General features: G+C 38.5%; 3 pseudogenes; 2 read left to right on the top strand and 1 right to left on the bottom strand.

The window, feature by feature from the left end:
* Nucleotides 1–1,496, top strand: part of LOC124982746 (antigen WC1.1-like) — a 58,342-nt pseudogene extending 56,846 nt beyond the window's left edge.
* An 815-nt stretch (nucleotides 1,497–2,311) lies between these two features.
* On the top strand, nucleotides 2,312–3,820 carry LOC124982747 (ubiquitin thioesterase otulin-like; annotated as a pseudogene).
* Nucleotides 3,821–42,981: 39,161 nt separating this feature from the next.
* Nucleotides 42,982–121,576, bottom strand: LOC124982748 (antigen WC1.1-like; annotated as a pseudogene).
* Nucleotides 121,577–124,454: the final 2,878 nt, after the last annotated feature.

The raw sequence follows: 124,454 nt of genomic DNA on the forward strand, positions 1-124,454 counted from the left end.
GCAATAACTTTTGTTGATGTTTTCTGATATGAACCACCATTTTAGAAAAATGTTATTGATATTAATATACTGGAATATTTACAGCATTTACAAGGCTTTTAAAAATACTGAGATCAAATGAATGCTTTTGGGAAAACCTGGGTGTATGGTGCCTGTATTTATTAGCTACTAAAATCTCTGCTTTAGAAGATACTTAAGGCATCACCTAGTCCAATCCATACTTTGCTTTTTCCCATTTTTCCTCTAATATTTTCAAAATGACTGGGACAGCATGACAGTGTCACAGGACATGGTTATGATGATGTTGGCGAATTAACTGTTTCTGAAATTCCTTCTGTCCCTGGGATGAGTGAGAAGTATTTTTTCCCAGAAAAGGGAGGTGGTGTTAGGTATTCTTAGACAGGTGGGTGGACAGCTCTGTCTACAGTAGTCTTACTTCCTTGTCATGGGAAAGATGACACTGGAACCATCAACCATCAGCTTTTCTTTACTCTGAGAAGTATACCTACCCGAGCTCTTTCCTGTTCCTGGCTTGTTTCAGCTATTTCATCTCTTCTGAAAGAAGAAACATATTGTGTTTTCTGTGTCCATGCCCACCACATGTTGGATGTAGAAATGTTTGTATGAGTTGCAGAGACTTTTTTGCTTTATTTCAATTTTTCGAACCTAAAACAAGACATGTGTTCTGATGAAAAATATGGAGACTCTTTCAGATTATGAGAAGTAATCTGGGAGGTCTTTAAATAGAACTGTGAGTTAAATCCATGAGTTCCAAAATTTTGTTTTGGGGGAACTATGTAACCAAATGTTTGAAGTTGATTTTACCTGCTATTAATGCAGAATGCAATGGCTGTATTAAGTGTTGAGATTTATTCACTAAAAGGAAGAGACTATTTTCTCTCATTATTTCAACTGACATATGACGTCATTCCCCAGGACCAGGTTTCCTGCTTATGTGTGGGAATTGGTGAGGAATTAGTAGACCTGGATGTGGTTGAGTTGCCTCCTTGGGTATCTGCCAGAGGACCCAAACTGTTTTCATAAACATTTTTTCAACTATGTTCTGTTATTGAGATACTGAGGAATCAAGACAGGTCATCTCCTGCCTCCAGTTTTTAAGGAATCAGACCAGCCTGCTGTGGAAGAGAGCACTCATGTCTCTTTCCCATTCCTTACTGTTATTGACCCATCTCTCTTGTTGACATCAAGACCAGATTTTGCACAGAGTACTTAGAATGTGACAGCTCTATCGTGGTCTTTCAGACAAGCTCTGGGCCACAGAGGTATTTTACAGCCACTCTGTACTTGTCTTTCCTTCTGTAAGAGGTCTCTACTGTCTTGTCACTACTGAAATTTGTGTTTTCCTTACTGTTTCAGGCACCTCGGCTCAGTCTCCCAGAGAAGCTGTCAACTCTAGCATGGAGGGGAAAGGATCCTCACTGTTCCTGAGATAAGAAGATCCTGTCTATGATGATACTGAGCTTACTGCCATTTAGTGCTGTTTTTTTGGAACAAGCAAATCTGCAGAGAACTCCTTTGTGATTTTGTTCCCCAAATAAAAGATAATTCTGTCTTCTTTATTACTGCATAGTTTTTACAATACCTATATGAAAGGAACTTATTCATAATGACTCTGTGCATTATCTTTTCAGTCTCTTTAAAAGTGATATTGTACCCTGAAGGCAGAGTAAAAGAATGTTGCCAAAGTTAATTCTAGTTATCCTAGTTATTTCCATCCTAAGTATTACTGTGTAATAAACATAGATATGAAATAATAACACATATCATATGTGTGATATGTACATGAATTTTAATGACTACTTTAAAGTTTTAATTATTTTTTTGTCTCAAATATTCATATGTAGACAGACACCAGTGGTGCCAGGCCTGTAAACCAGCAGCTTGGGAGGCTGAGGCAGGAGGATTACAAGTTCCAAGCCAGTTAGGCAAAAGCAGGCACTAAGCAACTTGGTGAGACTCTTTCTCTAAATAAAATACAAAATAGATGGGGATGTCACTCATAAGTATTTATTTTTTACTTTCCACATTCTTATTCGTGCATTATAGGTGTACATAATGATGGGATTTTGTTGTTACATAGTACATGCACACAATGTAACAATATAATTTGACCAGTACCACTCCACAGCACTTCTCCCTTCTCCTCCCTCCTCCACCCCTTGGTTCCTTTCCTCTACTAATCTCCTTTGGTTTTTCATTCGATAACCCCTTTCTTTTAGTCGTATGGATTTTAAAGAAAGAGGAAAAATAAGGACTTTCTTTTTATGTTTGCTTTTTTTACTTCTTCTAGATGCAGGTTTCCATCTACTGTCATTTCCTTTTAGCTTGAAGAACTTTCTTTAGGGTTTCTGTAGTGAAAAATTTGTTAACAAACTCTCTCATTTTAAAATCTTTAAAAAAAACTTTTGAGTAGAGCTGCAGCTGCGGCGGTGGCCACGGCGGGGCGCCGGGACTGCTGGGAACCGCCTCCGCCTCCGCCGCTGCGGACCGCGGGGTGAGTCGAGGACTGTGCCCCAGCCCAGAGCGTGGTGGGGGCGCGAGCTGCGGCCGGACGCCAGCGCGGGAGGCAGGGGCCGCGGCGCCGGAGGGAGGGAAGGCGGCGGCAGGCGGGCAGCCCGGGCCCGTGGTGCGGTGCCCGCCAGCCAACCCAGATTCAGTGTGGCTCCTGAAATGGATATTATGGACTCCTGCAAAAAAGAATGGAGGGGAAATACACAGAAAGCAACCTGGATGAAAAAGAGCTGCGAGGAGGTTTCTCAGAAACTCACGTTCATAAGGCGAGTCCGCGGTGATAGTGTGCACTGAGGGCCATGCCGTTCCAGGCAACGAGCCAGCTGACTGCGCTTCCCTGCGCTGCAGGACCCGGAGCTCATGCTGTTACCCGAAACACTGATAAGCAAATGAACCTGGATCAAGCAGCGGAAACTTGGGCTGAAATTTGATGGGAAGAGCGAGGACCTGGTTGAAAAAATTAGGGAATCCCTCACCTTGCTAAGGAAGAAGTGGGCAAGCCTGGCTGAAAGGAGAACTGCTGAAGCAAGGCAAATGGCTTGTGATGAACTGTTTACAAACGAAGAAGAGGAATGCCGCCTCTAGGAAGCTGTAAAATTCTAATGCTAGACAGAGTCACTGAACTATATGATGATAAAGGGAAAGGAAGTACCATTTTTCTCTGTGTTCCTGTTTGCTCGTGACACATGGAATGACCCCGGACAGCTGCAGAGGAACCACTTAAACCAGGTGGGACACACTGGTGGCCTTGAACAGGTTGAAATGTTCCTTCTTGCCCATGCTGTGTGCCACACCACCAGGTGTACCGGCTGTCCAAGTACAACACTGAAGAGTTCATCACAGTCTGTCCCACGGACCCACCCAAGGGCTGGCCAGTGGTGACCCTCATTGCTGAGGATGATTGGCCCTATAATATCCCTGTCAGAGTGAGTGAGGAGACAAGGTCTGTGAGAGACACACTTGCCTGAACAGCCTGGGGACATGGTGAAATGCACAGGCAGCTCCTCAGCGTGGGCCTCAGGCCTCTGCAGGGTCTCTAAGAATAGTGTGTGAGAACTCTTGGGCCCCTGAGAGCCAAGTTGGACTGGGGTGTTCTGAAGACTAACTTTTCCTAAGAAGAAGAACTGTTTTCCCTTATCTGGGACCCAGTGTATTTCACTGGGACCTTCAGAGCATATCTGTTGGAAGGTGCGAACTGCATCTCCATAAGGCAAATACTTTTGTATTGGAGGAAACTCATTTTGAAGGATATGTTCATGTCTCAAATCAAAATTCTCTCTACTGCTAAACTGGCTTTTAAGTTTTAAATGGTGATTTTTCTTTGATGGTAATGGGTCTCTGGAGTGATCTTTCTATGCACTCTGCTTAAGTGGTACAATTCTGGGATAGATTTGTTAATGGCACAGTCATAGCATCCTCTGACATTCTCATCTTCTTCTTATGGAGGGATGAGCAGTGATTTGGATTTACATATTAAGTAATGCTATTTTAAGCAGATTGTCTCATAGAATATGAAGAATCAGGCTCCAGAGTGGGTTATTTGGAAGCTTTTTTGAAGGTTGGAGGAATGCAGGGGAATCTAGACCATTTTGCTCCATGTGAGTATAACAGGTGTCTACTGTCCCCAATGTACCAGTGTTTGGGATGTGGTACAGATGGTGCCCTGTTAGCGTGGATGAATGTTTCTTGTATTTGTACTCCAGTGTCAGGGGTTGTTAATTATTGTGAAATTCCAAAGACTCACAGTTTTATAGTTAGAACAGAATTTATATCCACCCATGTTTTTAGAGGAGGAATCCAAGGCCATATGACTTCCATCACTGCTCAGAGTTCAGAGGTGGGGTCAAGCTGGTCTCCTGATCTTCCTGTGCCCTTTTGTTTTTTATTTTATTTATTTTTAATTGTTTGTTCTATTTAGTTATACATGACAGCAGAATGGTTTTGATTCATGGACACAAATGGAGTAAAAATTTTCATTTCTCTGCTTGTATATGATGAAGAGTCACACTAGTAATGATGTTTGTCTCATTCCACCATCTCTCCTACCTCTGATGCCCTTTTCATGCTGCATTTAAGGTAGTATCATTGCTGAATCCATGTAATGGATTCATATCCTGTCTGCTGACAAGGGATAATAACAGCAACCAACCTGAGATATTTCCTGAGCAAGCTAAAACAAAAGTGTGTAGTAAACATGGGTGCAAAAGTGTGAATGAATTGCATGTGTCCTTGATTGGCTCTGGCAGCCTGAGAGAAGCAGCAATGGCTGCTAGGCACAGGTGAGGTATTGACTGGAGCTGCTGAAGGGGCAGTGCTGCTGAGCTGGCCTGTGTTGTCTGCAAGGGATGTGGACTATGGTCATTGTTCATGTGAACCAGACACGTCACTCATTCATATTCTGTTGGCAGCTCCTGAATTGGCTCAACATTTGTGGAGGTGATGTTTCCCTCAAGTACTGAGCTTATTTTATAATAATTAAAATCCATTTGATCTAAAAAAAGCTTTTTATTGGTTCTTTTTAGTTATTCATCCTAAAATGTCTTTATTCTGCCTTCATGTTTGAAGGATATTTTCACTGTATATAGAATTTTGTATTAATAACTTTTCTTATATTACTTTGTAAATATTATCTTTTTTAAATCTTAAAATATTTAATTGACAAGGAATATTCCAGGTATACAATGACATGATTTGATATATGTATGTGTTATGTAATGATTATTGCAACAAATTACTTAGCACATTTATCACCACTCATAGTGTACATTGGATTCCCCAGAACTTTTTCATCTGATTAGAGAAAATTTGTACCCTTTGGCCAACATTTCTATTTTCTTTTCCTCTATTCCCTGGCAACCACCATTCTACTCTCTGTTTCTGTGAGTACAACTTGTTTAGTTTCCATGCATAAGTGATATCATACAGTATCTATTTTTCTTTCTTTGGATTATTTCACTAAGTATAATGTCTTCCATGTTCATCCATGTTGCAAATAGACATGAAAGAATTTCTTCTTTTTTGGGGGTGTTCTTGTCTTGCACCATAAAGAAAACTTCATTTGAAACGGATTAAATGTTTAAATATAAAGTTTGAAACCCTAAAACTTCCAGAAGAAAATCTAGAGAAAATCTTCTTGGTATTGGTCTTGGCAGTGATACTTTTGGATCTGACACCAAAAACACAGGTAATAAGAGTAACAATAAGCAAGTTGGACTATAATAAGCTAAAAACTCTGCACGGCAAAGAAAACAATAAACAAAATTAAAAGGCAACATGTGGAATGGGAGAAAATATTTACAAATCATATACTTGATAAGGAGTTAATATCCCAAATATTATAAGGAAATCATAAAACTCAATACTAAAGTAAATAAATAAAAACAAAACCCCCAACTTATTATATATGTTTATCTATGATCTTAGAATTTCTTTTCACCTGCCAGTTATATGCATTTCTTACTCCTTTATCTTACTATATTTTCTATTAGTCAAATGTCTTAATAGTTCTTGTCATGTTCTCTTTCAGTTTTTTAGTTATATATTCTTTTACTATGCTTTCATAATTTTTCTATCTATTGAAACATGCATCTATGGCTTACTGAAGCTTTGTACAACTTATTACTGTTATCACTTCACTTAACATTAAGAATCTTAAGAAACTTTAAACTACTTGCCATAGTGCCATATGAAGAATATCTTAGAAGAATTAAGAATAATGGTTTTCTGAGTTAAGACTAGAAATATTGAAGCATGGAAGCACATGATATAGAACTGTGATATGGGAAAATTGATTCAGTTATTGATTGTTTTTATAGTGCTACTTTATAAGGAAAATATAAGATAGTTTTAATATTTGCATGTGTGTATACAGATAAATGCAGAATAGAAACAATGTGTGTATATACTTATTTGTATCTGTACATTTTTTCCAGTTCTGTTTACTGAGGGCATCTATAAGTAATTAAATGCTAACAGCACTAAGTGAACCTAGAGAAAAACTGGTTCATTTGGTATTGGTTTATATATAATATACTTGTAAGCATGCTTAATTCTAGAGCACAGAAAAATAAGATAAACCATCTCATTTTGCTCTAAAGTAACAAAGGAGAGAGAATTCTATAATGGTAGTGGAGGAGCTCTATAGACTCTCTCCCCTGAGAAATATTGGAATAGGGGAAAATAGTTTCTTATAAAACCATAATAGTCATTTAATATCTCTGGATATTGTTCTAAGGGAAGAAAGCAAAAGGGAAAACATTCAAAGAAATTGACTAAATAAGAAAGTGTGAACCTAATGCTTTTGAACCACAACCCATATTTGCCCTTCATCAGAGTATAATTGAAGTTGGTGAATGCAGCTAAGAATGCCAGGCCCTCTCTCTGCCACATTCTCATCTTGTATAGCAGTGTCTCCCCAGGTTGAGTGGGCTATCATAATTTATCATCCTCTTCAGCTAGCTCAAAGCTTAGGCTCCATGCTGAAAAACAAACAAACAAACAAACAAACAAAAAAACCCAAAAAACAAAAAACAAAAACAAGAGAGGACCAGATACTGTAGTTGCCCCAGCATCCTGGTTATAAAGGAGGAGTCTAAGCCCAAAGTAAGTGGCTTTTACTCCCATCTCCAGACTAGTGGAAAGTATTGTATAGGGGTTTTGTTCTATAAGAATAGACTCATGTTTGCCCATGGGATAACTGACTTTATTTGGAACAAATATTACAAAAATAAAAAAAAACTTGTATGCAGGAAAGAAAACAATACGCAAAAGAAAAGGCCACCCATACAGTGGGAGAGAATATTTGCAAACCATATATCTGATAAAGGGTTAATAACCAAAAAATAGCTCATTGTGGTGGTGCACACCTGTAATCCCAGTGGCTCGGGAGGCTGAGGCAGGAGGATCTTGACTTCAAACCCAGCCTTGGCAATTTAGTGAGGCCCTAAGGAACTCAGTGAGACACTGTCTCTAATGAAATACAAAAAAGGGCTGGGGATGTGGCTCAGTGGTTAAGTACTCCTGGGTTCAATCCCTTGTACCCAAAAAAAAAAAAAAAAAAAAAAAACAACAACAACAACAAAAAAAACCCCAAAATATATTGTTTGCTCTCAAAAACAATGGAGATTTCATTCGCAAGCAATTAGGAGGATGTTGTAACTCCATAAGAGCAATAGGTAATCATAGTCTAGTTAGAAGATTAACCAAGAAAAATAGGTCAATAGATAACCAAGACGAGTACTCTTGGTGTCAAAGCAAACCTTAAGGAATGGTGCAAAGATGACCGTTTCAAAGAAACTTTAATTTAATTGGATCATACTGTGGAGGATATTTATAACTTAAGACTTTACTGTTACCTAGATCAATTTAACTTTTTGCTATACTTAGAATTCTACGTTCAAAATTTTGTTTTTAAAACTCTCAAGAAATATTTTACTTTCTTATCTTCTTATAAGTACTATTGCTATTGAGAAGTTTAGATTCAGCCTGGTTTTTCTTGGCAGATGATGTTCCCTTTTCTCTGGAAATTTTACTTTGGTATTTTAAAAACTTCTCTATAATTTACCTAGATTTATTATTTTCACTTATCTTACTTGAGAGGCAATCTACAAGTATTTGATTTTGTTCTAAAATGGGATGTTTTTCATACGCCATGCTTACCTATTCCTAATAAAATGGTGAACTAACATAACTGACTTTAGTGTGTGTGTGTGTGTGTGTGTGTGTGTGTATGTGTGTGTATTTCTGTGAAATTTCCATCTACTAGTTTTTCAAATTTCCTTTTTTCCAGGTTTATGTTTCTTTCCTTCTGGGGCTCCTGATAAGTAGATGCTGTCTCTTTGTTCTTTAACATTTCAGTGATATTTTCTACCTCTATTATTTTCTCTGTCTTCTTGGTAGATTTAGAGTTCAACTCACTAATTTGTTCTTCAGCCAAACCTATTCTACCTTTTTTCACTGTTTAGCTTCTCATCTTAGTAACCTTCGTACTTTCCCGGTAAGAATCTTGACAACAGCAAGTAGCTTATATTGCTGCCATGGATTCCTGTTTATAGCACAGGTAATAAAATGAATTAGGAAGATCAGAACATTCATTGCCTGGTTGTCTGAACATTCACTGTCTCCCCTGCAGCCCTCTTCCAAGCTTGAAGCCCTTCCCCAACCCAGCCAACTCACTGCTCTCACTCACCCGGTCAGAGGCATCAGTCTACCCAAGCACAGACTCACCCTGATGCCTTGGATACCTATTTCTCATATCAGTACTATTTTTCTGGAGTTGATTTTGGGAGTGATCAGCCACTGTTAGTTTACCATTTTGGCATAAATAGAGAGGCATGGCCTATTACACACATTATCCCATTTAAGAAGATATGTTTAGAGAACATGATATAAGTAGTTGTCATTTTTGAGTCAGACTACATGAAATGTTATTAATTACTATATCAAATTCAAATTTTCTCAAGTTAAATGCCCCTTTATCTCTATGATTGATCTAAGGTGAAACTGCTAGTTTAAGAAATTCTATAGGTGCTAAAGATCTTTCAAAACACTCAAAGATATACAAGTCACCCCAAAATTTTCTGCCAAGTGAAGATCAGAAAGGCCTCTTGCATTACTGTTAATCACATATGATCAAAGATGCAGGATGTTTTTCAGCTCTTCATTAGACCCATTTGCATTTATGACCATAGTAGTATGTAACAGGAAGGAAAATCTTGCTATATCAAAAGAGACAACAGCAGTTACTTTTGCATTCAGGGAAAGTGGGTGGATTGTGAGTAGTAGTAGCAAAAGTTAATGTATGTTGTACTATGGTGCATCAGTCAGTGCTCAATTTTTATAATTAGATTTATATTCATCTCATTAAGTCTGCTATGTGAGCTTGGTTCTTGTTAGCACCTATGAACCAGACTTATCTGCTAAACCACAGTCCTGTTCCTATATGGAAATTAGGCAGTTTCTCTTGGACCAAGTGCAGGCTGGCCTCAACTCAGATTAGGCAGAATGAACAAATCAGGTTTGATGGTGTCCGCTTGTACACAAGAGACCTCAACTCTGAGAATCAGAAAATCACACTGGCTAAGCTATAACTACTAGGAGCATAGTATTTTACTGTGATTTCCTGCCTTATGAACAAAACTTACCATTTGAAGAAAACAAAATTCTTCTGCTTTGCCTCTATTGGAAAAAGCATGTTTTATTGGATTATTCTCCTGTTACCTCTCTGTACCTGAAGCTGGAGGGTCAGTTTTATGGGAACCATTTCAAAACTTGTAAAAGAAAGGAATTAGAAAAGGCCAACAGAGAGAGTGGAGATTGTGTACTAAGTAATGGTCACAGTTGGGGGGAACATGGAAAGAGATCCAAAGAGAAATTCCCTTGAGTGAAGGGCTGGAGTACAATAGTAGTGGATATTAAGATTAGGTTAATATACAAAGATCCATGTTTTTACCCTTATTCTTCTTTAACACAAAACATCAGTAAAGGTTAACTATATAAAATAAACTTTTAAGAGTAATATTTTAGAGACAGAAGAAACAGTAAATGTTCATTCATTAGGTGAAACTGGGCAGGGAGAAGATAGGAGGCATAGGGATGAAAGTGAAGCCAGAATTAAGGACAGGTAGTTAGTGTAGAAATAGGGAATGGGTCAAATCGAGGAAATGAAGCCATGAAGCCATTTGCCTCTGGAAGTTGGAGACTGCCCCTGGGAGAATGGAATGTCAAGGATCTCCGGAGCCCATTGATTATCAAATTTACCTGCCTTTATCAAGGACTGCAAGCAAGGAGCTGCTAATTAATGCCCCCTGGGTCCTTACCTGCCTGAATCACCTTGGCCTTCCCCCTGCCCATGGCTTCTCACTTAATGCAAAACCAGGCCTAGTCACTTAGGCAGGAAGGAGAGATAAGGGGAAGAGAACTGGAGAACAAAAGAGACTTTAACCTATAAAAGATGTAGGGTGCACTCACTTCTTGGGACTTTAGAACATCAGTCATGGCCCCCTTCTTCCTGCCGGGAGAAGTCTGTATTATAACCTTTAAATAAAACCTGCTTAATATGTTTGCCTTGGCGTGCTTCTCTAGTGTTCAATCTTCAACATTAGAAGGAGCAGAACTCGTCACTGGTAAACGGCGGTATCAAAAGGCAGAAACAGATTGAGAATTCAAGTAGTTAGAAGCATGATAGTTCAAATGCACCTGAGAGATGTTAGAAATATTCCAGAGTGTATATAAGGCTAACAATTTGTCCAGTTATATTTCTCAATATTAAAAGGATTGAAAACTTGAACTTGTTACCTGCAGAAGATGCCTAGTAGACTGGTGTACTCTAATAATTTTTCTGGGAAGCAAAGAGGTTAGCAAGTCTGACCCTACTCAGTACAGTGTGAGGTCCTGTTGACAGCAGTACAGCAATAACCTCATTCCTGGTCCCTTCCCCTGACAGGCATATGTTGGGAAGTGGGGATAAAATTAATTAAACACTTTTAGTGTTTAAGAGCTTATCATTTGACTTTTCTGTACCTCCAGCTTGAACTTAGAGAATTACTTCACTTCTTCAAAACACATAATTCAAAGATAGAGAAATAGAGAATATTATAGAGAAAGTATAACTTCTTATAACAGAACTATTTCCCAAGATGTCATCCATTAGTAACTTCTAGATATGAGTGGAGATGAATATCCACATTCATCATGGTTACAACATGCTGAGGGAACAAGATTGTCTAGACCCCAACAGAACGTCACTAACTTCAACCTTAATCTATTTCTAGCACTACTATTACCTTCCAAGAGAGAGGTGAGTTTATGATCTTTTCTCATCAACAGAGAAGTTGAACAGGGAACCAAAAGTTGTTTCGCCAGCTAAAACCTAACTGTGCTGTGGGGTCACTTGTATTTGTTTACATTTAAAAATATCACTATAGGGAAGGGGGACTAGCTCAGCAGTAGAGCAATTACCTAGCATGTGTGAGGTCATGGGTTTATCCTCAACACAGAAAAAATAAATTAAATAATAAAATAAAATTGAAATCAGTATAGTTGAGAATATATGATAGTCTTTGGTGAGAACTCTAAGAGACAAATGCTCATTCTCCATTGGCACACATGAGGTGCTAAACCCAATAACTCCACCATGAAAAGGTAGAAATGGGTTTAGAAATAAATTGGGTCTGAGACTCTTCACAGCTAACATTTCAAAGTTAACAATTTAAAAACATTCTGTTTACACCTGACTCTTGTACCTTCCTGTTCCAATTTATGTCTCTGAGAACATTTTAGATTTCTGAAGTTTTCAGTTATTTTTACAGGAAGTTCTGATACACTTGCATCTGCCTTCATGAAACAGAATTCTAGTCATTGGGGGGAGGGGACAAAATTATGCAAGAAAAGATGATGTAGTAGCATAGAACATTTCTGGAATACTCAGGTGTTTTTACTGTGACATCATCTGTGGGGAGAGAAACATCAGCTCTGGAGCTGGACTTGGCATCTTACTCAATCTGAGCACAAGTCACCAGTCTAGGATTTCACTCAGGAGAAAAAAACATCTCTGCCTTATAGCAGCCAGGTTATGAATTCTATAAAAGTAATTTGTGTAGACATCTCTAGATGTTCACAAAGATTTCTCAGATACACAGAACTGGTCTAAAAGACCAAAGAATTTATTATTGGTAAACATATAAAAATGAACACAAGTCAGCATTATCCTATCTGGACACATATTGTGATGGTTTCTGAACCTCTAATCTGGACCAAAATGTAACTGTGTCAATACGTGAACATTGGTTTTTGGCGTGGCATTCCAGGGTCTCTGAGCTGAGCATCCCCATACCTGGGCTTCATTTCATCCTCGAGTTGTATTTCCTCTGAAAATGTGAAAAACAACCAGAAATAGCAAATTTAGTGTCTGGTTATAGTTATGACCCAGAGACAAACAGAGCCCTCTATAGGCATCAGAATAAAGGGCAAGGTAAAGGCACAGCAACCTAGGGATCCAGACTGAGATAATTTCTACCAAAGCTTAGACACACAGGACACCACCAACTATTGATCAGCTTGTTAGCTGAGGACTATCTCTCATAATTATTGGCAGACTAAAGAAGTTCGTAAAGAGCTGTTTCTCAGTCTGTACAATCAGGGAAAAGGAATTAGAGGAAGGAATTACGAACACTGCACTTTTCCCCTGGCTAAATTTCAGAAAATTAGTTGCAGGAAAGTTAGCTTTATTACTGTCTCTTCCATAAGGACACTGACAAGTTCTTGGCTTCCCAAATATCCACAGGGATAATTCCAGCTTTTCCTAAAAGTGCTAAAATGGATACTGCTGCTGTGATTTTTATCTTCCTAAGGGACAACACCACCTTGACACAGGCTGCGGTTTATTGGGCCTTCCAGCTCTGAAATTCTGTGGGTCAGGTGTGGCTTCACGGGCACTATGACCTAAGCAGTTGAACAATGCCCCTGCTTAGAAGGTTTGATGCTGGGGGAACTGTTCCAGATCCTCTTCAAAATTTTAATAGTTTTTGGACATTTTCATTTTGCATCAAGTTCGGAAAATGGGTCTTAAAGAACTTTGGAGTAATTTCCTTGCTCCAAACCTGCCCGCCCCCACAAAAAACACAATTTTACCAAGGTAGTCTTAATATATTAGTAACTATATAGTACCAAAATGCAGCTTAATACTTTGTCAGTGGCATGTCTTTTTAATGATATTTCTTACTTGGTGGTTTTTACATCCTGAATTAGTCCCAAAATATCTTTTCATAATCCATGTGACTGCTGTAACTGGGAAGATACGATTTCAATATCAAAAAAATGCATGGGCAGATGTCACGATCTCTAGTTTCTTCCTATCCTCTCTAAAGGTTTCAAGAAGTAACATATGACTTGGGAAGGTGATGCTCTTAAATTAAGAATCATGAACCCACGCCTATCTTGCCTTTGCTGGAAGGATTGGCAATTACTGGCCCAAACTCATCTTCTCAGGAAATAAGTCTAGGCTGCTAGATACTGAACCTATTTTTTACCTCTCTAGGAGGAACTGTTCTCTGGGATACACTGAGGCCCAGGGCAAAATTCAAACAGAGCTGCCGGTTGAAAAACTATTCAGAATTTTCTGATGACAACAGGTGAGCTGGAAGCAAAGCACTATGGCATACTGTCACTAGATTACATTTCTCTGAAAGTGGCCCTGGATGTATACATCTCATTTCATATAGAGAGTTCAGAAGAATTGCAGGTCCAGCAAACCATTTTTGTAATTGTATTTTCTAGGTCTTTGATCTTCTGTCCTCTGAGAGGAGAAAAGCATGGAAATGGGGTGGACTTGTCCCTAGGAATCAGGAGAGGGTCATCTTGGATCTAAAAGTGACTTCTGTGTGGCTTTGAGAAAGTCCCCTCTTACCTACTTCATGTGTACAGAACTCTTTACCTATGCAAACCTAGTGATCCCCTTAAGTTCTAATAATCTCAAAGTTTGTAATTAAAGATATTCTAAATAATTTGTAGATATACCAACCTCAAAATTTGGTAGTATTATCCCTATTAAACAAAATATTCACCAAATCCCTATATCTTTTAGAAAAATGGTATTTTAAAAATTCTCCCACCCTAAAATTTTATGACAACTTTTTTTGTCAAACCTTATGTTTTGTTTGGGAATACAGTCACATTATCTACACATGAGCAAATATCTGAAACTATTTGAATAACTAAGGACATGAAGAGCCCACAATGTTTCTTCCTCTCTGGAGTCAGAAGGCAGGCACAGATTCTCTCTCTCTCTCTCTCTCTCTCTCTCTCTCTCTCTCCTTAAAGAATGGTCACCCAGGAGGCAGACTGTCCCTCTCATTAGAACATAGAGGTTACAACTTCTCAAAGCTCTCTTCCTTTCAGTGTCTCTTTTACAGATAGCCATATCCTACCTCGGTCCTGATTCCCAAGAGTGGATTTGCCCCCATTGCATAGGACATTTCCATAACTTTGTCTTCACACTTCTCATTGCACAGTGGCAACTTGGCCACTACATCATTAGAGAGTAACAAATATTCCAGGGAAGAGATGAACAGAGAAGTTCACATAGATGGAATTGAGACATATTTTTGGAGCAAAAACTCAGCCTTGAAATATTTTCTTTCCAGAGAGAAGACTCAATGTCCATTTGCAGTCAGAAAGATCTATGGTATATTGAGACTATAGAGAAAGCTAGTTTCTGAAGTGGGACTCAGGAATGCTGTATACATATACTGTGTACACAGATCCCATGAATCATGTCAGATGATGATTAATGGAGGGAGCATGCTAGGGAGGGCAGGGAACATCCACCTGACTCCGGGTCTTTCTCCTCCCTTTTCTCACGGTCATAATGGATGACCTTACATGCTGCCTCACACAGATAATATTCATATGGATTCAAGATTGAGACCAAAATTGGGAAAGTTATTTTCTAAAACAGCTTGATATAGCCACCTGTGAGGATTGTGTGGTTGCTCTCAGAGCATCAGAGGCCACTCTGTTTCTTTGGTTTATGTGCACACTGAAAATTCCTGGTCGAGGCCTAACTTGTTTTAGTCCTAACCTAGTTCCTGGTCTCGGTCTGCCTGATCAACTTACTGTCATCATACATGATACCATGTTTCCTTGGCACTTCCAATCCAAAGTCACTGAGGCTTGGAGTTCAGAGAAACACAGTCATCATTTCCCAGAAAATGTAGTAAGGACAGGATTCAGATTCAGGAGACCCATTACAGTGGATCCCTTCTTTACCCATGGTTTACAGCTCTCCTATCCCAAGCTCTTGGTATTTTCTGGAGCCTACCTTCCTTCTTTTTCTGTCTGAGCCGATGAACCACGATGAAAACGAGAAAAAGGAAGAAGAAAGGTCCCAGGATACAACCATATACAGATGATGCAAAGATCATCCCAGGGATAGGATTTGAGTGCATCATTAAAAAACTCATATTTTGAGTATGTGAAGAACATGGAGAATCTAGTCTCTACTGTTACCTGTTAGTACTCAAGATGGTGAGGTCACAGCTTCAGGCACAATGGGATATTGTGAGAGCCTGGTGGGGACTGGCTAGCTTTTGCCCTTAAGGAACTGGATCTCAGTTCCATTCCATGCTGTCCTAGATATTAAATGAGAGTGCTTATGAATACCTGGAGGCTTCATAGCTGCCACAGACTTGCAGGTTCAGAGGCACAAATCCAGTACCTTCACTCATCTGAGTAGGGACAAAAAGCTCAGAGCAGTGCATGGTAAGTGATCTGTTTTCCCAACTGTTCTGTACTAAGTTAATCCAAGGAAAGGAAAATTTTCCTGAAGAGAAACTGCTGATCTTTTGATCCTTTTGAAGGACTAAGGGTTCCTCAGGGTACATTCAGATCTATGTGAAATGTGTGCCCCGGAGAACACCTTAGACTGTCTATCCTCTCACAGGGAGCAGAAGGGAAGGAACACTGTCCCTGCTTGAATATGAGGCAAAATTTTCCCTGTCTGGATAGTACAGAAAGAACCTGGAGTTGTCCAACCCTCACCAGGACATTGAACCTGAATTCTTGGCTCTGTGTTGCTAGGAGGTACCAGGTCCAGACTTCCAAAAGGATCTGGAAAAATCCAGCAAATTTAGCCACTGCCTTACCTAGTGTAAGAATATTTTCATTCCAATGAAGAAATTTTGGAAAACATTTCAACCCATAGCTCAGGTCTCTTCATTCACTACTTCCAACCATTGCCTAGGGACGCCATAACAAATTACCACAAAGTAGGTGACTTAAGACATCAGAAACATATTCTCTCATATTTCTGAAGCTAAAAGTTCAAAATCAAGGTCTCAGCAGGACCATCAGCAGGTTCTAGAGGAGACTTCCCAGTTTTTGACCAGCAATCCTGGGCATGCCTTGGCTTGCAAACACACCAGTCTCATCTCTTCCTCCGTCTTCGTGTGGTATTCTCCTTGTGTTTGCACAGTGTTGTTCTTTCTGTGTCTGCATCTAGATTTCTTTTGATAAGAACACCAGTCACTGGATTAGGCCCACTCCATCCAGTATGACCTTGTCTTAACTTTGTTACATCTACAAAGATACTATTTCCCAATAAGGTCACATACAGAGGTTCCATATGGCATGAATTTTGCCAGAGACACTATTTAACCCAGTATGTACCTCATCTTCTAAGTTGTCAAAACTAATTCTCATTTACAGAGTTTCAACCCATAGCTTGGGCCTCTCTACTCACCATATCACCTCACCCTAGTATCCTCTTTACCTTATTGTCTGTCTCACAGGGACCACAAGCAAAGGCGTGCAGAGTGAATTCTCTGCCCCTGCGCTGCACCTTGACCAGTCAGATGTTCCCATGTCTAAGTCAGATGCAGCCTTCCCAGACAGCCAGAGTAGAAATGTGCACACTGTGACAGGAAGTTCAAAGACAAACCACCCCTTTAGGTACACACTAACTTGTTTGGACACATCCTAGAAAGCATCATGAGTAATATAATCAAAATGAACCATGTTCAATTTTTTTTTGATTCCCAACAGAAATGATACCAGGAATCTGGGATATGCAATGACTCATACCTATGATGTCAATATCACTCTTTAAGACTTATAGAAATAAATAGAGTATTAAACTGTGACCAAAACCTCCAATCATGCATATGTAGTCCAAGATAAGGGACCAAGAACTAATATTTGAAACAGTCTATTAGTCTTTGTATTAGTATTTTTCACTGTAACAGAAACAAATGATACAAATCAAGATTCCACAAACAGTACACTAGAGTTCTTTTTTTCTCCTCATCCTTGCTAGCATTTAGTGTTACTTGTGTCCCAGGTGATTGCTATTCTGTTTGGGAATGAAATGGAATCTTGGGGTGTTTTGTTTTGCATTTCCCTGATTGCTAAAGATGTTGAACATCTTTTTTTCATATAATTGTTAGCTATTTCTACTTCTTCTTTTGAGAAGTGTCTTTTGTTTAATTTGAGCATTTATTAAATGAAGTCCTTCCTTCCTTTCTTATCCCTCCCCCTTTCTTGGTGTTGTTTTTGAGTTCTTTATATATTTTGGATATTAATCCTCTGTCAGAGGAGTAGCTGCAAAGACTTCCATTCTGTAGGTTCTCTTTTCATGCTGTCGATTGTTTCTTTGCTGTGCAGAAACTTTGTAATTTGTTGCCCTTTCATTTATTGATTTTGTTCATATTTCCTGAATTATAGGAGTTCTATTTAGGAAGTTGTTACCTATGGGTACATGTTGAAGTGTTTCTCCTATGTTTACTTCTAGGAATTGGAGTTTCTGGTCTTATACTTAGATCTTTGATCTATATTGAGTCAACTTTTGGGCAGGTTGAGAGATAGGGATCTAGTTTCTTCTTCTATATGGATATGGATAGTCAGTTTCCCCAGCAGCATTTATTAAAGAGACTGACTTTTCTCCAATGTAAATTGGCACCTTTGTCAAGAACCGGTGACTGTTGGTGTGTTGGTTTGTCTCTGTGTCATCTGTGTCATCTTTTCTATTCCACTGGTATGTGCATTTTTATGCTAGTACTGCTTTTTTTTTTTAACTGTATGCTGTTTGATACTATTGCTCTGTAGTATACTTCAAAATCTGGTTTTGTGATGCCTCTACCATTGCTCTTTTTGCTTAGAATTGCTTTGACTATTCTGAATATTTTGCTCTTTTCTATCAATTTTGGGCTGTATTCTACTTTTATGAAGAATGTCATTTGTATTTTGATGGAGTATTTAGACTCTGCAGATCACTTTTGGTAATATGGCTATTTTAACAATTCAGTTTATTCAAGAACATGGGAGGTCAGAGTCATATATTCTTACAGCACCATATCATTGTTACTAACTTAATTTATGTATATTGTACCATAGAGGACAGATTCCATCCTTTTGGGTATCATCTCCAAGCTGGTGCTTCAGCTATACTTTCAACAGACTGTTCTATCACTCTGGTCAAATGGCAGATACTGGGTAGATAGTAGGATCTTGGGTTCCAAGATCATGAAACCTCAGCTAAATCTCCTTTGCCACAAAGTAGAATCTTGGTCTGAAGCAAAGTATCAGAATCACTTATCAATAGAGTAAACCCTTAATAAATCTCCTCCGAAAATGCAGTGATGCTGTCTGATACATTGTGGACAACAAAGACCAACCTACATCTAAAATAAGTGCAGATTCTACTCAGACATTGCTGGTGGGACTGCAAATTGGTGCAGCCACTGGAAACAAACAGTAGTGGAACCACCATTTGACCCAGTTATCCCTCTCTTGGTATATATCCAAAGGATTTAAAATCAGCATAATACAGTGATGTAGTCACATCAATGTTTACAGCAGCTATGGAACAAAACTAGGTGGCCTTCAACAGATGAATGGATAAAGAAAATGTGGAGTATTATTCAGTCATTAAAAAGAATGATTTTATGACATTTGCCAGTAAATGGATGGATTTGGAGACTATCATGCTAAGTAAATAAGCCACTTCCAAAAAACCAAAGGTCAAATGTTTTTGCTGATATGTGGAAGCTAACCCACAATAAGGGGAGAGAGAGGAAGAATAGATATTCAATAGTTTAGACAAGGTAGTGGGGGAGGTTCAAGATGGCGGACTAGAGGGCGGCTGCATTTCATGTTGCTCCAGGACTCAAAATTCAAAAGAGGAGATAGTGACTTGGGACCAACTCAAAGCCGCCGGGTGAGTTTCTCCCATAGGGGAGGCGTCCCGGATGGGGCAGTAGCCCCGGAACGCAGAGAACTTTGTGAAGTAGAGTGACTTGGCGAGACGCCCCTCCCCCGCCAGAGCGGTAAATACGGACAGCGAAGCGGAGTGAAAAATGGCGGATTGAAGTTTCCAGGACTGCGGGCAGCTTCTCTAACCTAAGGAGACTCATCTGCGAAGGGTGAGGCTCCCAAGCCCAGGAGGGAGGTCTGGGCCCCTGGGAACGTTGCCTGAGAAGGCTGCCCTGCCCAGGCGGCAAGACACACCTCCCCCCACTGGAGCAGTGAACTCGGAAAGCGGGGAACTTTGCAAAGGAGGTTGCGCGACACACCGCTTGGTTTTGGAGCGATCTGCCAGGGCTCCAGCGGCTGCCAGAGAAAGAGTGGGGCGGCGAGTTGTTTGGATCCAGCAACCGCCTGAGCAACGGGGAGGGGGCTGTCCAGAGGAGGTGGAGGTATGCAGTGAGTGGCTTGGTCTCCAAGCGCCCACACAGAGCACCGGGTGGCTGCCTGGAGGAAGAGACTAGCGACCGGTCACTGGGGCTTGGAGCATATGTACGAGGCTCCAAGTGACTGGTCAGAGGGCGGGTCGCATAGCCAGGAGATTAGGTGCAAAGCACGGTCTGAGCCGGGGATCTAAGCAACTTTTCTTGAAAGAGCTACACAGAGACCAGCTGAGGGGTGGAGCGAAGGTTCCAGGAATGCGGGCAGCTTCTCTGAGGAGGGGCCACCTAAGGAGACTCGTCTGCGAAGGGCAGGGCTCCCAAGCCCAGGAGGTAGGTTCAGGCCCCTGGAAACGTTGCCTGGGAAGGCTGCCCTGCCCAGGCGGTAGTTGTGGACTGAGGGGAACCTCTAGGAGGGGAACGGACTAGCGAGACCTCCCCACCGGGTGGGTCTTCCCCGCCGAGTGAGGTTTTCCCACAAAGACGGTAAAACCAGAGACACAGGCCCAAACAGGCATTGCCTCAGCCCGCAGTCTAGTTCCCCTTTGGATGACCATTGGTCAACAAGTAGAGGCACCTCTGCCCTCTAGCAGGGAATATACCCCACCTGAAGACCACCACCCCTAGAGAGGCAGCCACCTAGGGGAACACCGAAGTATCAACTTCCTCTAAGACTTCAGGCTACTGAGGGATAAGAGGGGATACACTAGCAATCTTCAGGGACATTATAAGTCAATAGAGGAAATCTGCAACATCTCTGCAGTCCACTGACACCTAAACGACATGAGAAAACAAGGGAAGAAAATGCCTCAAACAAATCTGGATGTTATATCAATAAAATCCAATGACAGCATGGCAGAAGAAATGTCAGAAAGGGAGTTTAGAATGTACATAATTAACATGATAAGGGAAGCAAACGATGAAATGAAAGAGCAAATGCAGGCATTGAATGAACGCAAAAATCAACAGTTAAAAGAGCAAATACAGGAAGCAAAAGACCATTTCAATAAAGAGTTAGAGATATTGAAAAAAACCAAACAGAAATCCTTGAAATGAAGGAAACAATAAACAAATTAAGAACTCCATAGAAAGCACAACCAATAGGATAGAACACCTGGAAGACAGAACCTCAGATATTGAAGACAAATATTTAACCTCGAAAACAAAGTCGAACAAACAGAGAAGATGGTAAGAAATCATGAACAGAATCTCCAAGAACTATGGGATATCATGAAAAGGCCAAATTTGAGAATTATTGGGATTGAGGAAGGCTTAGAGAAACAAACCAAAGGAATGAACAACCTATTCAATGAGATAATTTCAGAAAATTTCCCAAATCTGAAGAACGAAATGGAAAATCAAGTTCAAGAGGCTTATAGGACTCCAAATACACAAAATTACAACAGACCCACACCAAGGCACATTATAATGAAAATACCTAACATACAAAATAAAGACAGAATCTTAAAGGCTGTGAGAGAAAAGAACCAAATTACATTCAGGGGGAAACCAATACGGATATCAGCAGATTTTTCAATCCAGACCTTAAAAGCTAGAAGGGCCTGGAACAACATTTTTCAAGCCCTGAAAGAAAATGGATGCCAACCAAGAATCTTATACCCAGCAAAACTTACCTTCAGATTTGACGACGAAATAAAATCCTTCCATGATAAACAAAAGCTAAAAGAATATACAAAAAGAAAGCCAGCATTACAGAACATTCTCAGCAAAATATTCCATGAAGAAGATATGAAAAACAAAGAAGCAAATCAGCAAAGGGAGGAGATATCCTAAAGGAACTCTCAAATAAAGAGGAACCAAGTCGTGTCAAAAATAAGCAAATAAATGAATAAAATGAGTCAAATGACCGGGAATACAAATCATATCTCAACAATAACCCTGAATATTAATGGCCTGAATTCATCAATCAAAAGACATAGACTGGCAGATTGGATAAAAAAGAAAGATCCAACATATGTTGCCTGCAAGAGACTCATCTCTTAGAAAGAGATACCCAAAGACTAAAGGTGAAAGGATGGGAAAAAACTTACCATGCACATGGACCCAGCAAAAAAGCTGGGGTATCCATCCTCATTTCAGATAAAGTGGACTTCAAGCCAAAGTTAATCAGAAGGGATAAAGAAGGACATTTCATAATGCTTAAGGGAACCATAAATCAGCAAGACATAACAATCATAAATATCTATGCCCCAAACAGTGGCTCATCCATGTATGTCAAACAAATCCTTCTCAATCTCAGAAACCAAATAGACCACAATACAATAATACTAGGTGATTTTAACACGCCTCTCTCACCACTGGACAGATCTTCGAAACAAAAATTGAACAAAGAAACCATAGATCTCAATAACACAATCAATAATTTAGACTTAACAGACATTTATAGAATATACCATCCAACGAAGAGTGAATACACTTTCTTGTCAGCAGCACATGGATCCTTCTCTAAAATAGACCATATATTATGCCACAAAGCTAATGTCAGCAAATACAAGAAGATAGAGACACTTCCTTGTATTTTATCAGACCATAATGGATTGAAACTAGAAATAAATGAAAGAGTAAAAAACAGAAATTACTCCAACACCTGGAGATTAAACAATATGCTATTATATGAGGAATGGATAACAGAAGATATTAGGAAGGAAATTAAAAAATTCTTAGAGGTAAACGAGAACAAAGAAACATCATATCAAAATCTCTGGGACACTATGAAAGTGGTACTTAGAAGAAGATTTATTTCATGGAGCGCATTTAATAAAAGAAGTAAAACTCAAAAAATAAATGACCTAACACTACAGCTCAAAGCCCTAGAAAAGAAGAACAGACCAACACCAAAAGTAGTAGAAGACAGGAAATAGTTAAACTCAGAGCTGAAATCAACGAAATTGAAACGAAAGAAACAATACAAAAAATTGACAAAATAAATAGTTGGTTCTTCGAAAAAATAAACAAAATTGATAAACCTTTAGCCACACTAACAAAGAGAAGACGAGAGAAAACCCAAATTACCAAAATTCGGAATGAACAAGGAAATATCACAACAGACACGACTGAAATACAAAACATAATTAGAAGCTATTTTGAAAATCTATATTCCAACAAAATAGAAAATTTCGAAGATATCAACAAGTTTCTAGAGACCTATGAATTGCCTAAACTAAACGAGGAGGACATACACAATTTAAATAGACCAATTTCAAGTAATGAAATAGAAGAAGTCATCAAAAGCCTACCAACAAAGAACAGTCCAGGACCAGATGGGTTCTCAGCCGAGTTCTACAAAACCTTTAAAGAAGAGCTCATTCCAATACTTTTCAAAGTATTCCATGAAATAGAAGAGGAGGGAACCCTCCCAAACTCATTCTACGAAGCCAATATCACCCTGATACCTAAACCAGACAGAGACACATCGAGGAAAGAAAATTTCAGACCAATATCCTTAATGAACATTGATGCAAAAATTCTCAACAAAATTTTAGCAAATCGCATACAAAAATGTATTAAAAAGATAGTGCATCATGATCAAGTGGGTTTCATCCCAGGGATGCAAGGTTGGTTCAACATCAGGAAATCAATAAATGTAATTCACCATATCAACAGACTTAAAGTCAAGAATCACATGATTATTTCAATAGATGCAGAAAAAGCATTTGATAAAATACAACACCCCTTCATGCACAAAACACTAGAAAAAATAGGGATAGTGGGAACATTCCTTAACATTGTAAAGGCCATCTATGCTAAGCCCATGGCTAATATTATTCTTAATGGTGAAAAACTGAAAGCATTCCCCCTAAAATCTGGAACAAGGCAGGGATGCCCTCTCTCACCACTCCTATTCAACATCGTCCTTGAAACTCTAGCCAGAGCAATTAGACAGACCAAAGAAATTAAAGGGATACGAATAGGAAAAGAAGAACTCAAACTATCCCTATTTGCTGATGATATGATTATATACTTAGAGGAACCAGGAAATTCCACCACAAAACTCTTAGAACTCATAAGTGAATTCAGTAAAGTAGCAGGATACAAGATCAATGCTCATAAATCCAATGCATTTTTATACATAAGTGATGAATCTTCAGAAAGAGAAGTTAGGAAAACTACTCCATTCACAATAGCCTCGAAAAAAATAAAATATTTGGGAATCAATCTCACAAAAGAGGTGAAAGACCTCTACAATGAGAACTACAGAACACTAAAGAAAGAAATTAAAGAACACTTAGAAGATGGAAAGATCTCCCATGTTCCTGGATAGGCAGAATTAATATTGTCAAAATGGCCATACTACCAAAAGTGCTATACAGATTCAACGCAATTCCAATTAAAATCCCAACGATGTACCTTACAGAAGTAGAACAAGCAATCATGAAATTCATCTGGAAGAATAAGAAACCCAGAATTGCTAAAGCAATCCTTCACAGGAAAAATGAAGCAGGGGGTATTGCAATACCTGAACTTCAACTGTACTACAAAGCAATAGTAACAAAAACGGCATGGTATTGGTACCAAAATAGACAGAGGTATATCAATGGTACAGAATAGAGGACACGGACACAAACCCAAACAAATATAATTTCCTCATACTAGACAAAGGGGCCAAAAATATGCAATGGAGAAAAGATAGCCTCTTCAATAAATGGTGCTGGGAAAATTGGAAATCCATATGCAACAGAATGAAAATAAACCCATATCTCTCACCGTGCACAAAACTAAACTCAAAATGGATTAAGGACCTCGGAATCAGACCTGAGACCCTGCATCTTATAGAAGAAAAAGTAGGCCCAGATCTTCAACATGTCAGCTTAGGACCAGACTTTCTCAACAGGACTCCCATAGCACAAGAAATAAGAACAAGAATCAACAACTGGGATAGATTCAAACTAAAAAGCTTTCTCTCAGCAAAGGAAACTATCAGCAATGTGAAGAAAGAGCCTACAGAGTGGGAGAAAATCTTTGCCAATCATACTTCAGATAGAGCACTAATCTCCAGAATCTATAAAGAACTCAAAAAACTCAACACAAAGACTACAAATAACCCAATTGACAAATGGTCTAAGGAAATGAACAGACACTTCACAGAAGAAGACCTACAAACAATCAACAAACATATGGAAAAATGTTCAACATCTCTAGTAATAAAAGAAATGCAAATCAAAACCACCCTAAGATTCCATCTCACCCCAATCAGAATGGCAATTATCAAGAACACAAGCAACAACAGGTGTTGGCGAGGATGTGGGGAAAAAGGTACATTCATACATTGCTGGTGGGGTTGCAAATTAGTGCAGCCACTCTGGAAGGCAGTATGGAGATTCCTTAGAAAACTTGGAATGGAACAACCATTTGACCCAGCTATCCCACTCCTTGGCCTATACCCAAAGGACTTACAATCAGCATACTACAGAGATACAGCCACATCAATGTTCATTGCTGCTCAATTCACCATAGCCAGATTGTGGAACCAACCTAGATGCCCTTCAGTTGATGAATGGATAAAGAAACTGTGGCATATATATACAATGGAATATTACTCAGTCATAAAGAATGATAAAATTATGGCATTTGCAAGCAAATGGACGAAATTGGAGAATATCATGCTAAGTGAGATAAGCCAATCTCAAAAAACCAAAGGAAGAATGATCTCCCTGATAAGTGGATGATGATACATAATGAGGCGTGGGAGGGGTTAGTTTTAGGGTTAGAGTGAGGGTTAGGGAGGGGGGCAAGAATGGGGGAAGGAAGGACTGTATAGAGGGAAAAGAGGGATGGGAGGGGTGGGGGGAAGGGGAAAAATAACAGAATGAATCAACCAACATCACCCTATGTAAACGTATGATTACACAAATGGTATGCCTTTACTCTATGTACAAACAGAGAAAGAACATGTATCCCATTTGTTCACAATTAAAAAAAAAAAAAAGAAAAAAAATAGTTTAGACAAGAGGAAATAAGGGAAGTGAGAGGGATAGGAAAAGGAAAGATAGTGGAATGAGTCTGAAATAATTTTCCTATGTATATATATGAAAACACCATAGTGAATCTCACTATCATGTACAGCTACAAGGATGAGATCCTAATTAGAATAAAATACATTACATAGTTGTATAATTGTATCAGAATGAATTCTATCGTCATGTATAATTAAAAAGAACCATTAAAAAATAAGTGCTGATTCTACTGATGATGGATCACTGCACTTTCTAGGGTGAAAGAAGAGGGCCCAATCGAGTTACTTTGCAGGACACCTTGTGGGCATCTGTGTGTGTGTGTGTGTGTGTGTGTGTGTGTGTGTGTTTGTGTTTTGGAGAAGTTGACAGGGCTTTGCTTTTTTCCCTGTTATGGTTTATATTAGAAGTGTCTCCCAAAAGATCATGCATAAAACAGTGCAAGAAATCTTAGAGGTGAAATGATTGGGTTATGAGAGTCTTAACCCAATCCATGCATTAATTTCCTGATTGGGATTAACTGGACAGTAACTGTAGACAGGTGGGGGGTGGCTGGAGGAGGTGGATCCATGGGCGGCGTGCCTTTCATGTATATATTTTGTCTGTGGTGAGAGGATTCACCCACCTTTTCTGGTATGATGTGCTGAGTCATTTTCCTCCACCACCTTCTTCCACCTTGCTGTTCAGCCCTGCCTCTGGCCCACAGCAATGTAGTGAATGAGGATGAAATAATAGATAGTAAAATGACCAGGCAGTCAGGATAATGGGCCCATTCAACACACCTGAAGGCTGTCCAGTAGACACAGTGATGAGCACCACCAAGGCCTATTTCAGATGTAAAAGACCTTGAGGCTCACCTGTGGGAACACCTGCAGTCAAGTCCTTTGTCCCAGAGGTGGAAAATGAAAGGTGGGGGTGAACCCAGATGTAAGTTATAGAAAGAAGGATGGAATTGAAGCTGTATGGTAGCCAGGATGCTTTTCCAATACCTATTTTACATAGATTTTGCTCCAAGCTCTGCCCAGACCATATATAAACTCCTAAGCTGGCACACCAAATGACTTTTTCAGCTATCAGGCCTCCTCCCACATGGTGGTAGTGCTATCTCTTCTCACTTAAATAAATCCTACTCTGTTTACTCTTCCCTTCCATGTTTGTCTGTGGATTTCATTTTTCAAAATCAGTGAGACAAGAATCCAGAAGAAATTGGTGAAGTGGGAAATCTAGTCTCATCTCAAAACTCCAGTTGCATCTTGGGGGCCTGTTTAGGGATCATCAGAAGGGTGAGTGAAATGGACTAATGCTCTATCACTTTGCTTTTCTTCAAGGAATCCTATACTCCACTCTGTACATTGTCTCTATCAAAAATTATCAGGACCCTATCAGCCAGTTAAAAGCAGAGAGCACAGTTGCTAGATTTAAGACTCAGGGGAAAGCCTTTGCTGGAATAAGACTTATCAATCCCTCTCTGCCTTTGGTAAGAGAATGTTGGTCTGATCTGGCTTGAGTCTCCTTTCATGGCAATCCATTCAATTGAGAAATTGATCTCTGTTTCAAGTACTTGAAGTCTTTGACTGGGGTTTCCCTCTAGTGTGAACCCAGGGTCTCTAGAGATGGCCAAAAGCCAACGGATTGCCCATGGAAGCTCCATCCCCACTTTAATCTCTTTTCATGGCCTTTCACCCAATGGTGGAGGGAGAACCTCTCTTGCTAGCTCCTTGGATCCCAGGCTGAGGTAACTTCTCAGGGAGATCTGAGGACTGCGAGGCAGCTCTACCTGTCAATCTACCAGTGCATGGGTGAGTTGCCCCTCTCTCTCTGCTTCTTTCTCTGCCTTGTAGCAACCTCTTTGGGAAAAATGGAGCTCAATCTCAGATCCAGTCCCAACAATACTCAATTCTGCCGGTTTATACTTTATCATACTATAGGGGAAGATGATCTTGTGCTACTAGGAAGGTCCCTACATTTCTCACCCGCCAGTTTCTCTAGGAAAAGATCCATGGCTTTCATTTAATTGCTCTAAGATGTTCTGTCCACTGCCCCCTACCTACTAGATTTGGGGAAGTGTCTCAAATCTTGGGTCTAATACAGTGAGGACATCATCCCTAGTTATATAAATTAGATTACTTTTTACAACAATTAGGACAGGACTATAGTGCCCCTAATTATGAGTAAGATGGCAAACAGACTGGTAAATACATCAGGAAAGGCTTAAAACTTGTCCAGGACACATGGATCTCAGGAACAAGTCTTTCCCTTAGTAATAGGAAGAAAATCTATTGACTTGTCTCTTCCGGAATGCTCAATGCAGTACATAGTGCTTCCATACATGGGGGGAAAGAGTACAGAGAAATCAGGGCTTCTTCCTTTAAGAGGGAAGGGAACCCAAAGGATTTTGGGTCATGCTTTGGTAAGGAGTGACTAAATCCAACAGGCCCAAATCCTAGTCAGTCCCAGTGACATGGTGGCTAACGTTTTGAGGATCACAGAAGATAAAGGAAACCCGAGGGGGGGGCAGCTTTGAGGGATGTGATGATAAGGGGTGACTAACCTGACTGGTTCAAGAGTCCCAGTCCCATCTCAAGGGGTGGTCTCCAGCGGCTGTGATATCCACAGGGGATCAAGAGATGCCATGATCTGGTTCAGACAGTGCAGGGATGCCACTTACACCTGGTCTCTCAGATGGGTCACACGCCATCTGGCACAGCATGTGTACACTGGCACTCTGACCTTCAAACTCCAGGGAAAGATGCCTGATGTTTTCTGTACTCAGATTTGGCCCAGGAACTACTTGGAGGACAGGGAGAGATAATTCTTGAGGGGAGCCTAACCTGTAACTCCACCTTACAGCCAAACTTGCATGAGCAATTGCCCAAAGCAGTTTGAGATCAGAAAGAAAAAAATGTCACTTTAAAATCCAAACCGTTGTGGCACTTTCTCATACTCTGGAGTTCTACTCTCTTAGTAAATTACAGACAGGGGTCTGGAAAGGCCATTTTCTCCAAGTCCTACACCTTTTGAGTACTCTTAAGAGGCTACTTTGAAGACATTGCAGCAAGGACTCAGCTTCAGGAAGCCCACACAACAAGCCCAGGAATATCAGGGGGAACACCCTAATTCTCATGGGATTTTCTTTTCTCTTGAGAATGGGAACAAGGAAAAACAAAACAAAACAAAACAAAAAATCCTATGTATGAGAATTTCACAGGCTCCCACATTCTTTTGATATCTGTACTAACTCTTATCTGATCCAAAAGGGCAATGCGATCTGTTCTGTATGCTTCTTTATTAGAGTAATTATGACCTTTTCCTTTTGAGGGGGAAAATGTTTTTTTGAGCTCAATTTTGACTGGTGAATTCACCTCCAGTTTTGTGTGCTTAAATGAATAATCCTGGATTTTCTTCCTGCTTTCTTTTATTTAGAGGCCAATTTTCAAGCATTAGCTGTCAAATATGTTGGAAAAATTGCCATTTCCAGAGTTCCAAAGAAGGCATAAACACAGTGATGCTGGGAATAAATCTGATGGTATTCAAGGACAAGTAACCACCTGAACCTTTGATTTCAGTGTCCACCATGGCTGTCAGACTTTATGCATAACATTTCCAACTGTACAGGCCTGCTCTATGTTTAAGTCATGTAAAAGTCTGATTGGTTCTATTTTAATTTCTAAAGACTTAAGTCTAATAGAGGTTTTAATAAACACTTGTAGCATTATCTCCTACCTATGGAGATCTAGTACCTGTTAAAAAGCTACAACATATGTTTCCTGTTTTATGTATGTGTGCATAACTGTGTATTTTTTTTTGACATAGGTGCTTGTGTCCATATGTCATGTACATGGGATCAATATTGGCTTATAGATAAACAAGTACTCACAAATTTAATTAATGGATCCAAATGATTTTTTGGTTCATGTGACTTAAATAAAGCTTTAAAAAAAACCGTCAATTTATATTGGTAAGACTAAAAGATGTCTTTAAAATTAGCCAACACATTTTTCTAGGTGGTCAGCCAATCAAAATATTTTCTATAAAATGTCCATTGTTTCTAGGATTTTTCTTCAGCAGAGAAAATGTAGCTTATTCTGTTTACTACACTTGTCTGATATCTTGGTTTTCATGAGTAACCTAAAGTTAACAGTTAGAAATGAGTAAATTAGATCTTACAAACAGGATTAATCTTCATAAATGTGTTTATTAAAAGAGACATTTGATTAACTTGTAACTGCTAAATACAATTTCAAGTACTTTTCTAAATTATGTAAGGTTTGGGTTTGTCAAGTGTGTTCTTATAAATTGGTAAATGGGATAGCAGTTTAAAGATTGCTTTGTTCTGGGTCTTTTCAGAAAGCAGGGTTATGAAGAGTTAAAATTCTATGAGGTCAGATTCTTTGCAAAGAGTACAGAAAGTTTCAACTGTATTTTGATTAAAGTATTTGAGTATTTAATCTTGTTAAAAAGGAGTAATTTATTTCAATTTAAAAATTTCAAGGATTTTTAAAAAATGTAAATTTAAGAAAGTCATAGATTTGAAAATATATTTTGGTTATCTTATTGGGTAAATAAGTTATAAAATGTCTAAATTGCAGAAGGTTTGTGAAAGGCGAATCTCAAAATGTTCATATGTGATTCAGTTAATTATAATCAAGTTTTACTAAAGTCAAATTTTAATATTCTGATAAAGAACAAAGCCTAATTCTCTAGGTTTAACAACAGGTTTTCTTAAAACATTGATATGCTTATCTATTAAGATAATTTCTTGTGTCTGTTAAGTTTCAGTACATAGGGAAAACTAAGTCTTATGACTACTTTAAAGTCCTTTAAATGATTAATGGTTAAATATGCAACTGTCATTATTTCAGGTTGACACCCTCGCTATGTATGACTAGAGATACATACTAACTTTTGAAGTGTTGTCTATGTGTTATATGAAAGTCTGTAAAATGCAGGCAAGGTAACCAGTAACTGTTGTTTTTTATATATTGTCCATTTAAAACCTGGCTTACATCTGTTTGAGTATATAAAGGCTTTATCATATTAATGAGATGCATTTATTCATCAGATAAATCTTTCTGATCACTAATACTATTTCTCTTGATAATTTCATTTTTTTTGTATTTTCCTTGTAAAACCTTATAATTGTTGCCTGTTGCTTCTAACCTCACCTGAGTTTATTTGAGATAATAAGCCATCATCTACAGCTGTGACAGATAGGATATAATGCTAATTTCAATAAACAAAAGAGGTTATTATAAGATTGTAGAGATTAAAGTACAATCCATTACACACATTTTAAGACTAATAAAACTGAACTGCTGAATGTTTAAAACCAGGGGACCAAAATCAAGGAAGTTAAAGGGCCAAGAAAGAAAATAGCCAATATTTGACTCTTTCACTGTGAGGTCAGCTTGAACCCAGGGAATAAGGGGACTTCTCTAACAGCTTTGCAACTCTAGGACACATGACCACCCAAATAAGGGGATCACTGGGACCCTAGAGAACAGGAAACCAACCAGTGCATATGCTGCAAAGAGGAGGATCATTGGAGAGTAAAATGCATAGTACTTCCAAGGGAAGCCACATATAGTCATCAAGACCTTGACCTATCCTGGCAGATAGCATTGTAGAAGCTAAGAGACTTCTCGTAAGGTCTCTTGAGGAATCTCAACTGACTCTTAATAGTAGATAAGAACAAGTTCCATTTTTCACTAACTTGGTCTTAAACATCTGGCAGGAGAGTTTACATGTATGGTTGTACATGGATATTTAAAAGGAAAGACAATGTTTCTTTTAGTGCAACTTAAGATGTACACTTTTCAGTTCTCTCAAAAGTAAATAAAGCTGAGAGCTTATACAGCTAAAGGAAATTTCTCTACCAGACAAAGGTAACACTAATAAAAAGACTGTTTTACAAAAATCAGATGGCACTATAGCTCAAGAGGATGCCTAAGTCATTATGAATGCTAAATGTAATGTATATGTTTCTAACAACTTTGCTAATGTTTCCAATAAGTGGCCCTCACTCACAAATCAGTGACATGTTAGTCCACAGCCTAAGATTTAGTAAGTCACTGTATAGTTTTATGGGACTAGTAAATAATATGGCTTGCTTTTGTGCTAGTTATTACAGAAAATAATGTTTTGCTGTCTTGTTTATTGTCTTAACATGATCCCTGCTCTATGAATGCCTTGCCCATTATCTGCTGAAAGTTACCTGCCAACCACCACCATGGACCTGTGGATTGTCCTGATGTGTAAGATGCACAAGCTGTAAATGGCCTTAATCATGGACTCCAAAACCAAGCTCCCCTTCTATTGGGGACCCTTAGGTCTCTGTGGAAGGACCCAGATGGCTGTCCCTTTCAACGCCCCTTTTCAGCCTGAAGCAGCCAGAGTGGTCATCGTCCCATTGCCCCTTTTTCCTTTAACAGCGGTTAGAGTGCCGCCCTCAGAATGAATGAGGATAAGGCAGTACATAGTAAAATGACCATGCAGGCAGTCAGGATAATAACACACCTGGAGGCTAACTGGTAGACATATTAATGAGCACCATCAAGGCCTGTTTCAAATGTAAAAGGCCTTGAGGCTCACCTGTGGGAACACCTCCAGCCAACTCCTTTGTTCTGAGGTGGAAAATGGAAGGTGGGGAGTGCTATCTCTTCTCACTTAAATAAATCCTACTCTGTTTACTTTTCCCCTTCATGATTGTCTGTGGGTTTTATTCTCCAAGAGCCAAGAGGAAATTGGTGAAGTGGGAAATCTAGTCTCATCTCAAAACTCCAGTTTCAGTAGTCTGCCATCTATGGACTGAGACCTCTGAAACTGTAAGCCCCCAAATAAATGATCCCTCCTTTAATTGTTTTTGTCAGGTCTTCTGGTCATAGCAGCAAAAAAACTTACTGAAACACTCCCTCGTGGTATTGATCACCTCTTGCACTCTGATGTTGAGGATCCCCATATTATCTCTCTTTTTGAATGGACTATTCATCTTGGAATTTGGATTACTTGAATGATTTGTGGCTTCAGTTAGAAGAATAAGCTGAAAAAAAGTTATCATTTTGTAGTTCATTTGCTTTTCCTCATTGTTGAAGCAGGAAAAACATTTTCTATACACTCAGCAGAGGTGGGAGTCTGGATAATTGTTATTTTCAAGTTCTTGTCTGTTTATGGTGAGACGTCCATGATCTTTAGGTTTGTTTTCTATTGTTTATTTTATTTACCATGACTTTATTGTCTCTCATCATTCTTAAATCATTTTTACTGAATGCTAGATTTTTTAAATAAGCAATTTTGTTCCTACTTGATATTATTTTGCTCCATAAAAAAATCTTCAATTTTTAAAGCAGGAAGGCAGATCCAACCAGAATAAATCAGTTAGGTAATTGTGTTAAGGTTAAGACTAGTTCTGGTTTGTCTTTTTAGGGTTTAACCCTCCTGAAATTTCAACTAAATCTGTAATTTAGGGGACTCCTACACTTGGAAGAGCATGAGTTTTAACCTTATTTTCCATAGCATCAGGGATCTCTTTGAGAATGAAATACTTTTTAACAATTTTACCTTAATTTTAGTTTTTTTTACACACCCACTACATTTAGCATTTATGCTTGTATTCTCACTTTGTGACTTGGGTTGTGTGTATATGTGACTTAGATATACTTATTTTCAATTACCTAAATTCTTTTTTTGGTACCAGAATTGAATGCAGGGGCACTCAACCACTGAGCCACATACCCAGCCCTATTTTGTATTTTATTTAGAGACAGAGTCTCACTGAGTTGCTTAGTGACTTGCTAGGTTGCTGAGGCTGGCTTTGAACTTGCAATCCTCCTGTCTCAGCCTCCTGAGCTGCTGGGATTACAGGTGTGCGCCACTGCTCCTGGCTTAAAATTTTGATCCTATTTTTTTTTGCAGTGCTGGGGTTTGAACCCAGGGCCTTGTGCTTGTGACTCAAGCACTCTACCAACTGAACTGTATCCCCAGCCCTTGATCATAGTTTTAATGTATTATTTTCAACCATTTGGCTCACACAACCTGTGATCCAATTAAAATTTAGACTCCTTTGAACCATTCCTCATTTGTTATCTATTTCCCTGTTTTTCTGAATTAATCTTCCAGGTGAACTATGGTTTGCTTGGTGATCTTGTGGAACTATAATCTCCTCTTAATTGCTTATTAACAAAATCTCCATTGTTTTTGAGAGAGTCCTTGATGTCCAATATATTTTGGACATTAACCCCTTATCAGATATTTTAGATTTGCAAAGATTTTCTCTCATTCCACAGGGTTGCCTTTCCGTGTTGTCTATTTTTTTTTGTCTATTTTTTAGCTTTTGGGTTTGATATGGGGATAAGTCTGCTTGTCCCCATATTCTATTCCAATTAAAGGCAGTAAAGTATGTGACAAGTATGGGTCTGTCTGTTTTTACAGAACAAAACCCTGGAACAAAACTTGTCACCCCTCTGGAGAAAGGTGGTAAAACCCAATTCACTTGAACTTAGATTCCTGATAGACTGATGTAGTATCTGGTTCTCTCTATTGCTTTTCTTAGCATGGAATCTCAACCCTTGAGCTTGCTGGAGGAAATGAGAAATGTTGATCTTCTTGACCTGGGGAGGTACTGTAACCTTAGATGAAAGTGTGGCAGAGAAGGGGCCTTGTGTTCTTCACTGTACCCACCAGTTCCCATTATACTGAAATAAGGAGTGGAGATGAGTTATGATTCAAATACCTTGGACTCATCTGTGGAGGTCCTCTCTGCCACATCCTGCAGGGAGGGAGAAAGGGTTAACTGCCGGAGGAGGATGTTTGCGGTTTTTCTATTACCCAAAAAACTTATCTACTCAATAAACAGAAAAAGCCAATACTCTTTTTATATGAGAGGGGAGCATGATGGGTGTGGCCATACCAGCTCTGGCCTCTTTCAACAACATGGAGAGGAAGGAGGAAAGGGGATGAGGAAGTACTGGGAACTTAAATGGAACAAATTATAATGAAAACTGTAAGTGGCAAACACACAGACACACACACATACACACACAAGTAAGAACAAAAAATCTTTGAAAGACCTTATTTTACTTTTACTTTATTTAAAACACATATGACTATTTGAGGTGAAAACCATAAACATATAGTATGGTGATTAAAATTCACATACTCTTTATAAATATAGCATTAGCACGTAGAAAGGGAACAACTAGAATAATACTGTTGCAAAGTTCTTGTTTTACTTAAAGTGGTACAATATTATCCATAAAGAGACTATTACAACAGTTTCAATGTTATATATACATTGCAATGCCTAGAGGAACTACTGAAAATTGATGCAAAGAAATAAGTTAAAAAGTCAGTAGAAAGATCAAAATGAAATATTACATATATTCAATTAACCAGAAGAAGACAGAAAAAGATGGAGGAACAAATGTTAACTTTTTCAAGGTGTGAAAGTAATATTCATTCAATATAAATGGTATTTTGAATTTGAATATTGATCTTTCCCTGGGTTAGCAATACCCCCTATACCTAGTATGGTACTCCTTCTTAATGCTTAATAAGAAGGGTCTCCTGTCAACAGCACAGTCATGATGGAAAAGGAATGATATTCTAAATGAACTGTGTAGCTGAGCTACGGTGTTTGGCAGATTAGGTGTATTAAATGCAGTTTTGACTTACGATCATTATATGTCTGCTCCTCATGCTCAACCCTTGCCCTTTTAATCTTCTAATAAAGTTTATAGCTTCCAGATTATAACAATTGCATGTTAAGAGGGTGGCAATGCAAAATTCCAGCCCATCTCCACATCTGAGAAGAGTGCTTCTCTTCTATTCACGGAGAGGCTGCAAGGGAGGAACTGAATACTACCAAGATTGAGGTGAGCAAGCTCACGGTGGATCTTCCCCCACAGCTGAAGCTTGAGATGATTGCACACCAACCGCCACCTTGACTGAACCGACTGAGAAACCTGACCTAGACACACCAGATTTCAGACACACAATGACTGTGCAAGCATACATACTTCTTGTTTGGAAATAATTTGTTACATAGAAATAGGTAACTAATACGCATGGTCTTATAACCAATGTGAGTTTTAAGATTGATATTTATAAATTGATACTTGACATCATTTGTTTTCTTCAGAATAAATCATGAAAAAAATCAAAATATAATGACAAACTAAGAGAACTATCTCAATAAACATCACATATAAATTGTCAACTTCCTTAATAAAATATACCTTTAAAGAAATCCACTAGAAAAGTCATTATAGGACATGATTAGACATTTTGCAAAATTGGCATAAAGTGACCCTTAAAATATAAAAAGGTTTTTCTTTTCCTTTTTGGTACTGAGGATTGAACCCAGGGTTGCTTAACCACTCAGACACATCCCAAGCTCTTTTTAAAAAAATATTTTATTTAGAGACAGGGTCTCTCCGAGTCGCTAAGTGCCTTTCTAAGTTGCTGAGGTTGGCTTTGAACTCACGATTCTCTGACTTTAGCCTCCTGAGCCACTGGGATTACAGGTGAGTGCCACTGTGCACAGCAAGATCTTTCATTTATAACAAGAGAAATGCAATTAAAACTATAGGCACACATCTGTAATCCTAGCAACTTGGGAGACTCAGGTAGAAGGATCACAAGTTCAAAGCCAGCCTTAGCAACTTAGTGAGGCCCTAAGCAACTTAGTGAGACCCTGTCTCAAAATAAAAAATAAAAGAGAATCTAATCTATCAAACTGGCAAAAATTCCAGAGTTTATAATACAACCTGTTGACAAGTCTGAGGGAAATAAACACTCAAATCTTGCTGGTGAAAGGAGTATGTGCAAAATGGTACTACCCTTATGAGAAGAATTTAATACTATTATAATAAAACTACATATGCATTTATCTTCAACCAAGCAGTCCCAATTGTGATAATTTGCCCTGAGGATACACCTCCAACAGTACAAAAACATATATGCACACAATTATTCATTTTATTGTCTCTAATTTCAAAACATTATAGATAAGCCAAATACCTTATATGGAAAATGTGCCAAAAGGCATGTTACATTCTTACTAAGGAATATTATGGAACTGTGACAAAGAATTGGGAAGAGCTCTGCAGATAGTTTCTGGGATATGATGTTAGGTAAAAGAATGCAAAGTGTAAAGATTATATGTAGTGTGATACATTTTGTGTAAGAAAGGAGAAAGAAGAAAATACATGAGGATGCTAATTTTTGCAAAGGAGAACACAGGAAGGGAAATCCAAAAATTAATGAAATTGACTACCTGTAACAGGTGTGGGAATTGAAATAGTTGAGGGGTGAGGATGGTGTGGAAGAGATGTGAAAGCAAGAGAAAATTCTTTGAGTATTCTTTCTAATAGAATATTGGTTTTGGAGTTGTTCTTGTGATATATATTTAAAGAATGAAAATTAATCAGTCAATATGAGAAAAACAAATTCATATATATATATATTTTTTGCAGTGCTGAGGATTGAACCCAGGGCCTTGTGCTTGTGAGGCAAGCACTCTATAAATTCATATTTAAAATTAAACAAACTACACTATAAAGCAAATAGCTAACATAACTTTATAAATTTTAAAAAGAAACTAATCCAAATAATTTTGAACAGAGTACTTTGATATATACCTTAATCTAAGATAAAAAGAATTCTAGGACTGAGCAATTGTATAAACCTTTTAATATTGTTGGAAATCAGTGGTATCACTGTTGTAGAAGAAAAATTCCAGTTAGAATAGGAAGATGAAGAGTCTTGTGATGTTGGACTGGGAGTAAAAGTTTCTCTATGACTTGATTTATATTTTTGCTCTGCCTGCTCTGTGACCTTAAAGCAATCTTATCCCAGTAGGAAAGAGCTCATCCAGGTCCCAGACCTTAGTTTACAAATCTTACTTTGCATCAAAAGGAACCAGAGGTCTGTGGTACAAAGTGAGCCTGTAAGCAACTTCGGTAGAAAGTACAGAAGTACTAAAAGGCTGAAGAGCAGGGATCTCAAATAATACAACAGCAAGTTTGATGGTGATTCCATGGGTCAGCTGGAATTATTATTCTCTCCTATTGATCTGTCTTTAGTCTTACTCAGGAGTCTGATCTGATTATCAAATTATTATAACCATAATTTATTTTTATACCTTATTTTTAAATTTTAAATTTTATGTCTTATTTAAATTTCATGTCTTATTTCTATTTTCTAGAAAATGCTAATTGTAGGTCCTAATCTTTGTCTTCCATCTTGGTCTTGACTCATACAGTTGTTTGTGTGATGACTGGGATTTTACCCTAGACATCATCTGATAGTGTGTTGACTGACAGTTTTGTCATATCATGAGGATGTGCTGATTTCCCTTCCTCCTCCTTTGACAACTAAAGGGCAGGATTGGTGATGTTGCAGAAGCAAACTTTCTTTGTAATTTGGTATAAGTTTTCAAATTCAATCTTCTCTGCTTCTATATAAGTAAAAATGGAGTACTTCACTCTTATTAATAGAGGAGATGACTGAGTGGCAAAGTGCAATATTAAACTTTCCTATTGTTCACGTTTACAAATGTACATGGTACTCCTCCCTGTTTTAGTCAGCTTTTTTGCTGCTGTGACTAGATGATCTGATCAGCACAATTATAGAGGAGGAAAGGTTTATTTGAGGGCTCACAGTTTCAGAGGTCTTAGTCTATAGAAGGCTGGCTCTTTTCCTCAGGGTTCGAGGTGAGGCAGAACATCAAGGTGGAAGAGTGTGGCAGAGGGGAGCAGCTTGCATCATCAGGAAGGAGAGAGAGAGAGAGAGAGAGAGAGAGAGAGAGAGAGAGAGAGAGAGAGAGAGAGTTCACTCTCCAGATACAAAATATATACCCCAAAGCTGTGTCCCAATTCCAATATCCTCCAGCTATACCCTACCATTTCAATTAATCCCATTAGGGATTGATTCACTATTGTGTTAAGACTCTCACAACCCAATCATTCCTCCTCTGAACCTTCCTGCATTGTTTCACATGTGAGCTTTTTGGGAATACCTCATAGCCAAACCACAACAACCCTTTACTTCTTTGTTCATTTCTTTCACCACATATTGATTCCACAGTGGTGAGTAGATTTCTTATTCTGGGTACATAATTGTTTACATTTTAAAATGGATATGCTTTTTTTAATCTTAACTTTTAAAAAAATATTTATTTTTAGATGTTGATGGACCTTTGTTTTATATTCATTCATTTATATGTGGTGCTGAGAATCGAATCAAACCCAGTACCTCATACAAGCACTCTACCATTGAACCACGACCCCAGCCCATAACCTTAACTTTTGACCACTCACTAATAACCATCCTGATTTTACTCAATAAGAAATAAAAATTAACTCCTCATTTAATAATCTCTCAGTTACATCTAGTCTCTCTGCTATTTTTACTCTGGACCTGCCACATAATGTCTACAGCCTCTTGTGAAAACTGTTAGGAATTTATTTCTGTATGGTTATATTCTTCATTGATATCTTGGGAGGAGGTAGAGGAACAAAAATTTATCCTGCCAATCTCCATTTTATTTTCCTTGCTCTAAATTAGTTATTTTATTAAAATAATTTTTAGATGTTGATAGACCTTTATTTTATTCATTTATTTATATGTGGTGCTGAGAATCAAACCCAGTGCCTCACATGTTAAGCAAGCACACTATCACTGAGCCACAACCTCAGCCCCCCTAAATTAGTTCTTGATTTGGACTTGTAAATTATATTCCTGGGTTTACATTTAAAGGAGAAATGAGTACTGTTGTCTCCATATTTCTCCATTGTCTTAGATCAGTCTACCTGACTCTGCTTGGTGCACAGTTAGCTGGGATCAATGGGTTCATATACATCTGGATCAGAGGGGGAAATGACAGAACCTTAGCTCTCCCATTGAGGTTGATGCAAAGTTATTTTTTGACTCTTTTCAGAGTAAGAGAATCTTCAGGATTTCAATCAAATGGATTCACTTTTCTTCATTCAGGATCTATTCAGAATCTAATTATTTTAATAAACAAGGCTCACTTCCTTTCAATATTAATGCCTCTCCATGGGAACTGGGTTTTCTCTGACATGGGTAATTTATTCTGTATTAGTGTGGCTAGGACAACTGTCAACAATTAAAGCTCAGATTTTGTTAAGAAAGTTATTACCACTTGGAAAAGCTCAGGTAAACTTCTCTAACAGTTTTCATAAAAAGATAAAAAGTGATGTCTTTTTCAAAAGTCTGTGATCATCAATGAATGATTTTTTAAATTAATGTTGATATAATGATTGAATGATACTAAAGACAAGTAATTGTCCTAGAGGTGCAGAAAGTTGGTTCCAGTGGGCTGGAGCTGGGGCTGCAAATGTGGGCCAAGGCTGCAGCAGAGCCTGCCACACCAGTGTGGACCCAAGGCACTGCAATACAGGGCTCAGAAGAGCCAGGAGACACAGACCTATCATTTTATGGAAGCCCACCCAGCCTGATGTGGATGTCCACTTCACATAGACTGCAGCTGGAACTCCTGAGCATCCACTATTGATGACCTCAACCTCCCACTTCCTGTAACAGTGAGAAAATGGGAAGTGGGGCAGGCCTGAATGGTAGTTCAGAATCAAGAGTTAACCAAGAGTATTAGTGCTTTTCCAAACCCTGATTAGCATGAATTTGGACCAATAGCACTGATCCAAGTGCTAAATAAACCTCTAGACTAGAACACTGTGGTGGTGGTGGCAGCTCCTACCTGTGTCCTTACAAGAGATCTATTTTTTACAGTAAAATAAGTCCTACTCCTTTCACTCTTACCTTCCATGTTCCCATGAATCTGATTCTTTGGATTTGTAAGACAAGAACATAGAAGAAGTTGGCAGTGAGCTGCCAGAGTCTATTGCAACACTGGAGGTTATAGCTCCCAATTAGAGCTGCAACACTGAGAACTGCAACACACCACTCAGTGGTCCTAGAGAAGAACTGAGTTTTGCCAGCTGCGCCACTGGGCATCCCTTGCTGTAATTAGCTGCTAATACTAAAATGGGCTTTCTCAGCTGCAGAAACCTGCAGCTTTCCCAGGCCCCACCTGCCAGCCGAAGTGGGAAAATCAAGTTTTGTCTTAAACTCTGGTTTCAAAATTAGACTCTAATAGCTTTGTGTGAGTTAGCTGGAGTGAATGTCATTCCTATCTGTTCCATGTACTTGAAATATGTAGGACACAGGGATAGAATCAACTCCCGTTTTATAATTTTTGGAATTAGGAATGGTGACAGCAATACATTTAAGACATGCACCTATTAAAAAGGTGATAAAACACACAAAGATATTTTCTGGAGTGAAAAATTTATCCCTTCAAAAATCAATTATTTAAGTATTATAGAATAAATAATATGTAAATATTTTCCAATAAAACTCTAAGTCATTAAGTGTTTGATTATCTCACTGATCCAATTTAACTTACTGAATTGATAAGTGATGTGAGACACAAGATGCACACACACACACACACACACAAATCCCCCCAAACAATGCAATTAAAATTGGGGGAAATGAGGGAGGAAAAGGTAAGAACTGGAGAGTACCAAGGGCCATTCCAGAGACATGTATAAAACACATATTTGCAAAATAATCTTACAGGTTTAGGAAACAGTTTGTTATTACTTATTCCTAAAAATGACTGTAAATGTGTAGTTAATGAGGTCCAAAATGAAGATAGAATTCCAAATGTGGAAACTTCATAGCCTATGCTAAGGGCTTTGAATTTTATAATATTGTGAAATGTTTCCAAATTTTGAATTATAGAAGTATATGGAAAGTGTTTCAAAAATAACAGCATATATGGTTTATGAATTGTAGATTTTTTCATGATTTCATATACATTATTGGTAGGAATATATTTTTATTTTTAAAAAATTTAGAAAAGAACAGAGAAAGAGTCAGAAAGTCAAAGTCAAATGTTTTCTCTCATATGGGGAAGCTAGAAGGAAATAAGGAAATTTAAAAAGACGATATCCCAAGAAAATAGAAGTGATTTCAGTGGAGTAGAGGAAGAGAATTGAGGGGGAAGCAGGAGGAACAGGGAAAAAGAGGAAATGCAGGATGAAATTGATCAGATTATTCCATGTACGTATGTAAACACACCACAGTTAGTTGAATATCTATAAAGCACCAATTAAAAATCAATCAATAAATAGAAGGGAGTCCAGTAGACTAGTGACCAGAAATAAAGGAAAGGGAGCAGAGGAAGGAAAGTGGAAGTACTGAGGATTGTAATGGAGCAAATTGTATTACATAAATATATATGTTAAAATGAACCCCACAACTACAGATAACTATAATACACTAATAAAAACATAAAAACCTCACGAAGGAAAGAAAGGAATCATGAAACATAGTAAAGACACTCTTGATTTAATATTATACAGAATGCAGATATATTCATTCTGCTTGCAGGCATATAACTAAGATTTGGAAACTGCTACAGAGAAAAATGAGCCTGTAGCATAGAGAATTGCAGTGTTTGGCTTGCTTACTTACTCCTTTCCAACTTCAATAAATATGTGAAGATGGTAGGGGTGGGAATAATTCATAGTATATACAGCCACTTAGAAAGATTTTGCAATTCTGGAGGTTAGAATTAGTGGCTACTTAAACAAAGAGAGCCAGAGATATGAATGGAAAAAAGAGCAACAAAAAGATAGAAAACAATAGAATTTAAGGAGTTATAGTGCAATTTGATGGAGAAGCAGGAGATTTAGTGTGTCGTGGAATAACTAGAAAGAAGAAAAGGCATTGGAGTAAAAGACTTATAGGCAGCAGTAGACTTTAGTTATTGATATTCTATAAAAAATTGGGCAAAATCAGAAGAACTAAAGTCTTTTTCCATCCACCTGGCCCACCTAATTTACTTTGAACCATATATCTAGGTTTTAGTCAAGGATGAGTGGGATGTTTTTGAATATTCACTTAGGTGTTTCTAAATTACTCTTTCTAACTAAGTTCTTTGCTCAGGACTGCATTTCAGTTTTATGCTATTCACGAGAAGAGTGAATGTCTGTCCATCCAAAGGAAGTTAGTTTGGGACTTGTGGCAGATCCCATGTGGGATCTATTCAGTTCAAGCACTGAATTTTCAGAGATTACTGGGGATAAATGTATTTACATTAAGAGAATGGAACTTGTCTTTGAGGCTCAGAGTATTTATTGTGAATAAGGGATATGTGTAAAAACATTGCTGTAATAAAGAAGACAGAATTCTCTTTTATTAGGGAAATCATATCATAAGGAGTTCTCTGCAGGCTTGGTTACTCCAAAAAAATAACTCTACATGGTGTTAGGCTCAATATCATCATAGCCAGGGTCTTCTTGTCTCAGGACCAATGAGGATGCTAACTCTTCCATGTTAGAACTGTCAACTTCTCTGGGAGACTGAGGAGAGATGCCTGAAAGAGCAAGAGAATTCTGGTTTCAGTGGAGACAAAATTATAGCACAGAGTCCCCTTGTGGGATGAAAGACTAGTAGAGTGGCTACAAAATATTTATGGGGAACCAGAACTTTCTGGAAGGATCAATAGAGCTACATCACACGAACTCTGCTCTGTGCAAATGTCTTGATTTCAGTGAGAAGGAGGATGGTAAGGAGTGCCAAAGAGACATGAGTGCTCTCTTCCACACCAGGCTGTTTTGATTCCTTACGCACACCAGGCAGAAGATGCCTCTCTTGATTCCTCAGTACCTCAATAACAGACCACACTTGACCTCACAGTATTCATGACAACAATTTGGGTCCTTTGGCAAATGCCAAAGGGGGGAAGCTCAACTCAATTCAACACTGTCTTGTGGACCAAATGTGCATACACAAGTAGAAAGCCTACTCCTAAGAAATAACATCATATGTTATTTGAAACAATAAGAGAAAATTATTTCTTCTAGCATGGAAATTTCAGTATTCTCTAGTTCAGGCTATTGCACATTATGCATTAATAGTGGGCAATGTCAACTAGAAACATTGTTATATGCTTTCCTCAAAAAATTTTAATAGATGAAAGGTTAGTTCAGTACACAAAATCAATAAATGTAATTCATCATTTAAATAGACCTAAGAACAAAAATTACATGACTATCTCAATAGACATAAGTGTCATCGACAAAATTCAGCACTCATTCATGTTAAAAACAAGGAAGATATTAGGGATAAAAGGAAATTGCCTCAAACTCAAGAAGGCTATAGGTGACAAACTGAAAACCAACATCATAATGAATAGGAAGAAAATAAAAACATTTCTTCTAAAGTCAGGAGCAGGACAAGGATTTAAACTCTCACCACTCCTATATAGTTCTTGTAATTTTAGCCAGAGAGCAATTAGGCAAGAGAAGAAAATTAAAGGGATAAAAATGGGAAAAGAAGTAAAATTATTTCTCTTTGCAGATGATATGATTCTATACATATAAGATCCCAAAGTCTCTACCAGAAGACTTTCAGAGCTGGTACACAAATTCAGCAAAATAGCAGGACAGATGATCGACATACAAAAATTAATAGAGGGGCTGGGGAGATAGCCCTGGGTTTAATCCTTAGCATTGCAAAAAAAAAAAAAAATTGATTTTTTATGTTGGGTGCTGTGGTGCAAGCCTATAATCCCAGCAGTTAGAGAGGTTGACAAGAAGAGGACTGCAAGTTTAAGACTAGTCTCATCAACTTAATGAGGCTCTAAGCAACTTAGTGAGAACCTTTCTCAATCCAGTATCAAACAAACACCAAAAAACAAAAACAAAAACAAAAACCAGAAAACAAAAAACAAACAAAAATAAAAACCCAAAACTAAAACCAAAACCAAATCTCAACTGATTTTCTATATAACAATAGTGAGTTCAAATAAAAAAAGAAAAACCCAAGGAAAACAATTCCATTCATAATGTCCTCAAAAAGCCAAAACCAAAACAAAAACCTGGTAATAAGTGTAACCAAGGGGGTGAAAGACTGATAAAATAAAACTACAGATCACTGAAGAATGAAACTGAAGAAGACCTTAGAAGATGAAATGACATCTCTTGTTCTTCAGTTAGAAGATTTATTATAGTTAAAGTGGTCATACTACCAAAAGCAATCTACAGATTCATTGCAATCCCCATTAAAAAATCAATGACGTTCTTCACAGAACTAGAAAAATCTGTACTAAAATTCATGTGGAAGAAAAAGACCCAGAATAGCCAAAGCAATACTGAGTAAGAAGAGCAAGGTTGGAGGCATCAAAATTCCCAACCTCAAATTAAACTACAGTACTATAGTAAGAACAATAGAATGGTATTTTCATAAAAACAAACATGAATATCAGTGGAATAGACATCATAGAGAAAAACCCACACAGAAACTGTCATCTGATTCTTGACAAACTCACCCAAAACTTACATTGCAGAAAAGATGGACTTTAAAAAAAATCATGTTAGGAAAAAACTGGATGTCCACAGGTAGAAGAATGAAACTAGATCCCTATCTCTCACACTGCAAAAGCCAACTAAAAATGGACCAAAGACCTAGTAACTAAACAAGAAACTTCACAATTGCTGGTAGAAAACATAGGGCCAACTTTCCAACATATAGCCACAAAGAGTTACCAACTTAGAACTCCCAAAGCTCAAGGAATAAAACCAAGAATCAATAAGTGGGACAGCATCAAATTTCAAAACTTCACACAGCAAAGGAAACTAGAACATGAAAAGCGAGTCTGCATGGGATAAATCTTTGCCACATATTCTTCTGACAAAGCATTCATACTCAGAATATATAAAGAACTCAATAATTAAACATCCGAAAAACCCCCAAAGAACCAAATCAATAAATGGGCAAATGAGCTAAACAGATATATCTTAGAAGAAGAAATGCAAATGATAGGAAACATATGAAAACATGTTCAACATCCTTAGCAATAAGTTAACTGAAATAAAAATGATACTGAGGTTTCATCACACTCCAGTGAGAACAAGATTCAGAATATAAATAATAATCAATGCTTTATTAAGGTTATTGTGGGTGGAATAGTTTTCCTGATTTCTTTCTCAGCAGATTCATTATTGTAGTATAGCAAAATTATTGATTTTTGTATGTTGATTTTGTATCCTGCTACTTTGCTCTATTTGTTTATCAGTTCTAGAATTGTCATGGTGGAGATGTTTGGGTATCCGATATACAAAATCATATAATCAGCAAACAGAGATAATTTCACTTCTTCTTTTCATATTCATATTCCTTTAATTTCCTCTTTTGTCTGACTACTCTAGCTAGAGTTTCAAGAACTATATTGAATAGGAGTGGTGAGAGTGGACAGCCTTGTCTTGCTCCCAATTTTAGAGTAAAAGTTTTCAGTTTTTCTTCATTTAGTAGGAAGTTGACTTTGGATTTGTCATACATAGCCTTTATAATGTTGAGGTAGGTGCTTTCTACTCCTAATTTCTTTAGCAGTTTTAGCATGAATGGGGGTCAAATTTTGTCAAAGGGGTTTTCTGCATCTATTGAGTTGATAATGTGATTCTTCTTATTTATTTATTTATGTTTTTGTGAATTCAACTTATTAATTTGCATATGTTGAACCAAGCTTGCCTCCCTGGGATGAAACCCATTTGACCAAGGTGTACTATCTTGTTATTATTATTATTTTTTTTTGGAAATGGAGATTTACCACAGGTGTGCTCAACCACTGAGCTACATCCCAGCCTTTTTTATTTTTTATTTTGAGACAGGATCTCACTAAGTTGCTGAGATTGGACTTGAATTTGCAATCTTTCTGCTTCAGCCTCCTAAGTCACTGGGATTACAGGTGTGCACCACCATGCCCGGATTCTTATTGTGTTTTTGAACGTGCTTTACTAATATTTTATTAAGGATTTTTGTGTATACGTTCATTAGGGATATTGGTCAAGAGTTTTCTTTCATCAATGTGTCTTTGTCTGGTTTTGGTATAAGGGTGATACTGCCTTCATAGAATAAATTTGGGAGTGTTACTTTCACTTCTGTTTCATGCAATAACTTGAGAAAGATGAGTATCAGTTCTTCTTTAAAGGTCTGGTAAGCTTGATTGAGAATCCATCGGTCTCAGGATTTTCTTTGTTGGAAAGCTTCTAATTGCTGCCTCAATATCATGGCTTGATATTGATCTGTTCAGGTTTTTGATACTTTCTTGATTCAATTTGGACAAGTCATATGTGTCTAGAAATTTGTCAATATCTTCTAGGTTTCCTATTTTTAGTATAAGTTTTCAAAATAGTTCCCAATACTCTGGATTTCTGAAATGTTTGTGATGATATCTCTTTCTTCATTTCTAATTTTGTTGATTTGGGTTTTCTCTCTTGCTTAGTTTGGCTAAGGGTTTATCAATCTTGTTCATTCTTTCACAGAACCAACTGTTTCATTGATCCTTTGTATTTTTAAAAAATTCTCAATTTCATCAATTTAGTTCTTATATTAACTACTTCCTGTCTGCTACTGATTTTGAAATTTGTTCTTGCTTTTCTAGGGCCTTGAAGTATAACGTTAGGTTATTTTCTTAGAATCTTTCTGAATCATTTAAATGTAGGCACTCAATACTATAAAGTTTACTTTTATACTGTCCCAGAGATTTTGAGGTATTGTAATCTCTATTCTCATTTGTTTCTAAGAATTTCTTGATTTTATTTTTCCCCTGATTTATTTTATGACCTATCCCTAATTCTAAAGTATATTATCCAATCTCTCTGTCTATTGTTTTTTATTTTTATTTTGTATTGGGGTTGAACCCAGGCACACTTTACCACTGAGCTTCGTTTCCAGCCCTTTCTATTTTTTATTTTGATAAAGATTCTTCCTAAGTTGCTGAAGGTTGTGGCTCAAACTTACATTTTTTCTGTCTTAGCTTTTCAAGTCACTAGGATTATAAGGGTATACTACTCTGCTCAGCAGAAGCATATTATTCAATCTCTATGTTTTAAATGGTTTTTATTTTTATATTATTATTGATTTTTAATATTATTCCATTGTAATATGATAGGATGCACAAGTTTTTTTTTGCATTTGCTAAGACTTGGTTTGTGTTCTCAAATATGGTTTATTTTAGAGAAGTTTCCATGTGCAGCTGAGAAGAAAGTAAATTCAGTTATGATGGATGAAATATTCTATAGATGTGGTGAAAGACCTCTACAATAAAAAGTATAGAACGGTGAAGAAATTGAAGAAGACCTTAGAAGATGAAGAGAACTTCCATGTTCCTGGATAAGCAGAATTAATATTGTCAAAATGACTGAATTATCAAAAGACATCCCTTGTTCTTCAATTAACAGATTTAATATTGTTAAAGTGGCCATACTCCCAAAAGCAATCTACAGATTCATTATAATCCCTATCAAATATCAATGACATTCTTCACAGAACTAGAAAAATCAGTCCTAAAATATATATAAAAGACCCAGAATAGTCAAAGCAATACTGAGCAAGAAGAACAAGGCTGGAAACATCATAATTTCCAATCTCAAATCATACTACAGAGTTATAATAACAAAAATAGCATGGTACTGGCATAAAAACAGACATGAAGACAAAGGAACAGAATAGCAACATAGAAACAAGTCCAAATAAACCTCGTAATCTGATACTTGACAAAGGTGCCAAAACCATACGTTGGAGAAAAGATAGCCTTGATAACAAATGGTACTGGAAAACTGGATGTCCAAATGTAGAAGAATGAAACTAGCTCCCTGTCTCTCACCCTGAACAAAAGTTAACTGAAAATATACCAAAGACCTAGAAATTTTGCAACTGGTAAAAGAATAAGTTCACCTCTCCAACATGTTGTCAGGGTACCTATCAAGACCCCTAAGACTCAAGAAATAAAACCAAGAACCAACATGTGGAATGGCATTGAACTAAAATGCTTCTGCACAGCAGAAGAAACAAGGACATAAATAGGAAGCCTATAAAATGTGAGAAAATCTTTGCCAGATACTCCTTTGACAGGGGATTAATATCTAGAATATATAAAGAACTGAAAAGTTAATACCCCCGAAACAATTAACTCAATCAATAAATGGGAAAAAGAGCTAAATAGATGTTTCTCAAAAGAAGAAATACAAATATCTGAAAAGCTGTCCAACATCTCTAGCAATCAAGGGAATACAAATCAAAACTACATTGTGATGTCATCTGGTCCCTGTTAGAATGGCAGTCATCAAGAATACAAATAATAAATGCTGGTGAGGATGTGGGGGAAAAGTACACTCATAAATTTTGGTGCGACTTCAAATTAGTAGAATCATTTTGGAAATCAGAAAAGAGATTCCTCAAAAGACTAGAAATGGAATCGCCATATGACATAACTCACTCCTTGTTTTATTTTTTTTTAACTGGGGATTGAACCCAGGGGCCCTTAACCACTGAGCCTCATCCACAGCTCATTTCTATATTTTATTTAGAGACTGGTTCTTGCTGAGTTACTTAGGGCCCTGCTAAGTTGCTGAGGCTGGTTTTGAACTGATTATCTTCCTGCCTCCCAAGCTGCTGGGATTATAGATCACTCCTTGATTTTTATCCAAAAGAACTATAATCAGCATAATGTAGTGATATAGTCATATCAATGTTTATAAAATCACAATTCATGATAGCCAAATTATGGAAATAGCCTGGATACCTGTCAATAGATGAATGGATAAAGAAAATTGGCAAATATACACGAGGGAATTTTACTCAGCCATAAAGAATGACATTATCGGTTTTGCAGGTACATGGATGGAACTGGAAGACCTTATGCTAAGTGAAATACACCAAACTGAAAAAAGTCAAAATTGAATGTTTTCTCTCACACACAGAAGCTGGAACAAAATAAGGAAATATAAAGGGGGTATACCATGAAAGTAGAAATCAGTGGAACAGAATAAGGAGATTGACAGGGAAGGAGGAAAGATAGTAAAAGAGAGGAACTTTGGAATGAAATTGACCAAATTTTGTTATGTATATATACAAATATACCACAGTGAATTCCATCTTTATATATGTCTACATAGCACCAATTAAAAAAAAACTATAAATGCAAGGGAGATGAGTAGAGAAAGGGGAGCAGAAGAAGGGAGAAGGAAAGAAAAGTGGAAATATTGGGAATTGAAATGGAGAAAATTTTATTCCATGCATGTATGATTATGCCAAAGTAAACCCTACTATTAAATAGAACTATAATGCACTAATGAAAACATTGAAAAGTAAATAGATAAATGTTGGTGAGGTTGTGGGGAGAAAGAAACACTCTTACATTCTTGGTGGGACCACGAATTAGTATAACCACTTTGGAAAGTTGTATGGAGATTCCTTAAAAGACTAGGATGGAGCTACCATATGACATACTATTCTACTTGTTGATATTTTTCAAAAGAGCTGAAATCAGCATACTATAGTGATATAGATATAGCAATATTTATGATAGCACAATTCATAGTAACCAAGTTATGAACCAGCCTAGATGGCTGTCAAGGAATGAATGGATAAAAAAATGTCACACACACACACACACAGAGGAAATGGAGTTCTATTCAGACATAAAGAAAAATGGATAATGGATAATGGATGGGAACTGGAGAAAATCATGCTAAGTGAAATAAACCAGACTCAGGAAATTAAGGGTTGAATGTTTTCTCACATGCAGAAGCTAGAAGGAAATAAGGAAAAAAAAAAAAAAAAAAAAAACACCACTGAGGAGATCGCATGAAAATAGAACTAATAACAGTGGAGTAGGAGGGGTTTGAGGGGGAAGAAGAGGGGAAGGAAAAGGGAGCAACTATGGAATGAAATTAACCAAATTATGCTATGTGTGTGCAATATATCACAATGAATTCTACTTTTATGTATAACTGTAATGCAATAGCTAAAAAATCAATCAATAAATAGAAGAAAGACCAGTTGAGTAGAGGAAGGGGATCAAGGGAGGTTGGGAAAAGAGAGGTATTGGATATTAAAATGGAGCAAATTATGTTACATATATTTATGAATGTGTCAAAATGAATGCTACTATTATGAAAAATTATAATGCACTAATAACAACATTAAAAAGATTTCCAAATTACTTCTCACATACTTGTTGTCTGAACATAGGTGTTAGTTTGCTGTGTGAAAAATTGGAACAAAGCCACAAAGTCTCTGTAGCTCATACAGACATGTCTTCATCCAATGGGCAGTGTGTGCACATAGCACAATATATATGTCCTTTCAGAAGAAATGGAAGAATTACAATAAAGTAGGAATAGGGAAGAACTGACATCTGCTAAGATTACAGGGCTACCTAGATTCTTCTTGTAAAGGAAAACTGATCATTAATGTGCCCAAATCCATCTTTTCCATGACAATAATGCAAGACCAATGGAGAGATGGCTATCCACTCACCTGTTTGAGAATACCTGGCACAACTTCCCTCATCTGGGAAAAACTCTTCTCCTTCAATCCAGAGGAAGAAGGAATTTCAGAAACAGGTAACTCTTCGACATCATCATAACCATTACCTGTGGCATCTGCATGCTGCCCTTGAGGTTCTGAAAACAGATAGGGAATAAGATGGAAAAGTAAGCTATTGGTTAGTCTAGGTGATGTCTTCAGTCTCTTCTAATGCAGAGATTCTAATAGCTGATAAATAGAGGCACCATATTCCACGGTTGTCCCAAAGGCATGCATTTGATCATCGTATTCTTTAGAAACCATGTAAATCATCTAAATATTTCAATATATTAAGGCCAATAATTATTTTACTAACATACCATGCCACAAAACATCTATTAAAGTTATGATATGAGTTTGAGGCACTCTTTTCAGGCATGTTGTAGAGGGTTGAAAAAAATACATATCAGTGATTGAGGAAGATTTCATCAAGACTAAAAGAGCACCAGCTGTTCATGTGCCCTTTGAGGCAATGCAGACACAGTGCTATCCAGGAGAGAAGCCTGGCTTTCTCCCTCCTGCAGACAGGCTATCCTACCAATTCTAGTTCCAAGAGGGATGGGTTTCAACCTCTAGTTTTCTGCTGTCCTTCAGATTCCATCTTCACAGAACCCTCCTGGGCATGCCTCATCCCAAGAACTCTCCACCTTTACCACTTGTGGAAGATTCAGGATGTCCTCCTTTCTTAGGTCCTTTGTAGAGAAGAACTCCTGATGATTGATAATTACAGGCACCACCCGCTCCTTGTGTTTCAGGGATTATGAAGTTCATATATATATTTTTTGGTCTTAGTATTCACATAAACCAGAAAATGGTTCATACATCCCTCTATTTCAGAATCAAAAACTATAATTCCCTATGTTCTCTTTCACCATGAAATTTTTGAGATGTTCAGGTTCAAATGTTCTTTTTAAAGTTATGACTTTGGATTTTATAATGATACATTTGAAGGATGTCTATGACCATATGGAAATAGTTATGGAAACCAACAGATTAGAACCTAGTTTTTCCTATTCTGAGATGACAGGGTGGGCAGAAAAGAAAAAATAGTTGTGAACCAGACAGAAGAGACCCTTCCCATCTGATCATAGAATGTTCTTCTCAGAGGATAACCTTCTCCTCACCCCCCAAGGAAAGACCTTTTTCTACTACCTGGGGCAGATTCAGGGTCTCCATTCTCCTCATCATCCCTGTAATAGGGTAGCTTAGTTACTGAGCCATCAGATAGGGATCCTAGTAGGGAGAAAAATCATAGACAAATATAGTCAGAGGTCCACTGTCATGGTTCAGAAGAAATTCTGAAGCTTCATACTTGTAGAGAGAGGGCTTGGAGCTCCTGCCTTAGAAGGATGCTGATAATTGTTATAGTGGTCCAGGAATATTCCTAAAAGTTCATGTTTTACATGGTTGCTCCTCAGGTTGGTGGTTTTGGAAAGGGTGGAACATTTAAGAAATGGGGACTAGTGGGAGGTATTAAGTTGTTGGGAGCATGCTCTTAAAAAAGGATTATAGGATGCCAATCTCTTCCTCTATTGTTTTCCTGGTCACTATAAGGCTAGCATCTGTGCTTCACCACATGCTCCCAGTATGATATGCTGCCAAGCATAGGCCCCAAAGCAACAGAGCCAGGTTACTATGGACTGGAACATCTGAAAATGTGAGTCAGAATAAACCTTTCCTCCTTATAATTTGATTATCTTAGGTGTTTTATTTCAGCAATGGAAAGTGACCTCATGTGCCATGTGAGGTTGTGTTAGTCATGTGTTCTCTGCTTGCTGAAGACTCCCACACTGATAGCAAACTCATGCAAAGAAAGGAGGCTATGGAACACACCTGGGCTGTCCAGCAGGTTCTCCTTCTCTGGATTTGTGGGATAATCTATCTCCTGGTACAGACCCTCATCAATAGCATCTTCAAAAGTCGATAAGGCTGGGGAAAGCAAAAGAAATACAGACATTGCTCCTAGAAGTATTTCCTTTACCAACAGACTAACACTTCCCCAATGCACACTCTTGGAGACACCCCTCAGGGCTTCCAGGGTTCCTTTCTTTAGATTTGTGATCCATTGGGATAGAACTAGATTTTCTGACCATCCCTGGATCTTATATCCAGTCTCCACTAGCACTGTCCACATTGGAAACCATCATATTTGAGTGTTCCATTTTTTTAACCCAGGACCAACTCATGTCTTTTAAATTTCCAAGTCCATGGTAAAGAAGATGGTTTTTCATATAATGAGAACAAGAATAAAACGTGTACTTAAAAAAAAAAACACCCACATTTAGTCCAATATTATCCTTGCATATTTTCAGGTCACAGCATTCCTAATCCCCACCTTGGTGCTCTGATCTCCATCTGAGCAGCTGAGTTCCCAGGATGATGAGGACCAGAAAGAGAAGAGCTCCCAGGATCATGCAAAGGATCCCAGGTAAGGAGAAGATATCAGGGACAACTGAGGCTGAACTGGTGCCTAGAGAAGAAAAAGGGCCATGAGTCTTTAGAGAGGACCATAAGCTCAGAGGAACCCAAATATACCGATCCTCTCTTAAGTCATCAGGAACCATAAAATCCCTAGATCAGACATTAAAGATCTTTCTGAATATCAAGATAACATACCCTAGATCCCGCTCTGGGCTGTGGCAACTATCTTCTGAGTCCGGTTTTAAGGGATCTCTATGAAGTGAATGCTGGTGAGGCTTTGGAGCTTTCTGACTGCTACAACTTGGTAACACCTGATAACAGCTTCTAACACCTGATCATCAGGCCTACTGCAATAAGACCAGAACTGTGTAGACTCCATAGTATAGAACACTGAAAATCTGCATATTTCCTCCATTACCTGGTTCAGAGCAAAAGAAGCACTTACTTCTAGGAGTCAGGGGAATTGCTGTCCTTTTACCTGGGGAAAAGAGAAGGAAAATGGAATCATTGCACTGTGTTGCTCTGGGAATGTCCCTGGGTCCCACCCACCATCACTGGTACATGATTCTCCCCCAGATGCCAGGAGATCAGGCACAGCCTTCCAGAGGCAGAGTGCAGGGCAGCAGGGCAGCCTGGGAAGCCCTTTGGATGCAAACACACTCCTTCCACCCTGGCCCACTCTCCTGGTCCTGCTACTCACAGAGCACCTCACACCAGCATCCTCCTCATGCTTGCAGTCGCTCTGCCCCCAGGGCGCAGCAGCACAGGCCCACAGGGAGGGCTCCCTGCCCCTACACTGCACCTCGTCCAGCCAGATGCTTCCATTTCCAGGGCCGAACGCAGCCTCCCCTGGGGCTTCCAGGGCAGAGCCACAGCCCAGCTGCTGACACACCACCTCAGCCTCTGCCAGGCTCCAGGAGTCATCGCACACAGTGCCCCAGGAGCCTTCGTGCCACACCTCCACGCGCCCTGAGCACCGGCTGTCTCCTCCCCTGAGTCGGAACTTCTCTCTGTCTGAAAAGGCAGCAGCACCTCCTCTTACTGCCCTGGTGGGAGGTAAGGAGCCCCTGGAAGCCATGGGGAAGGCAGGGGGGTGATGAGGTACCTGTGCAGGGAGCAGTGGTTGGACAGCTCTTGGGTCTCTTTCCTGCAGGAACAGACAATGGGGAAGCACTGGGTCAGGGGCAGCTGGGGTGGTTCTGCCCCAAGACAAGGCTCTCTAAGGTCCTGGGCTCAGTTCAGGTGTCAGGTGTAGAGAACAGGCTTCAGAAGTGGCTTTTGGGGCTGTATTGCTGAGATGTTCCCTGGAGTAAATCCCTAACAGCAGCTGAAATTATATTATCAGTTTACTTGTTTGCACTGTGCTCACTATGTGTAAACACACAAACATGATCATGCCCATGCTCATGCGTGGACACTCCAGCACACACACACAAAACCCAGAAAGAGAACTCCACTAGGAAGGGGACCTTGCCTCATTCCCTCTGCTCCTGCTAACAGGACAATGCCTGGCATGTTGAACGCATTCATCAGAAGTATGTATGGATGACTTCCTATGAATGCTATGAACAATGCCTCAATTTATATTTGTGGATTGAATGAATCAATGAGTAAAATCTGAAAAATATTATTTTGAATTCTTGCTAATCAGAAAGGTGATAGAAGAAAGGTAAATTAATGTCAATGATTTGTGGTAATAAATATTAGACATTTAAAACATAAGTACTGAGTAATCTCAAAAGTAATCTGTACTTAATATTCATCATGTTGTTAATGAAAAATTACAAACATTGAAAGTGTTCATTTAAATAAATTGAATGTATTTTTTTCAGTAAATTTAGTTTTTTGCATAAATAAAATAATTCAGAGAAAAGTTAAGTGAACAATAGCTAGCTAGTAAGATAGAAACATTTGCATAAAAAGATAATAGAGGAAAATTAATACATGAAAGGACATAGATGTATATGGAGCCAAGAAAAACAAAACAAAAGAATGCATATAAATGCAAAATAACAAAGAGCAAACACACATGACACTTGTCCTAAGACCACATTATGGATATACATTATCCCCATTATTCTGTAAACTTCCTACCCTATCCAGAGAACATCTCTAGGAAAGATGGCAGGACATCTCTTGGGTGGTTTCACTTTCGGGATTGGATGAATCACTATTTCTCAATGTGTGTAGTCTATTGTAAGGAAAAACATCATCAAGATATAATCTTAAAATTTATTATCCCTTCAGCCTCTGCAGGGAAAGGGAAAAAAAATAAGGCAAGAAAAGGGAGGAAAAGGAAAAGAATAAGCATTTGCCTTTGAAACATTTACCATCATTTATTGTCCCATTCTCTCTGGATTTCAGGGAGTTCCTAGCAGAGGCTTGTGGGCTTGGTTCCCTTTTTGATTTTGCAGCTTCTGTGTGTTTTTTGACTTTATATTAATGGTCAAGTTATAAAAAAATCCCAGTGTTTGATATGAAATACCAATTGTAAACAATTGCTCCTATAAAGTAATATGACAATATATGTTTAAAAAATAGATACCCTCCCAAAAAACCAAAGGCCGAATGTTTTCTCTGATAAATGAACGATGATACATAATTGGGGGGTAGTGGGAGGGAGCAAGATAAGAATGGAGGAACTGTGGATGGTGTGGAGGAAAATGGAATAGGAGGGGGTTAGGGAAGGAAAGATAGCGGACTGAGACAGACATCATTACCCTATGTACATGTATGATTACATGAGTGGTGTGAATCTACATTGTTTGCAATCATAAAAATGAAAAGTTGTATCCCTTTTGTGTACAATGAATCAAAATTCAGTCTGTAAAAATAAAGAAAAAACTAAAACCCACAAATGAACAACAACAAAACAATAGATATCCTGTGATCTTACAACCATTGGCAGTCATCTTATTTTGTAGTAGTAGACACAGAAGTATACAGTGTAACATGTGGTAGGATATTGATGATAATATTGTTTGCAGAAGGGTAAAATAGAAAACAATTATAAATAAATAGCAAAATGGTTATGCAAACTGTAATATTAATCTTTTAAGAATGTAACATTATAGACATCATTACCCATATACATGTATGATTACACAAGTGGTATGAATCTACATCATGCACAACCATAGAAACAAAAAGATGTACCCCATTTGTGTACAACGAATCAAAATGCAGTCTGTAAAAATAAAAACAATAATTAAAAAAAAAGAAAAAAAGAATATTACATTATGGAGTTGTTTTACAAAAGAGTGTGTTTTACTTGAGGACTATCTGTAATAAATTGTTAAGAAAAGCCAATGTAACAATAGTAAGTATGATATAAACCCATGATTGTAAAACCAAATAAAAAGATACCATAAGATTTTATCACTATATGAGTTTAGATAGGATTCTATGAAAATGGAGGATTGGGAAAGAGGAACTACCAGTTCATTAATCCTATTTACACTGGGGGAATATAAAGAGACAAGGGGTTATGCAATGTCACTAATGTACCCTTTATATTTTAATATGTCTTTCTTGATTTCAATGAGTAATTAAGGTTTTAGTAATTTGGTGTAATAGAAAAGATGTCGTTTAACTGTAAACCAAAGACAAACTAGAGGGAAGAATACAAATTCCCTTCTGTCAAGCATGTGGCCAATTCTGGGAAGAGAACAAAAAACACAGCACAGTGTAAGAGAAGGTGGGTGGCTATCCCTTCATGCCTCCACTGCTCTTTGCCCAGACAGACAGACAGACAGGCAGCATTACTCATTCCCTGGGGGCCTCACATGGAGAGGTTCTTTTGTGTTAAACTTAGAGTGAATCCACCACTAGTATTCTGCACCCGTGAGTCACAGCCCTGACCCCTGGAGTGGGTCACAGTCTCCTCCCCGTTTCACAGGCAAGTCCTTCAAAGTCTGAGAACAGCAAGCTGACTACGTCTTCCCTGGCATTTCTGCTAATTAGGCTAATTACACACTTGTAGGACATGATTTACAGTTGTTTCTGCACCTGGGGGCCACAAAAAAATATGCCAGTGATACTTCTAAAGACAGCTCACCTGCCACTCGGCAACACATTAATCAACTTGGGAAGCAAATATTTCCAGTATTATATAGACAATATGTTACAGAAGACAAAGACCACAGAAGACTGTTAGAAGATTCCAAGTAACATGTGACCTTTCCTGAACTGAGATGAGATTGGGAAGGAAGGGGTTTAAGGATTTAGGATGTATTTGCTGGTAGAGGCACAGAACTTGCTACTACATTGAAATTAGAGGGAGAGTGAAACGGAGACATGAAGGTGAACTGAGAATAAGTAACTGGGCAACAACGGTGGCATTAACTGGGATGGGGAACAGAACAGGGAGAAAAAGTTAGAGGCAGGAATTGAGGGTGTGGGATAAAACACTCTATTTTGAAAACTAAATTTGGGTTGTCAAGTGAGGGTATCCACTAGTAATGGAATATATGAGTTTGGATTTAAGGACAGTGATTAGCTATGGAGATTTATTATTGGGGGCAGTCAGTGGAATATCATCTAAGGCCATAGACCCCAATGAGATAAGGGAGGGAAGAGAGCTAAGGAAGAGTACAGAATCTAAAATTTAGATGTTGAACAGAGAAGTTGAAACTCTAAGACAGAATAAGAATAATCAGTAAGTTAGAGTGATCATAAGAAGGAAACAAAAAAGAAGATTGACAGCTGAGACTTTCTATTTTCCAGTGAAGTTTGAGGTAAGACCATCATTTATGTGTATCATGTGGTTTAAACAGCAGTGAGGGGGAGATCAGGGAATTTGGAGAAGGTCATGTTAGAGAGAGGGCAGGAGCACATGTGAGAGAAGCACACTAGACTATGGGGCTAGTGTGGAGGGTCCATCAGATTTTGGATCACAAATTCAAAGAGACTAGCAGGATAGTTTCACATTATAACAGGATACAGTACTTGTCCACGATTCAGTAGTCCTTGACTAGTCTTCTGCAGGCAGAGAAGAGTTAGGTAGTTGGCTCAACCGTTCTTGTCCTCGACTGACAGAAGAGACCAGGGAGTTGAGTGTACTTGAAGGAGGAGGATTATAATGGAGCATCATGTTGTCTGATCAGGGTAAGAGGAACTTGTGCAATCATGAGGAGAGTGGAACACTGAGAAACTGATAAGGGAAAACATTTGGAATCTGCATGAGGATGAAATATCTGGAAAAGGAGCATCAAGAATATGTTCCATAAGTAGAAGAGGCAACAGTCAGAGAAGGAATCAAGATCTCAAGCTGGACAGTTAGTGATGGTCAACAGTGTGGCCATGCACAGAGATGGGGTGAGAAGGGAGTGCTTCAAAGGGAGAAATTCAGGAACAGAGAGGTCAGAATATTATCTTAGTTGTGTACAAGAATGCTGGCAGCACCAGAAATAGGAGACAGAGGAGCCTGGTGAGCCTGGTACTGCAGCCAACAAAATGAACGGGAATGACCAGGCTGAAGAGTGACACCAACAGAAGTGGTGGCTGATGCCATCTCATGGGGTAAACTTCAAGTAGTTGGACATGGAGAAAAAGAAAAGAAATTGTTGAAAATGACAAAGGAAAGCAGGAATATTTTTATTCTAACATTTGGCTCAGAAATATCCTGTGAAAGGGAAGCACAGAGCCTCCAAATGACAAGGACATTATTATTTTCAGAGGACAGCCAGGTTTTTGTCAGAACATGAAACTGAAGGGGTTGTTATAGGTCTTAAAAAATTAGAAGATGATAGGCTCCAATTTCCAACATACTCCGTGAAATGTTTTCTTGGAGAGAAATGAAGTGGGCATATTAGTTTGCAGTAGGACAAAATAAAGGCTCAGAGGAGGTTGGATCAACCAAGACCACTGGGATTGTGAGGAGACGAATTCAAGAAGAAAATAATGGAGTCCAGGTCCCTCATCTCAGCAATTCCCCATGCTGTGCAGAGGAGAAGATGAACACATGGCTTTTCAACAGAATTGTTATTGGGGCCATGCCTTGGAGAGGCCTCAAGGTCTTCTTACCCATCCAGGTAGTCATGCATCTCTCTCCCACCCTCCTGCTCTGCTCATGATGGGATTTTATCAGTACTTCAAAGTCACCATGCTGCTCCTACTTCAGTATTTACCCTGAACAAATGCTATAATTTATTCCTTCATTAGATCTCTACTCCTCCCTTAGGTCTCAACCTAAATATGATTTCTCTTTTCTTCAAATTGCACATTTCCACAGCACCTTCCATGCCTTTATGACACCCAAATTTATGGCTGGTGTGTGTCATCATGCTGGAGGGTAAACTCCATGAGGACAGGGACAGTATTTTCTTCTTATCTCTCCTCCTGCCTAGACTCAAGTTTCTAACTACAAGTCACTCAATCACTTACCATCAACAATCTGACCTGAGAGTTTGTCTGACTGATGTAGATAGATTTCAGAGTGAAAGACCATGAACTTGAAGATGCCCCATTAGTCCTGAAGTCCCCAAGTTGCCCCTCACTTTCTTGAGGGTGTGGGGTGGATGAAGTGCTTACTCCTAACTGTTTCCACATCTGGATTAAATGATCACCATAATACCTATGAACAGTTTGCTGAGAGGTTTAACCTTCATTACATATGAAATAAAACGTAACACAATGATAGAACATAGCAAGTGATTTACATCATTGAGGTCAAATAACTCACTCTACTAAGAAAATAAAGATTAATTACTATAGTCTAAGACTGCACTAGCCATTTCCTTGTTGATTTTTCAGAGGATAAGTTCACACTTCCACATGCTCAATTTAATATCCATGGCATTTTCCATATAAATGGCTGTGGAACAGGTTTATTTATTTCCGTCATTGAAACAAGATTGGAAAATAATGCTTAAATAATCTATATTCAAACTTTCACCTTGTAGACTTATTTGAACTCATTCCTTTGGTGTGAAAGTATGAAATTTCTCTAAAAACAACCTACAGAGTGAGGGCACAGGAATAGGCAGTAGGTCACCTGAACACATGATGTAAGCTTCCTCCTTTGGAGAGCAAGATCTCTGTTTCCAAGTGTCAGAAGGACACTCCCAGAGAGAGGTATCCATTTTCCTACACCGGATATTATCCACCCAATGGGGTCTAGAAGCTTCCCTGTGAGGAACAGAGGGGTTGAGAATCCCACTGTCCCCACAGCCAAGGTGTCTGCAGATCACAGACAAGGTCACAGCTTCCATGGGGCTGTGGCAGACACTGCCCCAGGTGTTGTAGAAAACTTCCAGCCTCCCAGCACACTCCTGGTCCTCGCTCACCATCCTGAGGGCCAGGAACTCTGAAATCAAGAGGAGAACATCACAACACAGTGAGTATTTACCCCTTAGTGCTGTTTTTTCTTTATCCCTAGGTAGTGAGTGCTCATTGCTAGCTTTGCTGAAGAAATGCCCACTGTGTGGAAAGACAAAACTTTTACCCCTTTTTACCTGTTTTGCTTAATTGTATGTCACTTTCTATTTCTATGAAAAAAGTGTAGTGGAAAATGAACAGGCAACAACACTGACCTGGGGATCCTGCAGAGAGAGGGGGAAAGCTACCTGAATAAATATCTGACAGACTCTGGAAAAGGGGATATGGACAGTGGGGTGACAGAACAGTAAATCCCAGATAATCAGTTCCTGATCCTGGGACCTGTGAATAGGTTACTTCATGAGGCAAAGGGGCTTTGCAAACGGATCAAGATGAGGATCGTTTTCATGGTGAGATTATTTTAGATATTCCTGGATTAACCATGTAAGCCCAATCTAACCACATCCTTAGACCTATATTCCCAAAAGTAGACAATGGTTTCTGGCCCTAGTCAGAGAGAGATGTGAACATGAAAAAAATGGTCAGAGGTATACAAGGTCTTCGATCAGAAGAAGGAAGAGGCCATGAGCCATGGAACACAGGCAACTTCTAGACACTGGAAAAGGCAAGGAAATGAGTCTTCCCAGAGCCTCAGGTGAATGTGGCCCACGGACACCTTGTTTATAGCCTGGGTGGATTGGGGTCAGACTTGAATTTTTGTTGTTTTAAGTTCCTAGCTCTGTGATCATTTATTATAGCAGCAATAGGAAACTGATATAGTGGGTGTCGGGATGTTGCATCCTCAGTAACTGAAGCGTGAGGCCTGCAGCCAAATGGACACTGAAGAGAATGATAGTCAGGAGGCAGGGCTGAGAAGGAAGGAGCAGAAGCTCAGCTGCTGCAGCAGGAAATGGATGCACCTCCTTGTCTCCTCTGCTGGAAGGACAGGCACTGTGGGTCAGCCAGTAACTCCCCACCCTGCCCTAGGGCTCAGGTACCATCCTGCACACTCTCCTCACTTCCCCTACCTGTGCACAGTGTGTACCACAGACCTGAGCAGATGCCCCCAGCGTCCTCCTTGTGCCTGCAGTTGTGCTGCCCCCAGCCCTGGGAAGGGCACTGCCACACATGGGCCTCCTCTCCTGTGCAGTTCAGCTCATCCAGCCAGATATGCCCTGACCCCTCTCCAAAGTGAGCAGAGAAGGTGGTCTCCAGGGCCACTCCACAGCCCAGCTGCCTGCACACCACGTGGGCGTCATTCAGGTCCCAGCTGTCATCACAGATGGAGCCCCAGGAGCCCTGCTGCAGGATCTCCACTCTCCCTGCACAGCGACCACCACCATCCACCAGGCGGAGCTCTCTGCTGTCTGGGGAGAGACAGGGTCATGTCAGTGGGCGTTTACACAGGGAAGGAGAAGGGTGTTGTGCTGGGGCCTTGCTCACCTGAGCAGGTGGCAGTGTGTCCCTCTGAGGCTGCAGAACCTGCTGGGTCAGACCAGGAGTCGTTGCACAGGGGCAGCAGGTGGGTCTGGTTTCCTACAGAAGGGGTTAGAGAGCAGGAAACTCAATGAGACTAGACAAAAATCTAGCGATGGCATCTGATAACTGTAGTGTACAATCAGTAATTTCCTGTCTTCAGAGCCTATCTTTTAATGGAAATTTTTGCTTCTGATTCTGACACACTCTTCTCTTTTAAATCAAGTACTAGAAATGACTTCAGGAAAATGTGAATTTATCAGTTAGACTTTGTAGTCAAGTTCAGAGAAAAGTAAAAACTAGAATCGGTTATTTTCCCCAGGAGGCATTTGACCATTCAAAGGTAGTAGGCGAGACTCTGAAAATCTCAGAATGTTTGCAGACTTCCATGAGAGTATGCAAGTATAATTTAGGTTCGACCAAAGAGGAGGAATCCTGTTAAACATCAGGAAAGCTTGTTATCTTATTATGTGAACTGGAAGTAAAGTTTTTCTCTTCGGGATGATGCCAAATTTCTAACCACTTGTATTGTTTTTTATTTAAGGTGATTTCAATAAACTGCATGAAAGAAGCAAATAAAGTCCTTCCTAAAGGCTTCATATGATTTTTCATATACAGTGTCTGTTGATCAAAAATACCATATAAAGAAGAGGTTAGATAGAAAACAGAGGAAAGAGGAGAAGAAAAGGGAAAGATTTTCATATAATTAGTATTGGTGTTTCCTTATTAGTAATTTAAATGATCATGATTGAATGTTTGATTAAATGACATGATGTACATCTTTGCTGAGAAATGATAAGAAAAATCCAATAAAAATTTGAGAGTTATAAAGTAAATAGCTAAAAATAAGCTCCCAGAAGATGAACCTACCAACACTTTAGATTAGCATAAAGTAGAAATAGTAAGTGGAAGAACATGGCAAAATACACAGAGTAAAGTTCAGAAAGATAAAAGGATAGAAAATATAAATAGGGACCTTTTAGTTCACAGATATTAATTTCAACTGCTTATAATTAAGTAGGTAAGTACCACTTCAAGGATAGAAAAATGATAGAATGGAACAGTAGGAACAAGAGTCAGAAATATCTGCACCCTGTGTACTTCAAAGGTGTCACAGCAGTTGGGAAAAAGCTTTTCAGTAATGATTCTGCATCAACTGGATGTCCAAACAATAATGTGAAACTGCTTTTCACACCACCCACAGCATATACAATACCAATTCCAGAAATATTGTGAAATTTTATGTAGAAGAAAATTAATTAAACATGTATAACATGCTCTTGGAGAATATTTTTATGATCTTACTGTAGCAAAGTTGTATTTAAAATGATATGAGAAAACAGTATAAAGAAAAGTTTTGCTTCATTCAGAATAAGTATTTGACCCCTGAATGAAGACCAGATTAAGAAAGTGAAAATAAAAGGACAAGGTTTTAAAGTCTACTACAGATCTATACATATTTGCACCAAAAGTAATTGCCATTGTAATTTGTGGGATCATTATTTGGAAAGTCAGGAAATGTCAAATCTGCACATCATTTGAATGCATCAGTACATGATCATATGGTCATTTGGCAGAAAACTACATAGCAATAAAAATAAATGAAGCTTGGCTAAAAATAAAAATGGGTGGATTCTAAACATTATTTTGAGTCAAAGTAGACATGAAAAGAGAACATGCTGCATGATTTTACATAAAGCTCAAAAGCTGACAAAAATATTCTTTGGCTGCAGAAGCGAGAGTGGTCTTCTTTGCAGGGGAGGAGGGCACAGTGATTGGAGGGATGTGCAGGTAACTTCTGGGAGCTGCTGATGGTCTCTGATGGTCTAGGGTGAGGAACTTGACAGAGCTATCATTCATTGTTACACATTGTTCTCTATGAATTTCAATAAATAATAATGCTTACTTAAAACTATTCCTTTTAATACCTCTTGACAGGACCAGAAAGATGAATGATCATTGAGAAAAATCACAGTTCATCACAGAATGTTTAATTTTTATGTCAGCTCTCCACACCATATGCTCTTAGAGACATGTCACTCAAGTACCAGTCAGCCCTGACCTCCCTTACCTGAGCACACCACAGAGGATGTGTTTCCATGGGCACAGGCGGGAACACCCAGGGCAGTCACAGGGCAATTCCACAAGAATGACTCGGACCCTGAGCAGTGAAATCGGTCTCTCCAGATCTCATCATCTCCTTGCACAAAGTATGCTCCTTTTGGGGTGGAGAGGGTGACCCCACAGCCCAGCTGACGGCAAACAACATTGGCGTTGGCCATATTCCAGTCGGAGGCACAGAGTGTTCTCCAGCCTCCAGAGGTCTTCATCTCCACTTGACCCTCACACTGAGAACTGCCATTTTTCATGAGCTAAACATCTGTATATTCTGATAGAAGAGAGGGTTTTAGCAACATCCCACATTTTGTTATCTCAACAGAGTGTGCATGGAGGTTAAAGTCCTGCTGAGTCTCACCTGAGCAGAAAACTTGCACAGCCCCTCTGTGGTGGCAACTGCCTCCAGGACAGGGCACTCTGGGGCAGAACCAGAGCCCAGGCTCCTGTCCCTTACACTGGAACTCTTCAGCCCAGACCTTTTCACCAGACTTTCTGAAGGGCAGGTTCCCCAGGACAGATGCAGCCTTGCCACACCCCAGCTCTGCACAGATGACCTGAGCTGTGGCTAATGTGAAATTCCCATGAGATACTGGAGTCCACTCTCCTCCAGAATTCACTTCTACTTGTCCAGAGCAGGGTTCACCTCCATCCAAATGCACAAATCCTATGGAAGAAATTAACTAACAAAATGAGTATTGGTTTAGAATTGGGAGGTGTGTGTCACAGGCAATACTGTGAAATATTTTCATTTAATAGGGTTGGGGTGTGGTGGGTGATTTTGATAGTAAGCATCAGAATGGGAATTCCATGAGCAAGTGTATGAAGACAAATTTAGGAGGAGGAATTTGTTAGGTCATCTCTAAATGGTTGACTCCAAGAAATGAAAAAAAAAAGTTATATATACAGTGTGTGTGTGTGTTCTTTTATGTGGACATATCATCCTAAGTATTAAATGTGTATCTATCTGTGTTTGTATATCTCTGTCAGTCTACCATATTTTTGTTTGAAGGATCTATATCTATACACTGAATTTGAACTCACTGAAGAAAAATACTAGAATTGATTTTTCACTATTTTATCTCCAGAAACATTTAGTTCACAGGAAATAATTTCTGCTGTTAACATTTATTAATGAATGAAATACTCAATGTGTATAAAAATGACAATTTATATTTATTTTCCATATAGGAATAAGAAAAAAGCCTACTAAATAGTGTGAGACTGGGAAGGAAAGTATCTTCTTGTTAATAACTTAATCAGGATTTTTTACATCATACTTTCCATTACAGAAGACAGAGAATTCAGAGTAGGATCAGAAGTTTGCAAGAGATTTGAGCATTTTTTTTGGCCTTTTTGTTTCGAGGGATTATTTTGTCACTAACAAGTAGAGTTGGAAGAAGGCATTCGACATTTTTGAATCTGATCAGGAAGTGATTTCAAGCATGAGTTTAGACCTTTGGGGAGGCATCTGGTTATAGATACAGAATTATAAAGATACAGAATTATAAAGTAGTAGTTTATGTAATGAAGATGTTCAGCAAGGAATCCTTCTCAGGAGAATAGCAGTCAATAATTTTGCTATTTAATAAGCCATCAAAATGGAATGAACATCAAAAGCATGAATCTACCTTATTAAAATGGCTACTTAAAGCATTATAATTAGAATATTCCTTTTTCTCACTGAAGCTGATATAGTAACATGAAGTTTGGATGAATTTCAATTTATATCATTAAAAAGATGTAATGACAATGTATTTTACTTGGAAAGTCACAATGAAAATACAAAAAAAAGTTTCAAACTGAAATCACTAATCATTAGGATGTTATGATTTTAATGAGTATGAGACCTGCAGGGCATCATAAAAATCAGCTATCAATATTGTTGGCAGAGGACAGGGACAAGAAAGATCAGCCTCCCGAACAGGAACCCTGATTGGCTGAAGGCTGTGCCTGTGGGTGCAGCCAGGTCTCTTTTTCTGTGGACTCAGGTTTCCCCTCAGTTCTAGCTCCACACTAGGTGTCAACACCAGCACCACCAGTGAGGGCCACCGGTTGTGCATGACTGATCATAGCTCTGGCTTCATTAGAGTGGCACTGTCTGCAGTGACACTATTTCATTATTACTTTCCTTCTTTTTCACTGTGTGTGGTACTTTTCTAGCTCCCCAAAGCTAGAATGTCTCATTTTAGATAGAAAATCATTACATTCAAGTTCTATCTGAGAGAATCCACTGGGATATAGATTACAGTCACCTACAGTTGTGTCCCCGCCCATGGCAATTTGTCACCGCCTGCAGCAACACTTTGCGCGGGTATAGAGGATAGAGGAACTGAGGTTTGCTTGTTTAAGAGGAGAGAGAGAAAGAGGCTTTGCATAAGAGAGAAAGATTTTGCTTAAAAGAGAGAGAGACTACACTTTCAGAAATCCATGTCTTCTCAGTTTTGCTGCTGCTTCTTAAAGGTGCGTCCTGCATCCTGTGAACTAAGGGTCCGTCTACCTAAGGTGCTTTAGGGATGTGTCCCGTGTACTGCAATCTGTGATCTGCAACCTAAAGATGTGTTCTCAGTTCTCCTCTCCACTCTCTGCTCTGCGATCTGCCTTCCACCGCTGCCCCTACTCGCTGTTTCTATCTGCTTGCTGCTTCTTCTTCTTCCTTTCTGCTAATGGCTTCTCTGTTTCTTTCTGCTAGCTGCTCCTCTTACTGTCGCTCCTTACTCCTTGTCACTTTTCTCTGCCTGCTGCTGCTCCTTTACTCCTTATCACTTTTCTCTGCCTGCTGCTGCTCCTTGTCCCTTTTCTCTGCATGCTGCTGCTCTTTTCTCTACTACCTACTGTCTGCTTATATTCCCTCCAAGAGGGGGAGAGCGGAGCCATGCCAGTTGAGATCAGGCGAGGAGCCAGCTGCCCAATCACGAGCAGGCGCAAGCAGGAGCACTTGAGAACACTTGTGCACGCGTACCTTCAATGTGATCAAAACAGTTTCTGACTGGCTGCCAGGCGCCATCTCGGCGAGTTCGCATGGCATAGCCCCCAACACAGTTGAAATGTTATAAGGCTATATTTGTCTTAAGCACTGAATTCTATTGCAATATCAAACCTTTGCCAGAAACTTTTGTATAGTTTCATTGATGGAAATTGGAAGTATTTCAGATAAACACAGAGAACACTCAGTACAGGTTTCATCTTTGCTTTTCTTCTCTTCACGAACCAAAGAGGTCTAAATCAGCTATAGTCTGAGAGGGCCAAGGATAAAATCCATGCAGTAAATGTACTCAAAGCATCAATTCAATACCTGTCATTGTGCTGTACAGAGTATCCAGAAATATTCAGAGGACAATATAATTGCAAACTCAACAATATTTAATTTTTCCTAAAAATGCATTAATTGGGCCACCACACATATTGCCGATGCCCTGGCATGCTGTCTCTAGTGCCGAATAGAGGAATGAACGCTGGTGAGCTGCAGTGGACCATTTATCAACCTGGGGGTCACCTTTGCTCACAAGCATTGATTATTCCCCACCTGGAGGTAGTGGGACAGCACCTTCCTTGGGACACCGCATTATCAAGTTCCTCTCAGGCATCAGGCTACTGAAGAATAGGAGGTTCAAACAGTACAGTATAATTTTTTGCAGATTTTAAAAAATTAGTAGTATTATGATTATTCCTATTTTACCTACTATATTCCTAATTTTTTCTTTTATTAATATTTTTCTCACTCTATTTTCCTTTTATATATCTGTTTCCTTGGAGACTCTTTCTCCCTTTTCTCAAGCTAACAATCTACTTCTTTTAATTCCGAGTTCACTTTTCCTAAGACATAAGACCTCTATAGACTCACTTCTTATCTCATTAACATTATATCCTACACCCCTCCTCATCCTCTTTGTCCAACATTAGAAATTGTGGTCCTTATTGCTAACCTATTTGTTATGTCATAGATAATAACTTGAACTCATCATCTCTGTTTATTGAGACAGCACGGTTAATATCTTAAGAGGGACTATTTGGGTTAAGGACGCATATTGTTTGTATGGTGTGCTGCTAATATTGATGTCTCACCTCAAGGTGAGGTATTGGAAATCTGCAGGGACACTATAAGTCTATAGGAGGGAAACTGCAATACCTTTGATTCACATTGCTAGAGGGGAAGATACATGAACAACATGAGAAAACAAGGGAAGAAAGTGTCCCAAACAAACCTAGATGCTATATCAATAGAACCCAATGACAACATGGCAGAAGAAATGTCAGAATGGGAGTTCAGAATGTACATAATCAAAATGATCCCAGAGGTGAATGATGAGATAAGAAAGCAAATGCAGGTAATGAATGATTACACTGATAAACAGTTAAAAGAGCAAATGCAGGAAGCAAAAGATCATTTCAATAAAGAGATAGAGATTCTGAAAACAAACAAACAAACAAACAAAACAAAACAGAAATTCTTGAAATGAAGGAAACAATAAACCAAATTAAAAACTTAATAGAAAGCATAACCAATAGACTAGATCACTTGGAAGACAGAACCTCAGACAAAGAAGACAAAATATTTAATCTTGAAAACAAAGTTGGCCAAATAAGAGAAGATGGTAAGGAATCATGAATAGAAACTCCAAGAATTATGGAATGTCATGAAAAGACCAAATTTAAGAATTATTGGGATTGTGGAAGACACAGAGATACAAACTAAAGGAATGTATTCAAAGAAATAATATCAGAAAATTTCCCAAACCCAAAGAATAAAATGGAAAATCAAATACAAGAGGCTTACAGGACACCAAATGTACAAAATTAAAACAGATCCACATCAAGGCACATTATAATGAAAATACTTAACATACAAAATAAGGACATAATTTTAAAGACTGCAAGAGAAAAGCATCAGATTATGTTCGGGGGAAACCAAAATGGATATCAGCAGATTTCTTAGCCCAGACCCTAAAAGCAAGAAGGGCCTGTAACAACATATTTCAAGTTCTGAAAGAAAATGGATGCCAACTAGGAATCTTATACCCAGCAAAACTTACCTTCAGATTTGATGATGAAATAAATCCTTCCATGATAAACAAAAAATAAAAGCATTTACAAATAGAAAGTGTGCACTACAGAACATTCTCAGCAAAATATTCCATGAGGAAGAAATGAAAAACGACAATGTACAACAGTGGAAGAAGGAACTTCCCTAAAGGAATAGCCAATTAAAGGAGAAATCAAGTCAAATTAAAAGCTAAAAATAAGCCAAAATGACCAGGAATACAAGTCATATCTCAATAATAACCCTGAATGTTAATGGCCTAAACTCATCAATAAAAAGACATAGACTGGCAGATTGGATTTAAAAAAAAAGACCCAACAATATTCTGCCTTCAAGAGACTCATCTCATAGTAAAAGATGCCCACAGACTAAAGGGGAAAGGATGGGAAAAAACATACCATGCACGGGACTAAGTAAAAAAGTGGGGGTTTCCATCCCCATTTCAGCTAAAGTGAACTTCAAGCCAAAGTTAGTCAGAAGGAATAAAGAAGGACATTTCATACTGCTTAAGGGAAGCATAAATCAGCAAGACATAACAATCAAATATTTATGCCCCAAACTATAACACATCCATGTACATTAAAAAATCCTAAATTCCAGGAACCAAATAGAGCAAAACACAATAATACTAGGTGACTTTAACATACCTCTCTCACCATTGGAGAGATCTTCCAAAAAAAAAAAAAATTGAACAAAGAAACCATAGAACTCAAAAACACAATCAATAATTTAAACTTAACAGAAATATATATAGAATATTCCATCCATCAATGAGTGAATACACTGTCTTTTCAGCAGCACATGGATCCTTCTCTAAAATAGACCATATGTTATGCCACAAAGCTACTCTTAGCAAATTCAAAAAGATAGAGATACTACCTTGCAGTCTATCAGATCATAATGGAATGAAATTAGAAATAAATGATAAAATATAAAACAAAAACTACTCCAACACCTGGATACTAAACAATACACTATTGAATGATGCATGGATAACAGAAGACATCGAGGAATAGATAAAAAAATTCTTAGAGGCAAACGAGAACAATGATATATCAAAATCTCTGGGACACTATGAAAACAGTATTAAGAGGAAAATTCATTGCATGGAGCTCATTCAAGAAAAGAAAAAAAAGTCAACAATTAAGTGATCTAACATTACAGCTCAGAGCCCTAGAAAAAGAAGAGCAGATCAACACCAAAAGTAGTAGAAGACAGGAAATAATTAACATCAGAGCTGAAATCAATGAAATTGAAACAAAAGAAACAATAAAAAAATTGACAAAATAAAAAGTTGGTTCTTTGAAAAAATAAACAACATTGATAAACCCTTAGCCACACTAATGAAGAGAAGAAGAAAGAAAACTCAAATTACTAAAATTCATGATGAAAAAGAAAATATCATGACAGACACTGTTGAAATATATAACACGAGAAGCTACTCTGAAAATCTATACTCCAACAAAATGGAAAATATTGAAGACATTGACAAACTTCTAGAGACATATGACAATTTAAACAGATCAGTTTCCAGCAATGACATAGAAGAGGTCATCAACAGCCTACCAACTGAGAAAGATCCAGGACCAGATGGATTGTTAGCCGAGTTCTATAAAACCTTCAAAGAAGAACTCATTCTAATACTCCTTAAAGTATTCCATGAAATAGAAGAGGACGGAAACCTTCCAAATTCATTCCATGAAACTAATATCACCCTGATACCAAAACCAGACAAAGACACATTGAGGAAAGAGAACATCAGACCAATATCCCTAATGAACATAGATGGAAAATTTCTTAACAAAATTTTAGCAAATCACATACAAAAACACATTAAACAGATAGTGCACCAAGATCAAGTTGGTTTTATCCCAGGCATACAACATCTGGAAATATATAAATGTAATTCACCACATCAACAGGCTTAAGCTTAAGAATTACATGATTATTTCAACAGATGAAGAAAAAGCATTTGATAAAATACAGCATCCCTTCATGCTTAAAACACTAGAAAAAATGGGATAGTAGGAACATACCTCAACATTATAAAGGCTATTTATGCTAAACTCACGGTCAACATCATTCTGAATGGAGAAAAACTGAAAACATTCTCCCTAAAAACTGGAACAAGGCAGGGATGTCTTCTTTCACCACTTCTATTCAACATTGTCCTTGAAACTCTAGCCAGAGACAGACTAAAGAAAGTAAAGGGGATGTGAGGGCAATCTGACTGCGACATCTGTCACCCCATTGATCACCAGGGTTGATTCGGCTGATCTGGCTGGCTAGGCGGGTGTCCCCTTCCTCCCTCACCGCTCCATGTGCATCCCTCCCGAAGCTGCTCGGTCGAAGAGGACGACCTTCCCCGATAGAGGAGGACTGTTCTTCGGTCAAGGGTATACGAGTAGCTGCGCTCCCCTGCTAGAACCTCCAAACAAGCTCTCAAGAAAGTAAAGGGATATGAACAGGAAAAACTATCCCTATTTGCTGATGACATGATTCTATATTTAGAGGAGGTGAAAAATTCCACCAGAAAACTTCTAGAACTCATAAATGAACTCATATATATAGCAGGATATAAAATCAACACTCATAAATCTAATGCATTTTTATTCATAAGTGATGAATCCTCTGAAAGAGAAATTAGGAAAACTACCCTATTCACAATAGCCTCAAAAAAACAAAACAAAACAAAACAAAAGAAACCTTGGGACTCAATCTAAAAAAGGAGGTGAAAGACCTCTATAATGAGAACTACAGAACACTAAAGAAAGAAATTTAAAAAATCCTTAGAAGATGGAAAGATTTCCCATGTTCTTTGATAGGCAGAATTAATATTGTCAAAATGCCCATACTACCAAAAGTGCTATACAGATTCAATGCAATTCCAATTAAAATCTCAATGATGTTCCTCATAGAAATAGAGAAAGAAATCATGAAATTCATCTGGAAGAGTAAGAGACCCATAATAGCCAAAGCAATCCTGAGCAGGAAAGTGAAGCAGACCTTCAACTATACTACAGAGTAATAGTAACAAAAATGGCATGGTATTGGCATCAAAATAGACAGGTAGACCAATGGTACAGAATAAAGGACACAGAGAAAAACCCACATAAATACAGTTTTCTCATACTAGACAAAGGTGCCAAAAACATACAATGGAGAAAAGATAGCCTCTTCAACAAATGGTGCTGGGAAAACTGGAAATATATATGCAGCAAACGAAACTAAACCTCAATGTCTCACCTTGCACAAAACTCAACTCAAAATGGATTAAGGACCTAGGAATTAGACCAGAGACCCTACACCTAATAGAAGAAAAAGTTGGTACAAATCTTCATCATGTTGGCTTAGGATCAGGCTTCCTTAACATGAATCCCAAAGCACAAGAAATGAAGAAATACAAATGGTTAACTAATATATGAAAAAATGTTCAATATCTCTAGCAATTAGAGAAATGCAAATTAAAACCACACTGAGATATCTCACTCCAGTCAGAATGCCAATTATCAAGAATACAGGTAACAATAAATGGTGAAGGTTTGGGGAAAAAGGTACACTCATACATTATTGGTGAACTGCAAATTGATTTGGAAAGCATATAGAGAATCCTTAAAAAAGTTGGCATTGAAACACTATTTGACCTAGTTATCCCACTCCTCAGTATATATCCAAAAGATTTAAAATCAGCATGTTACATGGACATAGCCATATCAATGTTTATAGAAACACAATTCACAATAGCTAATTTATGGAAACAACCTAGGTGCCCATAAACAGATGAATGGATAGAGAAACTAAGGTATGTATACACAATGGATTTGGAGTATTACTCAACCATAAAGTAGAATATTTCTGGAGACTATCAAGATAAGTGAAATCAACCAAACTCCTCAAAGGTTGAAAGTTTTTACTAATATTTGAAAGCTAAAGCACAATAAAGGTGGGGGGAGTGATGTTCAATAGATTGGACAAAGTGGGTTGATAGGGACAGGAAAGACAGTAGAATAAATTTAACATAATGTACATATATCTAGGTAATAAACCTAACATAATGTACAAATATCTAAGTAAAACAACCACAAGAATGTTCACCCACAAGAATGGGTCCCAATTACAATAAGATATATATTCCATGTTTGTATTATTTTATCAAAATGGATTATGCTGTCTTGTATAACTAAAAAGAACCGATTAAAAAAAAAAGATAAACCTAGGATTTTCTTATTAACATGAACATTTCAGTATGTCCTCTAACATGGTCTTTAGAAAATTATTGAAAATTCATTAGTTATTGAAAATGATTGAAGAATTCAATGTAAAACAGCAGGATGAAATTTCCCCACTTCCTTTCTTCTGTAAAAACTGACTCTTCTTCTAAGTCTGTGATGATTCAGTTAAGATTTTTTGAATCTCCTCACACTTAGAGGCAAGAACCCTATCCCAGTCTGATCAATTGTTCCAGGAGCAGTAAGAACTGGTAGGAGGAGGCACACTTGCCTTAGTCCATAGGGACTAAGCAGTGATTGACAAGTTGACATGAAAAGCAAAAGCAAAAGGCAGGGGGTCCTTTGTATTTCCCCATGGTTGCATATTGTTTCAGTCATGACCACTACTGGAAATTACATAAGGCCTGCTAAGGACATTTCAATATCTGCACAAGGCTGGTATTTTTATTGAGATGTGAAGCTTTCATAATTTCATAATTCCTTGGAGATTATCATGAGAATGGGGATCACCAGAACCATTCATATATTTGTTTGAAATAATATGTTTGTAATACTATTAATATGTTTTTCTGGGTTTTGTACCTTCTGTGTTTTTATAGACTATCATAACTAACATTTCTCCACATGAGGACCATGGCAGAGCCTGAATGATTGGAGCTCCTCACCCAACTTGACATATCTGAGGTGAGGAGGTGATTTTCAGGGTGAAGACTGGGCTGACACTCAAGGCTACTCTCCAGCTCCTTGTCCTTTTAAAGGATATCAGTCTACCTAGTCTGACTCATGTCAGGACTCATTTGTAGGTAGCAGGGATAACAGAGAAACAGCAATTTTACCAAGAACTACTGAATGTAGGATTAATACAATTAACCAAATTTCATGAAAAATCCAGAGAACCAACATAACCAAATTAAAAGTAACATTAAAACCTTAAAGTTTGATATCTACATCTTACATACTAGAGAATAGACTCTGCTTTTTGTGTCAAAAATCAGAAGAGACAGAGACAGACTCATCCTTCAGTCCAAAAAGGAGGCTGCATCAAGGCCCATAACAACAACCAACAAATGGTCCTTCTCTGTGGCCTAAGGAACTTGGAGGATTGGCACTGAACTAAAGGTGAAGAACTAAAGGTGAAGAGTGTGTGTTTAGTACATGACAGCAAATGGATTCTTTTGGTGGTTTCTCTTGTGGGGACAGACAGATGGGCAGTTCCCAGGCAAGGTCTGGTTATTGGTGGGTTTCAGTATAAGTAAATGAGGTACTATGATATTTATCCTAAACCCACTCTCAGTCTCAATTTCCCTTCCTAGAACTCTGTCTGAATTCTCCAATACTCTAAATGCCTCTTCATGATGGTTGCTTTCATGACTAAGCTTAAAGATCCACAGGGCTAAAAGGTGTTAAACATGTTAAAATGTTATAATATTGAAGATGCTCAGGTGCTATGTCCTTCTGTTCTAACAGAGAAGAGTCAGAAGAATGAGCAGAGTAAGTAACTTGTTTGAGGTTAGAGATATGGTGACAACCATGCAAGTACTCTGTGTTCTCTTTTATGCCTCCCAGTGACAACTCCTCAGCCCATGTGACAGCATGACCTCTCCTCTCTCTTGAGCCCACTGGCGAGGACATGCAGTTCCATTCTTCTTGGTGCCCCACCTCGCCTCTTATTTCACAGAGGTGGCCACCACTTTCCAAACTGGGTTTATTTGCAAAAATAGTCAAATCCCAGGAGGGCAAGTAGGGACCAGGTCTTCAGGAAACTAATCTTTCTGCACCTGTGCCAGCATCTGGGTGATCACCAATTCTCCACATCCCGACTTTTACCTAGGACTCCTTCAGCTTGGGGAAATGGTCTCTATCACTTCCTCTTGATACTAGAACCTTTGGGCTCAAATTTATCCAGGTAAACAAAAGAGGTAGGGTGGCCAGGTTGACTTGCAACATCTTTCATCAAGACCACACCTCTGTTTCTTCCACTAAGACCAAGATTGCCTCTTCCACCCTGCCTATAGCTAGGACTCATCTGCCTCTTACCAGTTCTCCAGGACTTTGATCATAAGCCTTGTTTCTGTATCTACCTGTCTCCTGGTCCACCACTCCACTGCCCTTACTATTCTGTTTAGGGCACAGAACTGTGTCACCTAAGTAGATGGGCATGTCTCCATCAGATGTGATATTTGGCCAGGCAGAGGTCCACATAGATCCCAGTATCTTCCTTGAAGACCAGACTTGCCCTGTATTTTTGGACTTCCTAGTCATCTCTGAAAACCAGAGATGACAGTTTGACCTTTCCTTTGAGGTACAGAAGCAGACAAGAAGAGTGGTCAATGGAGGCCTGTGATCAGGAAAGGATAAAATGGGGCAGAGGGGCCTTCAAATGAGACATAATCTAAACTTTCTACTCAGGCCTGATATAGAAGAGAGGTATTTGAAGGGAATATTGAGAGTTTGCTTCCATATTTTCTAATTCAAAATACTAATGTCCTCTCAGAATTTGCCATTTTCAGAAAGGTTTCTGGGTGCTGGGTATGTATATTTCAAGGAAATATTGCTCATATCTTCATGGAGCTTTACATGTAGTGAGGACTAAAACAAACAATTTCAAGCTATTTGAAGTTTATGAGAGACCTGGGTGGAAAAAAGAAAGAAAAATTCCATCTGCAGAAGCATACTGAATCACATGAATCATTCTCACTAGAGTAAATTAAAAATGACCACCAGCTATATCCTTGTCCGATCTTTTGCTACAAAGACACATTGCTTCCTTGGACAAGTTTCAAATTTCTTAAAAAAGTGTCATCCATGGGACCTTTGTCCCTCATTCTGACCTCAACGCCTCAACTTTGAGTCACTCTTACAAATCATTCTTCTTTTACACAGCAAAGGTGTACAGAATTCACACGAATGAACAGACTCCCCACCCTACTCCAGGGTCCTAAGTACTGCTCAGATCATCCTATGTGCTCTTTGTCACCCCTCTGTTGCCATCTCCCAGATACTGTAAGCTTCCTCAAAAAATTCTATTTGATCCCTTGTCCACATTCTTATCAAATTTACCTCTCAGTGCACATCTCTTGTAGTACTGAATCCATCACATATAAACTATATCATCTTCCCTCCATTTCTTCTTAGCTATAGCACTTCCTCCTTTTCTCATTTAAATTTATTTGACCTAATACCTAAAAACATAACTAGTATACCTATTAAGGGAGTAAATAGATCTCTTGGTGCATGTATACATTGTGTTATCTTTGTTTCCTCAAACATTTTTCTTTACTTTTGTGAAAATTTTCAATGTGCTCTCTTCTTGCTTTTTGAAATAAAGTTCATTATTAGATCTATGGTGACCCTACTGTGCAATGGTGCACCAGAACTTTTTGTTCCTATCTAAATAAAACCTGTTATTGATTTCTTCCATTTCTTTTTTTCTTATTGTAAACAAATGGGATACAGGTTGTTTCTCTGTTTGTACATGGAGTCAAGGCATACCATTTGTATAATCATAAATTTACAAAGGGTAATGTTGTTTGATTCATTCTGTTATTTTTTTTCCTTCGCCCCACCCCTCCCACCACTCTTTTCCCTCTATACAGTCCTTCCTTCCTCTATTCTTGCCCCCCTCCTTAACCCTAACCCTAAACCTAACCCTAACACTAACCCCTCCCACCCCCCATTATATGTCATAATCCGCTTATCAGTGAGATCATTCATCCTTTGGTTTTTTGAGATTGGCTTATCTCACTTAGCATGATATTCTCCAATTTCATCCATTTGCCTGCAAATGCCATAATTTTATCATTCTTTATGGCTGAGTAATATTCCATTGTATATATATATGCCATAGTTTCTTTATCCATTCATCAACTGAAGGACATCTAGGTTGGTTCCACAATCTGGCTATGGTGAATTGAGCAGCAATTGATGTGGCCGTATCTCTGTAGTATGCTGATTTTAAGTCCTTTGGGTATAGGCCAAGGAGTGGGATAGCTGGGTCAAATGGTGGTTCCATTCCAAGCTTTCTGAGGAATCTCCATACTGCTTTCCAGAGTGGTTGCACTAATTTGCACCCCACCAGCAATGTATGAGCATACCTTTCTCCCCACATCCTCGCCAACACCTATTGTTGCTTGTGTTCTTGATAATCGCCATTCTAATTGGGGTGAGATGGAATATTAGGGTAGTTTTGATTTGCATTTCTCTCATTACTAGAGATGTTGAACATTTTTTCATATATCTGTTGACTGCTTGTACATCTTCTTCTGTGAAGTGTGTGTTCATTTCCTTAGCCCATTTGTTGATTGGATTATTTGTATTCTTGGTGTAGAGTTTTTTGAGTTCTTTATAGATTCTGGAAATTAGCGCTCTATCTGAAGTATGAGTGGCAAAGATATTCTCCCACTCTGTAGGCTCTCTCTTCACATTACTGATAGTTTCCTTTGCTGAGAGAAAGCTTTTTAGTTGAATCTATCCCAGTTATTGATTCTTGCTTTTATTTCTTGTGCTATGGGAGTCCTGTTAAGGAAGTCTGATCCTAAGCCAACAAGTTGAAGGTTTGGACCTACTTTTTCTTCTATAAGATGCAGGGTCTCTGGTCTGATTCCGAGGTCCTTGATCCATTTTGAGTTGAGTTTTGTGCAGGGTGAGAGATAGGGGTTTAATTTCACTGTGTTGCATATGGTTTTCCAGTTTTCCCAGCACCATTTGTTGAAGAGGCTATCTTTCCTCCATTGCATATTTTTGGCCCCTTTGTCTAGTATAAGAAAATTGTTTTTAGTTGGGTTTGTGTCCATGTCCTCTATTCTGTACCATTGATCTACCTGTCTATTTTGGTACCAATACCATGCTGTTTTTGTTACTATTGCTTTGTAGTACAGTTGAAGATCTGGTATTGCGATACCTCCTGCTTTGCTCTTTCTACTGAGGATTGCTTTAGCTATTCTGGGTTTCTTGTTCTTCCAGATGAATTTCATAAATGCTTGCTCTATTTCTGTAAGGTACATCATTGGGATTTAATTGGAATTGCGTTGAATCTGTGTAGCACTTTTGGTAGTATGGCCATTTTGACAATATTAATTCTTCCTATCCAAAAACATGGGAGATCTTTCCATCTTCTAAGGTTTTCTTGAATTTCTTTCTTTAGTGTTCTGTAATTCTCTTTGTAGAGGTCTTTCACTTCTTTTTCAAGATTGATTCCCAAGTATTTTATTTTTATTGAAGCTATTGTGAATGGGGTAGTTTTCCTAACTTCTCTTTCTGAAGATTCATCACTTAAGTATAAAAATGCATTGGATTTATGAGCATCGATCTTGTAACTTGCTACTTTACTGAATTCACTTATGGAGTTCTAAAAGTTTTCTGGTGGAATTTCCAGGTTCCTCTAAATATATAATCATGTTATCAGCGAACAGGGATAGTTTGAGTTCTTCTTTTCCAATTCGTATCCCTTTAATTTCTTTGGTTTGTCTAATTGCTCTGGCTAGAATTTCAAGGACGACGTTGAATAGAAGTAGTGAAAGAGGGTATCCCTGCCTTGTTCCAGTTTTTAGGGGGAATGCTTTCAGTTTTTCACCATTTAGAATGATATTGACCATGGGCTTAGTGTAGATGGCTTTTACAATGTTAAGGAATGTTCCCACTATCCCAATTTTTTCTAGTGTTTTGAGCATGAAGGATGCTATATTTCATCAAATGCTTTTTCTGCATCTATCGAAATAATCATGTGATTCTTAACTTTAAGTCTGTTGATATGGTGAATGACATTTATTGATTTCTGGATGTTAAACCAACCTTGCATCGCTGGGATAAAATCCACTTGATCGTGGTGCACTATCTTTTTAATATATTCTTGTATGCGATTTGCTAAAATTTTGTTGAGAATTTTTTTTTTTTATTGTGAACAAATGGGATACATGTTCTTTCTCTGTTTGTACATAGAGTAAAGGCATACCATTTGTGTAATCATACGTTTACATAGGGTGATGTTGGTTGATTCATTCTGTTATTTTTTTTCCCCTTCCCCCCACCCCTCCCATCCCTTTTCCCTCTATACAGTCCTTCCTTCCCCCATTCTTGCCCCCCTCCCTAACCCTCACTCTAACCCTAAAACTAACCCCTCCCACGCCCCATTATGTATCATCATCCACTTATCAGCGAGATCATTCTTCCTTTGGTTTTTTGAGATTGGCTTATCTCACTTAGCATGATATTCTCCAATTTCGTCCATTTGCTTGCAAATGCCATAATTTTATCATTCTTTATGGCTGAGTAATATTCCATTGTATATATATGCCACAGTTTCTTTATCCATTCATCAACTGAAGGGCATCTAGGTTGGTTCCACAATCTGGCTATGGTGAATTGAGCAGCAATGAACATTGATGTGGCTGTATCTCTGTAGTATGCTGATTTTAAGTCCTTTGGGTATAGGCCAAGGAGTGGGATAGCTGGGTCAAATGGCAGTTCCATTCCAAGTTTTTTAAGGAATCTCCATACTGCCTTCCAGAGTGGTTGCACTAATTTGCAATCCCACCAGCAATGTATGAGTGTACCTTTTTCCCCACATCCTCGCCAACACCTGTTGTTGCTTGTGTTCTTGATAATTGCCATTCTGATTGGGGTGAGATGGAATCTTAGGGTGGTTTTGATTTGCATTTCTTTTATTACTAGAGATGTTGAACATTTTTCCATATGTTTGTTGATTGTTTGTAGGTCTTCTTCTGTGAAGTGTCTGTTCATTTCCTTAGACCATTTGTCGATTGGGTTATTTGTAGTCTTTGTGTTGAATTTTTTGAGTTCTTTATAGATTCTGGAGATTAGTGCTCTATCTGAAGTATGATTGGCAAAGATTTTCTCCCACTCTGTAGGCTCTTTCTTCACATTGCTGATAGTTTCCTTTGCTGAGAGAAAGCTTTTTAGTTTGAATCTATCCCAGTTGTTGATTCTTGCTTTTATTTCTTGTGCTATGGGAGTCCTGTTGAGAAAGTCTGGTCCTAAGCCGACATGTTGAAGATCTGGGCCTACTTTTTCTTCTATAAGATGCAGGGTCTCTGGTCTGATTCCGAGGTCCTTAATCCATTTTGAGTTTAGTTTTGTGCACGGTGAGAGATATGGGTTTATTTTCATTCTGTTGCATATGGATTTCCAATTTTCCCAGCACCATTTATTGAAGAGGCTATCTTTTCTCCATTGCATATTTTTGGCCCCTTTGTCTAGTATGAGGAAATTATATTTGTTTGGGTTTGTGTCCGTGTCCTCTATTCTGTACCATTGATCTACCTGTCTATTTTGGTACCAATACCATGCCGTTTTTGTTACTATTGCTTTGTAGTACAGTTGAAGTTCAGGTATTGCAATACCCCCTGCTTCATTTTTCCTGCGAAGGATTGCTTTAGCAATTCTGGGTTTCTTATTCTTCCAGATGAATTTCATGATTGCTTGTTCTACTTCTGTAAGGTACATCATTGGGATTTTAATTGGAATTGCATTGAATCTGTATAGCACTTTTGGTAGTATGGCCATTTTGACAATATTAATTCTGCCTATCCAGGAACATGGGAGATCTTTCCATCTTCTAAGTGTTCCTTAATTTCTTTCTTTAGTGTTCTGTAGTTCTCATTGTAGAGGTCTTTCACCTCTTTTGTGAGATTGATTCCCAAGTATTTTATTTTTTTCGAGGCTATTGTGAATGGAGTAGTTTTCCTAACTTCTCTTTCTGAAGATTCATCACTTATGTATAAAAATGCATTGGATTTATGAGCATTGATCTTGTATCCTGCTACTTTACTGAATTCACTTATGAGTTCTAAGAGTTTTGTGGTGGAATTTCCTGGTTCCTCTAAGTATATAATCATATCATCAGCAAATAGGGATAGTTTGAGTTCTTCTTTTCCTATTCGTATCCCTTTAATTTCTTTGGTCTGTCTAATTGCTCTGGCTAGAGTTTCAAGGACGATATTGAATAGGAGTGGTGAGAGAGGGAATCCCTGCCTTGTTCCAGATTTTAGGGGAATGCTTTCAGTTTTTCACCATTAAGAATAATATTAGCCATGGGCTTAGCATAGATGGCCTTTACAATGTTAAGGAACGTTCCCACTATCCCTATTTTTTCTAGTGTTTTGAGCATGAAGGGGTGCTGTATTTTATCAAATGCTTTTTCTGCATCTATTGAAATAATCATGTGATTCTTGACTTTAAGTCTGTTGATATGGTGAATTACATTTATTGATTTCCTGATGTTGAACCAACCTTGCATCCCTGGGATGAAACCCACTTGATCATGGTGCACTATCTTTTTAATACATTTTTGTATGCGATTTGCTAAAATTATGTTGAGAATTTTTGCGTCGATGTTCATTAAGGATATTGGTCTGAAATTTTCTTTCCTCGATGTGTCTCTGTCTGGTTTAGGTATCAGGGTGATATTGGCTTCGTAGAATGAGTTTGGGAGGGTTCCCTCCTCTTCTATTTCATGGAATACTTTGAAAAGTATTGGAATGAGCTCTTCTTTAAAGGTTTTGTAGAACTCGGCTGAGAAACCATCAGGTCCTGGACTTTTCTTTGTTGGTAGGCTTTTGATGACTTCTTCTATTTCATTACTTGAAATTGGTCTATTTAAATTGTGTATGTCCTCCTCGTTTAGTTTAGGCAATTCATAGGTCTCTAGAAACTTGTTGATATCTTCGAAATTTTCTATTTTGTTGGAATATAGATTTTCAAAATAGCTTCTAATTATGTTTTGTATTTCAGTCGTGTCTGTTGTGATATTTCCTTGTTCATTCCGAATTTTGGTGATTTGGGTTTTCTCTCGTCTTCTCTTTGTTAGTGTGGCTAAAGGTTTATCAATTTTGTTTATTTTTTCGAAGAACCAACTATTTATTTTGTCAATTTTTTGTATTGTTTCTTTCGTTTCAATTTCGTTGATTTCAGCTCTGAGTTTAACTATTTCCTGTCTTCTACTACTTTTGGTGTTGGTCTGTTCTTCTTTTTCTAGGGCTTTGAGCTGTAGTGTTAGGTCATTTATTTTTTGAGTTTTACTTCTTTTATTAAATGCGCTCCATGAAATAAATCTTCTTCTAAGTACCACTTTCATAGTGTCCCAGAGATTTTGATACGATGTTTCTTTGTTCTCGTTTACCTCTAAGAATTTTTTAATTTCCTTCCTAATATCTTCTGTTATCCATTCCTCATATAATAGCATATTGTTTAATCTCCAGGTGTTGGAGTAATTTCTGTTTTTTGCTTTTTCATTTATTTCTAGTTTCATTCCATTATGGTCTGATAAAAGTACAAGGAAGTGTCTCTATCTTCTTGTATTTGCTGACATTAGCTTTGTGGCATAATATATGGTCTATTTTAGAGAAGGATCCATGTGCTGCTGAGAAGAAAGTGTATTCACTCTTCGTTGGATGGTATATTCTATAAATGTCTGTTAAGTCTAAATTATTGATTGTGTTATTGAGATCTATGGTTTCTTTGTTCAATTTTTGTTTGGAAGATCTGTCCAGTGGTGAGAGAGGCGTGTTAAAATCACCTAGTATTATTGTATTGTGGTCTATTTGGTTTCTGAGATTGAGAAGGATTTGTTTGACATACATGGGTGAGCCACTGTTTGGGGCATAGATTATTTATGATTGTTATGTCTTGCTGATTTATGGTTCCCTTAAGCATTATGAAATGTCCTTCTTTATCCCTTCTGATTAACTTTGGCTTGAAGTCCACTTTATCTGAAATGAGGATGGATACCCCAGCTTTTTTGCTGGGTCCATGTGCATGGTAAGTTTTTTCCCATCCTTTCACCTTTAGTCTATGGGTATCTCTTTCTAAGAGATGAGTCTCTTGCAGGCAACATATTGTTGGATCTTTCTTTTTTATCCAATCTGCCAGTCTATATCTTTTGATTGATGAATTCAGGCCGTTAATATTCAGGGTTATTATTGAGATATGATTTGTATTCCCAGTCATTTGACTCATTTTATTCATTTATTTGCTTATTTTTGACACAACTTGGTTCCTCTTTATTTGAGAGTTCCTTTAGGATATCTCCTCCCTTTGCTGATTTGCTTCTTTGTTTTTCATATCTTCTTCATGGTATTTTGCTGAGAATGTTCTGTAATGCTGGCTTTCTTTTTGTATATTCTTTTAGCTTTTGTTTATCATGGAAGGATTTTATTTCGTCGTCAAATCTGAAGGTAAGTTTTGCTGGGTATAAGATTCTTGGTTGACATCCTTCTTTTAGGGCTTGAAAAATGTTATTCCAGGCCCTTCTAGATTTTAGGGTCTGGACTGAGAAATCTGCTGATATCCGTATTGGCTTCCCCCTGAATGTAATTTGGTTCTTTTCTCTCACAGCCTTTAAGATTCTGTCTTTATTTTGTATGTTAGGTATTTTCATTATAATGTGCCTCATTGTGAATCTGTTGTAATTTTGTGTATTTGGAGTCCTGTAAGCCTCTTGAACTTGATTTTCCATTTCGTTCTTCAGATTTGGGAAATTTTCTGAAATTATCTCATTGAATAGGTTGTTCATTCCTTTGGTTTGTTTCTCTAAGCCTTCCTCAATCCCAATAATTCTCAAATTTGGCCTTTTCATGATATCCCATAGTTCTTGGAGATTCTGTTCATGATTTCTTACCATCTTCTCTGTTTGTTCGACTTTGTTTTCGAGGTTAAATATTTTGTCTTCAATATCTGAGGTTCTGCCTTCCAGGTGTTCTATCCTATTGGTTGTGCTTTCTATGGAGTTCTTAATTTGGTTTATTGTTTCCTTCATTTCAAGGATTTCTGTTTGGTTTTTTTTCAATATCTCTAACTCTTTATTGAAATGGTCTTTTGCTTCCTGTATTTGCTCTTTTAACTGTCTATTGGTGCGTTCATTCAATGCCTGCATTTGCTCTTTCATTTCATCGTTTGCTTCCCTTATCATGTTGATTATGTACATTCTGAACTCCCTTTCTGACATTTCTTCTGCCATGCTGTCATTGGATTTTATTGATATAACATCCAGATTTGTTTGAGGCATTTTCTTCCCTTGTTTTCTCATATTGTTCAGGTATCAGTGGACTGCAGAGATGTTGCAGATTTCCTCTATTGACTTATAATGTCCCTGAAGATTGCTAGTGTATCCCCTCTTATCCTTCAGTAGCCTGAAGTCTTAGAGGAAGTTGATACTTCGGTGTTCCCCTAGGTAGCTGCCTCTCTAGGGGTGGTGGTCTTCAGGTGGGGTATATTCCCTGCTAGAGGGCAGAGGTGCCTCTACTTGTTGACCAATGGTCATCCAAAGGGGAACTAGACTGCGGGCTGAGGCAATGCCTGTTTTGGCCTGTGTCTCTGGTTTTACCGTCTTTGTGGGAAAACCTCACTCGGCGGGGAAGACCCACCCGGTGGGGAGGTCTCGCTAGTCAGTTCCCCTCCTAGAGGTTCCCCTCAGTCCACAACTACCGCCTGGGCAGGGCAGCCTTCCCAAGCAACGTTTCCAGGGGCCTGGACCTACCTCCTGGGCTTGGGAGCCCTGCCCTTTGCAGACGAGTCTCCTTAGGTGGCCCCTCCTCAGAGAAGCTGCCCGAAGTCCTGGAACCTTCGCTCCACCCTCAGCTGGTCTCTGTGTAGCTCTCCTGGGCCTGGGAGCCTCACCCTTTGTAGACGAGTCTCCTTAGGTTGTCCCTTCTTAGAGAAGCTGCCCGAAGTCCTGGAACCTTCACTTCGCCCCTCAGCTTGTCTCTGTGTAGTTCATTCAAGAAAAGGTGCCTAGGTCCCTGGACCGGACCTTGCTATGCACCTAATCGCCTGGCTATGCAACCCGCCCTCTGACCAGTCACTTGGAGCCTCGTACATATGTTCCAAGCCCCAGTGACCCGTCGCTCGTCTCTTCCTCCAGACAGCCACCCGGTGCTCTGTGTGGGCGCTTGGAGACCAAGCCACTCACTGTGTACCTCCACCTCCTCTGGGCAGTCCCCTCCCCGTTGCTCAGGCGGTTGCTGGATCCAAACAACTCGCCGCCTGGGCAGGGCAGCCTTCGCAGGCAACGTTCTCTTTCTCTGGCAGCCACTCTTTCTCTGGCAGCCGCTGGAGCCCTGGCAGATAGCTTCAAAACCAAGCGGTGTGTCGCACAACCTCCTTTGCAAAGTTTCCCGCTTTCTGAGTTCACTGCTCCAGCAGGGGAGGTGTGTCTTGCCGCCTGGGCAGTGCAGCCTTCGCAGGCAACGTTCCCAGGGGCCCAGACCTCCCTTCTGGGCTTGGGAGCCTCACCCTTCGCAGACGAGTCTCCTTAGGTTAGAGAAGCTGCCCGCAGTCCTGGAAACTTCAATCCGCCATTTTTCACTCCGCTTCGCTGTCCGTATTTACTGCTCTGGCGGGGGAGGTGCGTCTCGCCAAGTCACTCTACTTCACAAAGTTCTCTGCGTTCCGGGGCTACTGCCCCATCCGGGACACCTCCCCTATGGGAGAAACTCACCCGGCGGCTTTGAGTTGGTCCCAAGTCACTATCTCCTCTTTTGAATCTTGAGTCCTGGAGCAACATGAAATGCAGCCGCCCTCTAGTCCGCCATCTTGAACCCGAGAATTTTTGCGTCGATGTTCATTAAGGATATTGGTCTGAAATTTTCTTTCCTCGATGTGTCTCTGTCTGGTTTAGGTATCAGGGTGATATTGGCTTCATAGAATGAGTTTGGGAGGGTTCCCTCCTCTTCTATTTCATGGAATACTTTGAGGAATATTGGATGAGCTCTTCTTTAAAGGTTTTGTGGAACTCGGCTGAGAACCCATCTGGTCCCGGACTTTTCTTTGTTGGTAGGCTTTTGATGACCTCTTCTATTTTATTGCTTGAAATTGATTTATTTAAGTTGTATATATTTAAGTTGTATATATTTATATATTGATTTATTTAAGTTGTATATCCTCCTTGTTCAGTTTAGGTAATTCATATGTCTCTAGAAACTTGTTGATGTCTTCGAGTGACGCCATCCAGCGGAGTCAATTTGGCACGGGAGACAAACGAATAGCGAGGCTATTGAATTCCGAATGGTTTATTGTAGATTAGGAAACCCGGGAACCGGAACCTTGAACTTGGAACCCTGGCACTCAGGGAGAGCCGGCTATATCCCCGCCAGGAGGTGAAGGGTAGGGCTGACGCAAATTATGTGAAGATCAGGTGAGGAGCCAGCTGCCCAATCATGGTAAAGGTCAAAACGAGCAGGCACGATCAGGAGCACTCGAGAACACCTGTGCATGCATTGTATGCATGGACTTAATTGAATACGGCCAATGACAAATCACCTGAGTGTGCTTATGTTAATTAACCTCCTCACTGCCAATGTGACCAAAACAACTTCTGGCTGGCTGCCAGGCGCCATCTTGGCGAAGTCTGCATGGCATAGCCCCCAACATTCGAGGTTTTCTGTTTTGTTGGAGTATAGATTTTCAAAATAGCTTCTAATTATGTTTTGTATTTCAATCATGTCTGTTGTGATATTTCCTTGTTCATTCCAAATTTTAGTAATTTGAGTTTTCTCCCTCTTTCTCTTTGTTAGTGTGGCTAAGGGTTTATCAATTTTGTTTATTTTTTTCAAAGAACCAACTATTTATTTTGTTAATTTTTCCGATTGTTTCTTTTGTTTCAGTTTTGTTGATTTTGGCTCTGATTTTAACTATTTCCTGTCTTCTACTACTTTTGGTGTTGGTCTGCTCTTCTTTTTCTAGGGCTTTGAGCTGTAGTGTTAACTCATTTATTTGTTGATTTATACTTCTTTTGTTGAATGCGCTCCATGAAGTAATTCTTCCTCTAAGTACTGCTTTCATAGTGTCCCAGAGATTTTGATATGATGTGTCTTTGTTCTCGTTTACTTCTAAGAATTTTTTATTTCTCTCCTGATGTCTTCTGTTATCCATTCATCATATAATAGTGTATTATTTAAGCTCCAGATTTTGGAGACGTTTCTGTTTTTTATTCTGTCATTTATTTCTAATTTCAATCTATTATGATCTGATAGAATACAAGGTAGTATCTCTATCTTCTTGTATTTGCTAACAGTGGCTTTGTGGCATAAAATATGGTCTATTTTAGAGAAGGGTCCATGTGCTGCTGAGAAGAAAGTGTATTTGTTCTTTGTTGGATGGTATATTCTATATATGTCCGTTAAGTCTAAATTGTTGATTGTGTTATTGAGATCTATGGTTTCTTTATTCAATTTTTGTTTGGAAGATCTATCCAGTGGTGAGAGAGGTGTGTTAAAATTGCCTAGTATTATTGTGTTGTGGTCTATTTGATTTCTGGAATTAGGAAGGATTTGTTTGACGTACATAGATGAGCCAATGTTCGGAGCATAGATATTTATGATTGTTATGTCTTGCTGATTTATGCTTCCCTTAAGCAGTATGTAATGTCCTTCTTTATCCCTTCTGACTAGTTCTGACTAGTTTTCTGAAATGAGGATGGATACTCCAGCTTTTTTGCTGTGTCCGTGTGCATGGTATGTTTTTCCCCATCCTTTCACCTTTAGTCTATGAGTATCCCTTTCTATGAGATGAGTCTCTTGCAGGCAGCATATTGTTGGATTTTTCTTTTTAATCCAATCTGCCAGTCTATGTCTTTTGATTGATGATTTCAGGCCATTAACATTCAGGGTTATTATTGTGATATGATTTGTATTCCCAATCATTTGACTCATTTTTGTTTTTTGACATGATTTGGTTTCTCCTTTATTTGACTATTCCTTTAGGCTAATTCCTCCCGTTGCTGATTTGCATCATTGTTTTTCATCGCTTCCTCATGGAATATGTTCTTGAGAATGTTCTGTAATGCCGGCTTTCTTTTTGTAAATTCCTTTAGCTTTTGTTTATCATGGAAGGATCTTATTTCATTGTCAAATCTGAAAGTAAGTTTTGCTGAGTGTAAGATTCTCGGTTGGCATCCGTTTTCTTTCAGGGCTTGGTAAATGTTGTTCCAGGCCCTTCTAGCTTTTATAGTCTGGATTGAAAAATCTGCTGATATTCTTATTGGTTTCCCTCTGAATGTAATTTGATTCTTTTCTCTCACAGTCTTTAAAATTCTGTCTTTATTTTGTATGTTAGGTATTTTCATAATAATGTGCCTTGGTGTGGGTCTGTTGTAATTTTGTATATTTGGAGTCCTGTAAGCCTCTTGTACTTGGTTTTCCATTTCATTCTTCAGATTTGGGAAATTTTCTGATATTATTTCATTGAATAGATTGTTCATTCTTTTGGTTTGTTTCTCTGTGCCTTCCTCAATCCCAATAATTCTTAAATTTGACCTTTTCATGATATCACATAATTCTTATAGATTTTGTTCATGATTTCTTACCATCTTCTCTGTTCAACTTTGTTTTCAAGGTTATATATTTTGTCTTCAATGTCTGAGGTTCTGCCTTCCAGGTGTTCTATCCTACTGGTTATGCTTTCTATGGAGTTTTTAACTTGGTTTATTGTTTCCTTCATTTCAAGGATTTCTGTTTGTTTTTTTTTCAATATCTCTAACTCTTTATTGAAATGATCTCTTGCTTCCCGTATTTAGTCTTTTAACTGTTGATTGGTGCGATCATTTAATGCCTGCATTTGCTCTTTCATCTCCTCCTTCAATGCCTGCCTTTGCTCTTTCATCTCCTCATTTGCTTCCCTGATCGTTTTAATTATGTACATTCTGAACTCCCTTTCTGACATTTCTTCTGCTGTGCTGTCGTTGAGTTTTATTGATGTAGTATCTAGGTTTGTTTGGGACATTTTCTTCCCTTGTTTTCTCATATTGGTCAGATATCAGTGGGACTCTGAGATATTGCAGATTTCCTCTATTGGCTTATAGTGTTCCTGTAGATTTCCAGTATATCACCTCTCAGCCTTCAGTAGCCTGAAGTCTTGGAGGAACTTGATAATGCAGTGCTTCCAAAGAAAGCTGCCCCTAGCCTGCTACTGGTTCCAGGGCTTGGAGCTGGCTCTGTGTGGAAAGGCTCTCACTGGCTGTCTGCTCCGAGAAGCTGGCCATGGAAGGAGCCTGTCGCCGGAGGGAGCAAGGCTGCTTGGAGAAGTCTCTGGCTGCCCTGCCCTGGTCCCAGAGGCTGCCTGTGGGCTGGAGTTCACTGCTGGCTCTGGGACTTGGAGCTGGCTCTGTGCAGAAAGGCTCTCACTGGGCAGCTTGCTCCAAGAAGCTGGCCGTGGAAGATGCCTGCTGCCGGAAGAAGCAGGGCTGCCTGGGGAAGACTCTAGCTGCCCTGCCCTGCTCTGAGAAGCCGCCCCTTTCCGGGCCTGCTGCCCTTGCTGAGCTTCACCCGGTGGGGGAGACTCACCCTGTGGCTCTATGTTAGTCCGAGTCTCTCAATGCCTCCCCTTCTTGAATCCTGGGTTCTGGAGCGACAGGAGATGCAGTCACCCTCTAGTCTGCCATCTTGGATTGCCAATTTCTTCCATTTCTAACCTCTACACTTTCCAGCCTATGGTAATCACAATTCTATTCTAAACTTCTAAACTTCTAAACTTTTGTGAGATCAACTCTTTCGAATTTGCCATATAGTAAGATTATAAAGCGCTTACCTTTCTTTGCCTGATTTATTTCACTTCAGCTAATGATCTTCAGGTCCATGCATAGTGCAGTAAATGAAAGGATTTCATTTCTTTTTTGGGGGGCTCAAAGAGTATTTCATTGTATAAATGTACTTCATTTTATTTATCCATTTCTTAGTTGTGGACACTTAGATTATTTCCATTTCTTAGGTACTATCAGTATTGCCACTATAAACATGGGAGTACAGATGTCTCTTCAACATTCTGATTTCATTTCCTTTGCATAAATGCTTAGCAGTGGATTGCTGTATTACGTGGTAATTTTGTGGGGGGCCTATCTGATAATGTCTTTGTATTTCTGTTGTTTGTAAAGGATAGCTTTGCTGTGTTCTGTATTTTTGATTGGCAGAGATTTTTTCTTTCAGTTCTATGAAAGCCTCATGACACTCACTTCTGGTCTGTATGTTTACTGTTGAGAAGTTTACTGTCAGGTGAATTTAGGACACCTGTTTTAGTCAGTTTTTTCATTGCTGTGTTTAAAGGATCTAATCAGAACAACTTTAAAGGAGGAAAAGTTTATTTGAGGGTCACAGTTTCAGACGTCTTAGTCTGTAGAAGGCAGACTGCATTCCTTGGGGCTTGAGGTGAGGTTGAACATCGTGGTGGAGTGTGTGGCAGAGGGAAGCAGCTCATATGAGATCAGGAAGCAGAGAGAGACTCTACTCGCCAGATACAAATATATACCCCAGTTCTCATCTCCTCCAGCTGCCCCTACCACTTCAGTTACCACTCAGTTAATCCCTATCAGGGGATTAAATCACTGATTGAATTAAGATTCCACAACCCAATCATTTCTCCTCTGAACCTTATTGCATTGTCTCAGGCTTGAGCTTTTGGGGACCAGCTCACATCCAAACCATAACAACACCCTTATGTGTTGTTTGTTTCTATTCTCTTGACACTCTTTATCTTTCACCTTTGAGAGCTATATTATAATAAAGAGCCCAAGGGTCCAGGTCAAATCTGTGTGCCCAACTAACTTTTCACTTCCAAGCAGAGACTTAACTCTCTACTCTTCCCATAGTGTCCTGCCTGGGGCTTTGGGGAAGAATGAAGTGGGTGGTCCTGTGGCCACCAGTGCTGCAATGTATTGCACAACCTGAGGCCACAGCCTGCTAGGACAACACAGAACTGGGAAGGGATCAAGTCCCTCAATGCCATGAACTGCCTACTGTTGAGGTGGACTCAAGGTTCAAGACTCCTGGAACCAACCACAGGTTCTTGTTGAGTCTGTCTCACCAGCACACAAGTCTTGCTTTCTCTATGAGCTCTTTCCTACATTTGAGGCCTCTAATTCCTAAAGTGCTGAGGATAGTCATGGTGGTCCTGGCATTGTGTTCTAAGACAAAATCATGTTTCTACTCTTGTGTCCTGCTCCTTAGCAAGTGGAGTCTTGATTTTCCTCTGTCAAGGTAGGTTGGAGGAGTGGTGGTGGAGACAGTCTCATTGCTGCTCAACTAAACACAGATCCATGGTCACAGTCTCAGGTTACTAGCATGGGGACAAGGGCTGTTGGGCTCTGTTGGGCACCAGCCTAGTATTGAGTTTCAAGTCTAAGGTCTGTTCTTAATTACCTTTCCATTTCCTAAGAAGGATGTAACTTTCTTCATGCTGTGTCCTAAACTACATAAGCACTTGCAATAATAAATATGCATTAATATTTTATTGCTTCCACATTGATCTGGCAGCACAGTGTTAAATTCACCTCCTGATATGAGTTTATACAGAAGTTACTTGAAAAAGAAATGTAGAGAGAATCTACTGTAGTAATGGTAGAAGGAGAACCTGTGACTCAGAATTGTCAAGAATTCTGATGTCTGAATCTGGAAGGGAGAATCACAAATTTGCAGGAATCCATAAATTCCCCTGTGATGTGTTTAATCCCATCCCTGTTCCCATATGTCTATTAACCAGTGCAAAAATATCTCTGGCTATACATATACAAACACTCAATTCAACTGAGGAAAGTAGAGCTTCATTCTTGTCTATCTTTTGAAAAGTGCTGCAAACAGTGTATGTGGTAATTTATATGTAATCCTAAAAACTGTAAATTAGAGAAACAAAATTATGAAGATTGATTTTAAGTGGAATGATCCTCCAAAAAACTTATCTTGTCAAGAAAGAGAGTTGAGAAAGGAAAGGACAATATTTGATGTTTGCTAGAGGGAAAGAAAATGAAGCCCATCATCTACAGCTATTTCAAACACTCAGGGTCTATGAAAGAACCTCTCTGTCCTCTCTGGACCATTCATCTCCTATTGCCCCAAGGGTAAGACACTCATTTCCTTAGAATTTTTCATTTTCCACTACACTGGGGAATTGACTGGCCATACCTGAGCAAATGACTCCTGCATCCTCACTGTGTGAGCAGTTGCTTTGGCCCCTGCCCTCTGAGGGGCACTTCCACAGATGGGACTCCTCTCCTGTGCACTTTGGATTCTCCAGCCAAAAGGGCCCTGATCCCTCCCCAAAGTGTGCATGGGACATGGCATTGAAGGCCACTCCACAGCCCAGCTGTCTGCACACCACGTGGGCCTCACTCAGGTTCCAGCTGTAATCACAGATAGTTCCCCAGGAATGCTGGTGAAGGATGTCCACTCTGCCTGCACAGCGACTGCCCCCGTTCACCAGGCGCAGTTTTGGGGTCTCTGAGGAGAGAGAATCATGTCAATGGTTGTATTTACAAAGAGAGTGAGAAGGGTTTTCTTCTTCTGTGGTATTTCCTCCTTCAACCAAGCAGTTGGCAGCATCTACTTTCAGAATGCAGGGTTTGCTGGGTAAGACATGGAGTCATTCATTATACTAGGGCAGCAGCTAAACCTCAGTTCCTACCATAATATGTAGGAGAATTAATTGTAAAAAAATAAGAAATGGAATTTACACAATGTAATCTAGTGAGTAGTCTCAGATAGAAGTTATTATGTAGGTCCTATCAGAGTTAAGCTTGTTATTGGTAGAGTTCTGCATATGATGTAACAAAACAATTTGAGAAATGCCAGGATTTGAAAGTTTCTTTTTCTTAATGATTTGTAAGAGCTATTGTAAAGCTGAATTTGTGATAAAGCACAAATACTTGAGTACAAAGGCCTGAACTTTGGAAGGATCAGCGCACAGGGGATGGAGTAGGAAATAAGGATGAGATTATCAGAAGTCTCAGGTGTCAGCCATGAATCCAGGAAAAAAGTGTAACGATATAGGCATTGAGACTGAAAAATGAATGAATCATAAGACAAACCATAATTAACCAGTATATTTCACTAATAATTCTGGGCTTCACAGTTCAAATATGGATATTTAATTTCAAATTTGTGTTCACTTTAGGTAGATTGGGCAACCTCCCCAAATAGATGATGTCAGATATTAACATTGCCCAATTGCCACTAGGAATCATAGAATGTTACTTGTTCCTCCAAATATATCTAATCTATGCTTGGACATCCGGCCAGGAGTTCTCGATGAGGAGACAAATAGCAGAATAGAAGTACCCTTTTTTTTGCCACTGTGAGTAAAAAGAGTCAGGAAACAAAGGGGAAACTGTATTCTGAGGAGAGAAAGAGGAAGAAACTGGGAACCAATAAAGAAATGATGAGAAATCTTAATGATATGGGGAAGCACTAAAGCATCTCAGAGAAAAGTACAAACTAATACACAAGTTCAACTCCAGCTGCCTGGTGAGGGAGGCAACCTGCAAGCATAAGGTAAGCTGGAGAGTGCAGACAACCCAGATAGTGTCAGCAGACCAGCAGTCTCACCTGTGGTTCTTATAAGCTTTAGATCAAGTTTGGGGAATTGTTCTGAGAGGGACTCCTCCCACACAAGAGTTTTAGAGAAGGAAGTCATCACATTGCTCAGGAAGCGCTCAGATGCTATAACCAGGGGCCATCTTGAAAAGGAGCCTATTGTAGGGCTTAAACTTCTCTGGAATTATAATATATGGATTGATCATAATTCAGGGTCCCTGGTCACTCCTCCACAGTGACTGGGTGGAAGAAGTGAGCACTGTGCAGTCTCAGATAGGAAGAGTGACTGCCACAAACATACTGAGATAGTGGCAGAGAAGGGACTAGAGAACTCATGGGTGCGTGGTCCTTTTCTATGTGGATAGGAGTGATTCCAGTCTTATGTGGTTGCACATGGAGGCCAGGTCTGAGAGCCCAGAGACCACATCTGGTGATTGGACCCATCTCCAAGGTGGAGCTCAGTGGTTTGATTGCTTACACCACTTTTCACAGGCCTTCCAGGGATTCACCATGGCTAGGACACTGGCATAGCCCCATGGGCATGAGGCCTCTGGAGCATCCAGCTGGGTCCACAAATCACTGTGGTGACTGTGTCACTTGGTGACTTTGACTTCTGCTGTGTCCCCAAGTATGCAAACAGAACCCCTGTATCATGAAGATGGCCGGTTCCATCGACAGTCACTTAACCTCCATGGTAGGATATGAGGAGCATGGAGCAGCCAGTTTATCACACCAATTCTTTGCTCATTTTAATGGGAACTTAAAGGAACTACAATTGGTTTTGTTTTTAGCCTACTAACTCCAAGACCAGAAAAAGGTGTTTACGTGTAAGTATTTTGTCTGGGAGGAAATTTGACACAGTTTTTCTTTTTAATATCTACATTATTATATTTTCATTACTACTATGTAGTTAATGCATTTTAAAATTCTTTAAACAGATTTTGTCTCTTTTTTCTCAACTTTTCAGTCTATGAAATAGTTTTATTCTCATTTTTATTCCCATTCCTTCTTCCTTTTGTCTTTTCCTTTTGCAGTTTTCCTTTACAAATTAATTTTCCTTTTATTAATTTACTTTCTTGTTCATTCTACATTTATTCTTCCCCTTATCTATTGTTACTTTGAGTTTAGTTGATGATAACTATATTTTTATAACTGATTTATGGTTCACGTTCATGTAGTAGTTACTGCTTTTATTTATTTTCTTCTTTCTGAGTTATGATGTTGATTAAGCCAAGAACTTCCAACATGTTGGCTGTGCATTGCCACTGAGCTACACCTCCAGCCACTGAGTGAGGTTGTACCTTACTGTAGCTATGACCTAGCCCTGCTCAAGCCTCGGTAGATGTTATGGTTTGGAAGTGAGGTGTCCCCCAAAAGCTGCTGATGAGACTGTGCAAGAAGTTTTAGAGGAGAAATGATTGGGTTATGAGAGTCTTAATTCAACCAGTGCATTAATCCCCCCTGATGGGATTAATGGAGTGGTGATATTATTCTTATCTTTGACTGATAGAAGAGACCAGAGAATTGAGTGTACTTGAAGGGGCATGATTATAATGGGGCATCATGTTGTTTAATCAAGATAAGAGGAACTTGTGCAATCATGAGGAGAGTGGAACACTGAGAAACTGATAAGGGAAAACATTTGGAATCTGCATGAGGATGAAATATCTGGAAAAGAAGCATCAAGAATATGCGCCATAAGGAGAAGAGGCAACAGCCAGAGAAGGAATCAAGATCTCAAGCTGGACAGTTAGTGATGGTCAATGATGTGGCCATACATGGAGATGGAGCATGAGAGAGTGCTTCAAAGGGAGAAAGTCAGGAATGGAGAGGCCAGGATGTTGTCTCAGTTGTGTTCAAGGATACTGGCAGCACCAGGAACAGGAGACAGAGGAGTCTGGTGAGCCTGGTCCTGCAACCTTCCTGGATGAGGGGGAGCAACAGAAGAGAGTGACACCAACAGAAGTGGTAGCTGATGCCACCTCATGTGTCAAGCTTCAAGTAGCTGGACATGGAGAAAAAGAAAAGAAATAGTTAAAAATGATAAGAGGCAGGAGATACATTCTAAGATTTGGCCAGAAAAAAGTTGAAAGGGAAATGCAGAACATTCAAATGATAAGGACATCATTGTTTTCAGAGGACAACCAGGTTTTTGTCAGAACATGAAACTGGAAGGAACCTTATAGGTCTTAAGAAATTAGAAGATGATAGGCTTCAATTTCCAGTATGCTCCATAGAATGTTTTCTGAGAGAGGGATGAAGTGGGCATATTAGTTTATAATATAAAGGTTCAGAGGAGGTAGTATCAACCAACACCACTGGGACTGTGAGGTGATGAATTCAAGAAGAAATAAGGGTAGTTCAGTCTCCTCATCTCACAGCAATTCCCCACGCTGTGCAGAGAAGATGAATGCATGGCTTTTCAGCAGGAGCATTATTGGGGCCATGCCTTGGAGAGGCCTTGAGGTCTTCTTATTCATCCAGGTAGTCGTGCGTCTCTCTCCCACATGCTTCTGCTCTGCTCATGATGGGATTTTATCAGTACTTCAAGGTCACCATGCTCCTCCCATCTCAGTATTTACACTAATCAAATGGTCTACTTTCTTCCTTCATGGACCTCTACTCCTTTAGGTTTCAACCTAAATATGATTTCTCTTTTTCTCAAAGTATATCTGAGGTCCAATTATTCACCCTCTCACTAAGGAAATATATATTATTTAACATAACCTCAGACTGCATTAGCTAATTGCTTAGAAAGTTATCAGAGTATAACTTCATACTCCCACATGCTCAGTTCAGTCTCTGGCACTTTTCACATAAATTGCTATCACCGCAGGTTTCCTTACGTCTTCCTTTAAAACAGGATTGCAAGAGGTGGATCAAGTAATCTCTATCCAGGATTCATTTTTCAGACTTATTTCTACTCATCCATTATGTTTGAATATATGAAACTTTCTTAACAACCATCTACAGGCATAGGACAAACAAACAGAAACAGACAGAAGGTCACCTGTACATGTGATATAAGCTTCCTCCTTTGCAGAGCAAGATTGGTGTTTCCAGGGGTCAGAAGGACACTGCCAGAGAGAGGTATCAGTTTTCCGACAGCGGATTCCATCTACCCAGCGGGATCTAGAACCTTCCCGGGAAGGAACCAAGAAATCCAGACTCCCAGTGTCCCCACAGCCAAGGTGTCTACAGATCAAGGACAAGGTTATGGCTTCCATGGGGCTGTGGCAGACACTGCCCCAGGTCTGGTTGTAGAACACCTCCAGCCACCCAGCACACTCCTGGTCCTCGCTCACCAACCTGAGGGCCAGGAACTCTAAAAGTAAGAGGAGGAAAACAGGGCACAGTGAGCATTCAATTCTTACTGTTGCTTTTTCTTTATTCCTAAGTGGTGAGTGCTTATTGCTGACTCTGCTGAGGAAGTGCCCACAAGGTGGAAGACTGGAAGTTTTGTCCCTCTAACCTGTTTTACTAACTTGTACCTCTCTTTCTGTTTCCACACAAAGTAATATTAGCAAATAAACAGGTAGTACCACTAACCTGGGGGCTCTAAAGAAAGTAAAGTATTTATTATCTGGCTAACCATCTAACAGACCCTAGAAAAGAAGGGTGAACAGAGGGGTGGCAGAAAAGTGAAGCTACAAATATGTCCATTCCCTGATCTTGGGAGCCTGTGAATATTTTACCTCATTGCAAAAGGGCTTTTCAGAAATGATTAAGAAAAGAATTCTTTCATCGACTATCCCTGATTAGTGGGTGAGTCCAATCTAATCATATTCTTAGACCTGTATCTGCAAAAGCAGAAAATCCTTTCTGGCTCTCATCAGAGGGAGATGTGAACATGGAATTAAGGTAAGAGGGTTGTGATACTGTTGGTTCAAAGAAGGAAGCAGCCGGGAGCCAAGGAATGCAGGCAACTTCTAGAACCTGCCAAAAGGAAGGAAATGAGTCTTCCCAGAACTTTAGCTGAATGCAACCTGCTGACACCTTATCTGTAGCCCAGGAGTCTTCCCAGAACTTTAGCTGAATGCAACCTGCTGACACCTTATCTGTAGCCCAGACAGACCTAGGTCAGACTTCTAACCTACACACTGTAAGATGATAAATTTGTGTTGTGTTGAGTCACTCAGTCTATGGTAATTTGTTAGAGCAGAAATAGAAAACTAATTCAGTGGCTCAGGACGTAGCACCTACAGGTAACAGAAGGGTGGGGACTGCTTTAAATGGACACTGTAGAGAATGATTGTGTCAGAAGAGAGGGCTGAGAAGGAAGGAGCAGAAGCTCAGGTGCGCAGCAGGAAATGGAAGCACCTCATCTTCTCTGCTGGAAGGACAGGCACTGTGGGAAAAGTCTCTTCTCCCTCTGCCTGTCAGCAACAGCCTGACCCCTGCCCTAGGGCTCAGATGCCATCCTACATGCCCTCCCATGCCCTCCCAGGCTGTGCACAGTGTGCACCACAGACCTGAGCAGATGACCCCTGCATCCTTGTGCCTGCAGTTGTACTGCCCCCAGCCCTGGGAAGGGCACTGCCACATGTGGGCCTCCTCTCCTGTGCAGTTCAGCTCATCCAGCCAGATGGGCCCTGACCCCTCTCCAAAGTGCGCAGAGATGGTGGCCTCCAGGGCCACTCCACAGCCCAGCTGCCTGCATACCACGTGGGCGTCACTCAGGTCTCAGCTGTCATCACAGATGGAGCCCCAGGAGCCCTGCTGCAGGATCTCCACTCTCCCTGCACAGCGACCACCACCGTCCACCAGGTGGAGCTCTCTGCTGTCTGGGGAGAGGCAGGGTCATGTCAGTGGGCGTTTTCACAGGGAAGGAGAAGGGTCTTGTGCTGGGGCCTTGCTCACCTGAGCAGTTGGTAGTGTGTCCCTCTGAGGCTGCAGAGCCTGCTGGGTCAGACCAGGAGTCATTGCACTGGGGCAGCAGCTGGGTCTGGTTTCCTACAGAAGGGGTTAGAGAAAGGGAAACTGAATTAAACTAGACAATAATCTACTGATGGCATCTGAGATGAAAACTCTAAGGAACAATAACTTCATATCTTCAGAACTGATCTTCTAATGGAAATTTCTGCTTTGCATTGGGTTAGACTTTTTGTTTTATGCTCACCTCTAGGAATGACTTTAGGAAAGTGGGAATATATCAGTGCTGTTTGAAAGCATTGCACAGCTCCCAGGGCAGCAAGAATTTTGGAGTCAAGTTCAGAGAAAACTAAAAACTAAAATCAGCTATTTTACCCTTGAGGCATTTGTCATTCAGTAGTAGTTGAGGCTCTGAAAATCTCAGCATGTTTGACTGATTTCCCTGTTAGTCCACAAGCATAGTTGAGTTTGGACCAAAGAGGAGGAATTCTGTTAAACCTCCAGAAAACTTGTATCATATTTTGTGAAATAAAAGTGGAGTTTTCTTTCAGGGATGGTACCCAATTTCTAACCACTTTAATTGCTTTTATTTAAGGTGATTTAACCTAAACAAACTGCATGGAAGAAACAAAATAAAGCCCTTTCTGAAGGTTTTTGTATGATTTTTCTGTACAGTGTCTATCCATCAAAAATACCACATAAAGAAGAGGTTAGACAGAAAACAAATAGTAAAAAAGGAGAAAAAAAAGAAATATTTTCATATATTTAGTATTGGTGTTTCCTTATTGGTAATTTAAACAATTTTGATATAACAAATGTTGTATTAAATGACATGATGTGCATCTTGGCAGAAAAATGATAACAAAAATTCAACAAATATTTGAGAGTCATGTGTTAACTAAAAAGAAATAATAAAAAAGTCAGTAGCTAAAAATAGGAAACCAGAAGATAAGTGTGACAAAACTGTAGATTAGTGCAAAAGAGAAATAGTAAGTGGAAGAACATGGGAAAATACAGAGTGAAGCACAGAAAGACAGAAGGATAGGAAATATAACAGGGAACTAAGAGACATGACGAGAGAACCTAACATTCCTAATACTCTACAAGTTTTAGGTACTTAAGGTCACTATTTTAAAAAAATTTTTGGTTCTTTTTAGTTATACATGATAGCATGAAGTTAAGAAAGATGTGTGTTTTGTGATTAACTTTTCTAACATACGTAGTTTAAATTTCTATTCTGGAAAAGAGTCAAAGTCAAATTTCATTTATGTAGAACAGACTCAAACATCAATTTACAAATTACTTACTTATTTTGCTTATAGCCATAGCTCAAAATGAGAACTTTTTGTAAAATTATTGGTTTGTATTCTTCAAAAATATCATTATCATGGAATATAAAGGAAAATTAAAAGAATTTCATAGTAAGAAAGATAAATAAACATAGAATTGAATGTAGCACATCGCCATACATTTTTTTTTTACTGTGAATATCATATGTAGAAAAATTAGTAAAAATCTGAACACGGTTAATACACTATATAATCATATTATATCAAAGCTGGAATTTGCTGACAAAGCACAGTGGTTACATATGGAATTTTTGAAAGTATTTTAGGAGTAATGGGACATATTATCCACCTACTCATAACTAGTCATTCAGAAAGATTTGATATATTTAGGCATAAATGAGGCAGAAGGAGGGAATATAGTAAAATAGTGGCATTTGGAAATCTGGTTTACCATTACCTGGGAATTTTACACTGTCCTTAAAACTTTTCCAGAATTATTGGATTAACATAAATAAATAAATAAAATGAAAGAAAGAAAAAAGGAAAACCAACCCACCTACACACATACAAAAAATAAAGGTGAAACAAATTGAAGTCATTCCTAGGATATTTCACCAAAAGAAACATTAATAGCATCAAACACAAAAACACCTAGGTTAAACATCAAAAATGCTATGTATAATCTCTGAGAGAAATTAGACATATACCTTGTAAGTCAATTATCTTCATATTCGTGTGTAGTCCAAATCCAATGTGAACCTAAATACTATCATGTTTTTAGTGGCATTGAATATATAAAGTGGTTCCTAAAATTTATATGAAATGCATACAACCGAGTATGACTAATGCACTAGGCAAGAAAAACTACACAATTAAAGGAGTTAAAGTAATCTTTAAAGGAAACTCACTCAGACATGCTATAAAGCTGTAATAACTAAAGAGGTAAGTATTGCTTTAAGGATACACAAACAATAGAACAGAACAGAGTATAGAATAAGTAACAAAACCTGCACCCTGTTTACTTCAAAGGTGACCCTGGGATGGGGTAAAGCCTTTTCAGTGATAATGCTGAGAGACAACTTGCTGTCCAAACAATGTGAAACTTTTCTTTACATCGTACGCACCTTTACAATTTCAACTCCAGAAAGTCTGTACAATTATATGTAAAAGAAAAGTATTTAAACATGTATAAGAGACCCTGGGGGAATATTTTTATCAACTTACAGTGGGAAAGTTCTATTTAGTGTACATAAAATATTAATAAGCTGTACTTCATTAAGAACAACATTTGATGTTTGAAAAAATAAATCAAATTGATAAACCCTTAGCCACATTAACGAAGAGAAAGAGAAAACTCAAATCACTAAAATTCATGATGAAAAAGGAAATATCACAACAGACATGACTGAAATACATAAGATAATTAGAAACTATTTTGAAAATTTATATTCCAATAAAATAGAAAATCTTGAAGATATTGACAAATTTGTAGAGACATATGATCTACCCAAACTGAATCAGGATGACATACACAATTTAAACAGATCAATTTCAAGCAATGAAATAGAAGACACAATCAAAGCCTACCAACAAAGAAAAGCCCAGAACAAGACAGATTCTCAGCTGAGTTCTGCAAGACCTTCAAAGAAGAATTAACACCAATACTCCTCAAATTATTCCATGAAATATAAAAGGAGGGAACCCTTCCAAACTCATTCTATGAGGTTAGTATCACCCTGACACAAAAACCAGATGAAGACATATCAAAGAAAGAAAACTTCAGATCAATATCCCTGATGAACATAGATGCAAAAATTCCCAATAAAATTCAGGCATATTGCATACAAAAACATTAAATGTAAGGGTAGTTTTGATTTGCATTTCTCTAATTACTAGAGATGTTCAACATTTTTTCATATATTTGTTGATTGATTGTATAACTTCTGTGAAGTGTTTTCTCAGTTTTTTAGCCCATTTGTTCATTGGGTTATTTGTACTTTTGGGTTATTTGTATTTCCAGAAAAAAAAAAAAGAAAATGTTCAACATCTCTAGAAATTAGAGAAATGCAAATCAAAACTACCCTAAGATTTCATCTCACTCCAATTAGAATGGCTACTATGAAGATTACAAGCAACAATAGGTGTTGGCAAGTATAAGGGGAAAAAGGTACACTCATACATTGCTTGTGGGATTGCAAATTGATGCAGTCACTCTGGAAAGCAGTATGGAGATTCCTTAGAAAACTTGGAATGGAACCACCATTTGACCCAGCTATCCCACTCTTCAGCCTTTACCCAAGGACTTAAAATCAGTATACTACAGTGATGCAGCCACATCAATGTTTGTAGCAGTTCAATTCACAATAGCTAGATTGTGGAACCAAACTAGATACCCTTCAATAGATGAATGGATAAAGAAACTGTGGTATATATACACAAAGGAGTATTAGTCATAAAGAAGAAGAAAACCATGCCACTTGCAGGTAAATGGATGGAGTTAGAGAATATCATGCTAAGTGAGATAAGCCAATTCCCCAAATCCAAAGGCTGAATGATTTCTCTGATATGTGGATGCTGATACATAATGGTGGGTGTGGCAAGGGGTAAGGGACAATGGAGGAACTTTGGATTGTATAGAGGGAAATGAGGGTAGGTGAGGAGGTAGGGTGAAGGAGAGATGGTGGAATGAAACAAACATCATGACCCTATGTACATGTGTGATTTACATGAGTGGTGTGACTCTACTTGGTGTACAACCAGAGAAATGAAAAACTGTACTCCATTTATGTTCAATGAATCAAAATGCATTCTGCTGTCGTGTATAACTAAAGAGAACAAACAATAAAACAAAACAAAACAAAACAAAACAAAAAAACCCCTGAAACATGTTAAAAAGATAGTTCACCATAATCAAGTAGGGTTCATCCCAGGAATGCAAGGTTGGTTCAACAAACAGAAATAAATAAACATAATTCATCAAATCAATACACTTAAAGACAAGAATCATATCATCATCTCAATAGATGCAGAAAAAGCATTTGACAAAATATAGCACTCCTTCATGTTCAAAACACATGAAAAAATAGGAATAGTAGGAACATACCTCAACATTATAAAAGCAATCTATGGTAAGCCCAAGGCCAATATCACTTTAAATTGCAAAAAATTGAAAGCATTCCTTCAAAAATGGAACAAGACAGGGATGCCCTCTTTAACTACTTCTGTTCAACATAGTCCTTGAAACTCTAGCCAGAGCAGTTAGAGAGATGAAAGAAGTTAATAGGAATAGGAATAGGAATAGGAAAAGAAGAACTCAAATTATCACTATTTGCTGATGACATGATTCTATAATTAGATGCCGGGGTTCAGCCCTAGCAATCGTCCATGGGTTCCACACTGGTAAACGGGGTGCGGGGAGACAGCGTTGTCGATGGATGGAGAATGAAAGACACAGACTCTAGTTCTGGTGCAATCAATCCCACTTTACTCTGGGGAAGGCTGGGTTTATATACAATTTTCTTCAGGCTATAATGGCAGTCTTGTGGTTAATATTAAAGAAGTTTCCAAAGCATAGGCAGAAAACAACAACCTTACAGATTATCCTTACCTAATCACAATTGTTTTTAAGAATATCTAACTACGTCGATGAGCTAATACAATGTTTATTTCCTTAATATCTAAACTCTATGTGACCTAAGACTATTCTTGTTATTCTCACGGTTAAAGCGATAGACAAGTAATCTCATGTGACCATCTCTACTAGGTCCATCTGGTTAATATCTAAATTGCTGAGTTAAGGGTTACAGGAGGCAGCAGTCCCAATGGTTATTGTGTACCAACATTTATTATAGGGGTGACATATTCTTTGTAGGAAGGAAGGAATGTTTTGGAACCTTATTCTCTCACCTCACCACCACACATAAACAAAACCATTGCTAAAATTTAACCAGCCTGTTGGAGACAAAGGCATATCTATAACTATTTTCTCCAGAGCCTTTCAGGGACTCATTGCACACTTGCAAAATTATTTTTAATTTTGTTAGTGGTAAAGACCCATTGTTTTTCAGTTTGTAGGTAATATTTTCTGGAATTTTTGTTGTATTCCTCTCATCCCCTTAAGCAATCCGTTCAGACTGAAATGAGTAATATATTATCAGAAAAACACAGCAGAAAAAACACCATGCTCCGGAGCAAAACACCTGGCAATTCCTTTTAGGATGAGTATTTGCAATCATCCTCCAGAGGATCTTTGTCAAGCACTGGATGGAATTCCGGATGCCCCCACAATTAGAGAACCCAAAAAATCCCAACAGAAAACTTCTAGAACTAATAAAAGAATTCAGCAAAGCAGCAGGATATAAAACCAATACCCATGAATCAAATGCATTTCTATACATCAGTAATGAATCCACTGCAAGAGAAATTAGGAAAACTATCCCATTCACAATAGCCTCAAAAAATACAATACTTGGAAATCAATCTAACAAAAGAGGTGAAAGACCTCTTCAAAGAAAACTACAGAACAGTAAACAAAGTAAATAAGATCTCAAGAAGATGGAAAGACCTCCAATGCTCCTGGATAGGCAGTATTAATATTATCAAAATGGTCATACTACCAAAATTCTATTCGGATTTAATGCAATTCCTATTAAAATCCCAATGACATTCTTCATAGAACTAGAAAAAGCAATCATGAAATTCATTTGGAAAAATAAGAGGCCCAGAATAGCCAAAGTAATCCTTAGCAAGAAGAGTGAAGCAGGAGGCATCACAATACCAGAACTTAAACTATACTACAGAGCAATAGTAACAAAAATGTCATGGTATTGGAACCAAAACAGACATGTAGACCAATGGTACAAAGTAGAAGACACAGAGACAAACCTTCATAAATACAGTTATCTCATACTAGACAATGACTCTGAAAACATTCATTGGAGAAATGAAACCTCTTTAACAAATGGTACTGGGAAAGTTGGAAATCTATATGTACCACAATGAAATTAAACCTCTTTCTCTCTGCACAAAACTCAATTCAGAGTGGATCAAAGACTGTGGCAGAGACCCTGCACCTAATAGAAGAAAAAGTGGCCCAAATCTTTACCATGTCAGCTTAGGTACTGACTTCCTTAATGAGACTCCTAATGTGCAAGAAGCAGAATCAAGAATTAATAAATGGGATGGATTCAAACTAAAAAATTTCTTGTCAGCAAAGGAAACAATCAATAATGTGAAGAGAGAGCCTACATATTGGGAAAAAAATCTTTCCTACATGCACCTCAGATAGAGCACTAATCTCCAGGAATATAAAGAACTCAAGAAACTTTATACCAAAAAACCAAATAAACCAATCAAAAAATGGGTTAAGGAAATGAGCAAATACTTCAGAAGAGGATCTACAAGCAATCAACAAATATATGAAAAAATGTACATTTCTAGTAATAAGAGAAATGCAAATCAAAACTACCCTAAGATTTCATCTCACTCCAATTAGAATGTCAATTATGAAGAATACAGGCAACAGTAGGTGTTGGCAAGGAAGTGGGCAAAAAGGTACACTCATATTTTGCTGTTGGGGGTGCAAATTGGTGCAACCACTCTGGAAAGCAGTGTGGAGATTCCTTAGAAAACTTGGAATGCAACCACCATTTGGCCAAGCTATCCCACTCCTTGTTCTATACCCAAAGGACTTAAAATCAGCATACTACAGTGACGCAGCCACATCAATGTTTGAAACTAGATTGTGGAACCAACCTAGCCACCCTGAAACAGAGGAATGGATAAAGAAAAGCAAAGGCTGAATGTTTTCTCTGATATGCAGAAGCTAATTCACAATAAGTGTTGGGGGCAGGATAGGGAAGAATAGAGTTACTTTTTATTAGATAGAGGAAAGTAAAGGGAGAGCAAAGTGTATGGGGGAAGAATGATAGTAGAGTGAAACAGATATTATTACCTCATGTACATGTATGACGGCATGACCAATATGATCCTGCAATGTGTATAATAAGAAAAATGAGAGATTACACTCTATTGATGTATGATCTATCAAAATGTATAAATGCATTCTACTGTCACATACAACTTATTTGAACAAATAAAATAGAAAATTAAAAAAAAGAAAATATCAAAAACCCCCCAAAATAACCCAATCAATAAATGGGCTAAGGAACTGAACAGACACTTCAAAGAAGAAGAAATACAATTGATCAATAAGCATGGAAAAAATGTTCAACATCTCTAGAAATCAGAGAAATGTAAATCAAAGCTACACTAAGATTTTATCTCACTCCAGTCAGAGTGGCACTTATCAAGAATACAGGCAACAATAAATGTTGGTGAGGACATGGGGGAACAGGTACACTCATATTGCTGTCGTTCTGCAAATTGGTGTAACCACTATGGAAAGCAGTATGGAGATTCCTCAGAAAACTTGGAATGAAACCACCATTTGACCTAGCTATCCCACTCCTGGTTTTACCCTAAGGACTTAAAATCAGCATACTTAAGTGATGCAGTTACATTAATGTTTATAGTAGCTCAATTCACAATATTTGAACTATGGAACTGACCCAGAATCTCTTCAATGGATGAATGGATAAAGAAATTGTGGTATATATACACAATGGAATATTATTCAGCCTTAAAGAAGAATGAAATACGGCATTTTCCAGTAAATGGATGGAGCTGGAGAATATCACGCTAAGCAAAATGAGCCAATCCCCAAAAATTAAAGGCTGAATGTTTTCTCCGATAAGTGCATGCTAATTCACAATAAGGGAGCTGGGGCTAGGGAAGAACATAATTGCTTTGGATTAGGCAGAGGGGAGTGAAGGGAGGGGAGTGGGTATGCACGTAGGAAGGCTAGTAGAAGGAATTGGACATTATTACCCTATGTATGATTGCATAACTGGTGTGATTCTACATCATGTACAACCAGAAGAATTAGAAGTCATATTCCTGGGCTGGGGTTGTGGTTCAGTGGCAGAGTGCTTGCCTAACATGTGTGAGGCACTAAGTTCGATTCTCAGCACCACATATAAATAAATAAAATAAAGGTTATTGCTAACTAAAAAATATTAAAAAAAGGTTATACTCCACTTACATATGATGTATTAAAATGCATTCTATTGTCATATATAACTACTTAGAATAAATAAAAAAATAAAAAAGAACAACATTTGACACCTGAAAGAACAGCCTATTAAGATACTGAAAATAAAGGACAAGGGTTAAAAACCTAATAAAATACATACACATTTGCATCAAAAACTATTGTCAAGATAATTTGTAGGATCATTATTTGGGAAGTCAAGAAACAACAAATCTTAATATCACTTGAATGTATCAATACATGGTCATGTGGTCATTCAGCAGAAAATTCAACAGCAATAAAAATAAATGAAGTTCCGCTATGAATAGCAATGGGTGAATTCTAAGCACTATGTGTTGTCAAAGTAGACACAACAAGAGAAGATACTGCACGATTTTACATAAAGCTCAAAAGTTGACACAAATATTCTTTGGTGGCAGAAGTGAAAGTCTTCTTTGGAGGAGAGGAAGGCACAGTGACTGGAGGGATGTGCAGGTGACTTCTGGGAGCTGCTGATGGTCTCTGATGGTCTAGGGTGAGGAACTTGATGGAGATTTCTGTACATTATTCTCTATGAATTTCCGTAAAAAATAATGCTTACTTTAAACTGCTCCTCTTAGTGCCCTTTGACAATGCTGGAAAGATGAAGGGGCATTGAGAAGAACCAATTTCACCAAAAAAATGTCTCACTTTTGACAAGTCAGCTCTCCACACTGTTTGCTCTGAAACATGTCACCCAACTACCAGTCAGCCCTGACCTCCCTTACCTGAGCAGACCACAGAGGCTGTGTTTCCATGGGCACAGTGGGAACACCCAGGGCAGTCACAGGGCAATTCCACAAGAAGGACTCGGACCCTGAGCAGTGAAATCGGTCTCTCCAGATCTCATCATCTCCTTGCACAAAGTATGCTCCTTTTGGGGTGGAGAGGGCGACCCCACAGCCCAGCTGACGGCAAACAACATTGGCGTTGGCCATATTCCAGTGGGAGGCACAGAGTGTTCTCCAGCCTCCAGAGGTCTTCATCTCCACTTGACCCTCACACTGAGAGCTGCCATTTTTCATGAGCTAAACATCTGTATATTCTGATAGAAGAGAGGGTTTTAGCAACATCCCACATTTTGTTATCTCAACAGAGTGTGCATGGAGGTTAAAGTCCTGCTGAGTCTCACCTGAGCAGACAACCTGCACAGCCCCTCTGTGGTGGCAACTGCCTCCAGGACAGGGCACTCTGGGGCAGAACCAGAGCCCAGGCTCCTGTCCCTTACACTGGAACTCTTCAGCCCAGACCTTTTCACCAGGCTTTCTGAAGGGCAGGTTCCCCAGGACAGATAAAGCTTTGCCACATCCCAGCTCTGCACAGATGACCTGGGCTGTGGCTAATGTGAAATTCCCATGAGATACTGGAGTCCACTCTCCTCCAGAATTCACTTCTACTCGTCCAGAGCAGGGTTCACCTCTTCCATCCAAATGCACAAATCCTATGGAAGAAATTAACTAACAAAATGAGTATCTTGACTTGGAATTGGGAGGTGTGTGTCACAGGCAATGCTTGAGAACTTTTCTTTTCCCAGGGTGTGGGAAATGGGTTGAACAGTTGGTATCAGAATGGGAATACCATGAGCAAGCATGTGAAGATGAATTTAGGAGGAGGAATTTAAAAGGTCAATTCTGAATGACTGACTCAAGAAATGAATATATATGACTGTGTGTGTGTGTGTGTGTGTGTGTGTGTGTGTGTGGTGTATGTGGTGTGTGTGTAGTATATGTGTTTTTGTTTTCTTCTATATCAACATATTATCCTTCTTATTAAAAAGATACCTGTGTGTTTTTCTGTATATCTATCTTTGTCAGTCTACCTCCTTTTTATAAGATCTACATGGATCCATTGAATTTGAACTCAAGTAGAAAAAGATTAGGCTTAATTTTTCACTGTTTTATCCTAAAAAACTTTTAGTTCACTGAAAGATTTCCAACTAAGTTAACATTTGTTAATGAATGAAAAAAATAAATATGTATTAAAAACTGATAATTTATATTTATTTCCCATTTAGGGATGAGGAAAGAACCCTCTAAATATTGAGACTGAGATGAAACCAAGTTATTGTGACTAAAATAACTAGGGTCCTTTACATCATACTTTCTATTATAGAACACAGAAAGAGAATTTAGAAGTAGGATCAGAAGTTTAAAAAAAGAAGTTATCAAGATATTTGAGCATTTTTTTGCCTTTTTGTTTTGAGAGATTATTTTGTTATTAATAAGTAGAGTTGGAAGAAGCCATTAGATATCTATCAAAGTTGATCAGGATGTGATTTCAAGTATGGATTCAGACCTTTGGGCAGGCATCTGACCATAGTATGGAAAAGTAATGTAATAGTAAGTTTATGTCATAAAGAATGTCAGCAGGGAATTCTTTCTCAAGAGAATAACATGATTAGTGACTATTTTCCAAAGTATGCCTTCAAAATGGAATAAACATAAAAAGCATTGATCTACTTTATTAAAATTTTTACTTAAAACATTATAATTAGAATACTCCCATTTCTGAGACTGATATATTTCTATCAAGTGTGGATTTGTGACCTTGTGACTGCAAGATCATTTTAATTTATATCATTATTATAGAGGAGTGATGACAATGTACCTTTCTTGGAAAGTCAGAATGAAAATACAAAATTTCAAACTGAAATCACTATACTTTAGGATGTTATGTTTTAAAGAGTATGAGACCTGCAGGGCATCATAAAAATCAGCTGCCAATATTGTTGTCCAGTGACAGGAACAATAAAGATGAGCCTATAAAACAGAAACCATGACTGTAGGCTCTGCCTGTGGATGGAGCCAGGTCTTTTTCTCTGTGGATTCTGTTTCCACTCAGTTACATCTACAGACTAGGGGTTAACATCACCACCACAAGTTGTGCATGACTGATTATAGTTCTAGCTCAATTAGATACACAAATTTGTCTGCTGAAGCACTACTTCTTTTGCATCTTCTTGTTTTTTTTTTCATAGTGTATGGTATATTTCTAGCTCCCAAGATATAGAATATCTCAATTGAGGTAGAATAACATTACTTCCAAGTTCTATCTGAGAGAATTCAGAGGAATATCTGATTGCAGTGTCCTCCAATTGAAATGTTATGTGGGTATGTTTTCCTCAGGCACTGAATTCTTTTGCAATATCAAACCTTTGCAGGGAATTTTGTATACTTTCCACTAATGAAAACTGGAATTTCAGATGAAGAAATAGATCACCCAATGTAGGTTTCACCTTTACTCTTCCACTCTTCACAGATCAGAGAGCCCTAATCCAGTTGTAGCCTGAGAGAGTGAAGAGTAGAATTCATACAGTACATGTACTCAGACCATCAGTTGAACACTCGTCATTGCGGTGAACAGATTCTGAGTTGTTCAGAGGGCAGTATTGTTGCAAACTCAGCAATATTTTTAATTTATCTTTAAAACTATATTATCATTTTCTAGGCATTTTTATTGAAATAACATTCATCCAGAAACCTTGAAACATCTTTTTTTCAAAAATACCTGATTTATAAATCCGAGTCAGCTACCATTTACACAGAGATGATCCCCATTTGTTATTCAAAGTGTTGAATTACTCTGTTGTATTTAATGAAATATAAATAGAACAGTCAACGTGTGGTTTGGGGGCAGGTATACATTGTTTTGTAAACCCAGATCCCCTGATTCCAGAAGGTGGGTATTACTATGGTCTACATAGATCTTCAGCTAAAAGGCATTTCATATATCATAGTGGTTTAGAAATCCTCATTAGTTCTATTTGCAAATATACATATCAGTTTTGGTAATATGTCAGTGTTATAAAGGGATATGGAGAAAAAAACTGATTTCCCTTCTTCATCTACATTACCAGATGGTTGAGGTAAATAGTATCACATTTTATTGTCTACCTTTCCTTACACTGGCCTTGCTTATACAAAATATATTCTAAAATAATTTTAAGGATTGTGTGTTCAAAGTCAGCCTCAGCAAAAGTGAAGCACCTGTAACTCAGTGAGACCCTGTCTTTAAATAAAATACAAAATAGGGCTGGGGATATGGCTCAGTGGTTGAGTGCTTCTGAGTTCAATCCCTGGCACCCCCAACCCCCCATTTTTTTTGTTTTTAAACTAAGATGCCTTATTGAACATATCACTTAATCTGAACAATCTACAGTTGCAAAATCCCAGAGGTCTGAATGTTGAGGCTGGTTCATTTGGGCCTTTAGTGCATGGACCAACTATTTGTTCAGAGTAGGCCTTCTTCTGAAATCATGGATGAGATTATACTAATTGATTTGATATAATCGATTCTGCCTAAATCAGCAGAATTTACCCAGAATGGTCATTTTTCAAGGTCTCTTGAAAACATTGGCATGCATCTCTTCCTCTGAGTTATAAATGGTAGTTACACTGGAAGCTTCTTGAGGCATAATATGAAGCAAACCTACTACCTGCTGCTGTTTTTGAAACATTTAAAATTAATATTAAAAATATAATATTCAATGCTGGGTTCATAATCCTTATTTCTGTATCTACCTGTCTTCTCATCCATCACTCCACAATCCTACTATTCTGTTTAGGGCACAGAACTGTGTGACCTGAGTACATGGGAATGTCTCCATCAGACGTTGTATTTGGCCAGGTAGAGGTCCATATAGGTCAAGTATCCTCCTTGAAGAGCAAATTTTCCCTATACTTTGGGCTGCCGAGTCACCTTTGAATGCCAGAGGAGGTAGCATGACCTATCCATTAAGGCACAGCAGGAGTCAAGGAGAGTGGTCATTGGAGGCCTATTATGACTAAAAATACCTCTGCCTGGGAAAGGATAAAAATGGGGCAGAGGGGTCTCCAAAGAAGACACAATCTAAATTTTCTGCCCAGTCCTGATGTAGGAGACAGGAATATAAAGAAAATGTTGAGAGTCTCCCTCCATGTTTTCTCATTCAAAACATATACCCCAATATACCATGTTCCAGAAATGTTTTTTGGTTCTAGATATGTATATTTCAAGGGAATAATGTGCTTTGTGGAACTTCACATCTAGCAAGGAGAAAAACAATTTCAAGTCATTCGAAAAAATTATAAGACCTGTGTGGAAAAAAAAAAAAAGAAAAATTCCACCTATAGAAGTGTATTGAATCACATGAATCATTCTCACTGGAGTAAATCAAAATACTTAAAAACACAGATAATATACATTTTAATGGGTAAATAGATATGCTGGTGTATGTATACATTGTGTTATCTTTGTCTTCTCAAACATACTATTTCTTTTTGGTGAAAACTTCCAATATGCTTTATTCCAGCTCTTTGAAATATAGTTTGTTATTGTTTTCTATAATCACCCTACTGTGTAATGGGGCACCAGAACGTCCTGCTTCTATCTAAGCAAAACCTCTTATTCATTAATCAATCAGTAGCCTTTCATTTCCATCCTCTATACTCTCCAGGCTGTGGTAATCACAATTCCTGTCTCAAATTTGATAATGTCAACTCTTTCAAATTTGACATATAGTGAGATAATAAGGCACTTATCTTTCTTTGCATGACTTATTTCACTTAACCTAACGATCTCCAGGTCAGTGGATTCTGTAGTAAGTGAAAGAATTTCATTCCTTTTCTTTTTTTTGCCATTTGTGTAAATGTACTTCATTTTACCTGTTTATTAATCGATTGTTGGACACTTTGATTATTTCCATTTCTTAGCTACTGTTAGTAGTGCTGTCATAAACATGGAAGTATAGATGTCTCTTCAACATCCTGATTTCATTTTCTTTGGTTATATGCTCAGCAGGGGATTGGTATATCATATGGTAATTTTTTGGAGAGGCTCTTTGATAATGTCTTTGTATTTCCTTTGTGAAAGACAGCTTTCTGTATTCTGTATTTTTGATTGGCAGTTTTTTCCTTTGGCTCTATGAAAATCTCATAGTACTCACTTCTGGTCTATATGTTTATTTCCATTAGGTGAATTAAGACAACCTTATGTGTCATTTGTTTCTTTTCTCTTGAGACTCTTTATCTATCATCTTTGAGTGCTGTATTATAATATGTAAGGAGCCCAAATGTCTAGGTCAAATTTGGGTGCCCAATTAATTTTCACCTTCAAGCAGAGACCTAAATCTCCCCATATTGTGCTGCCTGGGGTCTTTGGGGAGGAACGAGGTGGGTGGTCCTGTGGCCACATTGCTGCAATGCTCTTGCACAACCTGAGGCCACAGCCTGCTAGGACAACACAGAACCGGGGAGGGACCAAGCCCCTCAATGCTCTGAATTGCTTACTGCTGAGGTGAACTCAAGGTCCAAGACTCCTGGAACCAGCCACAGGTGCTGCAAGTTCTTCTTGAGTCTGTCCCACCAGCTCACAGGTCTTGCTCTCTCTATGAGCTCTGTTTTACACTTGCGTCCTCTAATTCCTACTGAGTGCTGAGTATCACCATGGTGGGCCTGGCACTGAGCTCCAAGACAAAGTCCTGGGCCAGCCTTCTGCCCTGTCCTTAGCAGGTGGAGTCTAGTTTCCCTCTCTGCCAAGACAGGTTGGAAGAGTGGTGGTGGAGACAGTCTCTTTGCTGCCGGACCAGACACAGTTCCAGGTTTTCAGTCTGAGGACAATGGCATAGCAACCAGTGAGGGCACCAGCTTTCATTCTACAAGCCTTGTCCTGGGTTTTAAGTTAAAGACCTGAGCTTAATTTCCTTTCTGTTCCCCAAGAAGGATGCATCTCTCTTCATGCTGGGCTGCTCGAGGTTGGAAACTCTTAATCTTTCTCACTCTTTCATATGTCCTTTCTTTTTAATATACTAAAAGCAGGCACTCACCTGGTTATTGGCCCTTATTGAGCTAGTTTTATGTGTGAATTGCAGTTAACTCAGTGTATTTGTGAGAGGCCAATAAATAAACATCCTGGTCTGAGTCCTAAACATAATCTCTTACCATAATAAATTGCATATTAATAATAATAAAAGCATATTAATACACTTAATGTTTTATTGCATTCAACATTGATTAGCCAGGATTGGGCTACATTAACCTTCCTAAGTATGAGTTTATACAGATGTTACTTTGAACAGGAAATGTAGAGAGAATCTATGGTAGTAATAATGGATGGAGAACCTGTGACTCAGCATTTCACTCAGTTTTCTGGCCCTTCCTGCCAATGAGCCAAGAATTATGGAATCTGGAAAGGAGAATTGCAGCTTTTCAAGGGTCCAAAATCCTCTGTGATGTGTTTAATCCCATCCCTGTGCTCATACACCTATTAACACAGTGCAAAAATATCTCTGGCTATACATATACATGTCTGTCTTTTGAAAAGTGCTGCAAACAGTGTGTGTCTGGTAATTTATATATAATCCTAAAAACTGTAAATTAGAGAAACAAAATTATGAAGATTGATTTTAAGTGGAATGATCCTCCAAAAAACCTATCTTGTCAAGAAAGAGAGTTGAGAAAGGAAAGGACAATATTTGATGTTTGCTAGAGGGAAAGAAAATGAAGCCCATCATCCACAGCTATTTCAATCACTCAGGGTCTATGAAAGAACCTCTCTGTCCTCTCTGGACCATTCATCTCCTATTGCCCCAAGGGTAAGACACTCATTTCCTTAGAATTTTTCATTTTCCACAACAGTGAGGAATTCACTGGCCATACCTGAGCAAAGGACTCCTGCATCCTCACTGTGTGAGCAGTCGCTTTGGCCCCTGCCCTCTGAGGGGCACTTCCACAGATGGGACTCCTCTCCTGTGCAGTTCAAATTGTCTAGCCAAATGGGTCCTGGTCCCTCCCCAAAGTGTGCCTCACGCATGGCATGCAAGGCCACTCCACAGCCCAGCTGTCTGCACACCACGTGGGCCTCCCTCAGGTCCCAGTTGTCATCACAGACAGTTCCCCAGGAATGCTGGTGAAGGATCTCCACTCTGCCTGCACAGCGACTGCCCCAGTCCACCAGGCGGAGCTGTGGGGTCTCTGAGGAGAGAGAATAATGTCAATGGTTGTATTTTCAAAGAGAGGAGTTTTCTTGTCATGTGCTACTCCCTTCCAGCAACTAAGCAGATGGCAGGATTCACTTTCAGAATGTAGTGCTTGCTGGTAAGTCATGGAGTGATTACAGCAGGGCAGCAGCCAAGTCTCAATTCCCACCAGAACAAGTAGGAGAATTAATTGTTCTTAAAAAATGGAATTAAACTCAGTGTAACGTAATAAGCAGTCTCAGGTAGAAGTCATGTAGGTCCTATCCGTTACACTGTTATTGGTAGAGTTCTTCATAAGATGTGATAAAACATTTCTAGAAATGTCAGGATTCCTATGTTGAGTAGTTCAAAGTGTCTATTTTCTGAATGATTTCTAAAATTCAATGTAATGGGCCAGCATCTGAGTTATACTGAATTATGCCCTAAAAGTTGATTTTATTGGAGGCCCCTGAGAACTAGACATCCTGCAGTAACCAGCATCTCCCCAGAAACAGGGGATATGGATCAAATAGCAATTACCCATCATAAGTTCCAAAGGTCAGCCGAAACTAAACCCCAGCTGCTGGAACTTCCAATTTAGAACTCCGCCACACCCTCTAGAGGAATACATTTGTCAGATACCCCAAGTCTATCACACCCTATACTAGAAGATGGGAAGCTAAGAGCTATCATAATTAGATTTGGCTCCCAGATGCAATGGTTGTCAGCTAGGTGAGGAACACAAAGACCTAAACTTAACAACCCCAGCACTGGATCTAAGGGTTGCAGAGCCCAAAAATAATATAAAGAATGAAAATTCATCCCTGTGAATAGTTATGATAACCTCAGTGGAAATAAGTCCTTTATTTTTTCTTATTTTTCTCTTTTTGAATATTTTTCTTATCCCTTTTTTTTACTTTTAAAGAAATTTTAACTTTAAAAAACTTTTTTCAAATATTATTTCCTCGTATTTTATTATTTTTACTCTTTTCTAGTCTGTGAGATATTGTGTGTGTATATGTGAGTGTGTGTACGTGTGTATGTGTGTGTGTGTGAGTGTATGAGGCGGGGAAGAGAGAGACAGTTCTCACTGCGTGGATAGGATACACACACACACACACACACACATATACACACACACGTGCATATATATATATATAAATATATAATTCATATAATTTTACTTTCATTTTAATTGTTTTCTTCTTCACCTGTTCATTATTTAACCTTGGCTTGACTAAGGCAGGATATCATTATACATTTGAGTTATTTTGGTCTTAGCTTTTGTCTGTTCATACCTTGGCTTTTGTCCTTCTTATTGTACCATTATCACTCTCTTCACTCACTAATAACCACATTTTTCTGTTCCCTCTTCCTCTCTTTCATTTTTTATTGTTTTTAATTATGTTTTTATTCCTCTTTTTTTTTTACAACTGACATCTGCTACATATTTCTTGCTTCTCCTCTGTTCACTTTCATAAATATTTGAAACTTTTTCTTGCCTTGCTAATACATTTTCTCCTCACTTAAGAAACTGTAATCCCACTATTTAATAGAATTATAGGGCTGGGGAGATAGCTCAGCTGGTAGAGTGCTTGCCTCGCAAGCACAAGGCCCTGAGTTCGATCTCCAGTACTGCAAAAAAAGAAAAAAAAATTATATAGTTTATGTAATTCCTACCCCATTCATCTTATTGTAGTTATTCATACAGTGGATGACACAGTAGACACCTGTGTTTAATGCCTTATCTAGGTCACAGATTTATATTGTTGCTACTGATGTTAAATTCTAGCCCCATGACTCCTATACAGGTCATCATTAGTGTTATGAATGTCAGAGTAAACACCTGACATTTATCTTAAGGCTGTACACCTGTTAACATTAGTACTGTTCTTAACTCTCCTTTTCCTCTAAGAGAGGCTGAAAAGTAACTGGGACACTTCAAGTTTATAGAGTAGAGGTCTTTCTGCCTAGCAATACTCTAAACTCAGCCAGGTAACAGCAAATCTCACCCTGCACACATTCTAGCTCCACCTGAGTCTCAACAATACCTCAACAAATAGATCAGGGAGACAAAAACCCCAAACCAATAACCATTACCAAGGAGGAACAACCAGAGGGGGACCTCAGGTCCTTGACATCTACTCATATATTAGAAACAGAGAGAAGTCCGAAACGAAAAAGGTAACCATACACAAAATGATATGCATATAAAAGAGGAATCCATCTCAATTGATGAACAGGTATAAGACCTCTGAAAACACAAGGAAATAGGCAAACAAATACCTCCCAAGATTCACAATATCCCTATAAAAGATCTTACAGATATGGAAGTGGATTAAATTCCAGAGAAAGACTATAAAAAAAACGAATATTAAAATGTTCAATGAACTAAAGGAGGATCTAAGGAAAGAATTGAGAGCAAATAAAGGAGATTTCAATAAAGTAATAGAGATAATGAAAAGAAACCAATCAGAACTCCTGGAAATTAAAGGCATAATGAATCAAATAAAAAATTCACTCAAAAGTATCATTGGATAGCATAGAAAATGGAACTTTAGGCCTTGAAGGCAGAACTTTAGTTTTTGAATATGGAGCATGTGAACTTGAATATTTAGTGCATAATAAAGGGGAAAAAGGACAATGATCAGAATGTATAAGAATTCTTGGACAGCACCAAGAGAACAAACCTGAGTCACTGAGATAAAAAAGAACATGGAGATACAGGATAAAGACATTAAGAACATTTTCAATGAGATAATAACAGAAAAATTTTCCCACATCAGAAATGAGATTGATAACAGACAAGGCAAACAAACAAACAAATAAAAAACAAAAAAATTCTGCAAAATACATGGGAAAAAAAGGCATGTAGTACCCCAAATAGACAAATTCAGGAAAGAACTTCTCTAAGACATACCATAATCAAAATGCCTACCATAGAAAATAAGGAAAGAATATTAAATGATGCAAGAGAAAAAATGTCATGTTATATTTAGAGACAAATCAATGAGGCTCACTTTTGACTTATCAACTGAGACCCTAAAATCAAGGAGATCCTGGAATGAGATATTCCAAACTTTAAAAGAAAACAGTTTCCAGTCAAGATTGGTGTATTCAGCAAAGGTCTCTTTCAAAGTAAATTGGGAAATAAAAATGCCCATGACAAGGAGAAACTAAAAGAATTCATGACAAACCAGCACTAAAAAGAATACTCAGAGAAACTGCACACAGAAAAATCCAAAAGAAAAAAAAAAAAAACCTCCCAAATAGATGAGAATCACAAGAAGAGCAATCAACTAAATGAAAGTAAATTCAGAATTAAATATAACAAATATTTGGATATAGCAAATATGGCAGGAAACCACAAATAGCCATAATAACACTCAACTCATCAATTAAAATATAGAGATTAGGTGAATGGATCCATAAACAAGGTGCACATATATGCTGTTTATAAGAGTATGTTAGGTAAAGTCAACCACAGGTTGAGGTAAAAGGATGGAAAAATAGTTCATACAAATGGAATCCCAAAACAAACAACAGTAGTTATTTTCAGATCTGACAAAGCATATTTCAAGCAAAAATTAATCAGAAGAGACAAAGAAGGCCAGTACATCCTGGTAAAGTGAATGATCCAATAAGAAGATATAATTAGCCTGGTGTGGTGGCACATACCTGTAATCCCAGTGACTTGGGAGGCTGAGGCAGGAGGATCACAAGTTCAAAGCCAGCCTCAGTCTCTCAGCAAGGGCATGAGCAACTTAGCAAGATTTTGTTTCAGAATAAATGAATAAAAGGGGCTGGGGATGTGGTTCAGGGGTTGAGTGCCCCTGGGTTCAATTCCTGTGTACCAAAAAAGAAGAGGAGGAGGAGGAGAAGAGGAGGAAGAGAAGGAGAAGAGGAAGAAATAATGATGGCAAATATTTATGCCCAAATGTCAGCATCCCATAACTGGAAATAAAGAAAAATGTTACTTGCTTGACATTAAATCTCAAGTAGATCTCAGCACAATAACACTGGGTGGTTAATTTGAACACATCCCTATCACCAATAGACAGGTTATCAGAACATAAAATCAATAAAGATATTTCCAACCTAAATAATACTATAAATCAAATACACTTAATAGACATCTACAGAATATTTCCACCCCTAAAAAGTTGAATTTACCTTCTCAGAAGCTCATGGAACCTTTTCCCAAATAGAACATATTCTAGGTCACAAAGTAAGTCTTGGCAAATACACAAAAATTGATATAATTTCATGTATCCTCTTGGATCATAATGGAATGAAATTAGCATTCAACACCAAGAAAAATAATAGAAACCACATAAACATTTGAGCAATACTCTTTAAAATGAAGAATGCATCAATGAAGAAATAAGAGAAGAAATCAAGAGTAAATGAGAACAGAGACGCAATGTATCAAAATTTCTGGGACAGTATAAAGCAGTTCTAAGAAAATCAATAGCATTGGGTGTGCACATTAAAAAAAGAGAGATTCCAAATAAATACATTTATATTCCACCTTCAGGTCTTAGAAATGGAAGAACAAACTAATTCCCAAGTCAGGAGAAGATAGGAAATAATTAAGATCAGAGCCAAAAATGAATGAAATTGAAAAAGAAAAAACAGTACACAAAATGACTTCAATGAAGAGTTGGTCCTTTGAAAAGATAAATAAGATTGATAAAGCCTTAGCCAAACTAACCAAAAGAAAGAAGACCCAAATAAACAAAATTAGAGATGAAAAAGGAGAAATTACCATCTGAAATCCAGAAGGTCACTAGAAACTATTTTGAAAATCTGTACTCCAATAAACTAGAAAGTCTAGAAGACATTGAAAAAATTCTAGGCAATGTGACCTGCCTAAATTGAGCCAGGAAGATATAGAAAACCCAAACAGACTAATGTCAAATAATGAAATTGAAAAAGCAATTAAAAGCCTTCCAACAAAGAAAAGCCCATGACTGGATGAATTCTCTACTAAGTTTCACAAGCCTCTAAAGAAGAACTAATGCTGGTCTTTCTCAAATTATTCCATTGAAATTGAAATTGAAAGGGAAAGAACACTTCCAAATACACTTCATGTAATCAGTATAACCCTGATACCGAAACCAGACATAGATGCATCAAGAGGAGACAACTACAGGCTGCTATCCCCTGATGAACATAGATGAAAATAATATTTAATAAAATATTAGCAAATCACTTTAAAAAACACATTGAGAAGTTAATACATCATGAACAGAGGGGGTCTCATCCCAGGGATACAAAGTGGTTCGACATACGCAAATTAATAAATGTAATTCATCACTTAAATAGAATTAAGGACAAGAATCACATGATTATTTCAATAGATGTATAAAAGGCTTTCGACAAAATTTAGTACCCATTCATGTTAAAAATACTGGAGAAGTTAGGAACAGAAGGGAATTACCTCTACATTATAAAGATAGTATATGAGAAACCCAAAGCCAACATCATACTGAAATAAGAAGAGGGAAATATGGGGAAATGATATTGGACATGTTAAATTTTGTGTGTTATACATGTACAAATAGGTAACAACAGATCCCACCATTACATACAATTATAATGCACCAATAAAAATATAGAAAAAGTTACATGGTAAGTAAAGAGAAGAGATCACATGACAGATTAACAAAATGAAAAAAATTAGATCAGATGGGCAGAGCAAACCATGATAATGATGCTGTAATTGGCAGATAAAGACTTTAACTATGATCAAGGTATTTTGGGAAAAAAAGAAGGAAGGGAAGAATAAATAGGAAAACGAACAATATTAGCAGAGAATTGTAAATATTTAAAAACTTTCAAAGAAACTTTCACCAATTGAAAATAAAATATTTGTAATAAACAATTGAATGAAAAGGTTTACAAAAAGTTTGACAGAAAAAAGAATTAGTGATTTTGAACAAAAGACTATAGAAAATCCCAGAATTAAATGCAGAATGAAAGATATTAGTGTAATAAAATATAGCATAAAAGCTAATTGTGACATGCTGAAATTGTCTATCATACAGAATCAGAGTCCTAGAGAGAAGAGAGGAGGAAAAGGATCAGGAGGAGGAAGAGGAAGAGGAGGAGAGGAGAAAGAGAAGAACAGTGAATGTAGGAAGAAGAGGAAATAAAACAGAGCAGCTGAGTGTTCAGGAAGGTTAAAGTACATCTCTCAGTCTCACCTGAGCAGACAACTTCAACAGTCCCACTGCGGGGGCAACTGCCTCCAGGACAGGACACCCTGGGGCAGGACCAGAGCTCAGGCTCCTGGCCCACACAATGGAACTCTTCAGCCCAGATCTGTCCATTAGCTGTGTTTGACATATTGCCTTATAAGGAAACTGCTTTGCCACATCCCAGCTCTGCACAGATGACCTGGGCTGTGGGGAATGTGAAGTTCACATCAGACACAGGAGTCCATCCTCCTCCAGAATTCACTTCCACAAGGCCTGAGCAGGGTCCATCTGCTCCAACCAGGCGCACAAATCCTAAGGGAGAAAAGTATCAATACAATGAGTATTCCTGACTGTGTCCTGAATCTGGATGTGACATGTCACAGGCAATGGTATGAAAGACTTTTCTTTTCTAGTTTGGGGTATGTAGAAGGATTTGACAATTGGTGTTAGAATGGGACTTCCATGAGTAAGTTTCTGGAGTCAAATTTTGGAGCAATTTGCAGAGTCAGTTTAGAGTGGCTGAATTCAAGGAATGAAAAGTTAAATGAATTAGCTTTCATGGAATCATTCTTTTATGTATTAAAAGGATTATCCATCATCCATTTATGTATCTATCTACCTGCCAATGTGTCTATCATCCTACATATTCTATTTATCTATATTCTTCCTTTTGTAAGTTTTATATTTAGCCATTGAATATGAACTCAATAGAACTAGGTTTATTTATTTTACCATTTAATCCTTAGATATTTTCAGCTCCTGGATAGTAATTCTAACTTAATTAACATTTGTTAATGACTGTAAAAGTGTTTGGTATTTATCATATCTCACAATTTTTTTTAATACTGGGAATTGAACTCAGGGGCACTTGACCACTGAGCCACATCCCCAGCCCTATTTTGTTTTTTATTTAGAGACCGGGTCTCACTGAGTTGCTTAGTGCCTTGCTTTTGCTGAGGCTGGCTTTGAACTTGCAATTCTCCCTGCCTCAGCCTCCTGTGTCACTGGGATTACAGGTGTGTGCCACCATGATCCAGCTAGAATCTCACAATTTTTAATTACTTACATTTAAACATGAGAAAACATACACTAAGTATTGTGAAAATAAGAAAGAAACCAAGTTTTATGACAATAATAATCAAGGTTCTTCCCATTATAGAAGACCAAAATAATATTTCAGAGCAAGATTAGAAGTGATTAAAATATCCAAGGATGTTTGCTGGCTGCTTTTTGTTTTGTTCTGTTTGAGGAATTATTTTGTTACTGATGAGTAGAATTTGATGAACCCATGAGACATTTGTCTATTGAAGATGGTCAGGAAAGGATTTCATTTCAGGTTTGGGTTCAGGAACCTTGGGGAGCCATCTGGCTACAGATATGGACCTGTTATTGAATGATATTTTTTATGAAAAAGCATAGCAAGGATCACCTTTCTCAAGAGAAGAACATGATCATTAATGTTTTCTTTTCAAAGTGAGCCATAAAATGGGATGAATAGCAAGAGCATTAAGCAAATTCTTTCTTAAAATTGTTTCTTCAGACATTCTAATTAGTTGTGTGCCTATTTCTTACTGCTGCTGATATATTACAATGAAGTCTGGACTCATGAAGTGTTTCTGCAAGGTCATTTCAATCTAGATCAAGTTAGGATGTATTATTATTTGACACAAAAATTCCAAACTGAAATGACTGATCTTTAGGGCATTATGGCTTTAATGAATATGAGAAATGCAGTGTTGGCCATGGTCTGGTACAATAATGCTTATCCTCTCTACCTCAAGTGAGATTCAAAAAAACCCTGAAAGTTGATAGGCTCTGTCTGTGGATACCACCTTGTCTCCTTCCCTGTGTACTCTGGTTTCCACTCAGTTCCACCTCCACGTTAGGGGTTACTACCGAGCACCACCAGTGAGGGCCACGATTGTGCATGACTGAATCACAGTGTGTAGCTTGATTTGATACTCAACTTTGTCTTCAGTATCACTATTTCCTTTTTGTTTTCATTGTTAATGGTTCATTACTAACTCCCCAAAAGACTTGTGGAATGGACTGATTCTGGTGGACTAGTACTGTCTTTTGTTAGTCTACCTGGAAGAACCCACTGGACTATCTCATTATGATCCCCTCTAGTTAGATGGTTAATGGTATCTGTGTCTTAGATGCTGTTTTTCAGTATGTTATAGAATCTAATGAATATCTGCATAATTCCCACAGATGAAACTGGAGGCATTTCTGATAAAGAAGTAAATCACCCAGTGCAGCACTCAGCTTCAGAATTCTACTCTTCACAGATCAGTGAGACCTAATCCTCCTATAGTCTCACTAGGTCATGAAAAGAACAAAATCCATTCACTGATCATTCTTAGGACTTTGGCTGAGTGTCAGGCACTGCTATGGAAAGAGATCGTGAAGCAACCCAAGCAGCAGCATCAGTGAAAACTGACCCATTCTTTTCTCATCTTTAAACAAATCCTCAAGTACTTATGGATCATTATGTTCTAGCATTATATTATAAAATTTTGTTCACCCAGAAACCATGGGACAGATGTTTTGAATAATATATGACTTAGAAATCTCAGTCTGCTATCAGATCTACAGAGACAGATGATCCTCACCTATAGTTCTCATGGATTGATGGACTCTTGCAAACAAAGAGGTGTAAACAGCCCTGTAGAGAAAAATGGAGTCTTGTTTAAGAGTGCTTTCAAAAAGTGATATCAGGGCAAGGAGTAAACAACTCGCGTGAGAAACTTAGTGGTCTGGCAGTGCCCCTGTTCAAGGACAGATAAGCTCTCTGCCCGAGAACAACAACAACAAAAAAACTTAAAGACATCTGGTTTCTGCTCTCAAGGCCTGGCTCCTGACCAGATCCAGGTCTGGAGACCAAACATACTGATGGCACTGGGCCCAGTGGCTCCAGACAATAACTTTATATGTTTACTCCAGTGTATTTAAGAGAGATGAGAAGAACTCAGAGGACAAGACTGCTTTCTTTGATTATGTATGCTGTGAAATGCCCATGATGT

Source organism: Sciurus carolinensis, chromosome 4 (genome assembly GCF_902686445.1).
Source record: "Sciurus carolinensis chromosome 4, mSciCar1.2, whole genome shotgun sequence".
Classification (NCBI taxonomy): Eukaryota; Metazoa; Chordata; class Mammalia; order Rodentia; family Sciuridae; genus Sciurus; species Sciurus carolinensis.